Source organism: Petromyzon marinus, chromosome 62 (assembly GCF_048934315.1).
Source record: "Petromyzon marinus isolate PM22_M1 ecotype Great Lakes invasive population chromosome 62, UKy_Petmar_22M1.pri1.0, whole genome shotgun sequence".
Taxonomy (NCBI): Eukaryota; Metazoa; Chordata; class Hyperoartia; order Petromyzontiformes; family Petromyzontidae; genus Petromyzon; species Petromyzon marinus.
The window spans coordinates 6,560,681-6,704,859 of NC_133728.1; the positions used below are offsets into that span (position 1 = coordinate 6,560,681).

General features: G+C 48.7%; 1 protein-coding gene across 4 annotated transcripts; it reads left to right on the plus strand.

The window, feature by feature from the left end:
• The first annotated feature begins 25,524 nt into the window (after window positions 1-25,524).
• On the plus strand, window positions 25,525-114,069 carry CCDC191 (coiled-coil domain containing 191). Of its 4 annotated transcripts, none has more exons than XM_076053706.1 (17): window positions 25,525-25,583; window positions 27,688-27,895; window positions 43,370-43,466; window positions 47,718-47,888; window positions 52,688-52,863; window positions 71,920-72,173; window positions 76,639-76,858; window positions 77,582-77,772; window positions 79,310-79,556; window positions 82,294-82,859; window positions 84,039-84,109; window positions 85,468-85,550; window positions 102,884-102,985; window positions 105,047-105,190; window positions 110,023-110,175; window positions 111,428-111,582; window positions 112,403-114,069. In XM_076053706.1, the coding sequence occupies exons 2-17, from the start codon at window positions 27,833-27,835 to the stop codon at window positions 112,533-112,535; spliced, it is 2,826 nt and encodes a 941-aa protein (XP_075909821.1). In that variant the 5' UTR covers window positions 25,525-25,583; window positions 27,688-27,832; the 3' UTR covers window positions 112,536-114,069. The 4 variants fall into 4 exon arrangements, with proteins under 4 accessions (XP_075909821.1, XP_075909822.1, XP_075909820.1 ...); XM_076053707.1 differs by lacking the exon at window positions 25,525-25,583 and adding an exon at window positions 27,572-27,589; XM_076053705.1 differs by lacking the exon at window positions 25,525-25,583 and having other exon boundaries at window positions 27,596-27,895.
• The last annotated feature ends 30,110 nt before the right edge of the window (window positions 114,070-144,179 follow it).

The window sequence follows — 144,179 nt, forward strand, 5'->3', positions numbered from 1 at the left end:
TGGACTGACATTTCCCTGGAGTTGGAATCGGCATCCTGAACTCGGCAATGATTTGCCCGGCATCAGTTCTCATCCTCAACAGGTTCACGAAGGCCCTCAAGTTGGCATCGAGATCGTCGCTGTCCAAGGTGCTGGGACTCCTAAATTCTCCTCGATTCACGAGTTCTTTTGCGTGTGTGTGGGGTTTTTTTGTTGTGATTATTATTTTGTATTTTGAATTTCTTTCTTTGTTTTAGCCATCAATGCATTGCCACGGATATCTCCTGCACCCCCCCCCCCCCCGCCCCCCCGCGTGAAATATTCGGGCAACCGACCAAACGGAACCGAGCCATCCTCTTGCCAAAATGAAGCGAAACTCCACGGCTGTCAAATCAGCTGCAACGGTAACAGCGGCAGCAGTGGCAGAGGCAGAAGCAGCGGCAACAGCAGCAGAGGCAGCAGCAGCAGCATCAACAACAGCGGGTAAATCGTCGCATTATTAATTGGACCGTTTAATGGGGCGGTGGCCGGCTGCTCGCTGCGATACCCCTGGCTGGGCGAATGGCACCGCGCAGGGCGTCCGCAACCCCCACACACCCCCCCTCGCTGTGCGGAGGACGCGAAACGCCCGCGGGTAACCACCTCCACCACCACCTCCACCACCACCACCTCCACCACCACCTCCACCACCTACACCACCACCTCCACCACCTCCACCACCACCTCCACCACCTACACCACCACCTACACCACCACCTACACCACCACCTCCACCACCACCACCTCCACCTCCACCACCACCTCCACCACCACCACCTACACCACCACCTCCACCACCACCTCCACCACCACCACCTACACCACCACCTACACCACCACCTACACCACCACCTCCACCACCTCTACCACCACCTCCACCACCACCTCCACCACCTACACCACCACCACCACCTCCACCACTTACACAAATACCTCCACCACCTCCACCACCACCTCCACCACCTACACAAATACCTCCACCACCACCTCCATCACCTCCATCATTACCTCCACCACTTGCACCACCACCTCCACCACCACCTCCACCACCTCTACCACCACCTCCACCACCATCTCCACCACCACCTCCACCACTTACACCACCACCTCCACCACCTCCTCCACCACCACCTCCACCGCCAGCTCCACCACCACCTCCACCACCTCCACCACCTCCACCAGCTCCACCACCACCACTTCCACCACCACCACATCCACCTCTACCACCACCACTTCCACCACCTCCACCACTTCCACCACCTCCACCACCTCCACCACCACTTCCACCACCACCACCTCCACCACCTCCATCACCTCCACCACCTCCACCACCACCACCACCTCCACCACCTCCATCACCTCCACCACCTCCACCACCACCACTTCCACCACCACCTCCACCACCTCCACCTCTACCACCACCACTTCCACCACCACCACCTCCACCACCTCCACCACCACCACTTCCACCACCACCTCCACCACCTCCACCTCTTCCACCACCACTTCCACCACCTCCACCACTTCCACCACCTCCACCACCTCCACCACCACCACCAGCACCACCCTCTCCTCATCCTCCACAGACAGCGGGAGAGTCCATCACTCTCAATGTGTTTATCTGCCAGCGTGACCGATTGGGAATTTAAATGTTAGGCAACGGAGCCGTGTCGTGGGTCTTAAATGTCACCCTCCCCACATGTGTGCCTCTGTGGGTGTGCCTGTGTCTTTCTGTGTGTACGTCTTTAAGTGTCTGTGTGTGTCTGTGTGTGCCTCTGTGTGTGTGCCTGTGTGTGTTTCTGTGTGTACGTCTTTTTGTGTCTGTGTGTGTCTGTGTGTGTCTGTGTGTGTGTGCCTGTGTGTGTCTGTGTGTGCCTCTGTGCATGTGCCTGTGTGTGTTTCTGTGTGTACGTCTTTAAGTGTCTGTGTGTGTCTGTGTGTGCCTCTGTGTGTGTGTGCCTGTGTGTGTTTCTGTGTGTACGTCTTTATGTGTCTGTATGTGTGTCTGTGTGTGTCTGTGTGTGTCTGTGTGTGTGTCTGTGTGTGTCTGTGTGTATGTATGTGTGTGTGTCTGTGTGTGTGTGTCTGTGTGTGTGTCTGTGTGTCTATGTGTCTGTGTGTGTGTGTGTCTGCGGCTGGGATTGGCATCGTCCCCGACTCCTCCTGATGTCGAGGGTAAATGGGCGAGGTTAAGGACTGTGACTCATGCAGCTGCAATGGCTGCTTTGGGTATGCGGTCAAGACCTCCCCAGAGACCCTGGCTGACAGAGGAGGTGTTCAGGATGGTTGAGAATAAGCGACAGGCCCACTGTCTTCGGCTACAGAATCCCACGTCAGAGAATGAGGAGGCTTACCGCAGCCTTCGCTCTGAGGTTCGGAGAGCCGTGAGGCGCTGCAAGGATGGGTTGTGGTCGCGGGTTGCTGAGGAGATGGAGTCTGCCTCACTGGCCCGTGATCACAAATTTCTATTTAACTCCATCAAAAAAGTAACCTGCAGCGCCACACCTATTACCATCATTTGGGGAAAAAACGGTGATCCAATCTCCGACCCCCAGGAACAGGTTTGCAGATTTGCTGAGCATTTCTATGAGGTCCTGGGGGAGGGAAAATCCCTCAGCCAGGAAAACATCGTGGCACAAAGTGAGGATGACCCTGCTGAGACTGCGGTGCCTCAAATATTGGAAGAAGTCACCCCCAGTGAGTGGCTGGCTGAGGTGCCATCTGTTGAGGAAGTACTGAAGGCGATCCGGAGTCTGAGACCAGGAAAGGCAGCGGGCAGAGATGATCTCCCAAGCAAAATGCTGAGGGAGGGTGGCGTTTGTACACAGACTGCCCTATATGACATCATAACAACGGTCTGGACCACTGGACGGGTTCCGCAGGATTGGAAGGATGCCCTGGTGGTCCCACTTTTTAAGAAGGGGGACCGCACAGACTGTAACAACTACAGGGGCATCTCACTCCTCAGTGTGCCGGGAAAGGTCCTGGCAAGGATTATTCAACATCGCCTTGCCAGGCACGCTGAGGAGAGGCTTGCGGAGCCCCAATGCGGTTTCAGGAAAAGGCGGTCCTGCACAGATGCCATATTTTCTGTCCGTATGCTACAGCAGAGGTGTAGGGAATTCCAACAAGACCTACATCTCTGCTTTATTGACCTGGTCAAGGCCTATGATACCATCAGTTGTCCTGGGCTCTGGATTGTTCTTCGTGCTTTTGGAGTCCCTGACCCCCTGCTCACAATCATTAAGGACCTTCATGATGGTGAGCGGGCCCAGGTAAAACTACGTGGCCGGGAGTCAGAGCCATTCCCTGTACACCTAGGGGTGTGACAGGGATGTCCTCTGGCTCCCACATTATTTAACATCTATTTTGACCACGTAGTTCATGAAACCTTCAATAGCTGTACCGGGTGAATCTCCATTTGGTACAGATATAATGGGAGGCTGATCGATGCCCGGGTACAGTCAAGGGATGGCTCCCTATTGCTCAACCACGTTATGTGTGCCGATGATTTGGTAATAGCTGCTCATTCAGAGGAGGAGTTGGAGACGCTGCTGCTGCAACTGGAGCGTGCCATTAAGAGGTAGGGCCTTACCATCAGCCCCACCAAAACTAAGCACCTGCCTGGGTATTTTGTACCATGGGACACTCCACCCTCACAACTCCCAATCGGTGATGGGGCAGTTGTGGAGAGAGTGGAGAGTTTCCCATACCTGGGCAGTGTGCTTATGACCGGCTCCAGTTTAAAAGCAGAGGTCTCACTCCGAATCAGTCGAGCGGCAATATATTTTCCTCGGTTGCGTAACGCTGTGTGGAAGCTACCTGGTCTGTCACTCCGCACTAAGCTTCAGGTCTTCTCGGCCACGGTCATTCCCTCCCTTCTCTATGCTTGCGAAACGTGGACCTCCTTAATGGGACATCTTCGCCGGTTAGAAACATTTAGGCTAGCCTGCCTACGATCCATCCTGGGTTTAACCAGGCTGGTTTGTGTGAGGAGCTCACAAATCCTTGAAAGATCTGGGCAAGGTCCCATCGGTGAGCTCCTCCGGCAAGCAAGGCTGCGTTGGCTGGGTCATGTAGCCCGCATGCCCAGCCATCGCATGCCGAAACAGCTTTTGTTCGGCCGGATCGAGGGGCTAAACGGGCGCGGCACGGGCTAGAGAAGAGATGGAGTGATGTGGTACAGGAGGACGTGGAGCTGAGTGGACTTGCCGATGACTGTTACCAGTGGTGTCAAGATCGGGCTCTGTGGAGGAGGCTCGTGAAGGACGTTACTGGGCAGTTGGAGGCAGTCGCCCTCCATCAACAACGGAGGGCGGAGGAGCGACGCTCACAACAACGAGCGGAGCGCCGGGTGGCTAAAGCACAGCAGGTTGGTAGGGGGCACAGGTGGTGCATTAGCCAGTCATCTCAGTCAGTCGACCCGTGGCACCTGCTGTGTCTGCCCCGTGACCTCCTGCCAGCGGGCGTTCGACACTTCACGTGACCTCAAGCTGCACATGGCCTGGCACAAGCGTAGTGGTGACGTCACCGCCACTTGGTGGCGAATGGCGGTTGTTGTTGTTGTGTCTGTCTCTGTGTGTCTGTGTGTGTGTGTCTGTGTGTGTATGGGGAGCGGTAGTGTCGCGGTTAGCGCTACGCTGCACTACGAACCCGGGAAGAAGATTCCCGCTCACGGCCAACACCGACAGTGACGATTCTCTGAACCGGTCCTAGGCCTCTCTTAGGTCGGCTCAGCCTCAAATGAGTACCTGGTGCGGTGTGTAAATATCACCACTGGGGAGACAAAGGCGGCCGGGCGTGGTGCTGGCCACCCACCCCCTCGTGTGCCGTGCCGGCCTTCATAGCTGCTCCTCGCTAACAGCACTTGCCCCTACAGTCTGTTACGACTACAGAGGGGATCTTTGTTTTGTGTGTGTGCTCACTAAGCTTTCTATGGCTGTAGCGGAGGAATCTCCTTCTGGTATAAACACAACGGGATGCTTATCGATGCCCGGGTGCAGTAAGAGAGATGGCTCCCTATTGCTGAACCACGTTATGTATACTAATAGGGTTTTTACCCTTTTTTCTGGCAACAAAACTGACACCTTTTGCAAGGAATTATGTTAACATTAATCACAATACTTGCAGTCAAATGCAAACAAAAAACAATACTCTGATAATTTATGCATTGTGCCTTTTGGCGTCATCTGGTCGAACACCAGATGAGACTAGGCTCTAAGAAAAGCTGTCTCTGGTGTGGACCAATCAGTTTCAAGGACAATGCATACATTATCAGAGTATTGCTTTTTGTTTGCATTTTTACTGCATGGGTCTCTGTGTGAGTCAATGGGTCTCTGTGTGAGTCTATGGGTCTCTGTGTGAGTCTATGGGTCTCTGTTAGTCAATGGGTCTCTGTGTGAGTCTATGGGTCTCTGTGTGAGTCTATGGCACTCTGTGTGAGTCTATGGGTCTCTGTGTGAGTCGATGGGTCTCTGTCTGAGTCTATGGGTCTCTGTGTGAGTCTATGGGTCTCTGTGTGAGTATATGCGTATCTGTGTGAGTCTATGGGTCTCTGTGTGAGTCTATGGGTCTCTGTGTGAGTCTATGGGTCTCTGTGTGAGTCTATGGGTCTCTGTGCGAGTCAATGGGTCTATGTGTAAGTCTATGTGTTTCTGTGTGAGTCAATGGGTCTCTGTGTGAGTCAATGGGTCTCTGTGTGAGTCTATGGGTCTCTGTGTGAGTCAATGGGTCTCTGTGTGAGTCTATGGTTCTCTGTGTGAATCTATGGGTCTCTGTGTGAGTCTGTGGGTCTCTGTGTGAGTCTATGGGTCTCTGTGTGAGTCAATGGGTCTCTGTGTGAGTCTATGGGTCTCTGTGTGAGTCTATGGGTCTCTGTGTGAGTCTATGGGTCTCTGTGTGAGTCTATGGGTCTCTGTGTGAGTCAATGGGTCTCTGTGTGAGTCTATGGGTCTATGTGTGAGTCAATGGGTCTCTGTGTGAGTCTATGGGTCTCTGTGTGAGTCTATGGGTCTCTGTGTGAGTCTATGGGTCTCTGTGCGAGTCAATTGGTCTATGTGTAAGTCTATGTGTCTCTGTGTGAGTCAATGGGTCTCTGTGTGAGTCAATGGTCTCTGTGTGAGTCTATGGGTCTCTGTGTGAGTCAATGGGTCTCTGTGTGAGTCTATGGGTCTCTGTGTGAGTCTATGGGTCTCTGTGTGAGTCCTATGGGTCTCTGTGTGAGTCTATGGGTCTCTGGGCGAGTCAATGGGTCTATGTGCGAATCTATGGGTCTCTGTGTGAGTCTATGGGTCTCTGTGTGAGTCTATGGGTCTGTGTGAGTCTATGGGCCTCTGTGTGAGTCTATGGGTCTCTGTGTGAGTCAATGGGTCTCTGTGTGAGTCTATGGTTATCTGTGCGAATCTGTGGGTCTATGTGCGAGTCTATGGATCTCTGTGTGAGTCTAATGGGTCTCTTTGTGAGTTTATGGGTATCTGTGTGAGTCTATGGGTCCCTGTGTGCGTGCATTGCGTCTCTGTGAGTCTACGGGTCTCTGTGTGAGTTTATGGGTCTCGGTGTGAGTCTATGAGTATCTGCGTGAGTCTCTGGGTATTTGTGAGAGTCTATGGCTATCTGTCAGTTGATAGTACCTCTGTGTGAGTTTATCGGTATCTGTGTGAGTCTATGGGTATTTGTGAGAGTCTATGGCTATCTGTGAATGTACAGTCTTTTTTGTGAGTTAATGGGTTATCTGTGTGAGTGCATGGGTCTCTGTGCGTCTATTGGTGTCTACGTGAGTCTGTGAGTCTCTGTGGCGAGTCCATGTGGGTCTATGTGTGAGTCTCCGGGCTCACTGTGTGTCTGGGCTTCTGTGTGAGTATGTGAGCCTCTGTGCAATGTGTATTGGTCTATGGGTCAGTCTCTGTGCCTCTGTGAGTCTCTGCGTCTCTATATGAGTCTGTTTCTGCTGGGTGTGTGTGGAGTCATGCGGTGGTTACGCGCCGCGCTACAAACCCCAGCGGACCAAGTTTGATTCCCGCTCACGGCCACCAGCACCAGTGACGATTGTCTGAACTGGTCTTGGGCCTCTCCTAGGTCGACTCAGCCTGAAATTAATACCGTATGTACTGTGTAAACATCAGCACTAGGGAGGCAAAGGTGGCCGAGCGTGGTGTTGGTGGGAGGTTGGAAGGCAGGAGGCCAAGAAATCTTATACTGAGTGACCGAGTAGCACTATCACGTGAACACATAAAGACAAAAGATCTCCCGTATAGCCTTAACAGACTGTTGGGGCAAGTGGTGTTAGCGAGCACCTATGAAGGCCGGCACGGCACACGAGGGTTGGGTGGCCAGCACCACGCCCGGCCGCCTTTGGTCTCCCTAGTGGCGATGTTTACACATCGCACCAGGTTACTCATTTGAGGCTGAGTCGACCTAGGGGAGGCCCGGGACCGGTTCAGATAATCATGAACACACACATACACATAACACAGACGACGTATACTTCACTAAACTAACTAAACGTTATAGAAATAGGTTTTATTCTTTTAACACAAAACTGACACCTTTATTCAAGGCATCATGTTTGCAATAACCACAATACAAGCAGTCAAATAACTAAACGTTTAATATGTTTACCAGGTAAGGCCCCACTGAGCTATGAGGCTCTTTTCAAAAGCGACTTGGCTATCACGAAATGATCGCCCAACGAAGTGGCTTATCACGTGGAAATGTTGAGCAGCCAAACGCTCTGAGCGGAACGTCGATTCCAAATGTGGAGGGAAAGACGAAAAAACCCGGAGAAAAACGCCACAAGACCATGGGGAGAGAGAGAAAGACGCAAACTCTAAATTACAGCAGCAGCTGACGTCAGGGTCGCGATCGAACCCACGACCTGTGTACCAGGCGAGGTAGTTAACATGTCATAGCCACCGTGATGATGATGATGAGAGAGAGACACGTAAACTCCAAATATGCAACAGGCGTCAGTGTCGGGATCGAACCCACAACCTCCTGCAAACCAAGGCGAGGTAGTTAACATCTCCTAGCCACCGTGATGATGATGATGAGAGAGAGAGACACGCAAACTCCAAATATACAGCAGTGGGCGCCAGGGTCGTGATCGAACCCACGACCTCCTGTGTACCGAGGCGAGGTAGTTAACATCTCCTAGCCACCGTGATGATGATGAGAGAGAGACACGCAAACTACAAATATACAGCAGCAGGCGTCAGGGTCGTGATCGAACCCACGACCTCCTGTACACCAGGCGAGGTAGTTAACATCTCATACATATAAAAGTTTATCTTTTTTTATTGTAACCAGGTAAGAAAGACCCCCACTGAGCTCTGTTTATCTTTTTTTCAGAAGCGGACCTGGCCACGAATGATAGCACAAGCAAGTGGCTTTATCTTCACGTGTAAAATGTATAGCAGCCAAATACTCTGAACCCACATCGATTCTCAATGTGGAGGGAAAAACCGGAGGACCCGGAGGAAAAAAACCAAACACGCGACCATGGTGAGAGAGAGAGACTCAAACTCCAGGCGTCAGGGTTGGGATCGAACCCTCGACCTCCTGTATACCGGGCGAGGTAGTTAACTTCTCCTAGCCACCGTGATGACTATGATGAGAGAGAGAGACTCAAACTCCAGGCGTCAGGGTTGGGATGAAACCCTCGACCACCTGTATACCGTGCCAGGTAGTTAACATCTCAAAGGCAAAGACAAAGATCCCCCATATAGCTTTAACAGACTGTAGGGGCAAGTGCTGTTAGCGAGCAGCACCTATGAAGGCCGGTAACGGCACACGAGGGGGTGGGTGGCCAGGCACCACGCCCGACCGCCTTTGTCTCCCCAGTGGCATTGTTTACTACACACCGCACCAGGTACTCGTTTGAGACTGAGGTTCAGATAATCGTCACTGGGTGTTGGCCGTGAGCGGGAATCGAACCCGTGTCGCCGGGTTCATAGCGCAGCGCGCTAACCGCTGCACTACCGCTCCCCCAAGTTAACATCTCCACACGTCCATATACATTCATACATCAAGCGGCAATCGACGCTACCACTCAGCCACGTCACCACCCGTTTACAAAACAGCTGATACCCAGCTGGGCAATTTACATTGGGAAGCTGGCATGCTGTGGAGCTATAAGCGTGAGTGGGAATAAACACCAGGCAAGCCAACATTAAAATATTTACCTACCGCAACTAATGGGTTTAAAATTGACCGTATTTTTTTTTTTTACCGTCAGAATAATCTTTTATTAAACGAGGAGGTGAAAATCAACTCTGTTGGAGATGATGAATGGCGGCGAAGCCTGTAATGTATTCGAAAGGCTAAAGGCGCAGACCCTGCAATTGTTTCTATCGCGCCTCCGATTAGCACGGTTGGCTTTAGTACGGCGCGTAAGAAGTTCAACGCACACACGTGCATTCAAATCCGCCATTGCCGGCGGAAGGGGTCTCCACTGTAGAGGGAGATCGAGAGAGCGCCTCCATCGGGGCATTTGGCCTACTCTTCCGCGCGACCTGCCAAAAGTTCAGGGTTCTTCTCTCATTTTCAGAGGGAAGGGTGGCACTCGCGCCGATAAAGACACCGCCGGTGTGTGAGTGAGGGCCCGCCACACCATTCTAAACCATTGTTGGGTTTGACAGCGGCATGATGATGATGATGACCAGTGCCGGATTATCCTCGTAGCAAAAGTAGCTACACATGTAGTAGTAGCTACTACTACTACATGTAGTAGCTACTACATGTAGTAGTAGTAGCTACTACTACTACATGTAGTAGCTACTACTACTACATGTAGTAGCTACGGGCCCCGCACTTTCAAGGGCCCCGCGCTAAACGCTTTCAAGCTATCAATTCCGGTTCAGTGATTCTGCACTTGCGCTACTACTATAGTACTATACTGCCCTTCAACTTTTATAAACGACTGGCTTTTTTTTAAGGCTAGCGATTTGTCGGATTATCTGACTGTATAGCAAATGAAAACAAAAAAACAATTACTTTACTATGCGAGTCAAAAAAAAAAAATGCGTTTTCATATTTACGTGGTTTTTTTATTTATTTATTCTTTCATTTAGGGCCCCTTTATAACATCATCTGCTACAGGCCCCGCACGAAGCTTCATCCGGCACTGATGTTTTCACGTCCGTGTATTATCGCGTAGGGCCGCACGAAATGCCACCAAGGGCTATCAGTGACCCCGCGGAGTTTTGCATCGAAGAACGCCGCTGTAGCTCAACTGTGATATATCAACCTGTGACTATCCTTTTTTTTGTTACGTGGAGACGCGTAGAGTGGCGGGGTGGGCGAGTGCTTACGCGCGCGTCCGTGTCTTGCAGCGGTCAGCGTCGCGCTGTGGACCCCCGAGGCCCGGGTTCGATCCCCGCCCACGGCCAACGCCGGCGACGAACACCTGAACCGGTCTTGGGGCCTCCCCTATGTCGACTCAGCCTCAAACGAGTACCTGGTGCGTTGCGTTAACATCGCCACCGGGGAGACAAAGGCGGCTGGGCGCGGTGCTGGCCACCCACTCAGACCTCGTGTGCCGTGTCGGCCTTCATAGGTGCTCGCTAACGGCACTTGCCCCATCATTCTGTTAAGGCTATACCGGGGGGGGAATCATTGTCGTGGGATTGAGCAAACGTGCCCGTTATGTAGTTATTTCATTGTCAGAGCTGGACGTTATCCAAGTCGAGAGCCACAATTAACATTTAACGCGACGGGCAATAATTTTGTTCTGCTGCTGCTGCTGCTGTTGTTGTTGCTGTTGTTGTTGTTGCTGCTGTTGTTGTTGTTGCTTAATATTCGCGTGCAGTCGCGGCCGCGCGCGCTGACTTGGGCCCTGATAATGGGTCGACTCCTCCGTTCAAGTGCTCGGAAGAACCCCGGCTTTAATCAAGAGAGGCGGACGAAAATCCCCAGGATTTTAAACACCCCACGTCCTCCCCCCCCCCCCCCCCCCCCCCAGTGGCTACAGCTCTCGGTGTGTCTGAGCTCCCGTGTCACCTGGCCACCTGCCTGTGACATTTGTTTTTAAATTGTGGTTTTTTTTGTGTGTGTGTGTGTGCGTCAATTGTAAAAAAGCTACAGGCGATGTCCAATCAACAAGGTTTAACATTCTCATGCAAATGATTTGAAAGCCCCAGTGTGAGAGCCCGGCGCTCTTTTGAAAAAAAAAAAAAAGATTTTCAGATCTGCTCTGACATTGAGCTTGTGATGTTTGACTCCACATCCAATTAGCGGAATAACTTTTGACCCAGTAGGCGTCCAAAGAGCACCACACTACCTCCAAGCCCCCCACTCTCCCCCCCCCCCCCCTCCACACCTCCCCTGATCAGCAAAGACCCAGGCACTCCAGTTGCAATTAACCCCGCTGATCCCTACATGCCATTATTATATTTTTGTTACATGTTTTCTCAAATTTACAACAGACCAGGTAAGCGGCCGGAGAAATGGCGCCAGCAAAAGTGCTGCGGAAGGATAATTTGATGTGAAACTAAAATGTATACGGGCGCCACGGTGCCGGATTTGTTAAATAACTCGCCTGGTGTACTGGAGGGCATGGGTTTGGTCCCGACCCTGACGCCTATTGCGTATTTGGAGTGTGCATGTCTCTCTCTCATCATCATCATCACGGTGGCTAGGAGATGTTGACTACCTCGCCTGGTGTACAGGAGGTCGTGGGTTCGATCTCGACCATTGACGCCTGTTGTATATTTGGAGTTTTTGTGTGTCTCTCTCTCTCTCATCATCATCACGGTGGTTAGGGAATGATGACTACCTCGCCTGGAGTACAGGAGGTCGTGGGTTCGATCCCGACCTTGACGATGCCTGCTGTATATTTTTAGTTTGCGTGTCTCTCTCTCATCATCGTCATCACGGTGGCTAGGAGATGTTGACTACCTCGCCTGGTGTCCAGGAGGTCGTGGGTTCAATCTCGACCATTGACGCCTGCTGCTGTAAATTTGGAGTTTTTGTGTGTCTCTCTCTCTCTCATCATCATCACGGTGGTTAGGGAATGTTGACTACCTCGCCAGGTATACAGGAGGTCGTGGGTTCGATCCCGACCCTGACGATGCCTGCTGCTGTATATTTGGAGTTTGCGTGTCTCTCTCTCTCATCATCATCATCACCACGGTGGCTAGGAGATGTTAACTATCTCGCCTGGTGTCCAGGTGGTCGTGGGTTCGATCCCGACCTTAACACCTGCTGCTGTATATTTGGAGTGTGCGTGTCTCTCTCTCCTCGTGGTCACGTGTATTCGTCTGCTATAAATGTCCACGTGATGATGAGCTCCACCTCGTCGAGCCGTCGTTTGTGATGGCCAGGTCGCTTCTTTAAAAAAAACACTGCATGGCTCAGTGGACCTTACCTGGTAAAATAACACCGAACAAACAATCGTTTAGTTTGTAGTTCATGTTCAGAATTCATAATCTCTCGTAATAATATTGATCGCGAATGCCTACGTGTTAAACGGATCATAATCTCTATTTATCCTGGCGAAATCCCATGAGCTATGAGGCTGTCTTTCACAGATGTCCAGTAGGCGCATGGGATCAGAATTTAATAACGAACAAAGCAACACAAAACAATGATAGGAGTACATAGAATAGGAAGGATAAGCCAATTCACTGAAAATAAATAAATAAAAATCACCAAACTAAACATCTTTTTTATTTCTATTTTACCAGCTAAGGCCCAATGAGCTACACAGCTTTTTTCAGAAGCGACCTTGTTATCACAAATGATAGCTCAACGAAGTTGGCATATCATCATCATCACTACCGCGTGGAAATGTATAAGCAGCCGAAATACTCTGAAGCGTGTGATGCTGTTGCTTCTGTGCTTCTAAATGTGGATGGGGAAAACCCGGAGGAGCCTGGAGAAAACAAATAAAAAAACAATATATTAGTCCAGGCTAACAGAGATTTTGGGGCCGCAATTTGATCCACGTGGTCCGGTTTTTCTCCAGGGCAAGCCGCCCAGAGCAACTCCACACCGGAGGTTTCACTCAATATCGGATGAACTCCAAGAGGGTTAAGGACCCCCACGTTACAGAGCCCTCTAATTCACCCTGTGATCAACGTGGTCCGGTTATCACCAGGGCGAGTTCCCAGTGGCAACTAAACTCTACACTGGAGTTCCACTCAATATCGGATCAACTCCGTGGAGAGTTACCGTTTCCCCCACGTTACACACGGACGGACAGAGACCACTCATTCACACTGTGATCAACCGGGTCCGGTTCTCGCCCGGGTGAGTTCCCAAAAGCAACTCCACACCAAAGTTCCACTCGTATCGGATCAACTCTGTGAGAGTCACCATGACCCCGATGTTAGGGGCCGTCCATAAATGACGTCACAAAGCTCTGCCCCCCCCAAAAAAAAACATGCTTCAAATCGCTTTAAACTATTGTCACATTGTAGTGCGTATTTAATGTGGCGCTGCACTCTGATGTTGTAGGAGAAAACATTTATTTATAGTTGTGCATTTTGATGTGACGTCACATTTCTCAAACCCCGCTCCCCCCCCCCTTGTCACACATCGTCACAAGTGTCTGACCCCCCCCCCCGCCCCCTTAAGGTGCGTGACGTCATTTATGGACGGCCCCTTACACACGGATCGATAGACCGACGGACTCAACCGCTCTCAAGCTGGAAAGCATTAATCATATTACGGTAAACACTTTTTGTCCAGTCTTAACTTAAAGCTTTCGTGACTGCATGAATTTACATTCTTTGAGTCTTTCGGTAAAGTCACGTATATAGGTTCAAATTAATAATCATAAAATTAAAATAAAAACTACGACGTTCAGATCGCAACACAAGCGATCGTTATCAGGAGGGAAAAAAAGAGGATGACGATCGATTGTGTTGTGATCGAAACGTCATCATTTTTTGTTTATTTTATTTTTCATTTATTTGAACCTATCTACGTGACTTTACCGAAAGACCCAAAGAATATTTTTTTTTCCAGATTACAACCCAGCAGACTGCAGCCACCTAGTGGCTATAAGACAAAATCGCAGCGTGCTCATCATAAATAATGAGAACATCTCACGGACGTGCCAATCTCTCTACATTAAACACACATTTTCAAATATATTGTTAACACAACTCATCAGCCACACGGGAGTACACCAATTCAGCAGCGTCGATTCAAGACAAACAAACTCTGGATATTGATTGGCGAGCCACGGTGGCTAGAAGATGTTAACTACCTCGCCCGGTATACAGGAGGCCGTGGGTTCGATCCCGACCCTGACGCCTGCTGTATATTTGGAGTTTGCGTGTCTCTGTCTCTCATCATCATCACGGTGGCTAAGAGATGTTAACTACCTCGCCTGGTATACAGGAGGCCGTGGGTTCGATCCCTACCGTGACGCCTGCTGTATATTTGGAGTTTGCGTGTCTCTGTCTCTCATAATCATCACGGTGGCTAAGAGATGTTAACTACCTCGCCTGGTACACAGGAGGCCGTGGGTTCGATCCCGACCCTGATGCCTGCTGTATATTTGGAGTTTACGTGTCTCTCTCATCATCATCACGGTGGCTAAGAGATGTTAACTACCTCGCCTGGTACACAGGAGGCCGTGGGTTCGATCCCGACCCTGATGCCTGCTGTATATTTGGAGTTTGCGTGTCTCTTTCCCTGTAGTCGCGTGGATTTTTTCACCAGGTCTTCGGGTTTTCCCTCCACATTTAGAAACGTGTGCCTAGAGTTATTTGGCTGCTATACATTTCAACTTGATGATGATAAGCCACTGTGTTGAGGTATCATTTGTGACCGAGTTGCTTCCGAAAAAAAAGTTTTATAGCTAAGTGGGCCTTACCTGGTAAAATAAAAAAAAAAGATTTATACTCTTTGGTTCTATTCGGTAAAGTCACGTAGGTAAAAAATAAAACAACAAAAATCACGACGTTTCGGCCACAACACAAGTAGCCTTCATCAGGTGAAGGGACCGTACTGTCACGAGGACAGAGTTGGAATGAAGATAGTCAAGCCCAGGTCGCGTCCTTTAAGCTCTGTGTGAGGAAACAAAACGCTTTGACAAAGGAATTAGCATAAAATGCTGATAGAGTACCGACACGGGGGGGGGGAGGAGGGAGGGGAGTTTACAAATGTACAAATGTTGGTGTGAAGGGAAATAAGCTGCTGTGAAAGTTCTGTATATCACTACTTGGATAGATATACTGTACCATTGAAAATTAGCTTAATGTTTGGTATGATTTAGAACACCTTTCCAATGATTGCTTAATTTGAAACCATCTTCTCGGTTGAAATTGTGTCTGTGTTTGTAAATCTGAATTGCCTCGTGGATAAATCTCTGATGATAACCCGTGGGTTTGCAGAGGCCCTTGGTATCGGAGAAGACTATATCGTGATCACCCCCACAGCGTTCTAACAGTGGTCAGCTACGGCAGAAGAATTCGTTCTGCCGTGTTTCAAATCTGATTTGTGCTCGCGAATTCGGTCAGAGACATGTCGCTTCGTCTCCCCGATATAGCAATCACCACAGGTGCAGCTCAATTTGTTTAGATTTTGACACGCAGTGTCTCATCAGCAATGACAGGGCTTACTTGAATCATCAATGCTTGTTACCTGTCACTCTTACAGGCTGTAGTACGCTATGGGGTCCACCAGTTCGACACAATGTTACATAGGAATGACATCAATCAAAATGAAATAAATAATGCATCCCTTCTCGCTGTGGTGAATGCAAATAACCAAATCAGAATCAGAATACGATGAGCTGTAATGCTCCTTTTTTCACAGATGTATAATAAGACAATATGTCTCCAATATGGCTCTCAAAATATCACAATCTTTATTTAAGACTGGAGGAATCCAATGAGCTATGAAACAGTTTTTTTTTCACAGATGTCCACGATATATGGAAGATTATACACAAGGTTCACTTAAGCAATTTTTATCATATCAAGAAAATTATGGCTGTGAAGATATTTTTCTCTATCACTCTATTCGTGACTTGCAATCCAGAGGTCACAACCCTTTGATCCACCCTCTGCACCGCAGTACAAATGCACACATCACAAGTTATTGGGGTAAAGTGTGGGTACTCCCACCTCTTCAGAGATGTCTGACCAGTTTGGAAGAGTAGGCCGAATACCACACTATAGCTCCATTTGTTTGGCAGCCCTTCCGCTAGCAAGTGGCGCGATCCAGAAATTTCAGGGCTGCGCCTTTACCCACGTGTACCTATCTATAATTGCTTTGCAGCTTAATTATCGTTAATCTCAAAATATGTTAGTTTATTTTGTATTCATATGGGTGGCCTTTGTGGGTTTTTTTTATTTCACGCCTTCAGGCGCGGCATAGCATACATTATAATCCATGAAAAACAATCTTGTCCCACAGACGAAGACAAAATTCCCCCGTGTAGCCTTGAAAGAGTGTAGCAGCAGGTGCTGTTAGCGAATAGGGAGCACCCTTTTGGAAGGCCGGCACGGCACACGAAGGGGTGGGTGGCCAGCACCACGTCCGGCCGCCTTTGCCTCCCCAGTGCGCGATGTTTACACGCCACACCAGGTACTCATTTGAGGCTGAGTGGACCTAGGGGAGGCCCAGGACCGCTAGACTTACATTTCACTGGAGTTGAATCGGCATCCTGAACTCGGCAATGAATTGTCCAGCATCAGTTCTCATCTTCAACAGGTTCACGAAGGCCCATAATTTGGCATCGAGATCGTCGCTGTCCAAGGTGCTGGGACTCCTAAATTCTCCTCGATTCACGAACCGTTTCTCGAGCGGCGTAGGAGCGGACATAGGTGTGTGTGTGGGGTTTTTTTTGACACACACACAGAAACACAGAGACACACAGAGACAGACACACAGACACACACAGACACAAATAGTGACACACACACACACGCATACAGACAGAGACACCGAGACACACATACAGACACACACACAGACACACAGAGACAGACACAGAGAGACACACAGAGACACACACAGACACACATAGACACACACACACAGAAACATAGAGACACACAAAGACACACACAGACAGACACACAGAGACACACGCACAGACACACATAGAGACACACAGAGACAGACACACAGAGACACACACACAGACACACACAGACACACAGAGACACACGCACAGACACAGAGATACACAGAGACAGACACACAGAGCCACACACAGACACAAATAGTGACACACACATATATACAGACAGACACACAGAGACACACACAGACACACATAGATACACACACACACACAGACACACAGACACACATACACACACACAGAAACACAGAGACACACAGACACACACACAGACACATATAGAGACACACACAGACAGACACACAGAGACACACGCACAGACACACATAGAGACACACAGGCAGACACACAAAAACACACAGAGACACACACAGACACACAAACAGACACAAATAGAGACACACACAGATACACAGAGACACACAGATACACACAGAGAAACACAGAGACATACAGAGACAGACACACTGACGCAAATAGTGACACACACACAGACAGACACACAGAGACACCCGCACAGACACACAGAGATACACACACATAGAGACACACACACACAGACAGACACACAGAGACACACGCGCAGACACACATAGACACACACACACAGAGACACACGAAGACATACACACAGACACACGCAAAGACACACATAGACACACACACAGTGAAACACAGAGACAGGCACACAGACACAAACACAGACACAAATAGAGACACACGCACAGACACACATAGAGACACACACAGACACACATAAACACATACAGACACACAAAGACATACACAAAGACACACACAGACACACATAGAGAGACACACACAGACAGACACACAGAGACATACACACAGACACACACACAGACACAAATAGAGACACACACACAGACACACGCACAGACACACGTAGAGACACACACATAAATACAGAGACCCACTGAGACAGACACACAGACACAAATAGAGACACACACACGCACACAGAGACACGCAGAGACACACACAGACACAAATAGCGACACACACAGACAGACAGACAGACACACACTCAGAGACACAAACAGAAACACGGAGACACACAGAGACAGACACACAGACACAAATAGTCACACACACAGACAGACACACAGAGACACACGCACAGAGACATATAGAGACACACACACAGAGACACACAGAGACACACACAGACACACACACAGAAACACAGAGACACACACAGACACACAGAGACACACACACAGATACAAATAGAGACACACACAGACAGACAGACACACAAACAGAAACACAGACACACACATAGACACACACACAAACAGACAAACATAGAGACACACACAAAGACACACACAAAGACACACACAGAGACACACACACAGACACAGACACACACAGACACACACACACAGACACACATAGAGACACACACACAGATACAAATAGAGACACACACAGACAGACAGACACACAAACAGAAACACAGACACACACAGACACACACACAGACACACATAGAAACACACGCACAGAGACACACAGAGACACACACAGACACACACACGCAGACGTTTTAAATAAACGCTTTATCATAATTAAGGGTTTGTGGAGGTCATTATTGACACGGCAGGCTGTAGGTGAAGTGGCGGGTAAAGTAATAGTGAGGAAAATATATGTAACAAGTTCATTAATAGCGGGGTAAAATAAGCGACTTCATTAAAAATAGTGCGGGAAAATAAGCGAGTTCATTAAAATAGTGAGGTAAAAGAAGCGAGTTCATTAATAATAGTGAGGTAAAAGAAGCGAGTTCATTAATAATAGTGAGGTAAAAGAAGCGAGTTCATTAATAATAGTGAGGTAAAAGAAGCGAGTTCATTAATAATAGTGAGGTAAAAGAAGCGAGTTCATTAATAAAAGTTAGGTAAAAGAAGCGAGTTCATTAATAATAGTGAGGTAAAAGAAGCAATTTCATTAATAATAGTGAGGTAAAAGAAGCGAGTTCATTAATAAAAGTTAGGTAAAAGAAGCGAGTTTATTAATAATAGTGAGGTAAAAGAAGCGAGTTAATTAATAATAGTGAGGTAAAATAAGCGAGTTCATTAATAATAGTGAGGTAAAAGAAGCGAGTTCATTAATAATAGTGAGGTAAAAGAAGCGAGTTATTTAATAATAGTGAGGTAAAAGAAGCGAGTTATTTAATAATAGTGAGGTAAAATAAGCGAGTTCATTAATAATAGTGAGGTAAAATAAGCGAGTTCATTAATAATAGTGAGGTAAAAGAAACGAGTTCATTAATAATAGTGAGGTAAAAGAAGCGAGTTCATTAATAATAGTGAGGTAAAAGAAGCGAGTTCATTAATAATAGTGAGGTAAAAGAAGCGAGTTATTTAGTAATAGTGAGTTAAAAGAAGCAAGTTCATTAATAATAGTGAGGTAAAAGAAGCGAGTTCTTTAATAATAGTGAGGTAAAAGAAGCGAGTTCATTAATAATAGTGAGGTAAAAGAAGCGAGTTCATTAATAATAGTGAGGTAAAAGAAGCGAGTTCATTAATAATTGTGAGGTAAAAGAAGCGAGTTCATTAATAATAGTGAGGTAAAAGAAGCGAGTTCATTAATAATAGTGAGGTAAAAGAAGGGAGTTCTTTAGTAATAGTGAGTTAAAAGAAGCGAGTTATTTAATAATAGTGAGGTAAAAGAAACGAGTTCATAAATAATAGTGAGTTAAAAGAAGCGAGTTATTTAATAATAGTGAGGTAAAAGAAGCGAGTTCATTAATAATAGTGAGGTAAAAGAAGGGAGTTCTTTAGTAATAGTGAGTTAAAAGAAGCGAGTTATTTAATAATAGTGAGGTAAAAGAAACGAGTTCATAAATAATAGTGAGTTAAAAGAAGCGAGTTATTTAATAATAGTGAGGTAAAAGAAGCGAGTTCATTAATAATAGTGAGGTAAAAGAAGGGAGTTCTTTAGTAATAGTGAGTTAAAAGAAGCGAGTTATTTAATAATAGTGAGGTAAAAGAAACGAGTTCATAAATAATAGTGAGTTAAAAGAAGCGAGTTATTTAATAATAGTGAGGTAAAAGAAGCGAGTTCATTAATAATAGTGTGGTATACGAAGCGATCTAATTAATTAATATTGAGCTAAAATTAGCGAGTTTATTAATGGTAGTGAGGTAATTGTAGCGTGGGGAGAGGCTAAACGATGGTCCCCAACGATCTGGTTGCTATGGTGACGCCAGCTGGGTGGTTGTCATGGTGACCAGTGCACTACCCATAGTCATGGTGACCAGGGCACAACCCGTAGTCATGGTGACCAGGGCACAACCCGTAGTCATGGTGACCAGGGCACAAACTCGTCGTCATGGTGACCAGGGCACAACCCGGAGTCATGGTGACCAGGGCACAAACTCGTCGTCATGGTGACCAGGGCACAACCCGTAGTCATGGTGACCACGGCACAAATTCGTCGTCATGGTGACCAGGGCACAAACCCGTAGTCCCCGTGACATTTGTTGTTACTGAGAATTATTCCTCACAACGTCAAAGAGTTTCCCACAATTAGCGATGAATCGGTTGAAATGTTACGATCGCAATAGCGTTGTGGTTGGTGGTGATGTTAATGGTAATCACCGTCGTTTTACATGGCCTATCCACCGCTGGATGACTCAGAGTAATCGAACTGTGTATTGATAACTGGAGGAATCCGATGAGCTATGAAGCTCTTTTCCCACAGATGTCCAGTATGGGGCGGGTTCAGAACGTTAGAACAAGAAACAATACAATTACATGATAGGCGTGCAGGAAAGGTAAGCAAATAGCTAAACGAAATAAATAAAACACATAAGTACGGATTGAAAAGTAGATAAATCCATGTCGATTTCTTATTTACAACAATTTCAGGCTTGAACAACGACAATAACAGTCCCAGACAACAGTAAGATAACAACACACAGTCCCTCAGTAAAATATCAAGAAAAAATTTAACTGCAGTATTGGTGGCATGGCTAAGGATCGAAGTTAGAAATCCCCATTTGCAAATGCGGTTTGTATCCAGCACTTAAAATCAGAATATTTATTTAGACTTCAGGAGGAATCCGATGAGCTATAAAGCTCTTTTTCCCCACAGATTTCCAGCAAGAGTTCGGGGTCAGAAAGTTCAGAATCAGAATCTTGATTTTGACTGCAGGAGGAATCCGATGGGCTATGAAACTCTTTCTCCTGCGGTATAAATATTCAGATTCTGATCTACGTCAGTCTAATTACTGTATGTTAAATGCACGAGTGATAATAAAAAATCGCGTTAACGCCATCTGCTTTGATCCACATTGCTCACCGTAGCTGGTGGGCTAGTTGGAATGTACCACTTACTGAGAAGGGAGGGGGTGTGAATGATATCAACCGTAATGTATCTTACTTATACTTAACAAAAAAACAAGAAACGACATTATAAAATAACTGCAACTACCACTGTAAATGATTAACAAATTATAAGTAAAATAAACGGAATATGGTAAAGTATTCGTAAAATTGTGAAATAATCTGATACAATCACCCCTGTGGTTGATAATGGTTTCTCTCTCCGTGGGTTTTAACTACAGGAATCGCGGTGAAATTATTTTATTCAATTGTAATTAAACTTTAAATACTATTTTAAATATACAACACTTATTATTATTGTTTGTGTGTTAACATTCCCGATTGTAAATGTTGTTTTGGCCAATCAACAGGCCGGAAAGACAGAGCGTTGCCGTGACACAATCACACACGCACGAAATTACTAACTTTTATTTATATAGAATTTATATTTGTTTTATACATGAATGTACTTGTCAAGTTATTTGTTTAGCTTTCCACTCATCGTTTTTTTATATTGAAACGTTGTGACCCCGTGGCCCCTCCTGGACATCTGTCAACAAGAGCTTTATAGCTCATCTGATTCCTCCTGTATAAATACTAGCTGTACGCGACGTTACATAGGAAGATCTTACATTTTCTACACAAATATTTCCCTAATGATAGAACAGAGAGAGAGAGAGAAAAAAAGATAGGTCCATAAGAAGTTATTTTATTCATATTCTTGGTTCTTTTGGTAAAGTCACGTAGAAGGGAAACAATAAAATAATAAAAATATAAAACAATACAATTCTCACGACGTTTCGACTGCAACACAAGCAAATCATCATCAGGTGTGAAAACCACAGCAAGGAAAATTTTAAAAAAGTGGCGGATTTTTTTTTTTACGAAAGAATCAAGAACGTGAATTCCTACAGTCACGAAAGCTTTAAAGACAAAAATATTTTCTTTAGTTAGATCGCGTAAAATATAAATGTGTTGTTAAACCCGCCACCACCCGACACAGCTAATTATTAAAGGGGGTTTGTGTCGCGTCAACAAAACGTGGCCCAATTTCGCTGCTAGCATAGCACTAACCGGTTGTGTGTCGGGGAGAGTAAAACCACAACAAGTTTCGAGTCCCGACGTTTCGCCAGTAATTACAACCGGCATCATCAGGTGACAGCCAGATTTTGTGGAGAAAACCTCCCTGTTTCGTTCTTAAATATCTCGCCCGATGATGCTGGTTGTTGTAATTACTGGCAAAACGTACTCGAATTGTAAATGTTGTGGGTTTTACCCTCCAACACATAACCGGTTAGTGCTGTACTAGTCACGTGACAAACACCTTCACCGATCTAACCCTCCAAAAAACCTTGTTCTGGATAATATTGGTGGCGAAAGCACTACTACTATATACCTGTCAACCCATTATCAGTTCCTACCTTATTACAAACCAATTCAGACCTTATTGGTCACCCCGTGGCCTTTATAAATCTCAACGTTCATTCTACAAAGTCTCATCACAATGGAGAAATGCACACAAATAGACAATGACCACTACTACACTCACCCACTACACTCACCACTAGTACACTCACCACAAGTACACTCACCACTACACTCACCACTGCATACCTGTGAAATTCTAATCAATGCCCTACCTTATTACATGCCAACTCAGACCTTATTCATCACCCCGTGCCCCTTATAAATCTCAACATTCATCCTACAAAGTCCCATCGCAAGGGAGAAACACAAATATATATTTAAAAAAACATGTTACTAAACAAAAACGTGTATGTATTAATGTTAATAATTGGTGTTAATAATGCTACTTATGCTACTTCCTGTGATCTTGCATGCTGATGATGCTTGCTTGATATGTGGATGCACACACCTGTCAACCCCTTACCAATGCGCTAACTTATTACATGCCAATTCACACGTTCTTGGTCACCCCGTGGCCCCTATAAATCTCAACGTCCATCCTGCAAAGTCCCATCACAAGGGAGAAACACAAATAGCCAATCACCACTACTACACTCACCACTGGTACACCCATCACTACACTCACCACTAGTACACTCACCACTATATACCTGGCAACCCCTTATCAATATCCTGCCTTATTTCAGACCAATTCAGACCTTATTAGTCATCCCGTGCCCCTTATAAATCTCAACGTTCATCCTACAAAGTCCCATAACAAGGGAGAAACACACAAATAGACAATTACCACTAGTACACTCACCACTAGTACACTCACCACTAGTACACTCACCACTACACTCACCACTACTACACTCACCACTACTACACTCACCACTACTACACTCATCACTAGTACACTCACCACTACACTCACCACTACTACTACTACACTCACCACTACTACACTCATCACTAGTACACTCACCACTAGTACATTCACCACTACTACACTCACCACTAGTACACTCACCACTACTACACTCACCACTAGTACACTCACCACGAGTACACTCACCACTAGTACACTCACCACTAGTACACTTACCACTACACTCACCACTACTACACTCACCACTAGTACACTCACCACTACTACACTTACCACTACTACACTCACCACTACTACACTCACCACTAGTACACTCATCACTAGTACACTCACCACTAGTACACTCACCACTACACTCACCACTATTACACTCACCACTAGTACACTCATCACTAGTACACTCACCACGAGTACACTCACCACTAGTACACTCACCACTAGTACACTCACCACTACACTCACCACTACACTCACCACGACATACCTATCAACCCCTTATCAATGCCCTATATTATTACAGACCAATTCAGACCTTATTGGTCACCCCGTGGCCCCTATAAATCTCAACGTTCATCCTACACAAGTCCCATCACAAGGGAGAAACACAAACAAATAGACAATCACCACTACTACAATCACCACTACACTCACCACCACATACCTGTCAACCCCTTATCAATGCCCTATCTTATTACAGACAAATTCAGACCTTATACATTATGATACCTCCTTTGCCAGCAACAAGATATAGGAATAGGTTTTACCCTTTTAACTGGCACAAAAAACTGCTGTGGTTATTGCAAACATGATGCCTTGAATAAAGGTGTCAGTTTTTTGTGCCAGTTAAAAGGGTAAAACCTATTCCTATATCTTGTTACTGGCAAAGGAGGTCTCATAATGTAAATGCTCACCCTGAGCCCTGAATACTCTGATAGTGCGCTGTTTTTGAGTTGTACGCCGTTTGGCGTCTTCTGGTCCAACACCAGTGGAGACTAGGCTCTAAGAAAAGCCGTCTCGGGTGTGAACCAATCAAATTCAAGGACAGTGCTAATATTATTATCATCAGTGTTGTCTCTTTTTGTTTGTATTTTGACTGCTTGTGTTGTGGTTATTACAAACATGATGCCGTGAATGAAGGTGTCAGTTTTTTGTGCCAGTTAAAAGGGTAAAACCTATTCCTAAATTCAGACCTTATTGGTCACCCCGTGGCCCCTATAAATCTCAACGTTCATCCTACACAAGTCCCATCGCAAAGGGAGATAAACACACAAATAGACAATCACCACAACTACACTCACCACTAGTACACTCACCACCACATACCTATCAACCGCTTATCAATGCCCTATCTTATTACAGACCAATTCAGACCTTATTGGTCACCCCGTGGCCCCTATAAATCTCAACGTTCATCCTACACAAGTCCCATCGCAAAGGGAGAGAAACACAAGCGGACATGATGTCACAATTGCCGTGCCCGTATTGAAACGCCTGTTACGCCGTACGGATCTGAACTCTCTTGTGAACGAGAACACCGAATTCTCAGGGGTCACTCGCTAAACAGCCCCTCCTAGTGGCAAGGTCAAGGAACCGCTACTAACTGTTAATTTATATATTTTTAAAAAATATATATATTTAAAAAAATATAACATTTATATATTTACGCGATCTAACACCGCCCCCCTCCCCCCCACATTTTTTTTGTTATTATTGATGATTTTGCTCGCGAAAGCCTACTTACTACGCGTTTAAAAAATAAATAAAAACTTTCCCGAGAGCGTGCGGTGTTTAACGCCGGTGGCGTCACGCGTTGCCCGTGGTAACCGACGAGCCAAGGCGGAAACGTGGCCACGAGTGGCTGTGTGGGTGGCTGTGAGTAGCTGTGTGGGTGGCTGTGTGGGTGGCTGTAGGTGGCTGTGAGTAGCTGTGTGAGTAGCTGTGTGGGTGGCTGTAGGTGGCTGTGAGTAGCTGTGTGAGTAGCTGTGTAGGTGGCTGTGTGGGTGGCTGTGAGTAGCTGTGTGGGTGGCTGTGAGTAGCTGTGTGGGTGGCTGTGTGGGTGGCTGTGGGCGGCTGTCGATGGCTGTGTGGGTGGCTGTGAGTAGCTGTGCGGGTGGCTGGAGGTGGCTGTGAGTAGCTGAGTGAGTGGCTGTGTGGGTGGCTGTGTGGGTGGCTGTGAGTGGCTGTGTGGGTGGCTGTGAGTAGCTGTGTGGGTGGCTGTGTGGGTGGCTGTGTGGGTGGCTGTGAGTGGCTGTGTGGGTGGCTGTGAGTAGCTGTGAGTAGCTGTGTGGGTGGCTGTGTGGGTGGCTGTGGGTAGCTGTGTGAGTAGCTGTGTGGGTGGCTGTGGGTGGCTGTGAGTAGCTGTGTGAGTAGCTGTGTGGGTGGCTGTGGGTGGCTGTGAGTAGCTATGTGAGTAGCTGTGTGAGTGGCTGTAGGTGGCTGTGAGTGGCTGTGTGGGTGGCTATGTGGGTGGCTGTTTGGGTGGCTGTGGGTGGCTGTGAGTGGCTGTGTGGGTGGCTATGTGGGTGGCTGTAGGTGGCTGTGAGTAGCTGTGTGAGTGGCTGTGTGGGTGGCTGTGGGTGGCTGTAGGTGGCTGTGTGGGTGGCTGTGGGTGGCTGTGAGTAGCTGCGTGGGTGGCTGTAGGTGGCTGTGTGGGTGGCTGTGTAGGTGGCTGTGGGTGCTGTAGGTGGCTATGTGGTTGGCTGTGGGTGGCTGTGAGTAGCTGCGTGGGTGGCTGTAGGTGGCTGTGTGGGTGGCTGTGTGGGTGGCTGTGGGTGCTGTAGGTGGCTATGTGGTTGGCTGTGGGTGGCTGTGAGTAGCTATGTGGGTGGCTGTGGGTGGCTGTGGGTGACTATGCGGGTGGCTGTGAGTAGCTGTGTGGGTGGCTGTGTGGGTGGCTGTGGGTGGCTGTAGGTGGCTGTGTGGGTGGCTGTAGGTGGCTATGTGGGTGGCTGTGAGTAGCTGTGTGGATGGCTGTGTGGGTGGCTGTGGGTGGCTGTAGGTGGCTGTGTGGGTGGCTGGGTGGGTAGCTGTGTGGGTGGCTGTGTGGGTGGCTGTAGGTGGCTGTGTGGTTGGCTGTGTGGGTGGCTGTGAGTAGCTGTGTGGGTGGCTGTGGGTGGCTGTGGGTGGCTGTAGGTGGCTGTGTGGGTGGCTTTGTGGGTAGCTGTGGGAGGGTGTGGGTGGCTGTGTGGGTGGCTGTAGGTGGCTGTGTGGGTGGCTGTGTGGGTAGCTGTGTGGGTGGCTGTTTGGGTGGCTGTAGATGGCTGTGTGGGTGACTGTGTGGGTAGCTGTGTGGGTGGCTGTGGGTGGCTGTGAGTAGCTGGGTGGGTGGCTGTAGGTGGCTGTAGGTGGCTGTGTGGTTGGCTATGTGGGTGGCTGTGAGTAGCTGTGTGGGTGGCTGTGAGTAGTTGTGTGGGTGGCTGTGTGGGTGGCTGTGAGTAGCTGTGTGGGTGGCTGTGAGTAGCTGTGTGGGTGGCTGTGTGGGAGGCTGTGTGGGTAGCTGTGTGGGTAGCTGTGGGAGGGTGTGGGTGGCTGTAGGTGGCTGTGGGTGGCTGTGGGAGGCTGTGTGAGGCTGTGTAAGTGACTGTGTGGGAAGGCTGTGGGTGGCTGTGGGTGGCTGTGAGTAGCTGTGGGTGACTGTGTGGGTGGCTGTGTGGGAGGCTGTGTGGGTAGCTGTGTGGGTAGCTGTGGGAGGGTGTGGGTGGCTGTAGTTGGCTGTGGGTGGCTGTGGGAGGCTGTGTGAGGCTGTGTGAGTGACTGTGGGAAGGCTGTGGGTGGCTGTGAGTAGCTGTGGGTGACTGTGTGGGTGGCTGTGTGGGAGGCTGTGTGGGTAGCTGTGTGGGTGGCTGTGTGGGTGGCTGTGGGTGGCTGTGTGGGTGGCTGTGAGTAGCTGTGTGGGTAGCTGTGTGGGTGGCTGTGGGAGGCTGTGTAAATAAAACCACCACCACCCCTCACGCAAACACCCCCTTCTCAATTTCAGAAGCGAGAGGCACAACTCGCTTTGGCAATGTGACTTGATGGCGATTTAAAAGCACCACCACCAACCAACAACCAACCAACAACAACAACAACCACCACCACAACAACCACAAACCAACAAGCACCACTCTCGCGGACTAAAGCGGATGGAGAGCGGCGGCTGGGATCGGTGGCGAAGGAGGAGCGGGAGGAGGAGCCCTCAGTCCGAGGTTTGACGAGGAAGAATTCGCGGTGACAATTCACGGGAAGGAGACGCAGCTGACGCCAATTAAGCGAGCGATTAACGCGAGCGGAACGGCTGCAGTTTTGACACAGTTTGATCCCAACCCTAATGCCTGCTGTGTATTTGGAGTTTGCGTGTCTCTGTCTCTCTTATCATCACGGTGGCTAGGAGATGTTAACTACCTCGCCTGATATACAGGAGGTCGTGGGTTTGATTCCGACGCCTGTGTATTTATAGTTTGCGTGTCTCTCTCTCTCATCATCATCATCACGGTGGCTAGGAGATGTTAACTACCTCGCCTGGTGTGCAGGATGTCGTGGGTTCGATCCCAACCCTAACGCCTGCTGTGTATTTGGAGTTTGCGTGTCTCTCTCTCATCATCATCATCATCACGGTGGCTAGGAGATGTTAACTACCTCGCCTGGTACACAGGAGGTCGTGGGTTCCATCCCAACCCTAACGCCTGCTGTGTATTTGGAGTTTGCCTGTCTCTCTGTCATCATCATCACGGTGGCTAGGAGATGTTAACTACCTCGCCTGGTACACAGGAGGTCGTGCTTTCGATCCCGACGCCTGTGTATTTGGAGTTTGCGTGTCTCTCTCTCTCATCATCATCACGGTGGCTATGAGATGTTAACTACCTCGCCTGGTACACAGGATGTCGTGGGTTCGATCCCAACCCTAACGCCTGCTGTGTATTTGGAGTTTGCGTGTCTCTCATCATCATCACGGTGGCTATGAGATGTTAACTACCTCGCCTGGTACACAGGAGGTCGTGGGTTCCATCCCAACCCTAACGCCTGCTGTGTATTTGGAGTTTGCGTGTCTCTCTCTCATCATCATCACGGTGGCTATGAGATGTTAACTACCTCGCCTGGTACACAGGAGGTCGTGGGTTCCATCCCAACCCTAACGCCTGCTGTGTATTTGGAGTTTGCGTGTCTCTCTCTCATCATCATCACGGTGGCTATGAGATGTTAACTACCTCGCCTGGTACACAGGAGGTCGTGGGTTCCACCCCAACCCTAACGCCTGCTGTGTATTTGGAGTTTGCGTGTCTCTCTCTCTCATCATCACGGTGGGTAGGAGATGTTAACTACCTCGCCTGCTATACAGGAGGTCGTGGGTTCGATCCCGACGCCTGTGTATTTGGAGTTTGCGTGTCTTTATCTCTCATCATCATCACGGTGGGTAGGAGATGTTAACTACCTCGCTAGGTACACAGGAGGTCGTGGGTTCCATCCCAACCCTAACGCCTGCTGTGTATTTGGAGTTTGCGTGTCTCTCTCTCATCATCATCACGGTGGCTATGAGATGTTAACTACCTCGCCTGGTGTACAGGAGGTCGTGGGTTCCATCCCGACGCCTGTGTATTTGGAGTTTGCGTGTCTCTCTCTCTCCGTGGTCGCGTGGATTTTTTTCTGCGATGTGCAAAAATCATCGCCCGCTGTGGGGAGGGGAGTGGGGGAAGACAAAGACGGCCGGCCGGTCGCGGTAGCAGACCACCCCACGCTCCCACGTGTTCCTTGCCGGCCTATCATCGGCGCTTCTCGCCAACAGCGCTCGCCCCAACGGGTCCGTTTGAAGGCTATGGGTTCCGTCCATAAATGACGTCACGCGATTTTGGACGATTTTTGAACCCCTCCCTCGTCACACGGCGCCACAAAAAGTCAGACACCCCCCCCCCCCCTCAAATATGACGTCACAAAGCTCTGCCCCCCTCCCCCCATCCCCCCCAAAAAACATATTTCCATTTTGAAAATAAAACGTGCTTCAAATCGCTTTAAGCTATTGTCACATTGTAGCGCGTATTTAATGTGGCGCTGCACTCTGATGCTGTAGGAGTGTTGTTATAACAATTAGTGTTATAACAATTTCTTTATTTATATATATAAAAAATTATTGCTGTGGTTTTCACACCTGATGATGATTGATTGTGTTGCAGTCGAAACGTCGTGAGAATTTTTATTGTTTTATATTTTTATTATTTTATTGTTTCTCTTCTACGCGGTGGTGACTTTACCGAAAGAACCAAGAATGTGAATCCCTGCAGTCACGAAAGCTTTAAGTCAAAATTCTGTATTTATTTAAAGTTGCGCAATTTTGATGTGAAGTCACATTTCTCAAACCCCCACCCCTGCTCGTCACTAGGTGCGTGACGTCATTTATGGACGGCCCCTATACAAGACGTCGTGGGTTCGATCCCGACCTTTGGCGGCTGCTCTGTATGCGGCTATAAAATGAAAGCCTTCACCCTTTCTGGCCGCGATGAAACGTAAAACAAAAACAGTTCGTGTTAAGATGTTAAAACAAACCCCCCCCCTCCTCCTCCTCCTCCTCGTCACACATCGTCACAAATCTCTGACCACCCCCCCCCCCACACCCCGCAGGTGCGTGACGTCATTTATGGACGGCCCCCTATACGAGGTGTTGGTGGGGGTGAATCTTTGTCTTCGACATGGCGCGGATGTCACGTACTGATTACTGAACGGAATGGGGGGCGGGGGCATTGCGAGTGAAAATCCAGCGCCCGTTGTCAGCGTCACAAAGCCCTCGATCGGCGGCGGTGTTCGACTTTCGTCCTTCAAAGGCACCGCCAGCGATGGCCTCTCCCTAATTATCGCTGCCATCCCAGCCCGTGGGCAATTGCGTAATTAGCTGTAGCTTCACGTATAATTAGCCTTGGGTTTTTGGATGAAAACATTTTTTTTAGTTTTTTTTTTACACCCCCCAGACGTATATTGACAGCTGCCCGCAAGAGGCTTGTAGTTGTCGTAGCAGGAGTGAGCAGCAGCAGCAGTGAGCAGCAGCAGCAGGAGTGAGCAGCAGCAGCAGCAGCAGCAGCAGCGAGCAGCAGCAGCAGTGTTCACCAGGGTGGCCGTGAGGGTTCGAACCGCGGACCTCTGCAGCGACACGGCCGCTGCCACTTGACGGTGGCTATGAGATGTTAACTACCTCGCCTGGTGTACAGGAGGTCGTGGGTTCGACCCCAACCCTAACGCCTGCTACTGTATATTTGGAGTTTGCGTGTCTCTCTCTCATCATCATCACGGTGGCTAGGAGATGTTAACTACCTCGCCTGGTATACAGGAGGTCGTGGGTTCGACCCCAACCCTGACGCCTGCTGCTGTATATTTGGGAGTTTGCGTGTCTCTCTCTCATCATCATCATCACGGTGGCTATGAGATGTTGACTACCTCGCCCGGTGTACAGGAGGTCATGGGTTCGATCCCGACGCCTGTGTATTTGGAGTCTGCGTGTCTCTCTCATCATCATCATCATCACGGTGGCTAGGAGATGTTAACTACCTCGCCCGGTGTACAGCATGTCGTGGGTTCGACCCCAACCCTGACGTCTGCTGCTGTATATTTGGAGTTTGCGTGTCTCTCTCTCTCTCTCTGCGTGGTCGCGTGGATTTTTCTCCGGTTCCTCCGGGGTTTTCCCTGCACATTTAGACTCGACATCACCACGCGTTCGGAGTGTTTGGCTGCTCGACATTTCCACGCGCTGAGCCACTTCCTTGAGCAATAATTTGCGGCCAGCTCGCTTCTGAAAAACATCGTTTTAGTTCATCTATGCAAAACGTATTATGCCCATCGTTACGCAACTGCCAAGAAATGTTCAGCGGGGCTCGGGCAGGACAAGTCACAAAGAAGGGTCGAGACTAGCGACAGAGTGGCAGCCCGAGGTTGACGGAACTCGCCCAGGGAGGACGTCCACTAGCCCGGAGGGACGGGGCGGTGATGAGGCCCGCTCAGGTGCGGGTGCAGGTCCTGGGCGGATCGTGAAAGCGCGGACACAGCGGGGGCCGGAGGCATCGACGCCCACGGCAGCCGATGGGAAGATGCCGTGAACCAAGCCAAAACTTTAGCTACCTTATAAGCACACGGCATATTCTTTACGAACTTTTCCATTCTTTGGTTCCTTTTTTTTTTCCATTGCCCCCGTGCAGTGGCCCACCGCATCCACCGCGGCCTTCAACGTAACAAAAGACGGATTAACTTAGCCCCGCAACCCCATCAATGTCCCACACTTGGCTCCCCCCCCCCGCCGCCCCCCTTAACTTGTATTTAAGCTCGAGGCTCTCAGAGCCTCCCCACTTGATGCAGCGATCTTGCTGCGACTGTTCCACCTGAAGACGGAGGCTTGTGTTGCCTCCGAAACGTCGCGATTTAATTGTCTTCTTTTGTTTTTTTTATTTCACCTACGGGTTCGATCCCGGCCCTGGGGCCTGCTGTAAATATTTGGAGTTTGCGAGTTATCCCCGGTGGTCGCGCGGATTTTTCGCCGCATCGAAAGGTCGGCGGAGCGACGCTCACAACAATGGGGGGGGTCGCCGGGCGGATAAATTGCACTCTACGTTTCACAGGTGGTGCATCTGGAAGTCTATCTCAGGCAGTCAACCCATGGCAGCTGGGTCTGTCACTGTGACCTCCAGTACCTAGCGTAGCACAATGGGGGGCAAAGATGGTGCATCTGCCCAGTCATCTCATTTAGTCAACCCATGGCACCTGGGTCTGTCACTGTGACCTCCTGCACCTAGCCTGGCACAGTGGGGAGCGCAGGTGGTGCATCTAGCGGTCATCTCAGTTAGTCAACCCATGGCACCTGGGTCTGTCACCGTGAACTCTGCACCTAGCCTGGCACAGTGGGGGGCACAGGTGGTGCATCTGCCAGGCATCTCATTTAGTCAACCCTTGGCACCTGGGTCTGTCACTGTGACCCCCTGCACCTAGCCTGGCACAGTGGGGGGCACAGGTGGTGCATCTAGCGGTCATCTCAGTCAGTCAACACAAGGCACCTGGGCCTGTCACCGTGACCTCCTGCACCTAGCCTGGCACAGTGGGGAGTCCAGGTGGTGCATCTGCCAGTCATCTCATTTAGTCAACCCATGGCACCTGGGTCTGTCACCGTGAACTCCTGCACCTAGCCTGGCACACTGGGGGGCACAGGTGGTGCATCTGCCAGTCATCTCATTTAGTCAACCCATGGCACCTGGGTCTGTCACCGTGACCTCCTGCACCTAGCCTGGCACAGTGGGGAGTGCAGGTGGTGCATCTGCCCAGTCATCCCACTTAGTCAACCCATGGCACCTGGGCCTGTCACTGTGACCTGCACCTAGCCTGGCGCAGTGGAGAACACAGATGGTGCATCTGCCAGTCATCTCATTTAGTCAACCCATGGCACCTGGCTCTGTCACCGTGACCTCCTGCACCTAGCCTGGCACAGTGGGGAGTCCAGGTGGTGCATCTGCCCAGTCATCTCACTTAAGTCAACCCATGGCACCTGGCTCTGTCAACCGTGACCTCCTGCCAGCAGCGAGCCTTCGACACTCCACGTGGCCTCGGAGTGCATCCGGCCTGGCGCAAGCGCCGTGGTGACGTGAACCGCCTCTTAACGGCGAACGGCCGCCGCCGCTGTTGTTGGTACATCTCAACACCGCAGCGCGTCGGGATATATCGAGAGCCTCGGACAGGCCTTCATTCCAGCAGTGGTTTGACCGTGCGCGCTGATGATGACGATGACGACGACGACGATAGCAACAGGTGACTGACTCGGCACTGCCAGGAGAGGCGATTGAGGAGCGACTGCGCGCTTAGTGCGTGTCAGCCGGTGCGAGCGTGCGGCAAAGCGTGGATTTGTTTTCTCTCCCGGCACGAAGCCTCCGAAAGGGCGAACTGAGCGCGTGAAGACAAATTCCCAGCGCATGCCTCGGGGGCAGTCGGTGGCCCTCTAAGACTGCATCTGGCATGAAGCAATTCTGATGGCCTTCAACATTTTCTATAAAAAAAATTTTTTAAATCTCTGCTGGCAGTTTTGCCCACCCACAACGCGCCCACCCCCCCCATCTCCTCCCCGTAAACAACCAGGGACTTGACAACAACAACAGCAACAACAGAGCGCAAGATTTTCTCGCGAGCCATTCATCCGACATTGATGGATAGGCGTCTTGGTTCACCCAGCCGCCCCCGGCGCCTCGCGGCGTTGTTTAATAATATTATTATTATATCCTCGCTCCTGGCGTGCGAGGCAGCTCAAGAAACTCGTAATAGTGCAGACGTCTCTCGCCGCGTTCTCCCCCTCCCCCACTAGCGTAAACGCCCGGGCTCCTCTGCCGACCCGGATCGCGTTCGTTTAAGCGGGAGCACGCTGGCGGGTTTAAAAAAAATACCGCGCCGCTCGAAGCGCAAGATCTTATAGTCTTGCTTCTTTCGGTAAAGTCACCGCGTAGAAGGGAAACAATAAAGTAATAAATATATAAAACAATTAAATTCTCACGACGTTTCTACCGCAACACGAGCAGTCGTCATCAGGTGCGAAAACCACAGCAAGAACATTTGAAAAAAGTGGCGTTTTTTTTTCTTAACGTTAGCACCACGGAGAGCGATTTGACAGTTTGTTCAGATGGACGAGTCCATCTATATTCTTGGTTCTTTCGGTAAAGTCACCGCGTAGAAGGGAAACAATGAAACAATAAATATATAACACAATTAAATTCTCACGACGTTTCGACTGCAACACGAGCAATCGTCATCAGGTGTGAAAACCACAGCAAGAAAATTTGAAAAAAGTTGGCGTTTTTTTTTCTTAACGTTAGCACCACGGAGAGCGATTTTGACAGTTTGTTCAGATGGACGAGTCCATCTATATTCTTGGTTCTTTCGGTAAAGTCACCGCGTAGAAGGGAAACAATGAAATAATAAATATATAAAACAATAAAATTCTCACGACGTTTCGACTGCAACACGAGCAATCGTCATCAGGTGTGAAAACCACAGCAAGAAAATTTGAAAAAAATTGGCGTTTTTTTTTAGGTGTTGCAGTCGAAACGTCGTGAGAATTGTATTTTTTTTATATTTTTATTATTTTTTTGTTTCCCTTCTACGTGACTTTACCGAAGGAACCAAGAATATGAATCCCTGCAGTCAAGAAAGCTTTAAATCAAAGCGCAAGATATTCTTCATCATCATCATTTTGTTTTCATCATGAGCCCTCCTTTGCCAGTACCAAAATGATACTAATAGGGCTTTTCCCCTTTTTCTTGGCAACAAAACTGACACCTTTTGCAAGGAATCATGTTAACACTAACCACAATACTTGCAGTCAAATGCAAACAAAGAACAATACTCTGATCTCGATTTAAAGTTGTCGTGACTGCAAGGATTCATCTTCTTTGGTTCTTTCGGTAAAGTCACGTAGAATGAGAATAAAACAATAAATTAATTATTGCGTTACTTTATTAATTCACTATTTTATTCTCATTCTACGTGACTTTACCGAAAGAACCAAAGAAGAATACTCTGATCATTTATGCGTTGTCCTTGCAGCTCATTGGTCCACACCAGAGACAGCTTTTCTTAGAGGCCTAGTCTCGTGCGGTGTTCGACCAAAAGCTAATTGACGCTCAAAGTTTAAACAGTGTGACGAGAGAGCGAAACGTACGTGTCGTTCCCCCGCTTCCCATTCGTCTTCTTTGCGGACGAACGCGAAGGCGCGGAGGATAGGGTCGAGGTGCGACAACTCGGCGCCCGTCGCGCCACCAATGCGTCGTTCGTGAAACGCGCGCGTGTCTCCGTTCCGCTCCGTCCGGGGTGCGTCGTTAGTCCACTTGCAGGCTTCTCCCACGCCCGATACAACGCCCGAATCAGCAGCAGCAGCAGCAGCAGTGGCAACGTTGCACGCGTGCAGAGGGTCGTCTCAGTATCGTAGTTTTAATGTCCACAGCAGCCACCACCAACCCCCCCCCAGCCATCTACACCAAACTCTTGCCCATCGCATCGCGGCCGGGTCCGGTTACGCTCTTGAAAAGATCCGCCAGTCGGCAGAAATCCGCGATCCTCAAACTCGAAGGCGAACGGTAAAAAACTCAAGAAACTCGCGGTTTCGTAAATATGACGACGCCAAACCACTGATATTCTTGGTTCTTTCGGTAAAGTCACCGCGTAGAAGGTAAACAATAAAATAAAATAAAAATATAAAACGTATTCTTAGCTCTTTCGGCAAAGTCACGTTGAAGGGAAACAATAAAATAATAAAATATATATAACAATAAAAATTCTCACGACGTTTTATATATATTTTATTGTTTCCCTTCAACGTGACTTTGCCGAAAGAGCTAAGAATATGAATTACTGCAATCACGAAAGCTTGAAATCAAAATATAAAACAATTAAATTATCACGACGTTTCGACTGCAACACAAGCAATCATCATCAGGTGCGAAAACCACAACAACATTTTTTTCTTCCCAAGAAAATTTTCTTCTCAAGAAAACGTTCTTGCTGTGGTTTTCACACCTGACGATGATTGCTTGTGTTGCAGTCGAAACGTCGTGAGAATTGTATTGTTTTATATTTTTATTATTTTATTGTTTCCCTTCTACGTGGTGGTGACTTTACCGAAAGAACCAAGAATATGAATCCCTGCAGTCACGAAAGCTTTAAATCAAAAGCCACCCCACTCCTTGTTTTGTTTTTTTTCACGTTACCCTACATCCAACGCAACAAGGGCAACCATGAACCGTGAAGTATTTTGAATGTTAAAGGAATGATTCGTGAAATTCGGATTCTTTTTTTCGTGTGTTAGTTTGGGTATGCCCGGTGTGATAGAAGTTCAGCGTGCACACGTGCCCTTAACGTTTCAGGCAACGACCCGGTCTTCTCCTCTGGGCGGTGGCATGGCCCAGCGGGATTTTGTTTTTTGCCGTTAGTTGCAGATCCCTCGTGGTTTGAACCTGACAGGCCACCCTGGTTAATACTACGCCTGTGTTAATCAAATGCCCTTAAATAAAAAAAACTAAGCTATTTTTTTTTATCTTGCCAGGTAAGGCCCACTGAGCTACGTAGCTCTTTTTCAGAAGTGGCTCGTCATGTGGAAATGTATAGCAGCCAAATAAACTTAAACGCATGATTCAAAATGTAAAGAGGGAAAACCGGAGGACCCGGAGAAAAATCCACGCTGCCTCGGGGAGAGAGACATGCAACCTGCAAATATACAGCAGCAGACATGGTCAGGGTTGGGATCTAACCCACGACCTCCTGTATACCGGGCGAGGTAGTTAACATCTCATAGCCACCATGATGATGATGATGAGAGAGAGAGACACGCAAACTCCAAAGAGACAGCTGCAGACATTGTCAGGGTCGGGATCGAACCCACGACCTCCTGTATGCCAGGCGAGGTAGTTAACATCTCATAGCCACCGTGATGATGATGATGAGAGAGAGAGAGAGACACACACAAACTCCAAATAGACAGCTGCAGACATTGTCAGGGTCGGGATCGAACCCACGACCTCCTGTATACCAGTCGAGGTAGTTAACATCTCATAGCCACCATGATGATGATGAGAGAGAGAGAGACACGCAAACTCCAAATATACAGCAGCAGGCGTCAGGGTTGGGATCGAACCCACGACCTCCTGTATACCGGGCGAGGTAGTTAACATCTCATAGCCACCATGATGATGATGATGAGAGAGAGAGACACGCAAACTCCAAAGAGACAGCTGCAGACATTGTCAGGGTCGGGATCGAACCCACGACCTCCTGTATGCCAGGCGAGGTAGTTAACATCTCATAGCCACCGTGATGATGATGATGAGAGAGAGACACACACAAACTCCAAATAGACAGCTGCAGACATTGTCAGGGTCGGGATCGAACCCACGACCTCCTGTATACCAGTCGAGGTAGTTAACATCTCATAGCCACCATGATGATGATGAGAGAGAGAGAGACACGCAAACTCCAAATATACAGCAGCAGGCGTCAGGGTTGGGATCGAACCCACGGCCTCCTGTACACCGGGCGAGGTAGTTAACATCTCATAGCAACCATGGGTCCCTAGGACATCATCTGAGAGTTGCAGTGTTGAAGGTTGCGAATTAAATTCCTGGCCCGGGTTTAGATTGGTCCTTCTTTGCTCCAGTGTAGATAAAATAAAGACTGCTCATGTGGGAAGCGGTACATTGGTTGGCCTATGGATAGACTCTCTCTTCCATAGGAACGTGGAGTTGCCACCACTGGCTCAGGGGCGGTAAACAGACGGACCAGTGCACTTGAGATTTAGTTGTTTTTTTTTTAAAGCAGGTAACCATTTGGACTTCCAGCGCTTAATAATTCTTCAACAATAAACATTGCATTCTAAACGCTCTTGGCTGTGCTGGGAAGGCATCGCGTGAACAACAGCCCGTGATGAATGCCACTGTTAAGTTGAAACGTCAATAGATAGAGGAGAAAGAGAAAAGAAATCCCCAAACACTGAATTATTCTTGACAGATCTGCTTAAAATGTGCGCCAGTTGCAAGTTCGCGTATTTGATCTTCGGAGCTCCGTGATATGATGCAAACAACAAAAGCACACGCACAGCAACAACAAACAAAGATCCCCCGCATAGCCTGTAACAGACTGCTGGGGCAAGTGCTATGAGCGAGCACCTATGAAGGCCGGCACGGCACGCGAGTGGGGTGGTTGGCCAGCACCACGCCTTTGTTTACTACGCACCGCACCAGGGTGCTCATTCGAGGCTGAGTCGACCTAGTGGGAGGCCCAGGGACCGTTCAAATAATCGGCACCGGGTGTTGGCCGTGAGCGGGAATCGAACCCGGGTAGCCGGGTTCGTAGCGCGGCGTAGCGCTGACCACTACACCACCGCTCCCCAACCGCACGCACGCACGCGCGGGCACGCCCCGGCTTAAAAAAAAACACCCAGAGACGTCGGAACCGATCGAATTGATTGATTGTCTTTTTAAAAAAAAAATACAAAAATAAACCCCAACAACAACGCGGAAAATAGACTTTCGCAGAAAGCCAGAGCGGAGAGTGCTGTCATTACGTAGATACAAACAGCCCCTTTTTAGTTTTTTTTTGTTTGTTGTTGTTCATCTCCCGCTCACCGCGGAGTTGCCCAGAGTGCAAGCGAGTCTCGTGCGGCGAGCTTCTTCTTCTGCTGCTGCTGCTGCTGCCTCCGTGAAAAATTACAATCGTAAGGGAGACTGACAGCGTTACGGAACTGGCCGGGGGAAAGAAAAAAAAAGACTGATGCGGTGTAATATATGGATGTACCTAGGTTTTTGCGTGTGCGGGGCGGGGTTGGGGGGGAAGAGCCACACCGCAAAACCGCGCACGAATCGCCGCTGTTAACCCTTCGCCGTACCGACGACGGCGCGGTTGGGATAGCGGTGGTGGTAGCTGCGCTGCCAAGCCGCGCCACCCGAGTTCCGTTCCCGCTCACGGCCACCAACAACACCAGCAGTGACGATCATCTGAACCGGTCCTTGGCCTCCACCCCTAGGTCGACTCAGCCTCAAGCGAGCAACCGGTGCGGTGCGTGGGTTCAGCATCGCCACTGGGGGGAGACAAAGGCGGTCGGGCGTGGTGGTGGTGGTTGTGGTGGCGGTGGTGGTGCCGGCCACCCACGCCGTCGTGTGCCGTGCCGGCCTTCACAGGGTGCTGCAGTGTTCTTGAATATTCTTGAAACGGCGAAATCATACAAAAAACAATATAAAGCAGCGAAATTCTCGCGACGTTTCGACTGCAACGCAAGAAGCAACCGTCATCAGGTGTGAAAACCACAGCAACTCGCTTACAGCCCTTTGCCCCCAACAGTCTGTGCAGGCTATAACGTGGCGGGGGGGGGGGGCACGGGGTGTACCGCTGTGTGTGTGTCAGCCGTAGCGGTAGCCGCATCGCCCGTCGGCCTCCTCTCTCTCTCTCTCTTCACCCGGGTAGCGGAATCGCGCGGGGCACGCTTTTGCCGGCGCCAAGGCCATCGGTGGCCGTGCGCTCCGCGCCGCGCTTCTCCGCGACTGCCACCACCACCACCCACCACCCACCCCCCCCACTTCCTCTCGAAGTGAAACGAACGCCGAGGCGCTCTGCGAGATTCGCCGTGCGACTCGCTCACTCTTCTCGTGGCACGGGAAAGGGTTACGTTTAATTGGCCAGATCTCTCCGGCACGACGACCACCTTCACCACCACCACCGCCACTTCCATTTCCGCGCTCCTTTGTTTCCATTTTAATTGGGCGCCGTTTATAGTTTTCCGTTTTTAATTGACTCTTAAGGTCACAACGAAAACTTTTGCCACCAGTGTGAGGTTTGGTTTTTTTTTTGGTATTTTGGCACGGGGTATTATCGTCGCCGCTGTAATTTTTTTTTTCCCGTTGACATTTTTTCGTGATTAAATCCCGACTTGGTGTACCTTACTTAGCTTGTCAAATAAAATAAATACATTTAAATTTTTTAAACTAATTGCAAGGTAGTAAGGTCCCACTGAGCTATGTGGCTCTATTTCAGAAGCGACCTGGCTATCGAAGTGGTTCGTCATCATCATCTCGTGGACATTCATACTCTCAATACGCGGCGTTGATTCTAAATGTGGAGGGAGAAACCGCAGGACTCCCGGATAAATATCCACGCGACCACGAGGATCGAACCCACGTACCTCCTGTATACCAGGCGAGGTAGTTAACATCTCCTAGCCACCGTGATGATGATGATGATGAGAGAGAGAGACACGCAAACTCCAAATATACAGCAAGCGTCGTCAGGGGTCGGGATCGAACCCAGGACCTCCTGCATACCACGCGAGGTAGTTAACATCTCCTAGCCACCGTGATGATGATGATGATGAGAGAGAGACACGCAAACTCCAAATATACAGCAGGCATCAGGGTTGGGATCGAACCCACGACCTCCTGTATATCAGGGGGAGAGAGTTTACATCTCCTAGCCACCGTGATGATGATGAGAAAGAGAGACACGCAAACTCACAAATATACAGCAGCAGGCATCAGGGTCGGGATCGAACCCACGACCTGTGTACCAGGGGGAGGGAGTTAACATCTCCTAGCCACCGTGATGATGAGAGAGAGACACGCAAACTCACAAATATACAGCAAGCATCAGGGTTGGGATCGAACCCACGACCTCCTGTGTACCAGGGGGAGGGAGTTAACATCTCCTAGCCACCGTGATGATGAGACAGAGACACGCAAACTCACAAATATACAGCAGGCATCAGTGTCGGGATCGAACCCACGACCTCCTGTGTACCAGGGGGAGGGAGTTAACATCTCCTTTCCACCGTGATGATGATGATGACAGAGAGACACGCAAACTCCAAATATACAGCAAGCGTCGTCAGGGGTCGGGATCGAACCCACGATCTCCTGCATATCAGGCGAGGTAGTTAACATCTCATAGCCACCTTGATGATGATGAGAGAGAGAGACACGTAAACTCACAAATATACAGCAGGCATCAGGGTCGGGATCGAACCCACGACCTCCTGTGTACCAGGGGGAGGGAGTTAACATCCCCTACCCACCGTGCGACCCCCCCACAAGACTCACGGTAAATCCCGACCGCCGTCGTCTGCCACATTGATCGTACCCGACCTCTCCCACGCAAGGTCACGGCTATGGGGGAGGGGTTTTCGTCAAAATCCCACCGCTCCCTCCATGTCGGAACCTGCCCCACGTGACCTCGGAGCGTCCCCGGCTCGCGCTCCCTCCCCCAACACCACCCTCCGTCCCCGCTGCTCGAATGGCGTCATCAATCAACGGAAGGCCCAGAGAGTCTCAGGCCTGAATGATTACGCGGTGCGGTGTCTGCCGCCTGCCCCTGACCACAGCTAGAAGACGGTGGAGGGGTCGGTGGAGTGGGTGGGTGGGGGGGGGAGAGGCGTCGAGGCAAATGCCTCCCTCCCCCCACTTCCCTCCCCCCCCACTTCCCTCCTCCCCCCACTTCCCCCCACTTCCCCCCACTCCCCCCCGTGTGGCCATGCCCGGCTGTTGGGGCAATTGCCGGTGGCGTGAGCCGCCTAATAACGGATGGCGTTTCACTCGAAGGTGGCGGTGGCCCAAAAAAATAATAATAAATTATAATTGAAATTATAATAAATGTACGTAATAATAATAAAAATTTAAAAAAATCATTAAAAAAGTATAAGTTTCTCTTTTTTTAAAAAAAATGTATGATTAAAAAAACACACACCCGGCCGCCTTTGTCTTCCCCCCCACCACCACCACCACCACCGCACCCCAGAATCCGGTTCAGACGCTCGCCACCGACGTTGGCCGCGAGCGTGAATCGAGAGCCCCTGGGGCGGGTTCGTCAGGTTTCGCTGCGTCCGTGCCGTTGTGCTGGGGGGTGGGTGTGGTGTGGTGGGTAAACCCCACGGCATTTCCACACCGGACGTGGTGGGGTGGTCGTGATGAAGTCGCCACGTTTTTGTTCACGTGACGAAGCGCGCGTATATTGGCCGTGTCGGGTGGTGGTGGTGGTGGTTTTTACGACACGTTTACGTGAACGCGTGATCTGACCCCAAGGAACTTTTTTTTTCGTCACGAATAATATTGGTCACGAAAGGCTGCGCGTTAAGCTGACAAAAAATATATAACTAAATAGGCTTGACTTGAAAGAAAGCGCGAATACGGATGCCCTGGCTGCGGGAATTTGTTATTATTAATCCGGCATGCATGTGTGTCGAACTTCTTTCGCACCGTACCTAGCCACCTCTGCTAACCAGAGGCGCAGGGAGAAGGACAACAAACAAGCACGGAGACAATTTCAACCGAGAAGATGGATTCTGGCTTAGCAATCATTGGAAGGATTTGATTAACCATTTCAGGTCTTAATTGATTGTTCACGCTTACGGTGGCTTTCAGACAGCATACATTAATTTTTCGCCTCCCCCCTCCTCTTTTCAGAACATAGATGGACTCGTCCTTCTAAACAAACTGCCAAATCGCTGCACGTGGCGCTGACGGTTTTTTTTATGAATAAATAAATACACCGTTTAAAAATAAATACATTTATGCTAACCGACGCACCTGATGACGACCGTTTGTGTTATGGTCGAAACGTCGTGAGAATTTTTTATTGTATATATATTATTATTTTATTGTTTCCCTTCAACGTGACTTTACCGAAAGAGCTAAGAATATGGGCCTCTATGAGTCTACGGGTCTCTATGAGTCTGTGGGTGTCTGCGAGTCTGCGGGTCTCTATGAGCCTATGGGTGTCTATGAGGCTGCGGGTCTGTATGAGTCTATGGGTACCTATGAGTCTGCGAGTCTGCGGGTCTGTATGAGTCTATGGGTGTCTGCGGGTCTCTATGAGTCTGTGGGTGTCTGCGAGAGTCTATGGGCCTCTATGAGTCTATGGGTGTCTGCGAGTCTGCGGGTCTACGGGCCTCTATGAGTCTGCCGGTCTGTACGAGTCTGCGGGTGTCTGCGAGTCTGCGGGTCTCTATGAGTCTGTGGGTGTCTGCGAGAGTCTATGGGCCTCTATGAGTCTATGGGTGTCTGCGAGTCTGCGGGTCTACGGGCCTCTATGAGCCTGCCGGTCTGTACGAGCCTGCGGGTGTCTGCGAGTCTGCGGGTGTCTCTCTCTCTCACTCTCTCTCTCTCTCTGCCCGTGTCTCCGACCCCCGCCTCCTTGCGCGCCACCAGACACCGGAGCGGGCGTCGGGGGCTGCCGTGGCACGAGTCCCGCCGCCCCCCCTGACCGCCGCTCGCTTGCGCGACCACGACAACACCTACAGCGAAGGTGAGGGTTGGCGACGCCGACGCTCTGCTGGGAGATGTTACCACCCCATCGCTCTCCATCCCTCCCCCCCCCGCCGCCACACAATCGGCCTGGTTAAGCAGGAGGTCTCGCGGGTTCGATCACGAAGCTGCGACCCTGACGACGCCCTCCGCACATTCGGAGTTGGGTTTTTTTTATTTTTGCCCGCCGTCCTCGCGATTGGAGATCGTCGGGGGAGACGCAACGGGTGACAGCAACCAGGAGTTTCATCTCGGCAGTCCTCGCGACTGCGGGCGGGGGGAGGGGGGGGTGGTGTTTGTCTCGCTCTACCGATGAGCCACCTGATATAATTATAGCTGACAGGCTCCGCCCCCTCACCACTCTCCACCGCTAAGCCACGTCTAATTACTATCAATCAATCGTGACGTCGCGGTCCGCACAGCATGCGCCCCGATGGCCCGGGAGATTTTGTTTTTTCTCGCGCGACTGCATTTTTCCGTTTGTTTTTTTTTTAGCACGGGCAATTTTATTTTTTTTGCGACTACATGATTCGTATTCTTAGTTTTTTTCGGTAAAGTCACGTTGAAGAGAAACAACAAAATAATAAAATATATATAAAACAATAAAAAATTCTCACGACGTTTCGACCATAACTCAAACGGTCATCTTCAGGTGTGAAGATGACCGTTTGAGTTATGGTCGAAACGTCGTAAGAATTTTTTAATATATATTTTATTATTTTGTTGTTTCTCTTCAGGTGTGAAGATGACCGTTTGAGTTATGGTCGAAACGTCGTGAGAATTTTTTTATTGTTTTATATATATTTTATTATTTTGTTGTTTCTCTTCAACGTGACTTTACCGAAAAAACTAAGAATATGAATTACTGCAGTCACGAAAGCTTTAAATCAAAATTTACCATGATTCGTGTTTTTTTTTTTGCATGGGCACATATTTTTTTTCCCCCGCCACTAAATCTTTTTTTCTTCTGCACGAGCAATATAATTTTTTTTTTACGACTACGTTTTTGTTTTTTTAATCTCGCACGAGCAATTTTCGCTTTTGAGACCGCGTGTTCTTTTTTTTAGTTTGCGCGAGCAAATTTTTTTCCTTCGGTTGCCCGTGACGATCGGGCGCCTGCCATTGGGGGGTGACGTTAGCACGATCGGGGTCGCTCACGGGGAGGTTCCCTTGCTTGATCGATTTTATTTTCCGTTTGTTTCCTCTCTCTCTCTCTCTCCAGGCGTTCTCTTCATCAGCGCGCGCGGTTGTTTATTTATTCACTTTATAATCGCCCGATTCGGCGAAATACGCGCGCTGGCGTGTGTTTTTTATCACGCCTTCAAACCGAAGGGTGGAAAGCGTTGATGCCGTTAGCTCTCACCACGGGACCTCCCTTGCCAGTATCACAGCATAACAACGTAGGGTGTTCATAATAACGGTTTTTGGGTTAGATCGCGTTTATTTATAAATGTGTCGTAACCCTCCACCACCCGACACGGCCAATCAGCAAAAAAAAAGTGTCACGTTGACAAAAGACAAATAGTTCACTACTTTAGCCCACCGGTGTGTTGAAGAGTTAATCCACATTTACAGTTTGAGTACGACGTTTCGCTGGTAAATACATCCAGCATCATCGGGCAATTCGCCAGAATGGTAAAGCCCTCGCTTGCTCCCGGTTTTTATATAGAGCAGCAGGGTGACGTCATCACTTAACTCATATCAGGTGCAGTGATTAGAGGCGGAGGGGGGGGGGTATTGTAATTATATAATCGATTAGTAATTAGTCATTGGTTATGATTAGTAATGAGTTGTAGATTAGTCATTCTTTAATTGTCTTTTGTCAACGTGACACTTTTTTTTGCTGATTGGCCGTGTCGGGTGGTGGAGGGTTACGACACATTTATAAATAAACGCGATCTAACCCAAAAACCGTTATTATGAATAATATTGGTCGCGAAAGCCTACGTGTTAAACGAACGTAGGGTGTTACCCTTCCTGGCCGTAGCAAAACAGTTGCGCGAAGACGTTCAAACACCAAACTGAAACCTTTCACGGGGAATCGTGTCCGCATTAACCAACACATACGAGCGGTGAACATGCAAACAAACGAACGTGCTCTGATAATAATAATAATAACATACGATGCATCGTCTTCGAAACCGATTGGCCTACCACCAGAGGAAGCTTTCTTCAGGGTGTAGTCGCACTACCAGTGTTAGTGGGCCAGAGAACGCCCAAAGGCGGACAGCACAAAGACAATGCACGTTTCGGCAAAGTCACGTGGGTAGAAAAAAATAGCTCATGGAAAACGACGTTTCGATCGCAACACAGGCGGTCGTTTTCAGGTGAAACGACACACCAGGCGTCCTCTGGTGTAACGCCGCTTTGAGACGAGGCTCAAAAGAAAGCCGTCTCTCTGGTGCGGACCAATCAGTTTCGAAGACAGTGCCCACATTTATATTATTGGAGTGTTTTTTTTGTTTGTTCGCATTCTGACCACAAGTATTGTGGTTGATTCAGAAATGATTCCTGGTGAAAGGTTTCAGTTTGGTGTTTTAACGTCTCAACGCGGCTGTTTTGTTGGCAGAAAAAAGGGGAAAAACCTATGATCATATTTTGGTACTGGCAAAGGAGGTCCCATGATGTAGATGCTCTACCACCGAGCCCTCATTAATTACTCTGATAGTGTCATTGTCTTTGTGCTGTGTGACGCCTTTTGGCGTCCTCTGGTCTAACGCCGCTTTGAGACGAGGCTCAAAAGAAAGCCGTCTCTGGCGTGGACCAATCAGTTTCGAAGACAATGTCCACATTTATTATCAGAGTGTTTTGTTGGCATTCTGACCACAAGCATTTTGGTTAATTCAGAAATGATTCCTGGTAAAAAGGTTTCAGTTTGGTGTTTTAACATCTCAACGCGGCTGTTTTGTTGGCAGAAAAAGGGGAAAAACCTATGATCATATTTTGGTACTGGCAAAGGAGGCTCCCCGTGATGTATTAATTCTTGCAGTCGCGAAATCTTCGACTCAAGATCGTTTGCTTTTTCTACCTCTGGTGGCTGGGGGCTGTACCGTCGGGGGTGGGATGGGGGTCAAGGTAAGAAAGGAAAGCGAGGATGACTTCAGTGAACGTTAACCGCCACGCGAACCGCAATTTCGCTGCCGGGTTGTGGTTGCGCTTACGGAGGGAATTCAATCTTTCGGAGGGGGGGGGGAAATGCCCGGCCGAATTTAGATCCTCAAAAATTGTAGATTACAAAAAAACAACAACAACAACAACGCTAAAAGGGAAACAATAAAATGATAAAATATATATAAAAACAATAAAAATTCTCACGACCTTTCGACCATAACGCAAACGGTCATCATCAGGTGTGAAAAACCGTTTGCGTTATGGTCGAAACGTCGTGAGAATTTTTTATTGTTTTTATATATATTTTATTATTTTATTGTTTCCCTTCAACGTGACTTTACCGAAAGAGCTAAGAATATGAATTACTGCAGTCACGAAAGCTTTAAAACAAAATTTAACGCTAAAAGGATTCAAAATAAGAAGAGGTTTGACCCTTTCTGGCAATACAACAGGAGACGTTAAGACGTCCAAACAGCAACTGAATGCCTTTCGCAAGGAATCAATTTCTGCATTAACCACACACGGTACGGGTGGTGAACATGCAAACAAACACGGCTCTGATGATGATGATGATAATAATAGTATATGGGCATTGAAACTGATTGGCCTACACCAGAGACAGAAGCCTTCTGTATGGCCTAGCCTCACCAGCAGTGTCAGACCAGAGAACAGCGCTAAGGCAATGCCAAACGTAGCGCTGCATTTACAGCACGGGACGAGGGGTTATATCGCGACGGGCTGCCTCTGCCTCTCCTCGTCACGTGGAATTGTATCCCGGCCAAACACTCCGGATTGCGCGTTGATTCTAAATGTGAAAGGACAAACCGGAGAGAAAAATCCAAACGCCCAAACATTCAGCAGGCCTCGGGGTTCGCGCTTGAACCGACGACCTCCTGCATACCGGGCGAGGCAATTAACATCCCCCCCCCCCCTCCCCGCAATTTGGATGGTGTGAGCATGATTTTTCTTCAGCGCCTGTATCTTTTCATCGTTTGCTATGACCGGACCTGCGCGCTGGTCATCCTGGGCGGTGTTGAACGTGCAACGTGACCCTTGTGGGTCAATGTTGACCTCCTGCTTGCTCTCCTCCACGTTCAGCTGCCACCCAAACCATTCGTCGCTTTTCTCTCTCCCAACGCAGCCCAGGAGCTCCTCGCCGATTGGCTGAGCAGCAAGCTCAAGCTGGAGCTGGAAGACGATTGGCCGGACGAAGCGGAGGGTCACGGGAACGCGACGGAGCACGCTTACGTCCCGTTCGGTCGAGCGACGGGACGCGGGTCAACGGAGGGCCGAGCCCCCAAAAGCTTTGACGGTAAAATGACCGGGGTACTCATGCCCCCCCCCCCCCTTATTACACGCATGCGCTGAGCTCAGCCAGGCCTTCTTCTTCTTCTTCTTCTTCTCCTTCTCCTTCTTCGTCCTCTTCGTCCTCTTCTTCCTCTTCTTCTTCTTCTTCCTCTTCCTCTTCTTCTTCTTCCTCTTCCTCCTCTTCTTCTTCTTCTTCCTCCTCCTCTTCTTCTTCTTCTTCCTCTTCCTCCTCTTCTTCTTCTTCTTCTTCTTCTTCTTCCTCTTCCTCTTCTTCTTCTTCTTCTTCTTCCTCTTCCTCCTCTTCTTCTTCTTCTTCTTCTTTCGTACGGCTCGCTTAGACGCCCGCAGTGCAACGACTGGAATTTCACATCCAGCTGGTCAAGTCAGACAACCGCGTCGGGAGCAGTGGAGCGTATCGCTGGTTAAGCGCATGGGGTGGTGGCGGTGGTGGCGGTGGTGGCGGTGGTGGCGGTGGTGGCAGTTGTGGTGGTGGCAGTGGCGGTAGTTGTGGCGGTGGTGGCGGTGGCGGGCGGTGGTGGCGGTGTTGGCGGATGGGAGATTTCGGAATCTTGCTCCACAGTTTTCGACTTCCTCCAACCAAGCGCTAGATGTTCAGCAGTATGCTTCCAGAGTTGTGTTTTTATCTCTCGGCCCATTTCCGCGCGAAAACAATGAAATGCAATGGCACCGCCCATCGTCACGGCATGAGTTGAAGCGTCGCGGTGGCTACGAGATGTTGATGACCACGCCTGGTATACAGGAGGTCGTGGGTTCGATCCCAACCCGGACGCCTGCTGTACATTTAAGATGGTGCATGTGTCTCTCTATCCCCGTGGTCGCGTGGATTTTTTTGGCCGGGCACCCTCCGTTTTTTTTCCCTCCACATTTAGAATTAACACCGCACGTTCAGAGTATTTGATTGCTGCTATAAATTTCCACGCGATGATGACAAGCCACTTCGTTGAGCTGTCATTTGTGGTGGGCAGGTCGCTTCCGGAAAAATAGTAGCTACGCAACTCAGTGGGGCCTTTTCTAGTGACAATTAAAACATTTGCTTTGTGGTTCTTTCGGTAAAGTCACGTGGAAAATAAACGAGTTAAATAATAGAATTCGACGTTTCGATTGCAACACAAGCAATCGTCATCAGGTACGAATGAATGAGAGAGTTAAAAAACCGAGTAAACGTATGAATATAATGCAATACAACACAGAGAGTCGGCTAACATAACAGTCAACACCCTAATTCTAGTTTTGAAGCTTTCGTGACTGCAAGAATTCATACTCTTTGGTTTTATTCGGTAGGTAAACAACAAATTAAAATTGAATAAAATAAAAAATTTAAACACGACGTTTTGTAGGCAACACAAGCTTCCGTCTTCAGGTGGAAACAGTCACAGCAGTCAACACCCTACCTGGTTAATTACGTTCTTCCAAAGGTTTCTAAATTAGAAGTTAAGTGTGAAATTTGAAAGCTCCAAATGAAGTTTAAACCACCTCTACAGGGAGGATTTAAGTTAGTTTTCTCTCTCTCTCTCTCTGTGTGAGTCTCTCTCTGTGTCTATGTTGTGTGTCTCTCTCTGTGTGTCTCTGTGTTGTCTCTCTCTGCTTGTGTGTCTGTCTGTGTGTCTATGTTGTGTGTCTATGTTGTGTGTCTCTCTCTGTGTGTCTCTGTGTTGTCTCTCTCTGTGTGTCTGTCTGTGTGTCTATGTTGTGTGTCTCTCTATGTGTGTCTATGTTGTGTGTCTCTCTCTCTGTGTCTATGTGTGTGTCTCTCTCTGTTTGTCTATGTTGTGTGTGTGTCTCTCTCTCTCTCTGTGTCTCTCTCTGTGTGTCTCTATCTGCTTGTGTGTCTGTCTGTGTGTCTATGTTGTGTGTCTCTCTCTGTCTCTGTGTGAGTCTCTCGCTGTGTGTCTATGTTGTGTGTCTCTCTCTGTGTGTCTCTGTGTTGTCTCTCTCTGCTTGTGTGTCTGTCTGTGTGTCTCTGTGTGAGTCTCTCTCTGTGTGTCTCTGTGTGAGTCTCTCTCTGTGTGAGTCTCTGTGTGTGTGTGTATGTTATGTCTCTCTCTCTGTGTGTCTCTGTGTGAGTCTCTCTCTGTGTGAGTCTCTCTGTGTGTGTGTATGCTATGTCTCTCTCTCTGTGTGTCTCTGTGTGAGTCTCTCTCTTCTTGTGTCTCTCTCTCTGTGTCTTTGTTGTGTGTCTCTCTATGTGTGTCTCTGTGTTGTCTCTCTCTGTTTGTGTGTCTGTCTGTGTGTCTATGTTATGTGTCTCTCTATGTGTGTCTATGTTGTGTGTCTCTCTATGTGTGTCTATGTTGTGTGTCTCTCTCTCTCTGTGTCTATGTGTGTGTCTCTCTCTGTTTGTCTATGTTGTGTGTCTCTCTCTCTCTGTCTCTCTCTGTGTGTCTCTATCTGCTTGTGTGTCTGTCTTTGTGTCTCCGTGTCTGTGTCTTGTTTCTTTCTCAAATTTCACATCTTAACTTATAATTTAGCAATCTTTGGAAGAACGTAATCAACCAGGTAGGGTGTGTTGACTGTTATGTTAGCCGACTTTCTGTGTTGTATTGCATTCTATTCATAAGTTTACTCGGTTTTTTTCTTTCTCACTAATTCGTACCTGATGATGATTGCTTGTGTTGCAGTCGAAACGTCGTATTCTATTATTTAACTTTTTTTCTATTTACGCAACTTTACCGAAAGAACGAAAAAGTTATTCCTGCAGTCACGAAAGCTACAAATCAAATTAAAACATTGTTTAAATCGTTATCAGCCATTTCAATGCCATTTCAATGCTAAATTCTATGCTAATTCCTTTGTCAAGGCGCTTTGTTTCCTCTCACACAGCTTAAAGGTCGTGATCTGAACGTGGCTTTTTTCACTCCAGCGCTGTCCTACCAGACAGTCTCGTCCCTTCACCTGATGAAGGCCGCTTGTGTTGTGGCCGAAACGTCGTGAGAATATTATTGTGTTATTTTATTTTATCAATTTATTATTTTATTCTCATTCTACGTGACTTTACCGAAAGAACCAAAGAAGATGAATCATTGCAGTCACGAAAGCTTTAAATCGAAATTTAACCGCCTCTACGGGGAGGGATTCCACACATCCTTAAGATCATTCAACAGACTTCGGGATAAGAAGGCTCAACTAATCGAGTCTCTCACCTTTCTGAAGAGATGCCGCGACTCTAAGCTTAAAGACCGTGATCTGAACGTGGCTCTTTCACTCCAGCGCTGTCCTACCAGACAGTCTCGTCCCTTCACCTGATGAAGGCTGCTTGTGTTGTGGCCGAAACGTCGTGAGAATATTATTGTGTTATTTTATTTTATCAATTTATTATTTTATTCTCATTCTACGTGACTTTACCGAAAGAACCAAAGAAGATGGTCTAACACTGTTTAAGATTAGGATCTAAAGAAAGTCGTCCCTGGTGTGGACCAATCAGTTCCAGGGACAATGACACATATTACCAGAGCGTGTTTTTTTTTGTTTTGCCACAAGTTTGTGTTGGTTAACGCAGTAAATTATTCCTTGCAAAATGTTTATATTTGGCGCTTTAACATCTGAACACCTCTTCTGTTATTTGCCAGGAAGGGTAAAGCCCAGTTCCTATAATTATTCCGGCAAGAAAGTTCCCCGCGATATTAAATAGTTTCGTTTGTATCATTAGACCTCCTTTGGCGTCATCTGGTCGAGCACCAATTGGGTCGAGGCTCAAAAGAAAGCCGTCCCTTGGTGTGGACCAATCAGCTTCAAGGACAATGCATCATCATATATTATCATAGTATGTGTTTTTTGTTTGCATTTTGACTGCAGGTATTGTGGTTAATGCAGTAACATGAATACTTGTATAAAAAGGTTTCAGTTAAGTTGCCAGAAAAAGGGGAAAAAACCCTATTATTACATTTTGGTACTGGCAAAGGAGGTCTAATTATGATGTAGATGCTCACCCCGAGCCCTCGTTACTTTGATAGCGGCATTGTCTTTGAGCTGTGTGACGCCTTCTGGCATCATCTGGTCGAGCACCAATTGGGTCGAGGCTCAAAAGAAAGCCGTCCCTTGGTGTGGACCAATCAGTTTCAAGGACAATGCATCATCATATATTATCATAGTATGTGTTTTTTGTTTTGCATTTTGACTGCAGGTATTGCGCTTAATGCGGTAACATGAATCCTTGTATAAAAAAAGGTTTCGGTTTTGTTTGCCAGAAAAAAAGGGGTAAAAACCCCATCATTATTATTATTATTGCAGTTTCGTTTATATTAACACGTAGGCTTTTCGCGACCAATATTATTCACAATAAAAGGTTTTTGGGTTAGATCGCGTTTATGTTGTGGATTCACTCTTCAACACACCGGTGGGCTAAAGTAGTGAATTATTTGTCTTTTGTCAACGTGACACTTTTTTTTTGCTGATTGGCCGTGTCGGGTGGTGGAGGGTTACGACACATTTATAAATAACGCGATCTAACCCAAACACCTTTATTATGATTTTTGATTTAAAGCTTTCGTGACTGCAGTAATTCATATTCTTAGTTTTTTTTCGGTAAAGTCACGTTGAAGGGAAACAACAAAATAATAAAATATATATAAAACAATAAAATATTCTCACGACGTTTCGACCATAACTCAAACGGTCGTCTTCAGGTGTGTCGGTTTGCATAAAATTATTTTAAAACGGCGCATTTATTTATTTATATTCTATTATTTTGTTGTTTCCCTTCAACGTGACTTTACCGAAAAAACGAAGAATATACCTTTGTTATGAGTTTCGTTTATAGTTTTCCCGTCAACTTCACTCCCGCAGAGTACTTCGACCAGGTGGGGGCTGGTCTGGAGGATGGTGCGGTGGATGCCCTGGTGAAGGGGATGCTGGAGAAGGAGGTGGTTCAGGTGAGCTTCCTCGACGATTTGGGCCTTCAGGGCCACGGCGCTGGCAAGACGCGTGACCCCCGTCTCACCATGGACCTCCGGCATCAGAAGGTCAGTGACGGATCGCCACTTTCCGTTTTGCGTGACAGCCCTTGCACGTTGGCCGCGTCGGTTGGCCGCGGGTTTTGACGGCGCACTTGTATATTTACGTGACCTAAAACCCCCCAAAAAAAACGTGAAACTTAACGAGTGTTATTTTTTTTTTTATTGCTAGCAGGCAAAGGCCCCGCTGAGCTATGTAGCTCTCACGCCAATGATAGCTCGACTGCGTGGCTTATCATCGTCACGTGGAAATGTACGGCGGCCAAATGCCAACTTTGTACTGAACTGTTACGATCGCTTCCAGGTGAGGCCCTCTGAGCTATACTGTACCTGAGCACAACCGATAGCTCGACAAAGTGGCTTGCCAGCACGTGGACATTTATAGCGGGCAAATTACTCTTTACGTTGATTTTAAATGTGGAGGGAGAAAAACGGAGGAACCCGGAGAAAAATCCGCGCGACCAAAGGGAGAGAGAGAGAGAGAGACACGCAAGCTCCAAATATACAGCAGGCGTCGTCAGGGTCAGGATTGAACCCACGACCTCCTGTACACCAGGCGAGATAGTTAACATCTCCTAGCCACCGTGATGATGATGATGAGAGAGAGACACGCAAGTTCCAAATATACAGCAGGCGTCGTCAGGGTCAGGATCGAACCCACGACCTCCTGTATACCAGGCGAGGTAGTCAACATCTCCTAGCCACCGTGATGATGATGATGATGAGAGAGAGAGAGACACGCAAGCTCCAAATATACAGCAGGCGTCGTCTGGGTCAGGATTGAACCCACGACCTCCTGTATACCAGGCGAGGTAGTTAACATCTCCTAGCCACCGTGATGATGATGATGATGAGTGAAAGACACGCAAGCTCCAAATATACAGCAGGCGTCGTCAGGGTCAGGATCAAACCCACGTCCTCCTGTATACCAGGCGAGGTAGTTAACATCTCCTAGCCACCGTGATGATGAAGATGAGAGAGAGAGACACGCAAACTCCAAATATACAGCAGGTGTCATCAGGGGCAGGATTGAACCCACGACCTCCTGCATACCCGGCGAGGTAGTTAACATCTCCTAGCCACCGTGATGATGATGAGAGAGAGAGACACGTAAGCTCCAAATATACAGCAGGCGTCGTCAGGGTCAGGATCGAACCCACGACCTCCTGTATACCAGGCGAGGTAGTTAACATCTCCTAGCCACCGTAATGATGATGATGAGAGAAAGACACGCAAGCTCCAAATATACAGCAGGCGTCGTCAGGGTCAGGATCGAACCCACGACCTCCTGTATACCAGGCGAGGTAGTTAACATCTCCTAGCCAAGCGTGGCTTCTTCCACTCCAGCGCTGTCCTCCAGACAGTCTCGTCCCTTCACCTGATGAAGGCCGCTTGTGTTGTGGCCGAAACGTCGTGATTTTTTTGTTATTTTATTTTCACCTACGTGACTTTACCCAATAGAACCAAAGAGTATGGATCCTAGCAGTCACGAAAGCTTTAAATCTAGAATCTAGATTTAAAGCTTTCGTGACTGTTGGGCTCCTGTGTCCGAGCCGCGACATTCCGTTTTTCCGAATCAGAATATTGATTTCTTCCTGGAGGAATCCGATGAGCCAAAAAGCTATTTTTCAACACACGTCCTGTCGGGTTTGAATGTGACCGCCAGTTTCCTCTCGCCAGGTTTAGCGCTCCGACCTCTCTGAGCCTCCCATATCGTTTTTATCTTCTTCTCGCACATCCCGCGTTTAGTTTTTTTGGGGCTTTTAAACGACTGCCCATTAACCGTTTCCCGTGCACGTCTGAATAAAATGTAACGACGTGTGTGCACGTCATCAGTTTTTCTTCGCAATCGTCGGCGAAACGGAATTGGAAGAAAACCTAGAGTAAACAAAAGAATATTCATCGTACCAAGGCCTAACAAGACAGCGACCCAGGGTGGTGACCACCCTGGCTAACTACACAGGTTACTAGGTAACTATCAACTTCAGATCGGGACCAACAGCACACTGCCAGGGTCCGCGTGCTGGATGACTTGAAGATCGGAGATCGTGGACGAAGGGTTTATTCCCCCCGGGACGGGCAGCCAAGCTCCCTCTCTCGGGACTCGGCTTATAGTGTTCTCTCCGGCGTGGCCGACTCCGCCCCTGGCCACGCCCCTTTTCCAGAACCTTCAGGACGAACCTCGGTTCCTATCACGTGACCCTCCTAGCCCCCTCCCAGGGACCCCTCTGTCATTCTAACCGGTCACGTGTCCTCCCGGGTCAACCAGAGTTTCATGGCCTTACCCGACCTTCCCCTCAGGTCGACACACGCCGTGCCCCTCTAGGGCCAGTACTGCAGCTACAGCGTGGCGACATCCAGCCATGTCACTACACACACACCGTGCCCTCTAGGGCACACCTACAGCATGGTGACATCCAGCGGTGTCACTACACACACACCGTGCCCTCTAGGGTGGTGACATCCAGCGATGTCACTACACACACACCGTGCCCTCTAGGGCACACCTACAGCATGGTGACATCCAGCTGTGTCACTACACACACACCGTGCCCTCTAGGGTGGTGACATCCAGCGGTGTCACTACACACATACCGTGCCCTCTAGGACCGGTACTGCACCTACAGCGTGGTGACATCCAGCGGTGTCACTACACACACACCGTGCCCTCTAGGGCACACCTACAGCATGGTGACATCCAGCTGTGTCACTACACACACACCGTGCCCTCTAGGGTGGTGACATCCAGCGGTGTCACTACACACAACACCGTGCCCTCTAGGGTGGTGACATCCAGCGGTGTCACTACACACACACCGTGCCCTCTAGGGTGGTGACATCCAGCGATGTCACTACACACACACCGTGCCCTCTAGGGTGGTGACATCCAGCGATGTCACTACACACACACCGTGCCCTCTAGGGTGGTGACATCCAGCGGTGTCACTACACACAACACCGTGCCCTCTAGGGTGGTGACATCCAGCGGTGTCACTACACACAACACCGTGCCCTCTAGGGTGGTGACATCCAGCGATGTCACTACACACACGCCGTGCCCTCTAGGGCACACCTACAGCGTGGTGACATCCAGCGATGTCACTACACACACGCCGTGCCCTCTAGGGCACACCTACAGCATGGTGACATCCAGCGGTGTCACTACACACACAGCATGTCCTCTAGGGCACACCTACAGCGTGGTGACATCCAGCGGTGTCACTACACTACTACACTACTATACACAGACTCAAGCTCTTGCTGGGGAATATTCCCGGGCATTCCCAGGCCAGCCGAGCGACATCGTCCCACCGCCAGCAGCGTGTCCCGGGCCGGCCCCGAGGTCTTCGCCCAGTGTGGGGGGTCGTTGATGCCCGGTTAGAGTTCCAGGGGGGGTCTACCGGTGGGGAGGGGGGGGGGGGCAGGGCGTGGTGCATCCTTCCCGGGTGCCCAAACCACCTCCACTGGCTCCTCTCGTTCCGGCGGAGGAGCGGAGGCTCGACTCGGAAGCTCTGCCGGACTGCCATGCTCGACCCGATCGGGGCGAGAGAGAGAGATAGCCCGGCATCCCCACGGAGCAATCTCGTCTTTCTCATCACGGGGAAAGGGGTTAAGTGCGGCGCTCCGTTTGTACCACGATGCAACTGTGCGGGTGCACCGGGCGACGGCTGGGGTCTCCAGCGTCGACTCCCCCGCGGCTCCATCTTCAGCGGGCCGCTGATCATCTCCATTGACGCGCAAGACGCGTTCGTCAAAAAGGCGAGTCGTGGAAGGCATCGCGGCTGGAGGGGTGGGGGTTGGGGAAGAGGGGCGGAGGGTGTAGGGGAGGATGGGGGTGACGCGGTGGCTAGGAGTTTGCGTGTCTCTCTCTCTCATCATCATCATCACGGTGGCTAGGAGACGTTAACTACCTCGCCTGGTGTACAGGAGGTCGTGGGTTCGATCCCGACCCTGACGATGCCTGCTGTATATTTGTGAGTCTGCGTGTCTCTCTCTCTCATCATCATCATCATCACGGTGGCTAGGAGATGTTAACTACCTCGCCTGGTGTACAGGAGGTCGTGGGTTCGATCCCGACCCTGACGATGCCTGCTGCATATTTGTGAGTTTGCGTGTCTCTCTCTCTCATCATCATCATCATCACGGTGGCTAGGAGATGTTAACTACCTCGCCTGGTGTACAGGAGGTCGTGGGTTCGATCCCGACCCTGACGATGCCTGCTGCATATTTGTGAGTTTGCGTGTCTCTCTCTCTCATCATCATCATCATCACGGTGGCTAGGAGACGTTAACTACCTCGCCTGGTGTACAGGAGGTCGTGGGTTCGATCCCGACCCTGACGATGCCTGCTGCATATTTGTGAGTCTGCGTGTCTCTCTCTCTCATCATCATCATCATCACGGTGGCTAGGAGACGTTAACTACCTCGCCTGGTGTACAGGAGGTCGTGGGTTCGATCCCGATCCTGACGATGCCTGCTGTATATTTGTGAGTTTGCGTGTCTCTCTCATCATCATCATCACGGTGGCTAGGAGATGTTAACTACCTCGCCTGGTGTACAGGAGGTCGTGGGTTCGATCCCGACCCTGACGATGCCTGCTGCATATTTGTGAGTCTGCGTGTCTCTCTCTCTCATCATCATCATCATCACGGTGGCTAGGAGATGTTAACTACCTCGCCTGGTGTACAGGAGGTCGTGGGTTCGATCCCGACCCTGACGATGTCTGCTGTATATGGAGTTTGCGTGTCTCTCTCTCATCATCATCATCACGGTGGCTAGGAGATGTTAACTATCTCGCCTGGTATACAGGAGGTCATGGGTTCGATCCCGACCCTGGCACCTGCTGTATATTTGGAGTTTGCGAATCTCTCTCTCATCATCACGGTGGTTAGGAGATGTTAACTACCTCGCTTGCTGTACAGGAGCCGCGGGTTCGATCCCATCCCTGACAATGCCTGTTGTATATTTGGAGTTTGCGCGTCTCCCTCTCTCTCTCTGATCCCGTGGGCGCGTGGATTTTTCTCCGGGGGTCCTCCATATTGAGGCTCAATGTCACGCGTTTAGCGTATTCGGCCGCTATACATTCCTACACGATGATGATAAGCCACTTCGTTGAGCTATCAGTTGTGATGGCCGCGTCGTTTCTGAAGAAGAGCTTCGCCCGAGGACGATTGCCTGTGTGGCGATCGAAACGTCGTGATTTTTATTAGTATCATTATTATTTTTCTATCTACGTGACTTTACCGAAAGACCCGAAGAGTAACAGCTACACAGCTCAGTGGGGCCTTACCTGGCGTTTAGTCTAGGAATGTAACCCTGTCCAACAATGTCCGGTCAACGTGGAAGAGTAGACCAAGTACCCGCCAAAGCGTTTGCCCCGGTGGAAGCCGCCTCCGCCGGCAGCGGGCGTGACCGAGCGACCGCGGGGAGGCTCGTGCCTTTTCCGGATTTTTATTATTTCATTATCGTATAAAAAAAAAATTGAGAAAGGAATGACATAGGAGTGAAATAGCGGCTTGAACGACCGGCGGCGGCGGTGGCGGTGATTGGCCCCGGCTGCCAAACAGTCGCCGTCCTGATTGCTCGGCCGTTCCGTGCTCTGCGCGCTTGGCAAGAACGGCTTCTGATTGTACGTCCGGCCCGCTAATAGTCGAGGGGATGAATGGGGCTCGTTGATTTGGCGCGGGGCACACGTTTCTCTTTTGTGTCACGCCGCTCGCACCCGCCAAGCCGGACGCATGTCGAGGGCTCCGCGTCATCCCGCCTAGAGTGTTTCCCCTCGCTCTTTTTGGCGGGCCACGACCGAGCACGGCTGGCCTGCAGCCAGACCTCTTGGGGTAACCTTTGAGCCGTCGCTTCTCCGAAATGGGATTGCCGGTTACCCTCGCAGGGCGAGCGATGCTAACGCGATGATCCTCTCGAAGCGTTTTGCCTGCGGATGACGAATATGTACGATGGCAAGGTCACCTCGGTAGCTTCGTGCGGGAGAGCGGCGGTAAAACGGGCACAGGGGTGCATTTGCTCACGAGAATATCCTGTTGGAAAATAATGAATGATAATGAGTCAGAATCTGAATTTGTATTCACACTGGAGGAAGCATGGGGTCAGAACGTTGCAACAGCAAAGTATAGGGAAGGTAAACAAATCACATAAAAAATATATACAAAAATTTCACTATTTTTATCTTACCAGGTAAAGCCCGCTGAGCCATTGCCTCCTTTTTCAGAAGCGACCTGGCCACGAATGATAACGAAGTGGCTCAATCAAGTGTGAAATAATGTAACAGCAGAAATACGGTGAATAATCCAGAGGCATGTTTCTCAAAAGAAATCTACGCAACAGCGGTGAGGGTCGGGATCGATCCCGCGACTATCCTTGCGTACCGGGCGAGGGAGATAACATCTCGCCACCACGGGGCCTCTTTCAGTGCGTCGACCGCCGACAGGGACGGTGATGGCGATGATGATGAAGACCTCTGTCTGGGATGAGTCGTCGCCGGCCAATCAGCTCAAGCAGCGGCAGCGGTGTCACTCGCGACGGGACTCTGAAGTACATTCGTGGCTCTTTCGGTAAAGCCACCGCGTAGAAGGGAAAAACAATAAAATAACACGAATACAAAGCAATAAAATTCTCACGACGTTTCGACCGCAACACGAGCAACCGTCGTCGGGTGTGAAAACCACGGCGAGAAAATTTGAAAAAAGTTGGCGGTTTTATTTTTTTTAACGTTAGCACCACGGAGAGCGATTTTGCAGTTTGTTCAGGTGGACGAGTCCATCTATGTTCGGAAAAGAAGAGGAGGGTGGGGGGGGGGGAGGAGACGAAAAATTAATGGATGCGGTCTGAAAGCCACCGCAAGCGTGAACAATCAATTAAGACCCGAAATGGACTCTCAATTATTTCGCCGTTTAACGAGCGGCGCTTTCAAGACGCGGCGGCACGTAAACAAAACGAAACCCAAGGCAGCGGCAAACCCAATGTAACCCCTTCCGGAGCGATTATTCGTCACAAGGTCTGCCTGTGAATGTTAAAAAAAAAAAAAACTCCCCAATTTCTCGATTAGCACGGTTTTGGCTGCATACGGTGCAAAAGCAGTTCAGCGCACACACGCACGCCGGCGAACCTTTCCGGACGATGCCCGTGGCGTTTGCCACCCCAGGTGGTTACCGATCAACGAAGCCACTTGGCTCTCGCCGGGGTGGTTACACGAACGGAAGCTCCCCCTTCACTCCGCCGTGCCGATATGGATGCGCCTCCCTGGACACACTGCCCGCGGGATCACCGATTCTGGCCTTCGTGCCAAGCACGCGCGCATTGCAAGTCCCCTGACCTCACCGGGCGCCTTGTCGGGAGCGGGTCTCCGAGCCGCAGTCAACCAGTGGTGATGCCGATTGGATTGTACGAATGTTTTTACATCGCTGTTGTCCATAATGAACGCTTTTTGGGCTAGATCGCGTTATTTATAAATGTGTCGTAACCCTGCACCACCCGACACGGCCAATCCAGTAAAAAAAAAGTGTCACGTTGACAAAAGACAAAATTAGTTCACTACTTTAGCCCACCGGTGTGTTGAAGAGTGAATCCACAACATTTACAGTTTTTTTTGTGTACGACGTTTCGCTGGTAATTACCCGATGATGCTGGATGTAATTACCAGCGAAACGTCGTACTCAATAACTGTAAATGTTGTGGGTTCACTCTTCGACACACCGGTGGGCTAAAGTAGTGAACTATTTGTCTTTTGTCAACGTGACACTTTTTTTTTACTGATTGGCCGTGTCGGGTGGTGGAGGGTTGCGACACGTTTATAAATAACGCGATCTAACCCAAAAACGTTTATTATGAATAATATTGGTCGCCTGCGTGTTAAATTGCTGTTGTTCACAACTGCAACCAATTACAAAATATGTATATATATACGTGGAGGCAGTAGTCACGAAGCAAAGTGGTTTTGGTCGCTGGAGTTAAGCGCCGACTCTAACCCCGAGCCCCCCAGTGCAGCCCAATGACACATGGTCAATCCACTGCTGGATGAAGGCCCGCTCGTGCGTGCCTATACGCCGGCCAAGTGCGTTGCTTAGATTATTTCGACGATTATTTGGCCGCTATAAACGTCCACGTGGACGATAAGCCGCTTGGCTTGAGCTCTGATTCATGGCCAGGTCGCTTCTGAATAGGAAGTTGATCGCTCAGTGTGGGCTATACCTGGTAGAATTAAAATCTGTTTTTTGATGTTTGCTATATTGTTTACCTTTCCTGTAATGAATTTGCGTTCCTATTGTTGTTATTGTTGTTGTTATTATTGTTTGTTGTAACTTGTTCGACTCCCCGTGTCCCTGCTGGACATCTGTGCGAAAAAAAGAGCTTCACAACTCCTCGGATTTCCCCAGTCACAAATAAATATTCCGATCCTTGATTTAATTTTCAGACGTCGCTCTTCTTCAACTTTCAATCTTCCAAAACTCCTTTTCTCTCGTGTAATATCCAATTGAACTCTCCCAGGCAATTTCATTTCCACTTTGGACTTGAGTTCTAGTGCATGTCTTCTCCCATCAATCATCCTCGTCTCGTCTTACGACACACGGGAGGGGGCTCTCTAGAGAGTTCCCTCTCGTGGGGGCCCCTTCAGCGAGCAGTGGCACTAGCGGGCAATTGCGAGGCTGAACCTTTACCCTTTGCCTTGCACGTACGTGCAACTCCTTCCGCGACCGTGCGTAGCCAACCGTGCTAATCGGAGGTGCGGGGTCCGGGGAAAGGACAACAAAGCGAACACAGAAAGCAGTTCTGAAAGAAAGGAGTTTGTCAATCTAGACGAATTAAAAAGTTGCGTGGCTCCCAGTGACTTCCGAATATCGGAAGGGCAGAGCGTTCCAGACGGCCGCGGAAGCGCCATCTGAAAGCGCGCATGATGCAGCACTTGTGTTGAACTTCTTTCGCACTGTACGTAGCCAACCGAGCTAATCGGAGGTGTGGGGGGAAAAAAAACATACTAGACACTAAAAGCATCAAATTTTGATTTAAAGCTTTCGTGACTGCAGGGATTCATATTCTTGGTTCTTTCGGTAAAGTCGCCACGTAGAAGGGAAACAATAAAATAATAAAAAACTATAAAACAATAAAATTCTCACGACGTTTCGACTGCAACACAAGCAATCATCATCAGGTGTGAAAACCACAGCAAGAAAATTTGAAAAAAGTGGCGGTTATTTTTTTTTAGCTAAACACGTAAAAAAAACCCGCCACTTTTTAAAAATTTTCTTTCCGTGGTTTTCACACCTGATGATGATTGCTTGTGTTGCAGTCGAAACGTAGTGAGAATTTTTATTGTTTTATATTTTTCTTATTTTATTGTTTCCCTTCTACGTGGTGACTTTACCGACAGAACCAAGAAGACTAAAAGCATCGTCAAAGAAACGAGTTCGTCAAATGTAACTGACGATTCAAAAGTGCGTGGCCCCCAGTGGCTTCCGACTATCGGAAGGGAAGAGCGTTCCAGACGGCCGCGGAAGCCGCATCTGAAAGCGCCGCGCGGCAATGCGGTGACCACCGATCCTTGTTCGAGTGTACCCGAATGTCCGCTGCAAAGTGATTTACCAAAATATCAATGAGCTGCCCTTAGGAACAAATTGTATTGGGGATCAATTGACCCGTGCGGCTGAATGCATCGCAGACTTATTGAGCACTTTCCTCATTGGATGAACGGTGGGGGCAGGGGGTCGCGGCGGTTTGGATCGCTCTCTTACGTGTTTAGCTCGTGGATTCATCCTTTTTGGATTTAATTATTTCGCCAACGATTGCTCCGTCAATTTCAAAGGGGCGCCACGGTGGCTAGGAGATGTTAACTACCTCGCCGGGTGTACATGAGGTTCGTGGGTTCGATCCAGACCCCGACGCCTGCTGTATATTTGGAGTTTGCGTGTCTCTCATCACCACGGTGGCTAGGAGATGTTAACTACCTCGCCGGGTATACATGACGTCGTGAAATCGATCCCGACCCTGACGCCTACTGTACATTTGGAGTTTGCCTGTCTCTCATCATCATCACGGTGGCTACGAGATGTTAACTACCTCGCCTGTTATACAGGAGGTCGTGGAATCGATCGAGACCCCGAAACCTGCTGTATATTTGGAGTTTGCGTGTCTCTCATCATCATCATCATCATCGCGGTGGCTAGGAGATGTTAACTACCTCGCCTGTTATACAGGAGGTCGTGGAATCGATCTCGACCCCGACGCCTGCTGTATATTGAGTTTTACTTGTGTCTCTCATCATCATCATCGCGGTGGCTACGAGATGTTAACTACCTCGCCTGGTATGCAAGAGGTGGTGAGTTCGATCCTGACCCTGATGCCTGCTGTATATTTGGAGTTTGCGTGTCTCTCTCTCATCATCATCATCATCACCACGGTGACTAGGAGATGTTAACTATCTCGCCTGTTATACAGGAGGTCGTGGGATCGATCCCGACCCTGACGCCTAATGTACATTTGGAGTTTGCTTGTTTCTCATCATCATCATCACGGTGGCTATGAGATGTTAACTACCTCGCCTGGTATGCAGGAGGTCGTGGGTTCGATCCCAACCTTGACGCCTGCTCTATATTTGGTATTTGCGTGTATCTCTCTCTCTCTCGCTGTGGTCACGTGGATTTTTTCCCTGGGTCCTCCGGTTCTTCCCCTCCACATTTACAATCAACATCACACATTTAGGGTGTCTTGGCTGCTATAGATTTTCACGTGATGATGATAAGCCCACTTCGTCGGGGCTGTTATTTGTGGCCAAGTTGCTTCTGCAAAAGAGCTACATAGCTCAGTGGGCCTTACCTGGTCAAATTAAAAATAGTTTACTTCAAGAATAGTTAATAATAATAATGGGATTGTGGTGTTGACCTAAATGGCCCGATTTCTTAGTTGTGATTATTGTCCGTGCTTTTCGTTTTGGTGCCGTTTATTAATTTGTTAAAAATATATATTTATTTAAAGCTTTCGTGACTGCAGGGATTCATAGTCTTGGTTCTTTCGGTAAAGTCACCACGTAGAAGGGAAACAAAAAAATAATAAAAATATAAAACAATAAAATTCTCACGACGTTTCAACTGCAACACAAGCAATCATCACCAGGTGTGAAAATAATTTTCTTGCTGTGGTTTTCACACCTGATGATGATTGCTTGTGTTGCAGTCGAAACGTCGTGAGATTTTTTATTGTTTTATATTTTTATTATTTTATTGTTTCCCTTATACGTGACTTTACCGAGAGAACCAAGAACATAATGTTTTTTGGTTGTATTTTGCTCGCCACAAGCAGGGGTTCGTCACTTGCTTGGCAGTTGCTGTTGAATGGGACTTGGTTACCCTTATATATATCAGTGACATGCGGTGAGGTCAATGGCTGGGGAGGCACTGGCTAGTATCAGAGCCAGATTTACACACACACACACACATATGAACCCGATAGAGGCAGCTTAAATTCACCATTCAATTGGCAGGTTACACAATGACTATTGGTCAGGCGACCGTACGTTTCATATTTCATATCAGCATTCTTTACAGCACACACACGTATAGGTGAGTCACGTATTCGATTCACGTTTTATAGGCGAATGCAGTTCCACTATTCATACTCATTCAACGCAAATGAAATATATATTTATATCATGGCATCTCCTTTGCCAGTACCAAAGTATGATAATAGGTGTTTCCTCCTTTTTTTCTGCCAACAAAACATCTGTGTTGAGATGTTGAAACACCAAACTGAAACATTTTACAAGCAAACACGTCTGCATTACCCACAATACTTGTGGTCAGAATGCAAATTAAAAAAAAAAACGTACTCTGATAATATATGCATTGTCCTTGAAACTGATTGGTCCACGCCTATTATCACAACACATATATTGCATGGTCTTCCATTCGCCTATCCTTCTGGACAAAGATGTCAGTGGCTTTGTTGTAGAAGTCCTCTTCATTCTCTTTTAGTTTTGAAAGTATCTCCGTCTCCATGGAGACGATTGCCAGGGATGAAAGTCGCCCTCGGTCGGCCCGATTCCCCGACCGTACGTTTTGAGTCGTTTCAAAGCAGAGAACAACGACCTTTCAACGGACGCTGTTGCAGCTGGCATAGCGTGCACCGCCAGCTGGAGTAACTCCGTCGCCTCGGGAACCGTCTGCATCAGATCATTCTGGGCCCAAAAAGCCGAGGGGCTGTCCGGGCGATTTGCATTCTGTCCTCACCATTTGTGAACTGCACAATCCGATAAGGTCAGCCTTTTAGTCCTGCGAAGTCAAAGGTTCCCTTGCATATTTTGATAGGCTCTGCAGTTTGGTGTCATCGAAATGTCGTGACATGCGATCAGATTTCGTGCAATCGACCAAACCGAGGAAAGTTAGCTCACCGAAAATGACCAAACCCAGCTTTCATGTGAACACTGATATTGTCCAGAATGTTACGAAACATTCTTTTCCCCTCGTCTCTGATCGGCCGTTTACTTTGCGCATTGTCTGTCAGGCCGACAGACAATGCACAGATTCACGCGCAGCAGAATCCAATGTCCGTTGCTTTATCCCTCAGCGCACGAAAGGGTGCATCGGGTTTCGTTGAAAAGGCCCTCACGTGCCATTACGCGGAAGCGGATTGATGCTCTCGACAGCCTGAGATCATATCTGGCGGCCGTAATCAGGGTGTCATCGTCCCAAGCATCGGGATTTTTGCTCGTGATCCGGGACACAGCAGACGGATCAGATTGGCGCGCGATGATCGTCTGCACGAGTCTAGTATTTGAGCTCCCATCTCGTGGGCGCTGCTCTTCCTGGTAAACGTCGCTTCACGAAATCGTCCGGTAGGTGGGGTGCGCTTGGTCGACTTATTGAAAAACGTCGCAAGTCCCTCGGCTGTTTAAAAACAACAAAAACACGTTTTACACTCAGGCCTGCATTTTGCTTTTGCTTAATGCGAGAGCACCAGGTTCAATTTGTGTGCATAACAATGGGTAAATGTGGCTTCAGGTACCTCGTCTTGAGTCTTGGCTTGCACCCCACTAAGATCTGATGCCGTCACAGAGGCTCCGTCATGAGTCTGAGCTACCACCAGCTTTTCAACGCAATTGTGTTTCCCCAACACTCCCAGAGCATCATCAGCAATAGCCTGGTGCTCGTCTGTCATCACTCGCATCATCAAATCCCAAGAACGCCTCCCTCGGCTCACAAGTCACCTCACTTTGAGCCACATAACGCAAAATTACAGAGACCCCTGGCTTTAAATTTTGATTTAAAGCTTTCGTGACTGCAGTAATTCATATTCTTAGTTTTTTCGGTAAAGTCACGTTGAAGAGAAACAACAAAATAACAAAATATATATAAAACAATAAAAAATTCTCACGACGTTTCGACCATAACTCAAACGGTCATCATTATGGTCGAAACGTCGTGAGAATTTTTTATTGTTTTATATATATTTTGTTATTTTGTTGTTTCTCTTCAACGTGACTTTACCGAAAAAACGAAGAATACCCCTGGCTTTGTTTGTGACATCTCCGTTCTCTCCTCTACTTCGACTGCAACAAATGGGGCTGCATTAATCTCCCCTTTGATATCATTTCGAATTACATCACCGACCGATTCGATTGAATCGTTCTTTATTCTGTTCGATAAGCCAGCAGAACACAGCGGGTGTCTCCAAATGCCTAGCTAGCTTTTCGTCTTTCTCAGCAAGAGCATGCAATAGCTCCACATAGTTGCCACGATGAGAAGAGGCTTGCACTCTCATCGTTACCACGAAATGCTAGTTCCTGTTTGGCTAGGCAGCAGGTCGCATTAATGAGGTCTTTTAAAAACGTCACTGTTTTCTTTTACCTTAGCATTGTGGATGCTGATTTTTAATCTCCGCTGTTCATTCAAAGCCAGATCTATCCTTGAAGCTCTAAAAGATTTATTTATTTTTAAAGCAATTTGGCTTTGAATGTGAGTTGTCGATGTTTTTTTTTTATGTTTGTCGAGGCTCCTTGGTAGATCTTTCAAGTCACAGAAACCCGCGTTAGTCCCAGCGTTGTCAGTAGTGGAGAACAGAATTCAGGGGAAGCAGTAAAGGCGATTTACTTCGTAGCACAGCCACACAGCCAGTCTTTTCGTTGGTGTCACTCCATTTGAAACGACCGTGCTATTTCTGTCCCAAGCTCAGGCATTGCTCTTCCATTGTTTATCACTCCCTGTTTTGATTGAAAGCCCAATTTTGATTAAAAAAATATAATTAAGGTTAAATAGAACGTTTTACATTTTTGCAGCCGCTGGAATTTTTTTTCCGCTAGAGCTGGCTAACGTGGAGGGAGAGCGAGCGTCAATTACGTGGGCTCAAGACACGCCCCCTCGCGGTGAGGCAGATGTGATAGCTGCCTCACTGAGTGGGAAGTGTCATCACTGAGGGAGGGCGTGTCTTCACTATGCAGCCAATCAGATGCAGCCATTCATGAGAGCGCCCTTCGACCTCGGGACTGGCTTCGTTGACATGATAGGGGCCATCCATTTAGTACATACGCAAAAATGTGTCAACTTAACCCCTTGCCTGTACGCACGCGTACTTTTTACACCCCCACCTCCACCTGCACACGTACGCTTGACGCACCACCCCCCCCACCTCCGCCGAATCCTATAGAACGGCCGATATTTAATCCGCGCAGGAACGATGAAGGATGAATAATATGAACGTGTTTAAGCAAACAGATAGTCCACCGCCGGCTGCATTGAAGAATTTAAGTTTGCGTATCTCGGCCACTTATTTTTCTGAGCTACGTGATAGCGAGCAGTCAGGGGGGGCACGGTGGCACACGAGTGACACCTCTCCCCCCACAGTCCTACCTCTCCCGGTACGACTCGTGGCCTGACAGCTGAAGAAACTGAACTGTGGCTCATTTGAAGGCCAATGTAGACAATTTATTATCGTGGCTTCACCCTCCACACCCCCCCCTCCCCACCCCCGTTTCCTACGCGTACGTACATTGTCAGTACTAAATGGATGGCACCGGTGGGAAGCAGCTCTCTCTCTCTCTCTTTCTGTCTTGCGTACCGATGTAAGGTCCTATATTTCAGGGGTCCCCAACCCCCGGGCCACGGACCGGTACCGGTCCGTGGCCTGTTAGGAACCGGGCCGCACAGCAGCAGGAGGTGAGAGCGGTGAGTCCGTGCGTGGTCCACCCCCATTATTTCATTATTCACCACTTCCGTCCGCGCCTCTTTCCCGCACTGCGCACCCAGTCTCAGTCACAGTGCTGGTATGAAGCCCACAAGCTCTAACCCCTAGCAGCCACAATGGGTAACCAACAAACGTAGCCGGAGAGCTTCTTTGAAAAGAGGGAAAGACCTAATGATGAACCCTCTCCCCCGGTCCGTGAAAAAAATTGTCTTCCACGAAACCGGTCCCTGGTACCAAAAAGGTTGTGGGGACCGCTGCTGCATTCGATGAACAGTTATTTCGTGGAGCTGATGCAAAAATAAAAGTTAACCGAGCGACTGCCGCACAGCATTGTGGGATGGCATTAGCGCGGATGATGCAATATACGAAAAGAAAGCGTTATTATTTTTAATTGGAAATGTTTGGTTGAGCTTCGCAGTGGTCATTACTGCCAAGTTCCATTCAATTCGCGCAGCCCATTAATTTAATTCCCACCGCCCCCCCCCCCGCCGCTCCACACACTTCTGTAATTCCTGTCGGGAAATGTACCAATCGCACGCCCATCTGCTGCCAAGTGCTCATTGGAGACTTGGTTTAAACATGCAGTCGTCGGCTTTTGCGATCAGTATTATTCACGATAACGGTTTCTTGGGTAAAACCTATTCTTTATTTTTTTTTTCATAGTCTTTAAGGTTTTACGTACAAAGCCGTGCCTGGCAATGCGCGGACGAAGAGCTGTCAGCCCGGAGCGGTTCCTACGGATCGTAATTTCGGCAGGAATTAGTTTTTTTTTGTCCGTCGCGCCCCCGCGGGAATCTTTCGCCGGAGTCTCGGTGTGACCGAGTTACCCGACCGACGCATTGCTAAGTTTAATCCCGACGGCGATCGAAGTGCTGCTGGTGGTTCTACGCGCTACTTTTGCGGACCGCCGAGGAAGAGCAGTGTAGCTCAGTTGGCCTTGCGCGGTGAGTAGGAACACAAAAATATATATACAGTGAGGGAAAAAGTATTTGATCCCCTGCTGATTTTGTACGTTTGCCTACTGACAAAGAAATGATCAGTCTATAATTTTAATGGTAGGTTTATTGAACAGTGAGAGACAGAATAACAACAAAATCCAGAAAAGGCATGTCAAAAATGTTATAAATTGATTTGCATTTTAATGAGGGAAATAAGTATTTGACTGCCTCTCAATCAGAAAGATGTCTGGCTCCCAGGTGTCTTTTATACAGGTAACGAGCTGAGATTAGGAGCACACTCTTAAAGGCAGTGCTCCTAATCTCAGCTTGTTACCTGTATAAAAGACACCTGTCCACAGAAGCAATCAATCAATTAGATTCCAAACTCTCCACCATGGCCAAGACCAAGAGCTCTCCAAGGATGTCAGGGACAAGATTTTAGACCTACACAAGGCTGGAATGGGCTACAAGACCATTGCCAAGCAGCTTGGTGAGAAGGTGACAACAGTTGGTGCGATTATTCGCAAATGGAAGAAACACAAAAGAACTGTCAATCTCCCTCAGCCTGAGGCTCCATGCAAGATCTCACCTCGTGGAGTTGCAATGATCATGAGAACGGTGAGGAATCAGCCCAGAACTACACGGGAGGATCTTGTCAATGGTCTCAAGGCAGCTGGGACCATAGTCACCAAGAAAACAATTGGTAACACACTATGCCGTGAAGGACTGAAATCCTGCAGCGCCCGCAAGGTCCCCCTGCTCAAGAAAGCACATATACATCCCCGTCTGAAGTTTTCCAATGAACATCTGAATGATTCAGTGGACAACTGGGTGAAAGTGTTGTGGTCAGATGAGACCAAAATGGAGCTCTTTGGCATCAACTCAACTCGCCGTGATTGGAGGAGGAGGAATGCAGCCTATGACTCCAAGAACACCATCCCCACCGTCAAACATGAAGGTGGAAACATTATGCTTTGGGGGTGTTTTTCTGCTGAGGGGACAGGACAACTTCACCGCATGAAAGGGACGATGGACGGGGCCATGTACCGTCAAATCTTGGGTGAGAACCTCCTTCCCTCAGCCAGGGCATTGAAAATAGGTCGTGGATGGGTATTCCAGCATGACAATGACCCAAAACACACGGCCAAGGCAACAAAGGGGTGGCTCAAGAAGAAGGACATTAAGGTCCTGGAGTGGCCTAGCCAGTCTCCAGACCTTAATCCCATAGAAAATCTGTGGAGGGAAATGAAGGTTCGAGTTGCCAAACGTCAGCCTCGAAACCTTAATGACTTGGAGAAGATCTGCAAAGAGGAGTGGGACAAAATCCCTCCTGAGATGTGTGAAAACCTGGTGGCCAACTACAAGAAACGTCTGACCTCTGTGATTGCCAACAAGGGTTTTGCCACCAAGTACTAAGTCAAGTTTTGCAGAGGGGTCAAATACTTATTTCCCTCATTAAAATGCAAATCAATTCATAACATTTTTGACGTGAGTTTTTCTGGATTTTTATGTTGTTATTCTGTCTCTCACTGATGAAATAAACCTACCATTAAAATTATAGAATGATCATTTCTTTGTCAGTGGGCAAACGTACAAAATCAGCAGGGGATCAAATACTTTTTTCCCTCACTGTACGTTCAATTGATTTCGAGAACGTTTGAAAGTGTCGCGTGAAACTCATCATTACTGGCCGAGACTGATTCGGAGAACCCATTGAAATGGAGGGAAATACAAATGATTGCAACCGCTCTGACAGCTGCAGGCTTAGTGCGGCCTGAAAGCGTTTTATTGAGTAATAGATATTACAACAGCATTCCTTATAGAGGAATCACTTGCTAGTTAACTGATTACTAATCGATTATATCATTGCAATAACTCCCCCTCCCACCTCCTCTGCCTCTGATCTCTGAACCTGATGGGTTCAGTGATGATATCATGATATCACCTTGCTCTATTTAACACCAGAAGCAGGTGGATGGCTTCATTATTCTGGCAAATCGCCCGATGGTGTTGGTTGATGTAATCACCAGCGAAATGTCACGGCACTCAAATTGTAAATGTTGTTGATGTACTCCCCAACACACCGGTGCGCTGAAGTAGTATAGTACACTATACACTACACTGCACTATACCCTACACTATACACTACACTATACACTACTATACACTATTATACACTACACTGCACTATACCCTACACTATACACTACACTATTATACACTACACTGTACACTACACTGCACTATACCCTACACTATACACTACACTGCACTATACCCTACACTATACACTACACTATACACTACTATACACTACACTATACACTACTATACCCTACACTATACACTACTATACACTACACTATACACTACTATACGCTACACTATACACTACACTATACACGACACTATACACTACACCATTATACCCTACACTATACACTACACTATACACGACACTATACACTAAAATACGCTACACTATACACTACACTATACACTACACTATACACTACTATACACTACACTATACACTACATTATACACTACTATACACTACACTATACGCTACACTATACACTACTATACACTACACTACTATACACTACACTATACACTACACTATACACTACTATACACTACACTATACACTACACTATACACTACACCATACTGGTCACCAATTGGCGCGTTGTTTACGTGACAAACCTGACTGGCCGTGTCTGCTGGCGGAGGGTGTACGACACGTTCACGCTCAAAGCGATCTAACAACCACCACCACCCCCCCCCCACCCAAAAAAAAAAAAACACCTTCACCATGAACAATATTCAGAGTTCGAATTAGCCCGGGCGGGCGGCTGAAAGCCAGATTCACACCCAGGCTCTCGGCCGAGCGCCCGGTTCGGCTTCCCCCGACCTCCACTCTGCGGACGGGCGCCCTACAGGTTCGGGAGGCGGCGGAGCGACGGGCGGCGGAGGGCCGGCTGCGACGGGCCGAAGCCTCGGACCGAGCCGCCGCGGACGCGGAGGCGCGGAGGTCCCTGGCGCGGGAGGACCGCGAGCGGGCGCTCGGGGCGGAGCGCGAGGAGGCGGAGATCCGCAGGGAAGCCGCCCGGCTCCGCTCCGCCCTCCGGCAGCGGCGGCAGCAGCAGCAGCAGGAGGAAGGGCGGCGGAGAGCCGAGCACGAGCGGAGGTCGAGGTGAGAGATTAGCGAGGGGACGCGCGTCCGTTCAAACACGTCGCGTCTGCCCTCTCCCCGTGGTGCGCTCGGGAGGGGGGGTTGGGGGGGGGTTGGGGGGGGGCGCTTCTCTTTTTTGTCCTCCACAGAAGATGAGCCGTGCAACGCACCCGGCTCACTGACGCAGCCGCCGCACCCACGCAACCAACCAGCCAGCCAGCCACGCACCCAGCCAGCCACCCAGCCAGCCAGCCACTCACCCAGCCAGCCAGCCAGCCACCCAGCCAGCCACTCACCCAGCCAGCTACTCACCCAGCCAGCCACTCACCCACCCAGCCACCCAGCCAGCCAGCCAGTCAGCCACTCACCCAGCCAGCCACGCACCCACCCAGCCACCCAGCCACCCAGCCACCCAGCCACCCAGCCAGCCAGCCAGCCACTCACCCAGCCAGCCACTCACCCAGCCAGCCACTCACCCAGCCAGCCACTCACCCACCCAGCCACTCACCCAGCCAGCCACTCACCCACCCAGCCACTCACCCACCCAGCCACTCATCCACCCAGCCAGCCACTCACCCAGCCACGCACCCAGCCAGCCAGCCACGCACCCAGCCAGCCACTCACCCACCCACCCAGCCACTCACCCACCCATCCACCGACCTACCTAGCCACCCACTCACCCAGCCAGCCACTCACCCAGCCAGCCACCCACTCACCCAGCCACGCACCCAGGCAGCCACTCACCCAGGCAGCCACTCACCCAGGCAGCCACTCACCCACCCACCCAGCCACTCACCCACCCATCCACCGACCTACCTAGCCACCCACTCACCCAGCCCGCTACCCAGCCCACTACCCAGCCACCCAACCACCCAGCCAGCCAGCCACTCAGCCACCCAGCCACCCAGCCACCCATCGGAAGCTATTCTCATTCAAATCTAGATTGAAAACTCATTTCTTTGGAACTGCTTTGTCTGTTTTTTGTCCTTCCCCTGCACCTTCAATTAGCACAGTTGGATAGGTACGGTGCGAAAGAAGTTCAACACCCACCCGCTTACCCACCAACCCCAGCCCACCACGCCCACCCTACCCGCCTACCCACCCACCCCACCCCACCCACCAACCCCACCCCACCCACCTAGCTGGACAAGACCAATCTTATCCAGCAGCATTTGATTCAACAAGGACACTCTGAAACAGGGGGCGAGTCTCCGTCAGCAGACCCCGAAAGCCGAATCCGTCCGGGAGTTTGCCAGCTTAAACAAATCCTGCCTGGTAATCCTGGCATGGCAAGCCAATAGACGGATGGACTCGAAACACGAGCACACATTATACAGCGTGCTTCAAAAAAATGTTAACGCTTCCCGAGAATTCGCAACAAACACCACTCAAGCAAGAGACGCGCTGCCTCGGGGCCTCTGGAAACCAGCTTGGAGGAGATTCCAGACTTGGCGTCGACAACGATGGCGAACAAGTTGGGGAGAATACTCTTTGGTTCTATTGGGTAAAGTCACGTAGGTAAAAAAATAAAATGACAAAAATCACGACGTTTCGGCCACAACACAAGCGGCCTTCATCAGGTGAAGGGGACCAGACTGTCTGGAGGACAGCGCTGGAGTGAACACAGCCAAGCTCAGACCGCGACCTTTAAGCTGTGTGAGAAGAAACAGAGCGCCTTGACAAAGGAATTAGCATAGAATTTAGCATTGAAATGGCTGAGTGATTAGCTTGTGACTGGTCACAGAAATGGCTATGTTAAAAGTTAAAGCATACACATCCACAGAGGCACCCCTTGACAAAGGAATTAGCATAGAATTTAGCATTGAAATGGCTGAGTGATTAGCTTGTGACTGGTCACAGAAATAGCTATGTTAAAAGTTAAAGCATACACATCCACAGAGGCACCCCTTGACAAAGAAATTAGCATAGAATTTAGCATTGAAATAGCTGAGTGATTAGCTTGTGACTGGTCACAGAAATGGCTATGTTAAAACATACACATCCGCAAAGGCACCCCTTGACAAGGGAATTAGCATAGAATTTAGCATTGAAATAGCTAAGTTAAAGTATACACATCCGCAGAGGCACCCCTTGACAAAGGAATTAGCATAGAATTTAGCATTGAAATAGCTGAGTGATCAGCTTGTAACTGGTCACAGAAATAGCTATGTTAAAGTCAGAGCATATACATTCGCCGAGGCACCTAGTACAAATCAAACAGGAGAATTTATCGAAACACAACCACGCTCAGGCCGCGGACCTTTAAGCTGTGTGCGAGCAAACAAGGTGTTCTGACGAAGAAAGCGATGTCCTCCAGACAGTCTCGTCCCTTCACCTGATGAAGGCCGCTTGTGTTGTGGCCGAAACGTCGTGATTTTTGTTATTTTATTTTTTTACCTACGTGACTTTACCCAATAGAACCAAAGAGTACGGATCCTTGCAGTCACGAAAGCTTCAAAATCTAGAAGTGGGGCGAATTTTGATTTAAAGCTTTCGTGACTGCAGGGATTCATATTGTTGGTTCTTTTGGTAAAGTCACCACCGCGTTAGATAGGGAAACAATAAAATGGTAAGAATATAAAGCAATAAAATTCTCACGACGTTTCGACCGCAACACAAGAAGCAATCATCATCAGGTGTGAAAACCACAGCAAGAAGGCAGCTCATTCCTAGCGAGGTGTTGTTGCGAATTCTCGGGAGTGTTAACATTTTTTTGAAGCACCTGGTATAATGTCTGCTTGTTTCGAGTCAAATGTTCTTGCTGTGGTTTTTCACACCTGATGATGATTGCTTCTTGCGTTGCAGTCGAAACGTCGTGATAATTTTATTGTTCTATATTTTTTATTATTTCATTGCTTCTCTTCTACGCGGTGGTGACTTTGCCGAAAGAACCAAGCATATGAGTGGGAGACTCTTTTTGGCATTTTGAAGCCATCGACACCACATTTGCCATCACGTTACTGTGTGTCCATCATCCGTTTCTTTTTCCATTCAAAACGACAGTCCCCTGTAAGTGTTAAAAAACACATTTTTTTTGGAGCGCGCAGTGCGTATGTATGTATACACACACACACGTGGGTAGTTTTTATTTTTTATTTTTTTATCCACGCAACGACGACGACGGCGTGAATGAGTTTGCGTAGCGGGCGTTGTTCCCTTCCGCCCGGCGCGGTTTTTAATTCCCCGGCGGTTTTATCACGGCGGGCGGTGATTCCACCCGACGGCGCGGCCGTTACGACTTTAATGGTTCCGTCTCCTCGAATTGTTTTTTTTTCCCATTAGCCGAGGAGCACCGTTCCCTCCCTCTCCCACCCCCCTCTCGTTTACCGAGCGTCGTCTCAAAATCACTCCCCCCCCCCCACCTCCACCACGCGCCCTCGTGCCGAGTGGTCGATCCCGGCCGCGCCGTGCTCAAAGCCGGTTCACCGCTCACGACACACACGCTCACACTCACACACGCTCACACTCTCACACTCACACGCTCGAGTGTGAGCGTGTGTCAGCGGCGTGGGGAGCGGCGGTGGTGTAGCAGGTTAGCGCTACGAACCCGGCGGCCCGGGTTCGATTCCCGCTCACGGCCAACGCCGCCGGTGACGGCGATCTGAACCGGTCCCGGGCCTCCCCCGAGGTCGACTCAGCCTCAAATGATGAGCTGGTGCGGTGTGTAGCGAACATGGCCACTGGGGGAGACAAAGGCGGCCGGGCGTGGCGCCGGCCACCCACCCCCCTCGTGTGCCACAGTGCCGGCCTTCACAGGTGCCGCTACTCGCTAACAGCGCTTGCCCCAACAGTCTGTTAAGGCTACACGGGGGATCTTTGTCTTTGTATGCCAGCGTTGTGGGGAGCGGTGGTGTAGCAGGTTGGCGCTACGCTACGCTACGAACCCAGCGGCCCGGGTTCGATTCCCGCTCACGGCCAACGCCGCCGGTGACGGCGATCTGAACCGGTCGCGGGCCTCCCCTAGGTCGACTCAGCCTCAAATGACGAGCCGGTGCAGTGGCGCGTAAACATCGCCGGGCGTGGTGCTGACCGCCCGCCTCCGGCCTTCACGGGGCGCTGCCCGCTAGCGGCACTTGCCCCAACAGTCTGTTGAAGGCTATATCGGCGGACATTCGCATGCAAGCACTGCGCATTGGTGGTGCGTCTGCCGGCCACCTCAGTCAAAACCCACGGCACCCGGGTCTGTCCCGTGACCTCCCGCCAGCAACGGGCCTTCCACACTCCATTCGAAGGCCTCGCGAGGGACGGTGCGCCTGGCGTGGCACGAGCGATGTGGTGACTTGGCGGCGATTTGGGTGGCACCCGCCCGCGTGTGGTGCGGGGAGCGGCGGGGCAGCGCGCCGACCCGCGGCGCCGCCGCTCCGGCGAGCCCCGCTGTCGATTCCCCGGTTCCCGGCCAACATCGACGGTCAATACCTGCCCGGCGCGCTTGCCGATCGCGTCCCGGTCAGCGGCAAACGACCGCGTTTCGCGAATCTCGGCGCAGCGGCGGCACCGGCGGCACCGGCGGCACCGGCGGCACCGGCGGCGCCGGCGGCACCGGCGGCGCCGACGAAAGGGAGCGGCAGGAGCGGAGGCGAGGATCCGGCGCCCGCGAAACGACAGAGGATCGGTCGCGGAGGGCCCTGGAGCGAGCGGCCCGCGACCGGGAGCGGCTGCGCGGGCAGAGGGAGCTGCAGGCCCGGCTCCACGCCGAGAGGCTTAAGGTACACGGGGGGGGGGGGGGCGCCAGAGGGGGGGGGGGCTGAGGCAGGGACTGGGGGGGGGGGGGTCCGTGCCAGAATGAAATCGACAATCTTCCCGCTCCCACTGGAACAATTTTCCATCCCCGGAGCCCCGAGCTGGTGGGCCAGTGGATATTTGCCTTCCTTCCCCTTGCAATGCACAGGCTGAGATTGGCGTAGGTGACGCGGTGTTACACCGCGTGCTCACGGCTTTGCCCCGAGGCAGTGGGAAACTACCGCTGGATCCCCTGTCGGTGACCCACACCCCCGCACACACCCACTAACCCACCAAAGCACGCGTCCGTCCGCCCGCCCACCCACTCACCTGGCCAAACACCGACCCAGCCACCCAACCACCCATCCACTCACCCACAAAGCCACCCACCCACTGAACCACCGACCGACCGACTCACCCACCCAACCACCAACCAACCCACCCAAACACCCACCCACCCACTCACCCACCAAACCACCCACCCACTAAACCACCGACCCACCCACCCAACCACCGACCAACCCACCCAACCACCCACAAAACCACCCACCCACTAAACCACCGACTCACCCACCCAACCACCGACCAACCCACCCAACCACCCACCCACTCACCCACAAAACCACCCACCCACTAAACCACCGACCCACCCACCCAACCGCCCACCCACCCAACCACCCTTCCCTGCCTCCTTCTCTCGCCCACCCAAGTGCCTGTCTCGCTGCTTCTCGGCTTGGTACCGCCTGGCGCTGGAGCGGCGTCTAGCGCTGGGCAAGGCGCTGGCGTTGGCCGACTGGCGCCACCGCCTGCGGGCGTTTGGGGCGTGGAGGTCCCGGGCGAGGGCGCGGAGGGCGCGCAGGGAGACTGGGTGCGCTCGCAGCGACCTCCGTGAGGAGCACAGGTGAACGGGTGAACGGGGAGACGGTCGCTCCAACGGGTCCGTCGGTCGACGCCCTCGTCATCACGTGATACCACGGAGGTCAATAGCATGTCGAATTCATCATCATCACGTGATACCACGGAGGTCAATAGCATGTCGAATTCATCATCATCACGTGATACCACGGAGGTCAATAGCATGTCGAATTCATCATCATCACGTGATACCACGGAGGTCAATAGCATGTCGAATTCATCATCATCACGTGATACCACGGAGGTCAATAGCATGTCGAATTCATCATCATCACGTGATACCACGGAGGTCAATAGCATGTCGAATTCATCATCATCACGTGATACCACGGAGGTCAATAGCATGTCGAATTCATCATCATCACGTGATACCACGGAGGTCAATAGCATGTCGAATTCATCATCATCACGTGATACCACGGAGGTCAATAGCATGTCGAATTCATCATCATCACGTGATACCACGGAGGTCAATAGCATGTCGAATTCATCATCATCACGTGATACCACGGAGGTCAATAGCATGTCGAATTCATCATCATCACGTGATACCACGGAGGTCAATAGCATGTCGAATTCATCATCATCACGTGATACCACGGAGGTCAATAGCATGTCGAATTCATCATCATCACGTGATACCACGGAGGTCAATAGCATGTCGAATTCATCATCATCACGTGATACCACGGAGGTCAATAGCATGTCGAATTCATCGTCATCACGTGATACCACGGAGGTCAATAGCATGTCGAATTCATCATCATCACGTGATACCACGGAGGTCAATAGCATGTCGAATTCATCATCATCACGTGATACCACGGAGGTCAATAGCATGTCGAATTCATCGTCATCACGTGATACCACGGAGGTCAATAGCATGTCGAATTCATCATCATCACGTGATACCACGGAGGTCAATAGCATGTCGAATTCATCATCATCACGTGATACCACGGAGGTCAATAGCATGTCGAATTCATCATCATCACGTGATACCACGGAGGTCAATAGCATGTCGAATTCATCATCACGTGGTGCCAAGTCGGGAATTATCATGTGGAGTTCATCAATATCACGTAGAATTTACCATCGCCAGGGGTCGTAATTGTTCCCGTAATTTTTTTTCCCGCCGTGATTGTTCCCGGGATGCCAGCCGCGTAGTTTTGCCCCGTGATTTTTTTCCTGGGTGCAATTTCCGCAAAATCTCTCCCGTAACTTTCCGCGCCAAATTTTTCTCCGTAAATTTTCCCGAGACATTTTTTTCCCCCCGCGATCTTTCCCCCTGGTCGACAGCCGCGTAATTTTCCCCCCCGTAAAAAAATGTTTTTTTTTGCTCAATCCCTCCCGAGATTTTCCGCGTCATTTCCCCCCCTCCCCCGTGACATTTCCCCGTTAAATTTTTCCCGCCTTATTCTACCGCGTCGTTTTTCCTCCGTGAATCCCGCCCCGTGGTTTCGCCCTTGACGGGGTCAGGCGGCAGCGGTAACCCTTCCCCCCCTCCACCACCCCTCCACCAGGAAAACCTTGGCGGCCGAGGAGAGCCACCGTCTCCGCACGCTGGGCTCCCGCCTGGCCGCTTGGCGCGGGTGGGCCCGTCGCGAGAGGGAGGGCCGCGAGCTGGCCCGCCGGCGTGACGAGACGCGCCGCAAGATGGAGGCGCTGCTGCGGGCGGCCGCTGACGGGGCGCTGACGCGGCCCGAGGATCGGGCGGCCCGGGAGGGGCACGCGGAGCGGCGTGGCGCGCGGGAGGGAACGCGAACTCAGGTGGAGACGGGGTGGTGGTGGCGGTGGTGGTGGTGGCGGTGGTGGTGGCGGTGGCGGTGGTGGTGGCGGTGGTGGTGGTGGTGGTGGCGGTGGTGGTAGTGGTGATGGCGGTGGTGGTGGCGGTGGTGGCGGTGGTGGTGGTGGCGGTGGTGGTGGCGGTGGCGGTGGTGGTGGCGGTAGGCGGTGGTGGTGGTGGTGGTGGCGGTGATAGTGGCGGTGATGGTGGTGGTGATGGCGGTGGTGGCGGTGATGGCGGTGGTGGTGGCGGTAATGGTGGTGGCGGTGATGGTGGTGGCGGTGATGATGGCGGTGGTAATGGTGGTGGCGGTGGTGGTCATGGTGGTGGTGGTGATGATGGCGGTGGTAATGGTGGTGGCGGTGGTGATGGCGGTGGTGGTCATGGTGGTTGTGGTGAGGGTGGTGATGATGGTGGTAGTGAAGATGGTGGTAGTGAAGACGAAGAGTAATGATGGTGTTTCGTTTGTTGTACTTCCCCCGCACCTTCGTACGGTGCAAAATTAATTCAACATAGTGCATACATATGCGAAGAAGAAAACTGATGATGATGGTGAAAAAATAAGAATAGGCTTCATCCTTTCTTGCAATAAATCAGGTCTTAACCACACAGTACTTGTGGCAAAAAAAAACACATTAATCAGGTGTTAAGATGTTCCGACACCAAATACATTATAACTTTTGCAAGGAATCATGTCTGCGTTGACCACACACACTTGTGGTGAACATGCAATGCTTGCATTGATAATACATACAATGATAATACATGCATTGATAATACATGCAATGATAATACATGTATTGATAATACATACAATGATAATACGTGCAATGATAATACATGCAATGGTAATACATGCAATTATAATACATGCAATGATAATACATGCAATGGTAATACATGCAATGATAATACATGCAATGATAATACGTGCAATGATAATACATGCAATGGTAATACATGCATTGTCTTAGAAATAGATTCCCATACACCTCGTTTGTTGATGATGATGGCGATACTCTTGTAGTGATTGTGCTGCTGCTGCTGATGATGATGATACGAGCAATGACTGCTCCTGCTTACGATGATGATGATGACGACGATGTGATGATGACGATGATGACATTAATGATGACAATGTTGACGGCGATGATGATGATGGCGATGATAACGATGATGATGACGGTGATGACGACGATGATGATGACGATGACGACGATGATGACGATGATGATGCACCGACTCCGCTGGCTCCGATCGTGGTTGTCTGGCTCGACCACCTGAATGTGAAATTTCTCTGCATCTACATCAGCCGTACTACAATAATAAGTGATGGGCGGTGGTGATGATGATGATGGTTGATGATGAGTGACGGTTATTGCTGCTGTTGCCGCTGATGATGATTGTAGTGTTAGTGATAATTATACTCTAGGAGTGATTACAATGATGATCGTGTTAATCATGTTTGTGATGATGATGATAATGATCGTGTTGCTGCTGCTGATGATTATGATGACCGTCTTGCTGCTGCTGATGATGATGATAGTAAGGAGTAATGGCTGGTGCTGCTGCTGCTGATGATAGTGTCAATTCCACTCATAATATTGATGAATATCATCTTGCTTCGTGCTGCTTCTGGTGATCATATTGATGATGGTGCTGTTGCTGATTATATCGTCAATGACGATGCTGATTAGGATTGATTTACTGCTGCTGCTGTGTCTTTTCGGAATACAAATCCCTCCGCAAACCGCCTCCAACAGCCTAGCCGGCAGCCCCGACGCAGTAATCTTATTTAAAACAATCGAGTGCATTTTGGAGTTTCAACACGTAGGAGGCTTTCGCCAACAATATCATCCGTAATACAAGGGGGGGTGGGTTGGTTGTTTTTTCGTTGGGTTATATCGCTTAGAGACATAAATGTGTCTTTCGACCCGCCACCGTCCGACACGGCCAATTCAGTAAGGTGTGTGTCACGTGACCAGAACGTGCCAATTCGTTACTCGTACTGGCCTGGCTCTCCAACAGGCAACCAGGTGTGCTGGACTAGTATACTACACTATACACTACACTATACACTATGCTATACACTACACTATACACTACACTATACACTACACTATACACTACACTACACTATACACTACACTTCTAGTGCTGTACTAGTATACTACACTATACACTACACTATACACTACACTATACACTACACTTCTAGTGCTGTACTAGTATACTACACTATACACTACACTATACACTAGTGCTGTACTAGTATACTACACTACACACTACACTATACACTACACTATACACTAGTGCTGTACTAGTATACTACACTATACACTACACTATACACTACACTGTACACTAGTGCTGTACTAGTAACGAATTGGCCACGTTCTGGCCGTGTCGGGTGGTGGCGGGTTTAACGACACAACATCTACATATATCACGCGCTCTATCCCACCAAAAACCCGTATCACGGAGCATCACAAACAACAACAACAACAACAAAAATCCCAACGACTGTAAACCTTCTCACCTTTCCAGAATAACGTCGCCTCGCCACGCGTCCGTTTTAAACGCGACGCTTTGTCAGCGGTTGTGTTGCGCTCCATCCATCGTCCCGTTCCACACCCCCCCCCGCCCCCCAATCCCACCCCCCCCCCCCCCCCCAAACCGCCCGCACCCCACCCCCGCAACGTTCCCCGATTCAAATAGATTACGACGGACGACCGGGGCACGTCGCCGCCCCGATCCGTCAGCGAAAGCGGCGCATCAATCGTTGCGGGGCCCCGCGTCTCCCCGCCGGCGACGGGCGACCTGGGGGCGTCTCCGAGGAGTGGCGACGCGGGGACCACTCGGGCCGGAGGCCGCCCGGGGGCCGCGACGAGGACGCCCCGGCCTTGGGCAGCGTCGTTTAGATGTGACGGGGACGGAGGGGTCGGGCGGCGGCGTGGGCAGCGGCGGGAGCAGCGGCAGCAGCAGCAGGAGCAGCTGCAGCAGAAGAAGCAGAAGAAGCAGGAGCAGCAGCAGGAGAAGCAGGAGCAGCAGCAGGAGCAGGAGCAGCAGGAGAAGCAGCAGCAGGAGCAGCAGCAGGAGCAGCAGCAGCAGCAGCAGGAGAAGCAGCAGCAGGAGCAGCAGAAGAAGCAGAAGAAGCAGCAGCAGCAGGAGAAGCAGCAGCAGGAGCAGCAGCAGGAGCAGAAGGAGCAGCAGAAGAAGCAGGAGCAGCAGCAGCAGGAGAAGCAGGAGAAGCAGCGATGTCTGCTTTCGTCCACCGGCGGCAGGTCGGGTTTGAGAAACGCCGCGCCGGTTTTTGCCGAAGTCCGGCCGGAGGTTTTTTGTGTGTGTGTGTTTTTAAAACAAACAAACAAACAAAAAACGATTCGAACATTTTTATTGTTACCAGGTAAGGCCCCCGCTGAGCTCAGCGAAGTGGCCTTCCATCATCGGTTGGAAATGCATCGCAGCAGCCAAATATTCTCAACGCACGGCGATTCTAAATGTGGAGGGGAAAATGACCGGAGGACCCGGGGAAAAATCCGCGCGACCACGGGGAGAGAGAGACGCAAACTCCATACAGCGTTTAAAGCAGCAGGCGTCAGGGTTGGGATCGAACGCAATACCTCCTGTATACCAGGCGAGGTAGTTAACATCTCCTAGCCACCATGATGATGAGAGAGACACGCAAACTCCAAATATACAGCAGCAGGCATCGTCAGGGGTAGGGCTCAAACCCACGACCTATACACCAGGCGAGGTAGTTAACATCTCCTAGCCACCGTGATGATGATGAGAGAGAGACACGCAAACTCCAAATATACAGCAGCAGGCATCGTCAGCGTAGGGCTCAAACCCACGACCTCCTGTATACCAGGCGAGGTAGTTAACATCTCCTAGCCACCATGATGATGAGAGAGACACGCAAACTCCAAATATACAGCAGCAGGCATCGTCAGCGTAGGGCTCAAACCCACGACCTCCTGTATACCAGGCGAGGTAGTTAACATCTCCTAGCCACCATGATGATGAGAGAGACACGCAAACTCCAAATATACAGCAGCAGGCATTGTCAGGGGTAGGGCTCAAACCCACGACCTATACACCAGGCGAGGTAGTTAACATCTCCTAGCCACCATGATGATGAGAGAGACACGCAAACTACAAATATACAGCAGCAGGCATCGTCAGGGGTAGGGCTCAAACCCACGACCTCCTGTATACCCCCCCCCTCCCCCCCGCCTGTCGACTCAGCTTCAAATCAGTAACCCGGTGCGGCGCGTTCAAAAACACCGCCGCTAAGGGAGACAAAGGCGGCCGGGCGTGGTCGTGGTGGCCACCCACGCCCTCGCGTGCCGCTCGCTAACAGCAACCTGCGGTCTGTTGAAGGCCACGCGGGCGGTCCGGGTGGAGGGTGAGGGGTGTGTGGGGGGAATCTCTGTCTTTGGTGCACGTGTGATCGCCAGCAGGGCCGACGTTTCCCAAGAGCTGCCTGCCAAGTGCCGCCCTCCACCCGCAGCTAACCGGGTGGTTAAAGGTGAAGGATTGTGGGTCGGGTGGTTGAGGGGGGAGGTGGGGGCTGGTGGGGAGGTGGTGGTTTGGGGGGGGGGGAGGGAGGAGGGGTCAGGTCGTAAGGTCACGGCCTAACATTACGGGACGTAAAGATGACAAATTTACCCTTCCGGTGGCCGTAAATCACCGGGCAGTGAGTCAGGGCGCCCGCGCTGGGAGCGTCGCCCCCGGCCGCTAATGAATAGCGCGGCCACCAAAGCGGACCGCCTCGCGCTGCGATGTCTCATGGCAACGATCATGATCAGAGTATTGATATTACCGCGGCCGCTGTGTCTAAGTGTCCCGCTGCCCGTCCGCGTGGCTCTTTATTTGCGTGTCCCGTTTGCGTGTCTCGTTGAGTGTCCCGGTTGAGTGTCCCGTTGAGTGTCCCGTTGAGTGTCCCGTTGAGTGTCCCGTTGAGTGTCTCGTTGAGTGTCCCGTTGAGTGTCCCGTTGTGTGTCCCGTTGAGTGTCCCGTTGAGTGTCCCGTTAAGTGTCTCGTTGAGTGTCCCGTTGAGTGTCTCGTTGAGTGTCCCGTTGAGTGTCCCGTTGAGTGTCCCGGTTGAGTGTCCCGTTGAGTGTCCCGTTGAGTGTCTCGTTGAGTGTCCCGTTGAGTGTCCCGTTGAGTGTCCCGGTTGAGTGTCTTGTTGAGTGTCCCGTTGAATGTCCCGTTGTGTGTCTCGTGTGTTCCGTTGTGTGTCACGTTGAGTGTCCCGTTGAGTGTCCCGTTGTGTGTCTCGTTGAGTGTCTCGTGTGTTCCGTCGAGTGTCCCGTCGAGTGTCCCGTCGAGTGTCCCGTTGAGTGTCCCGGTTGAGTGTCCCGGTTGAGTGTCCCGTTGAGTGTCTCGTCGAGTGTCCCGTAGAGTGTCTCGTTGAGTGTCCCGTTGAGTGTCCCGTTGAGTGTCTTGTTGAGTGTCCCGTTGAGTGTCCCGTTGAGTGTCCCGTCGCGTGTCCCGTCGCGTGTCCCGTCGCGTGTCCCGTCGAGTGTCCCGTCGAGTGTCCCGTCGAGTGTCCCGTTGAGTGTCCCGTTGAGTGTCCCGTTGAGTGTCCCGTCGCGTGTCTCGTTGAGTGTCCCGTTGAGTGTCCCGTTGAGTGTCCCGTTGAGTGTCTCGTTGTGTGTCCCGTTGAGTGTCTCGTTGAGTGTCCCGGTTGAGTGTCTTGTTGAGTGTCCCGTTGAGTGTCCCGTCGAGTGTCCCGTCGCGTGTCCCGTCGCGTGTCTCATCGCGTGTCCCGTCGCGTGTCCCGTTGAGTGTCCCGTTGAGTGTCCCGTTGAGTGTCCCGTTGAGTGTCCCGTCGAGTGTCTCATCGCGTGTCTCATCGCGTGTCCCCCCCCGTTGCCGTGGCAGCCATGGAGGAGCGCGCCGCGTCGCGGGCAAGTCGCAAGAAGGAGCTGGAGGAGAGGAGGAGGCAGAGGGAGGATGAGCGCCTGGTACCGCAACACGCACACCCGTGGCCGCGAACCCATCCCCGCTCGCCCGCCCGCCCGCCCGCTAGCTCCGCTCCCACGTCGCTTTGGGAACTTCGGTCGTGCGTGGTGCTGGCCACCCACCCCCTCGTGCTCCGTGACGGCCTTCGTAGGCGATGGTGCTCGCTAGCAGCACTTGCCCCGGCAGTCTGCGAAGGCTACACCGGGGGGGGGGGGTCTTTGTCGTTTTTACCTGTGCATATCGCTGTGTATATGTGTGTGTGTGTGTGTTGATGCGTGGTGCTGGCCACCCACCCCCTCGTGCTCCGCGACGGCCTTCGTAGGCGATGGTGCTCGCTAGCAGCACTTGCCCCATGGCGATGGAGTGCGGGCGGCAGTGGCGGTGGTGGTTGTGGTGGTTGTGGTGTTGGTTGTGGCGCGGTAGATGGTCATCTCAGTCGGTCGACCCGTGGCACCTGCTGGGTCTGCCCCGTGACCTCCTGGCGGCGGGCGTTCGACGCTGCACGTGGCCTCGACGTGCACCTAGCCTGGCACGAGCGCCGTGGTGACGTCGCCGCCACTTAGTGGCGAATGGCGGTTGTTGTTGTTGTTGGTGCTTGTGGTGGCGGTGGTGGTTGTGGTGGTGGTTGTGGTGGCGACGGTGGTGGTGGTAGTTGTGGTGGTGGTGGTTGTGCTGGTGACGGTAGTGGCGGTGGTGGTTGTGGTAGTGGTTGTGGTGGCGACGGTGGTAGTGGTCGTGGTTGTGGTGGCGACGGTGGTAGTGGTGGTGGTTGTGGTGTTGGTGTTGGCAGTGGTGGTGGTTGTGCCGGTGATGGTGGTGGTGTTTGCGGTGGTGGCATCACCGGCATCGGCCAACGATGACATCTCGAACTCTATCCCAGCCATCGGCTCCCTCCCTCCCTCCCTCCCTCCCTCCCTCCCTCCCTCCCTCCCTCCCTCCCTCCCTCCCTCCCTCCCTCCCTCCCTCCCTCCCTCCCTCCCTCCCTCCCTCCCTCCCTCCCTCCCTCCCTCCCTCCCTCCCCTCCCTCCCTCCCTCCCTCCCTCCTCTTTTTTCGCTGTAACGAGCAGAAGAAACACAGAGACGCTCGGCCTTTCGGCACTTTGCTTCGTTCATCATGTCGTCTCTTTTTTTGTCTTTTTTTGTTTGCTTATGTGCCCCCCCTTTTTCAAATCAAAGCTATAACGCGGGTTTCCCGTGTAACGTGAGTCCCATTGTGTGCTGCTGTGTTCATTAACACCAGCAAAAAATAAAGAATTCAGCCTTAAAAACCCCATCACCATTCTGCCTCTAAAAACCCCATCACCAGATCCCCTGCTTTCGTCACGTGACACAAAGCGCCCTCGGTACCCCAACGCGTCGAGAAGGACGCGACAACCCACCGTCAACTGAGCGTGCCGAAATTCCAGCAAAAATTCTGGCAGAAACCCAGAGGGCCTTGACGATGCGGCAGTGTGCTGGGGAAGCCGCTCCCGTCAATTGCGCATTTCCTGGCCCTATAGATGGCCAGTTTGGTGTTGTTCATGATGAATTTCGTCAACCCCTCTATATCCGTGGTACCCTCGTGCACCCTATATCCAAAAAATAAGAATTTGTGGGTGAGAAATGAAGATGGAATTTCAGTAGAATATTGCGCAGCAGCTTCAAGAGCGATTCTAGGCTTGTGCAGCGTACGTATTGATGCGCCACTGTTTCGAGCTCACCACAGAATATGAATTCCGGATTTGTCTCTGTGAAAAGTGCCAGGAATGTGTTCGTGGTCACAGTCCCATGGGCAATGCTCCAGCTGAGATCACCGTGGCGCTTGTTACGATGGGATTTGTGTTAAACGGCTCCCAATGAGGCCTCAAGCGATCACCGCAGGGCATCGCGTCCCTCCAAGCGTAGCCCTCACGTGACGTTATTATTATTATTATTTGCTGATGGTGGAAATCGACCATTTGGGCGTACAGCTTCTTCCGCTCGACACCTGAGAAGCGCCCCTCCTCCTGGCCATTCCCCACGGTGTGCCCCCCGTGCTGCCGTGAGGAAGAGAGGCGAGTGTGCTCCCGTGCTGGGGCGACATTCAGCCTTGGTGGCACTGGGCCACCGCCGGCTGACTCGTCGCCAGCGCTCACAGCAGGCGCGCTCCCCACACTGCTGTTGAGAAAGACGTTCGTACCTCATTCACGAGTTTTGCGGCGAGTCTCACCGAGTGCATCTTGGTCATCGCAGCTATCTCGGCAGGGAGAAGCCACTGGCCCCTCCGTGCCTGGTCTCACCAGATCGCCCACCCTCGTGAGGCGTGCGTCCACCACGCGTTTCTCCATGGCAGGGCCCACAAAAGAGAGGGTTAGTGCCATGTTGGGGTTCCGTAACAGCGGCTCGTGAGCGAATTCTGACGCCGACCGGGGTGTGTTCAGTCGGGCGGTGACAAGGAAACTCCAGGCATGTAGGATACTCCTGTAGAAGTGGGGAATCTGCGCGAGTGGAACACCCTGTAATGTCCATGAAGAAGAGCTGTTTGCTGCACTGAAGGCCTCCGAGGTCATTCAGGAAAAAAAAGATGCTGTGGAACACCACACGGGTGATGGGGCCGTGTAGAGAGACCTCTGTACGGCTTGTAGACGAAACGTAGAGAGCTGGCTCCGTACGCAACACCAGACCCTTGCCCGCCCTCCCCGCAGTGGCAAGGCCAAGATACCAGCAGCCACGCGGTGCTTCCTCTGCGACCAGAAGATGGCAGCTATCAGTCTCCGAAGTTGTGCTATGAGGCACGCGGGTGGAGTGAGGGAAAAGAAGCGGTGCCACAAGGTGGATGCAACCAACTGGTTCACCACCGGGGGGGGGGGGGGGGGGGGTTTGTCCCTCTAAACGTGAGAGACTTGCGCAGACGCCCCCAAGGCTCCAGTCGTTTCCTCGCCCTCTCTTCCAAGAAATCCCAATTTTTCCTGCAGTGTTTTTTTTTCTCCCAGTCCCCAGGAGCACGCCGAGATGGTGAAGCTCTCTCACTCTTTTGCTCCACGTTATTGTTTTGGCCAACTCGGGGAACTGGGGCTTCGTCACACTTCCCAACAAGCAGGCCACTGCACTTCTCCCAGTTCATGCTGGAGGAGGATGAACGCGGTGGAGTAAACCTCTTGGCACTCGTACAGCCGCTCGATGTCGTCAAAACTCAGTAAGGAGAGGAGGATGTCGTCGGCACACGCTGTGAGGGTCACTCTCACACTGGGCTCTTTTAGAGTTAGTCCGGTGAGTCGGCGTCGGAGTAGATGCAGAAAAGGCTCCACAACAAGGGTGCAGAGCTGTCCTGACGTAGGACAGCCTTTGCCTGATACCTCTTCTGAAATCTATAGGAGCAATTAGTCCACCATTCACTTTAACCAGACACTGGGCCATGTTGTACAGCAGACTAATCAATGCTATGAAGCGGGTCCCAAAACCAAAAGCTTTCAAGAAGATACTGGTGATTAACCCTGTCAAAGGCTTTCTCTTGATCAAGGGAGAGAAAGGCATAGTGGAAAGTCCAAATGCTCCAACAGACTGATCAAATCTCTGCCCAGGAAAGTCCCGCCATGGATGGTCCTCCCTGGAACAGCGTATGCCTGTTCATTGGTAATAACCCGAGCCAACACCCTCTTAAGCCTTGCGGATGCAGCTTTCGTGAGAATCTTTTAGTCTGTGCTCTGCACTGAGACTGGACGCCAATTTTTCAGGTGTCTGAGGTCGCCCTTTTTCGGAATCAGTGTGAGCACGGCCCTCCTCCAGGACCTGAGGCATCACGTTGGTCTCCACCGCTTCATCCAGAACGGCTTTGTAGTCTTTACGTATGGAGTGCCAAAAATGGTGATAAAACTCCCCCGTCAGCCCATCGATCCCTGGTGATTTGTTCCTGTCCAGGAAACTCACTGCCATGTCCACGTCGCTTTGTTTGACCTCTTCTTCTAGAAGGTCCCTGTCCTCTTCACCCAAAGTAGGCAGGCCCTTCCAGATTTCATTCTGTGCCACTGTGGATATATGCTCTTGAGAGAAGAGTTTTCCATAGTGCTGTGCTACTGTCTTAGCTATCTGATTATTGTTGGAAACAAGGACCCCTTTGTCATCAAATAAAATGCTCCATGGCTTTGCGTCTCCCATTCTGCTTCCCTAATGAGAAAAAGTGTCGAACTAGAGTCCATAGCAAGGGTATCTTTAAAACGAGAGCGTACAAATGCCCGTTTTGCCTTTGCTTTCTGAAACACTTTTAGACAGTCTAGGGTCTCCACGTATTCCTGCAGCGGGCCTGGATCGTCCCCAATCTTCCGCCTTTGTTCTAAAGTATGGACACTGTTCTCCAGCTCACCAATTTCTCGGTCAATATTTGTTGTGTTTCCCCAGGCATACAATTGACATAGTTTTTTTTAATGTTTACTTTCCCTATGTCCCACCATAGTGCTAGGTTATTAAACCGATCTTTCTTTCCCTGCCACTCCACCCAGAAGACCCCAAAAAGATGAGTTAAGGTGGTGTCTTGCAAAAGGGCATTATTGAAATGCCAGTATGCCGATCCCCTTGGGACCTCTCGTATTTTCATTTCAAGTAGTATTAGGCGATGATCGGCCGGTGGTGCCGCCTGAATTCTGGACGACGCTGCACTATTTTCAAAATCTTTTGAGATGTAGAACCGGTCAATCCCTGACTGCGACAGTGTTCTGTCAGCTCGGGTTCTCGCAAAGCTGAAAGCTCGCTGCTTTTTGGATGTTGCGTCCGCCGCACGTCTGCGAGACTGCGCGTGCGGAGCACGTGCCGCAAGGTGTCCAGGACACCGCCTTTGGACTGCTCGGTGCAAGTGCGGTCGAGGACATCGAGCGTGCAGTTGAAATCTCCTCCCAAAATCGGACACTCGTCATTCGGGATGTTTTTTTAGATGGTCCTGTAGCTCATTGAAAAAATTCAGTTTTTCCGCATCATCGATGGGGGTGTAGATGTCTATGAGGTGGACAGAAATGTCATTAAGTTTGATCGTCACATCGAGGGCTCTTCCTGGTACTACCTCAACCTGGTTAAATATGGTGGGTGTAAACCCCGGTGCAAATAACGTTGCCACTCCTGAAGAATAATGAGTATGGTGACTGAAAAACACATCACCTTTCCATTCCGTTTCCCATACATCCTCCTCGCCGGTTGTAAGATGCGTCTCCTGCACAAAGAGCACCGAGGCTTTGTGTTCTTTTGCGAGAGAACGCGCAAAGTGTCTCTTGAGTGGACCTCTACACCCATTTATATTAATTGCGGCTATCCGCAGCATTAAGTGTCAGTGGAGTTGTCGCCAGGTGTGTTTTCCTTCCACGTAGTTATTTGGCTAAGGAAATACCTGATCCTCTTCCTTTCCTTCCCAGATGACGACTTTCCCTGTCTCTTGAAGTCCCGTTCAACACGGAGTAGGGAGGCTATAATTGCCTCCACATTTCGCCACCTTGACAGAGCTGCGGTCACTCGTTCTTCCGAGCCATGCGCTTCATCTGAAAAGGTCCACAGCTCTGGCTGTGAGAATATTGGTGCCCCTTCAGTCAGCTCAGCAGATGTCAGGTTCACTGAACTTCCTGTGCCGAGGGTTTCTTCAAACTCCTCTTCTTGGCTTTTCCCCCCTCAGCCCCCAGGCTTTGAGCATTTTCAGTCGTCGTGGTATCCTCCGTCGATGCTTTATCGGGTGATGCCGCTTGCCCCTCAATTGACGGCCTTCCATCGTCCTCGTCCTGGTCACCCCTGCGTAGTTTGCTCAGTTGGGTCCTGTTTGGGCTCCTCCGTGCTCTTGGCCGCTCGCGTTTTCCTGGGAGCCCTCGGCCGCCTCGCTGGGCGCGTCGTCGAGGTCTGAAGCGCGACCCTCTTCACTGGTTTCCTCCGCCACTGCACAGGTTGCGTTTCCCCCCGCTTCTATTTCAGGCTCCAGATTTTCTTCAGGCGTCCTGCGCCTGAGCTTGGTTCCTGCACGGGGCTTCTTCCCTGTTGGGTGTCCCGCCTCTAGGGGCATCTGGGACGGTGAAGACCGCCGTCCTTGCCACCGGCAGCTCTCCGCGTCTCCCCCAGGCGTTGGTGCGATGTCCGACTCCAACTCTGGGAGATCTTTAAAGGGACTGACCTCATCCCCGCTTGACTCTGGAGACGACGAAGCCGAATTCAGAGGTCCGGCTGTCAATGATGGCTGGGTGGCTGGCTGAGCCTCAGTCTCCATGTGCAGTAGCTGGTGTCGGAGCGGGGTCTACCGCCATCTCGCGTGATCTCCGTGGAGAGGGACCCTCTCCTGAGTCACTTGTTGGGGGTGCTTCTTTAGCACCCTTTTCCACCGTAGCCTCGCTGTTGAATTGGGCATTTGCTGTCTTTGGGCAGTGTTTTTTTTTTAATATGCCCCTCTGCTTTGCATAGGTTGCATTTTAGCACGTCCCCGCAGTAAAACAGCCTGTGGGCCCTTCCTCCATGCATGGCCACAAAGGAGCCCTCCTCAAGCTGCCCACTGGGCACCAGCATGTAGACCCCCTGCCTTCTAAAAGACAAGACATGCCTCAAGCTGTCCACTGGGCACCAGCATGTAGAAATGCCTTCTAAAAGACAAGACATGCCTCAAGCTGCCCACTGGGCACCAGCATGTAGACCCCCTGCCTTCTAAAAGACAAGACATGCCTCAAGCTGTCTACTGGGCACCAGCATGTAGAAATGCCTTCTAAAAGACAAGACATGCCTCAAGCTGCCCACTGGGCACCAGCATGTAGACCCCCTGCCTTCTAAAAGACAAGACATGCCTCAAGCTGTCTACTGGGCACCAGCATGTAGAAATGCCTTCTAAAAGACAAGGCATGCCTCAAGCTGCCCACTGGGCACCAGCATGTAGACCCCCTGTCTTCTAAAAGACAAGACACGCCTCCAGGCAGGATTTTTGAGGCCCAGAGGCACTCGCTGTAGGTTGGAAGTGAGCGTGCCCAGCTTAGCCGGGTTGTCTTGGACGTCTTTGTCGGGAATGTAGGGGAGAACGTTAGATGCGATTTCGCGCGCCGATGGCGACGACAGCGGCTCCGAGGTGAGGTGCCACTCGTCAACCGTCAGCCCCTTCTCCGTGGCGGCGTTTGCCACCTTTACGGACTCCACGAAGAAGACCAACCCTTCCGCTCACCTTGGAGGCGCGCTTTTATCGAGCCTCCAGGCACGATGGCGCCCAGCGCTTCCACGTAGACCTCGAGCGGGACATCGGTGGAAGCCGGGCAGCGGATCCCAGCCTAGCGTGGAGGCTCCAGCTGCCGCTGCTGCTGCTGTTGCGGGCGCCTTGCAGGCCCCAGAGACCGGCCTTGCGTAGGCGCGGTAGCTGTCGCGGACGTTGTTAGGGGTCGGGTGGACATCTTCACTCGTGTGAGATGTCACGCACACACGACTACTTAAAGCAAAACCTCTCTATTGTCTAAAGCCAGGATTTTTTTTTTACAAAAAAACAAGAAATGAAAAAAAATGTATATAAAGGTGGTCAAACCTGTGTTATGACCACCTTCTCTTAATTACTATTACTGCTGTCCACCCAAAGCTCCCCTGGAGAGGGTAAAATTACTTAAGGCCCTCGATTTTTTTTTTTAACAAGAGGAGAGAGGAAAAAAAACGAAAATGTAGGGGAAAAAAAAGCACGCCGATAATTTTTTTTAAAATAATGTAAACACGCTAGCAGCACAAAACAAGAGGGGGTCTAAAGGGAGATGTTAGCACTGCACTCACACCGGCCGGGTGTGGTACAGTGCCAACACGTGGCGTGTGTGTGTGTGTAACACGTGGCGTGTGTGTGTAACACGTGGGATGTGTGTGTAACACGTGGGATGTGTGTGTAACACGTGGCAGAACACACGAGGCAAAGGAACGAGAGAAAAAAAAAGACGAAAAAAATATCACAAAATAAAACAAAAATTGCTTGAGGAACAAAGGCAACTCAAAATTGAAATGACAACCAAAGGAAAGGGTGATTACGAAATCGACTATCAAATAAAAGTGTGGAGGATTGTGCGGGGAACAAAGACCACCTGCACACTGCAGTGAGCGCAGCCGCGCCCTGAACAGTGAAGACAACGGAGAAGGACAAAGTAAGAAGGACAAAAGGAAGTCCAAATTAAAAACAAACAAAAAAACTGATCACAAATTGTGCATAAAGCGAGACACTTGCTGTTGGTGAAAAATAAATCGCGAAAGAAGGGTGAGAAAAACAAAGCTTTAGGGGTAAGGCCAGGAGCTTCGGGTGAAACACGTCTCTCTCTCTCTTCTCTTTTCTAGATTTGAAGCTTTCGTGACTGCAAGGATCCATACTCTTTGGTTCTATTCGGTAAAGTCACGTGGGTAAAAAAAAATAAAACGACAAAAATTCACGACGTTTCGGCCACAACACAAGCGGCCTTCATCAGGTGAAGGGACCAGCGCTGTCTCGAAGACTAATCCCTCTCACACAGCTTAATGGTGCACTGCCGCGTGCTACACCTTTCATCATGCTAAGTCCGCCAATCAAATGCTAATTTTGTTTATGCTAATTCCTTTGTCGAGGCACCTTAATCCCTCTCACACAGCTTAAAAGTCTGAGCTTGGCTCTGTTTCACTCCAGCACAGTCTTCGAGACAGGCTGGTCCCTTCACCTGATGAAGGCCGCTTGTGTTGTGGCCGAAACGTCGTTATTTTTGTTGTTTTATTTTTTTGTACCCACGTGACTTTACCGAATAGAACCAAAGAGTACGTCTCTCTCTCTCTCTCCTCCCTCCGTCCCTCCCCTCGCCTCCCTCGTTCGTCTGACCACTCCGCTCCTTCTGCTCACGACCTCCGGAATGTCCTTGGAAAGCCTCCCCCCTTCTGAATCGGTGGTGACGGCCGTGGTGGTGGTGTTGGTGGTGTTGGGGGTGTTGGTGGTGTTGGTGGTGTTGGTGGTGTTGGTCCTTGCGTTGGTCGTGGCATGATAATGAGCGGGCGGCATCGTGGCACGCTCACCGGGACATTCCCCACGGGATTTGCGATGGATTGTACGAGCACGGACACATTTTGTCGTGACGTGCGCACGCTCGCGTTGGCCGTAGCCGGCCGCGCTCGTAGTACGCGAATGCGCGCCATCTTCACCACCATCATCTGCATCACCACCATCACCGCTACCACCACTATCATCATCATCATCGCCACTATCACCACCACCACCACTATCATCATCATCTACATCACCACCATCACCACTATCACCACTACCACTATCATCATCATCCTCACTGTCACCACTACCAACATCACCATCATCTACATCATCACCATCACCGCTACCACCACTATCATCATCATCATCATCGCCACTATCACCACCACCACTATCATCATCATCATCATTGCCACTATCACCACCACCACCACTATCATCATCATCATCATCACTGTCACCACTACTAACACCACCATCACCATCATCTGCATCACCACCATCACCGCTACCACCACTATCATCATCATCATCATCGCCACTATCACCACCACCACCACTATCATCATCATCTACATCACCATCACCACTACCACTATCATCATCATCCCTGTCACCACTACCAACACCACCATCACCATCATCTGCATCACCACCATCACCGCTACCACCACTATCATCATCATCACTATCACCACTACCACCACTATCATCATCACCACCACTACCATCACCACTATCACCACTACCACCACCACTGTCACCACTGCCACCACCACTATCATCATCACCAGCACCATCATCATCGCTATCACCACTACCACCACTATCATCATCACCACCACCACCATCACCACTGCCACCACCACTATCATCATCACCAGCACCATCATCCTCACTATCACCACTACCAACATCACCATCATCTACATCATCACCATCACCGCTACCACCACTATCATCATCATCATCATGACCACCATCACCACTATCACCACTACCACCACCACTATCATCATCATCACCAACACCATCATCATCACTGTCACCAATACCATCACCACCATCACCGCTACCACCACTATCATCATCATCATCGCCACTATCACCACCACCACCACTATCATCATCATCTACATCACCACCATCACCACTATCACCACTACCACTATCATCATCATCATCACTGTCACCACTACCAACACCACCATCACCATCATCTGCATCACCACCATCACCGCTACCACCACTATCATCATCACTATCACCACTACCACCACTATCATCATCACCACCACCACCATCACCACTATCACCACTACCACCACCACTGTCACCACTACCACCACCACTATCATCATCACCAGCACCATCATCATCGCTATCACCACTATCATCATCACCACCACCACCACCATCACCACTGCCACCACCACTATCATCATCACCAGCACCATCATCCTCACTGTCACCACTACCAACATCACCATCATCTACATCATCACCATCACCGCTACCACCACTATCATCATCATCATCGCCACTATCACCACCACCACTATCATCGTCATCTACATCACCACTATCACCACTACCACTATCATCATCATCACTGTCACCACTACTAACACCACCATCACCATCATCTGCATCACCACCATCACCGCTACCACCACTATCATCATCATCATCATCGCCACTATCACCACCACCACCACTATCATCATCATCTACATCACCATCACCACTACCACTATCATCATCATCATCATCCCTGTCACCACTACCAACACCACCATCACCATCATCTGCATCACCACCATCACCGCTACCACCACTATCATCATCATCACTATCACCACTACCACCACTATCATCATCACCACCACCACCATCACCACTATCACCACTACCACCACTATCATCATCACCACCATCACCACTGCCACCACCACTATCATCATCACCAGCACCATCATCCTCACTATCACCACTACCAACATCACCATCATCTACATCATCACCATCACCGCTACCACCACTATCATCATCATCATGACCACCATCACCACTATCACCACTACCACCACCACTATCATCATCATCACCAACACCATCATCATCACTGTCACCAATACCAACACCACCATCACCATCATCATCACTGTCACCAATACCAACACCACCATCACCATCATCTACATCACCACCATCACCGCTACCACCACTATCATCATCACCACCACCACCACCATCACCACTATCACCATTACCACCACCACTATCATCACCAGCACCATCATCATCACTATCACCACCACTATCATCATCATCATCACCACCAGCACCATCATCATCACTATCACCACTACCAACACCACTATCATCATTATCATCACCACCCCTACCATCATCATTTACATCACCACCATCACTGCTGCCACCACCACTATCATCATCACCACCACCATCGTCATCATCATCTACATCACCACCATCACCACTACCACCGCTATCATGATCATCACCACTACCACCACCATCATCTACATCACCACCATGACCACTACCACCACCACTATTACCATCATCTACATCACCACCATCATCACTATCATTATCATCTACATCACTATCATCATCACCAGCACCATCATCTACATCACCACCGTCACCACTACAACCACCACTATCATCACCACCATCACCACTACCACCACCACTATCATCATCATCTACATCACCACCATCATCACTATCACCACTACCAACACCACTATCATCATTCTCATCACCACCTCCACCATCATGATCTACATCACCACCATCATCGCTGCCACCACCACTATCATCATCACCACTACCACCACCACCATCATCATCATCACCTACATCACCACCATCACCACTACCACCACCACTATCACCATCATCTACATCACCACCATCACCGCTACCACCACTACCACCACCATCATCATCATAATCTACATCACCGCTACCACCACCACTATCATCACCACCACCACCACCACAATAATAATAATAATAATCATCATCTTACATCACCACCGTCAACGCTACCACCACCACTATCGTCATTATCATCACCACCACCATCATCATCATTTACATCACCACCATCATCATAATCTACATCACCACCATCAACGCTACCACCACCACTATCATCATTATCATCATCACCACCACCATCATCATCATTTACATCACCACCATCATCATTTACATCACCACCATCACCATCATTTACATCACCACCATCACCATCATTTACATCATCACCGCTACCACCATCACCACCACCATCATCATTTATATCACCACCATCATCACCACCATCACCACTATCATCATCATCACCACCATCACCACTACCATCATCATTTCCACCATCACCACTACCATCATCATTACCACCATCATCACCATCACCACTATCATCATCTACATCACCACCATCACCACCTCATCATCACCACCACCACCTCATCAAGCCACAGAAGCTGTGCACCTTTAAGTCATCTACATTGAAAACTAATTTCTCTAATTCTTGGTGCTCGAGGTTTTAATTTGTCATCCAAGCCCCCCCAGCACCACCGCTGAGTACGGTGGACTACGCGCGGTGCGAAATAAGTTCAACATGCAGACCATGATCCACCTCATCATCACCATCACCGCCTAATCATCATCATCATCATCACCAGCTCATCACCACCATTATCCTTTCCCCGGCACCTCCGCTGAGCACGCCCGGGCTACGCGCGGTGCGAAATAAGTTCAACATGCAGACCATGATTGATCCACCTCATCATCACCATCACCATCACCGCCTAATCATCATAATCACCAGCTCATCACCATCACCACCATTATCCTTTCCCCGGCACCTCCTCTGAGCACGCTGGGCTACGCGCGGTGCGAAATAAGTTCAACATGCAGACCATGATTGATCCACCTCATCATCACCATCACCGCCTAATCATCATCATCATCACCAGCTCATCACCATCACCACCATTATCCTTTCCCCGGCACCTCCTCTGACCACGCTGGGCTACGCGCGGTGCGAAATAAGTTCAACATGCAGGCCATGATTGATCCACCTCATCATCATCATCACCGCCTAATCATCACCACCATCATCATCATGACCACCAGCTCATCGCCATCACCACCATTATCCTTTCCCCGGCACCTCCGCTGAGCACGCCCGGGCTACGCGCGGTGCGGTAAGAAGAGCGACCGGCACTACGCCACGCACGCGCTAAGCGTGACGGACGGCGATGATGGTGACCGCGGTTGAAATGATCTCGCCACGGCGCTGAGGCCCCCACCGCAATCTCCCCTTCCCGCCGCCCGGCAGTAATAGCGACGAGGGGTTAGCGGTGTCGCCCCTGCCCCCCCCCCCCCCCCCCGATACCACCCCCCCCCCCAGCCGCAGTTGAGAAGACTGCGGAAATATAAAACTAAACTAGAGCTTTTTTTAAAAAAAAAATTGATTTAAAGCTTTCGTGACTGCAGGGATTCATATTCTTGGTTTTTTTCGGTAAAGTCACCACCACGTAGAAGGGAAGCAATAAAATAAGAAAAATGTAAAACAATAAAATTCTCACGACAGTTTCGACTGCAACACAAGCAGCAATCATCATCAGGTGTGAAAACAAAAAAAATCGTTAGAATTTTATTGTTTTGTATTTTTATTTTATTGTTTCCCTTCCACGTGACTTTACCGAAAGAACCAAGAATATAAACCAGAGCTGTTTAACACGCAGCAGTAGCAGCAGTAGCAGGAGGCTTTCGCCGCCAATATTATCCGTAATGGAGGTTTTTTTTTTTCCAACGGTTTCATTTAACTCCGCTTGTGTTTGTCGCGGTCAAACCTTGTAACCAAAAGTTAGTCTCCTTCCTGCTGTCCGATCTAGTCCAAATTGTGCACACGCCGTTCTGATCCGGTGACAATGCATGCCTGTGTCAAAAATCGGCATTAAATCATCAATTAATTGCCTCCTTTCAAGCCATTGCAATTTTTTTTTATGGACGGCTTATTATTTATAAATATATATTTGTGTGTGCAGGTAAAAAAACGCCACGGTCCTTAAACTTGTTGATTCGGCACGCACACAAAAACGCAGGTGACGCACTTCTCAAAGACCGCGAGTTAAACAAAGTTTTGATTTAGAGCTCTCGTGACTGCAGGGATTCACATTCTTGGTTCTTTCGGTAAAGTCACCACCGCGTAGAAGGGAAACAATAAAGTAGTTAAAAATATAAAACAATAAAATTCTCACGACGTTTCAAACTGTAAATGTTGTGGATTCACTCTTCAACACACCGGTGGGCTAAAGTAGTGAATTAATTGTCTTTTGTCAACGTGACACTTTTTTTTTGCTGATTGGCCGTGTCGGGTGGTGGAGGGTTACGGCACATTTATAAATAACGCCATCTAACCCAAAAAACCTTTATTATGAATAATATTGGTCGCGAAAGCCTACGTGTTAAACTGACGTTTCGACTGCAACACAAGAAGCAATCATCATCAGGTGTGAAAACCACCACGTTAGAAGGGAAACAATAAAATAATAAAAATATAAAACAATAAAATTCTCACGACGTTTCGACTGCAACACAAGAAGCAATCATCAGGTGATCACCAGGTGATGATTGCTTGCGTTGCAGTCGAAACGTCGTGAGAATTTTATTGTTTTATATTTTTTATTACTTTATTGTTTCCCTTCTACGTGGTGACCTTACCGAAAGAACCAAGAATATTAAACGAAGTTGTTAATAAAACCGTTGTTTTAAAAAAAAAACCCTTTTTTTTAAGGAGTTCGTTGGGTTATATCCCGTAAATATACAACGTTTGTCGTTTAAACGCCACTCAACGCTTGCATCGCTAATCAGTAACCCAAACGGTTAATGGTTACCCACTTTAATTTATGCGCATTCATTAACGGGCCCCACCCACCTCTGGCCGTCGCACCTGATTGGCTCACAAGCTGACGACGTCAACGCCCGTCACAACTCTCTGGCTGACGCCTGATGGTGCTGCTCTTCGCCGCCGTAGAAATCGCCGTACGGAACGTCACGGCCACTCGAGTTGTAAATGTTGCTGTGGCTTTTACTCTCCGACACGCAAACACCGGCGTGTGCTCTACCAGTAACGAATTGGCCGCGTTCTGTTTTTTCCGTAACACAAAGCCTTGCCGATTGGCCGTGCCGGGTGGTTGGCGTGTTTAACGACTTACATTTACGCGATCTGACCCAACAACAAAAAAAAACCTCTATTATGAATCAACTAAAAGCTATGAACGGTATTTGTATTTATTTATTTACCAGGCAAGGCCCCACTGAACTGTACAGCTGCTTTTTTTGAGAATCGACCTGGCCCACGAGAGAGGATAGTAGCTCAACAAAGTGGGCTTATCATTATCACCATCATCATCATCATCACGTGGACATTTATAGCAACCGGCAAAATAGTCTCAACGCATCGCGATGTCGATTCAAATTGTTTGAGGCGGGGGTGGGGGGGGGAAACCGGAGGACCCGGAGAAAAATCCACGTGAGCATGGGGATAGAGAGAGAGAGAGACACGCAAACTCCAAATATAGAGGCGTTAGGGTCGGGATCGAACCCCACGAGCCTCCTGCCTACCCGGCGAGGCAGTTAACATCTCCCAGCCACCGCGGCGGCTGTGCGCCCTCATAAATAAACGCGGGTGAATAATGAGAAGTAAACGCTCCTAAACGCGGGGGCATTTTATGTTTTTCGGAGAGAAGGGAGGAGAGAGAGAGAGAGAGAGACGGGGGGGTAGAAAGAAAAAGACAAATAAACTATGATTCGCAACGAGGGAATTGTCTTGGGGGGGGGGGTGGGTGGGGGGGAGAAGCCACACCATTTGTTTCACGCGAGCAAGATGTACAATTCTCAACGATGGGCAACGGCTTATCACGGTTGCACCTGCGGGCACGTTGTTTGTATTCGCAACTCGACCCCCCACCCCCCCAGCCAGAGGCTAATTGACGACGGAGTTCGGAGACAAATCGGCCGAGTGGGGGTGGGGTCGGGGGGGTGGGGTCAGGGGGGGGTGTTGCTGCGTGGGCTCTTGTCTTGTCGCGGCCGGCAAGGCTGCGGCTGAGATCGCCCCCCACCCCCCACCCACCCCCCACCCCCCCCCCACCCACCCCCCACCCCGACGAGCCGAGTTCGAGTCCCACGCCGGCGATTATTATTATTATTACTACGGTCTGGGACCTCCCGCTAGGTCGACTCGGCCTCGATGCGTAAACATCGCTACCTGGGGGAGACAAAGGCGGCCGGGCGTGGCGCTGGCCGCCCACACGCACACACCCCCCCCTCCCCTCCCCCCCCCCCACGGTGTTCCGTGCCGACCCTATTAGGTGCTGCTCGCTAACAGCACTTGCCCCTACAGTCTGTTAAGGCTACACGGGGGATCTTTGTCTTTGTTGCGCGCTAACAGCACTTGCCCCAACACTCTGTCCAGGCTACACGGGGGATCTTTGTCTTTGTTGCGCGCTAACAGCACTTGCCCCAACAACACTCCGTCGAGGCTACACGGGGTATCTTTGTCTTTGGCGCTCACTAACAGCACTTGCCCCAATAGTCCGTTGAGGCTACATGGGATATCTTTGTCTTTGGCGCTCACTAACAGCACTTGCCGCAACAGTCCGTTGAGGCTACACGGGGGATCTTTGTCTTTGGCGCTCACTAACAGAACTTGCCCCAACAGTCCGTCAAGGCTACACGGGGGACCTTTGTCTTTGTTGCGCGCTAACAGCACTTGCCCCAACAACACTCCGTCGAGGCTACACGGGGTATCTTTGTCTTTGGCGCTCGCTAACAGCACTTGCCCCAACAACACTCCGTCGAGGCTACACGGGGTATCTTTGTCTTTGGCGCTCGCTAACAGCACTTGCCCCAACAACACTCCGTCGAGGCTACACGGGGTATCTTTGTCTTTGGCGCTCGCTAACAGCACTTGCCCCAACAACACTCCGTCGAGGCTACACGGGGGGATCTTTGTCTTTGGCTCTCTTTGTGTTCGCGGATGACCCGGGTTCGATTCCCGCTCACGGACCCCCAACACCACCGGTGACGACTATCCGAACCGGTCCCGGGCCTCCCCCCCCCCCCCCCCCCCCCCCCCTGGGTCGACTCGGCCTCGAATGAGTAACCCGGCGCGGTGCGTTGGTGAACATCGCCACTTGGGGGAGACAAAGGCGGCCGGGCGTGGCGCTGGCCACCCACGGCATGCATGGGGCACAGCTCGCGAGCGGCGTCAGCCCCGAACAGCATGCCGAGGCCATCCCGGGTGGGGCGGCGGGGGGGAGGGGGGAACAATTTGTCTTTGTTTTCCCGGCACAGACGCAAATGCGGGCGCTGGAAGAGGAGAAGCAGCGCGGTGAGGAGTCTGAGAGGAGGGCGGAGGCGGAGAGACGGAAGGAGGAGACACGGTCACGGAAGCTGGTGAGGCCGTTCCCCACACGCGCGCGCAGTGGCTTATCTAAGCTTCGCAGACGCTTGCGGGCAGTTGCCCTTTAAAATATATATATTAATATATTTGCAGCATGTGAATGTGTATTCGTATCATGTAAATAAATATAGGCAGTGTCATCCGGTCGGCGCTATCCCGTCGCGTCGCGGGACCAAGAAATCGGGCGGAACGGCGGAAAGCCTTCGTGTCGGAGAACGTCGACCCGCGGAAGCGGATGTGGCAGAGCTACCTCTGAGAGCCCTTCTTCTTCGTCTTCTTCTTCAGCCTCTTCATCTTCTTCCTCTTCTTCCTCTTCTTCTTATTCTTATTCTTCCTCTTCGTCTTCTTCGTCTTCTTCGTCTTCTTCTTCTTCCTCTTCTTATTCTTCGTCTTCTTCGTCTTCTTCTTCATCTTCTTCATATTCATCATCTTCTTCTTCGTCTTCCTCTTCTTCTTCGTCTTCATCTTCTTCCTCTTCATCTTCTTCTTCTATTTCTTCTTCTTCCTCTTCCTCCTCCTCCTCCTCCCCCTCCTCCTCCTCTTCTTCTAGTGACTGCTGGTCAACACACAGTAGAGGGGGCAGCACTTCCTGTTGGAGATCGGCCCACGGAAGTGGATATCACAGAGCTATCTCTGAGTTTTCTCTTTCTTAAGTGACCTCTGGTCCACACACAGTAGAGGGGGCAGCACTTCCTGTTAGAGATCGGCCCACGGAAAGCGGATAACGCTGAGCTACATCTGAGATCCCTTCTTCGAGTGTCCTCTGACTCACACAGACAGTACGTGTTGGTCAAAGTGATATTTAATTAATTATGAAACATGTCGGGTCAGATAAACTTTTATTTTGATTTTCTTTTTACCAAGTAAGGCCCAGTGAGCTAAGCGAACTGGCCATCACAAATTATAGCTCAACGAAGTGGCCCATCATCATGATCCTGTGGATATTTAAAACAGCAGCTAAATATTCTATAAGCACGATGTTGATTCTACACGTGGAGGGGAAAACCAGAGGAACACGGAGAAAATTCCACGTGGCCACGGGTAGAGAGAGAGAGAGACACGCAAACTCCAAATATGTTCAACTAAACAATTGTTTTATTTTACCAAGTAAGGCCCCCACTAAATAACGCAGCTTATTTTCAGAAGCGACGTTGCCATCACAAATGATAGCCCACCATCACGTGGACACTTTTATCAGCCGAATACTCTTTAAACGCATCTTGCTAAATGTGCAGGTAAAAAAGCGGAGGACCCGGAGAAAAATCCACACCGACCATGGGGGCTGAGAGAGAGAGAGAGAGACAGAGAGAGACGCGCGATTTCCGAATATACATCAGGCGGCGTCAGGGTCGGGACCAAACCCACGACCTCCTGTATATCAGGCGAGGTGGTAAACATCTCCTAGCCACTGTGATGATGAGGAGACGCAGACACCAAATATACAGCAGCAGGCGTCGTCAGGGTCGGGATCGAACCGTCGACCTCCTGTATGCCAGGCGAGGTAGTCAACATCTCACCACCTAGATGATGATGATGAGAGAGAGAGAGACACGCAAACTCCAAATATACAGCAGCAGCAGCAGGCATCAGGGTTGTGATCGAACCGTCGACCTCCTGTATACCAGGCGAGGTAGTTAACATCTCCTAGCCACTGTGATGATAATGATGAGAGAGAGAGACACACGCAAACTCCAAATATACAGCAGCAGGCGGCGTCAGGGTCGGGATCGAACCGTCGACCTCCTGCACACCAGGCGAGGGAGTCAACATCTCCTAGCCACCGTGTTGCCCCCGGATGAGCGAGCGCTATGATTGATGTTGCCATCGTCGTCGTTATCGTCGTTACGCACACGGCCACGGCCGCCGCCGCTGCCACTTTCATTTATATTTCTTTCCGTTCTCCGTTGCGCCTCGCCTGAGTGCGAGCGGCGGATCTATCTATCTATTTATTTATTTTTTCCGCTTGCACGTCCGTGAGACGGAGAGCTCGGCATTCCCATCGGATTTCTCCCGGGAAGGAAAAACGACGCCCCCCGATTCTGATTCGCCCGCAGAGGGCGGAGGAGCAGGCCCGCCGGGCGGAGCGCCGGAGCCGGCTGGAGGAGCGGGCCGATGGCCACCGCCGGCGCCGCCTGCTGCTGCGCCTCGGCCTGGGGCCGCTGGCGCTGCTGGTGCAGCACGCGCGGGACAGCTGGCGGGTGAGAGGAGTGGGCGGAGCCAGCGCCGTGCCCCGCCCCCCGCCCCGCCCCGCCCCGCCCCCCACACACACAGCTCCGCCCACATGCCACACCCACCCCCCCCGTCACAGTCGCGGGGCCTTCGAGCAACGGTGGGAGGGGGCCGCGGTCGCTATGAGATGTTGACTCCCTCGCCTGGTGTGCGGGGAGTCGTGGGTTCAATCCTGACCCTGATGACGCCTGCTGCTGTATATTTGGAGTTTGCGTGTCTCTCTCTCTCATCATCATCATCACGGTGGCTCGGAGATGTTAACTACCTCGCCTGGTGTGCAGGAGGTCGTGGGTTCGATCACGACCCTGACGATGCCTGCTGTATATTTGGAGTTTGCGTGTCTCTCTCTCTCATCATCATCACGGTGGCTAGGAGATGTTAACTACCTCGCCTGGTATACAGGAGGTCGTGGGTTCGATCCCGACCCTGACGATGCCTGCTGCTGTATATTTGGAGTTTGCGTGTCTCTCTCATCATCATCACGGTGGCTAGGAGATGTTAACTACCTCGCCTGGTATACAGGAGGTCGTGGGTTCGATCCCGACCCTGACGACGCCTGCTGCTGCTGTATATTTGGGGTTTGCGTGTCTCTCTCTCCCCGCCGCCACCCCCTGGTCGAAAGCGATAGCTCAACGAAGCTGCTTATCACGTGGAAACGTACAGCGGCCAGATACTTCGAACGGCCAAGGGATCGAAATGCACGTAGATTCTCAATGTGGGGAGGGGCAAAACCCAGAGGGCCCGTAGGGAAATCCACACCACCACCACCACCGAGAGAAGAGAGAGAGAGACACGCAAACTCCAAATATACAACCAGCATCAGGGTTGGGATCGAACCCACGACCTCCTGTATACCAGGCGAGGTAGTTAACATCTCATAGCCACCGTGATGATGATGATGAGAGAGAAAACGCAAACTCCAAATATACAGCAGCAGCAGGCGTCATCAGGGTCGGGATCGAACCCACGACCTCCTGTATACCAGTCGAGGTAGTTAACATCTCCTAGCCACCGTGATGATGATGATGATGAGAGAGAAAACGCAAACTCCAAATATACAGCAGCAGGCATCGTCAGAGTAGAGATCGAACCCACGACCTCCTGTATACCAGTCGAGATGGTTAACATCTCCTAGCCACCGTGATGATGATGAGAGAGAGAGACAACACGCAAACTAAAAATATACAACCGGCATCAGGGTCGGGATCGAACCGTCGGCCTCCTGTATACCAGGCGAGGTAGTTAACATCTCCACGCAGAGAGAGAGAGAGACACGGAAACTCCACATATACAGCCGGCATCAGGGTCGGGATCAAACCCACGACCTCCTGCGTATGCCAGGCCTCCTTTGGCCCATCCCCACCGACCCCCGTCCAGAATCCTGAGAGCCTCTAACCTGCCATCACCAATGTTTCACGATGTGCAGCGTGCTTAAAAAAAAAACGTGAACGCTCCCGAGAATTTGCAACGGTACCAGCAAAAAAGAGATATGCTGCCTCAGGGCTCTGCGGACCACCTGGACAGGATTCCAGGCGAACAAGTGGCTTTTAAAATCTATTTAAACACATATCTCGTCTTGATCTAAAGCTTTCGTGACTGCAGTGATTCATATTTTTTTTCCCTTCAACGTGACTTTGCCGAAAGAACCAAGAATATACATATCTCGTCGTGTTTGCGGTGCGTTATCATCCGTTTATTTTTCCCCGTTGAAAAACGACAGTCCCGTGTTACGTGTTACCATTGTTTTTCGAAGCACCCTGTATAGAGGCGCGGGGGAGAGTAGCAGACCGACAACAACGAAAACAACCTGGGGGGCTGATACGCGGGCAACTTGAACGAGTTGAAGGGAGGTAGCGGCGGGGGGCAGGTATCGTGGCTTAGCGCTTTAAACGGCTGAATGTCGGACACGCACGGGGCTGTGTACAAATCCCCCTGTCGGACCGGACTGACGTTCTCCATTTGTCCGTCGCACGATCGCAACTCCGCGCTGTGTCGGGGATTACGTTGGGGAGATTGGATGGCGGGCGGAGGGGGGCTGGAAGGGGGGGTGGGTAGGGTGCTGGGGGAGGGAGTGCAAGCGTTGCAGGCAGGGCATGCGCTGAATCGCAGACAGCTCGTTGCCCGGCACTTTTGGCACGGCCGTAAACACTCGCTCTGCCGCCCGCTCTCTCCCTCTCGCTCGCTGTCTCTTTCGCTCTCTCACTCACTCACTCTCTCTTTCGCTCTCTCACTATCGCTCTCTCTCTCTCGCTCTCTCTCGCTCTCTCTCTCGCTCTCTCTTTCACTCTCTCATTCTCGCTCTCTCTCGCTCTCTCTCACTCTCTCTCTCTCGTTCTCTCACTCACTCACTCTCTCTCGCCCTCTCACTCACTCTCTCTCGCCCTCTCACTCTCTCGCTCTCTCTCACTCACACACTCTCTCTCGCCCTCTCACTCTCTCTCTCGTTCTCTCACTCACTCACTCTCTCTCACTCACTATCTCGCTCACTCTCTCGCTCTCTCTCACTCGCTCTCTCTCTCGCTCTCTCTCTCACTCACTCACTTTCTCTCGCTCTCTCTCTTGCTTTCTATCGCTCTCTCGCTCTCTCACTCTCTCTCTCACTCACTCTCTCGCTCACTCTCTCGCTCTCTCTCACTCGCTCTCTCGCTCTCTCTCTCACTCACTCACTTTCTCTCGCTCTCTCTCTTGCTTTCTCTCGCTCTCTCGCTCTCTCACTCTCTCTCGCTCTCTCTCTCGCTCTCTGTCTCGCTCTCACTCACTCTCGCTCTCTCTTGCTCTCTCTCGCTCTCTCTCTCTCGCTCTCTCTCTCTCGCCCTCTCTCGCTCTCTCTCACTCTCTCTTGCTCTCTCTCTTGCTCTCTCTCTCGCCCTCTCTCTCTCGCTCTCTCACTCACTCACTCTCTCTCGCTCTCTCTCGCTCTCTCACTCACCCACTCTCTCTCTCTCTTGCTCTCGCCCTCTCTCTCTCTCGCTCTCTCACTCACCCACTCTCTCTCGCTCCCTCTCTCTCTTGCTCTCGCCCTCTCTCTCTCTCGCTCTCTCACTCACTCTCTCTCGCTCTCTCTCGCTCTCTCTCTCGCCCTCTCTCGCTCTCTCTCTTGCTCTCGCTCCCTCTCTCTCGCTCTCTCCCTCTCTCGCTCGCTTTCTCTCTGGCTCACTCTCTCTCGCTCTCTCTCGCTCCTTTTTCCCGGGCGGTGTGCCACGGGGGTACAAGCGCCTCCGTGATTGTGCACCGTGCGTGCGTGCTTGCGTCCGCGGGGAGTGGCGGTGCTGCTGCGGTTAGCGCGCTGCGCTTAAGAACCCCGGCAGAGTCCCGAGTTAAATTCCCGCTCACGGACACCACCGACGCCGGCGATTATCTGAAATGGTCCTGGGCCTTCCCTAGGGCGACTCAGCCTAAACTAAACTATTTTTATTTTACCAGCTAAGGTCCCACTGAGCTACGCATTTTTTTCAGAAGCGACCCGGCAACAAATGAAAGCGCAACTAAGTGGCCTTATCATCATCACGTGGACATTTGTGGTGGGAAAATAGTCCGAACGCACGTTGGTACTAAATATGGGGGGGGGGGGGGGGGGAAACCGGATTACCCGGAGAAAAATTCACGCGACCACAGAGAGAGAGAGAGACACGCAAACTCCAAATACACAGCAGGCATCAGGGTCAGGATCAAACCCACGACCTGCTGTATACCCGGCGAGGTAGTTAACATCTCCTAGCCACCGTGATGATGATGATGATGAGAGAGACACGCAAACTCCAAATATACAGCAAGAGGCATCAGGGTCAGGATCAAACCCACGTACCTCCTGCACACCAGGCGAGGTAGTTAACATATCCTAGCCACCATGATGATGATAATGATGAGAGAGAGAGAGACACGCAAACTCCAAATATACAGCAGCAGGCATCAGGGTCAGGATCAAACCCACGACCTCCTGTATACCAGGCGAGGTAGTTAACATCTCCTTGCCACCGTGATGACGACGAGAGAGAGAGACACGCAAACTCCAAATACACAGCAGGCATCAGGGTCAGGATCAAACCCACGTACCTCCTGCACACCAGGCGAGGTAGTTAACATCTCCTAGCCACCATGATGATGATGATGAGAGAGAGACACGCAAACTCCAAATACACAGCAGGCATCAGGGTCAGGATCGAACCCACGTACCTCCTGCACACCAGGCGAGGTAGTCAACATCTCCTAGCCACCGCTTTGGGTTTTGTTTCTCGAGTACTCAACCCGTTAAAGCAAACCGCGCGAACTTGAAGCCATTCGTGTGCTGCTGTTGGTGTGTCCCTGCTGCTGCTGCTGCTGCTGCAAGTTTGTGTCCCCCGTGTGCCCCCCGCGTGCCCCCCGCGTGCCCCCCGTGTGCCCCCCGTGTGCCCCCCGTGTGCCCCCCTCGTGTCCCCCTCGTGCCCCCCTCGTGTCCCCCTCGTGTCCCCCTCGTGTCCCCCTCGTGTCCCCCTTGTGCCCCCCTCGTGTCCCCCTTGTGCCCCCCTCGTGTCCCCCTTGTGCCCCCCTCGTGTCCCCCTCGTGTCCCCCGTGTGCCCCCCTTGTGCCCCCCTCGTGTCCCCCTCGTGTCCCCCTCGTGTCCCCCTCGTGTCCCCCGTGTGCCCCCCTCGTGCCCCCCTTGTGCCCCCCTCGTGTCCCCCTCGTGTCCCCCTCGTGTCCCCCTTGTGCCCCCCTCGTGTCCCCCTTGTGCCCCCCTCGTGTCCCCCTCGTGTCCCCCTCGTGTCCCCCCGCACGCACGATCTCTCGCCCCCCCCTCGCCCCCCCCCCTCTCTCCACACCCCAGGCGGCGCAGCAGCACCACCGGCTCTCGGTGCTCCGTGCCTTCGCCCTGGCATGGAGCGGAGCCGCTGGCGACGCCGCCCGGGAGAGGGAGCGCCGGGCGGCGAGCCTCCACTCGCGCCACTCGCAGGGGAGGGCCTTCACCACCTGGATGGAGGTACCGGGGGGGGGGGGCGTGGGGGGGGGGTCGGGCGGCACTTCGACGGCCAGGGGCCCCGAGCGTTGTTGCACGCCGGCGTCACAGGTGCGTTGGTTGACTTCGGATAACCCGAGCGGTTACGGGTATCCATTGCGGTTTATATGGACACGGTAACCACACCACCGCCAGCACCCACCACCCACCCCCCATCATCATCATCCCCTATGGTCGTGGCGCCTGATTGGCTAGCAAGTAGAGGGCGTCGCATTCATCGCAGCCCGGGGATTTGTGACCGAAAGAGGCTGGAGGATTTGTCCACGACTCCTCTGGCTGCAGCCTGATGATGCCGGTTGTTTGTTGTTGTTGTTGTTGTTGTTTTGTTGTTGTCGTTGTTGTTGTTGTTGTCGTAATCACCGGCCGCAACGTCACGGCGGTTCGAGTTGTAAATGTTGTTGTGGGTTTACTCTCCAACACACAAATTGGTCGTGTGCTGAACTAACAACGAGAGACACGCAAACTCGAAAAATACAGCAGCAGGCGTCAGGGTCGGGATTGAACCCCGACCTCCTGCATGCCACGCGAGGTAGTCAACATCTCTGAGCCACCGTGATGATGATGAGAGAGAGAGAGACACGCAAACTGCAAATACACAGCAGGCATCGTCAGGTTTGGGATCTAACCCACGAACTCCTGTATACCAGGCGAGATAGTTAACATCTCCTAACCACCGTGATGATGATGATGAGAGAGAGAGACACGCAAACTCCACATATACAGCAGCAGCAGGCATCGTCAGGGTCGGAATCAAATCTACGACCTGCTGCGTACCAGGCGAGGGAGTTAACATCTCCTAGCCACCGTGATGATGATGAGAGAGAGAGACACGCAAACTCCAAATATACAGCAGCAGGCATCGTCAGGGTCGGGATCGAACCCACGACCTCCTGTACACCAGGCGAGGTAGTTAACATCTCCTAGCCACCGTGATGATGATGATGATGAGAGAGAGAGAGACACGCAAACTCCAAATATACAGCAGCAGCAGGCATCGTCAGGGTCGGAATCAAATCTACGACCTGCTGCGTACCAGGCGAGGTAGTTAACATCTCCTAGCCACGGTGGCGCCCCCTCCCTACCACCACCCCCCACCCCCCCGCCGCCACGACGATGCGAAAGAGTCACTCAAAAACTCCCATTTGTTGCGTGATCCCTCCACCACCACCACCACCACCCCCGCTCCCCCCCCCCCCCCCCCCCCGTCGACTGGCAGTACGTGGGCAGCTTGAGACGCGCGGAGGAGGAGGCTTCTGGGACACACGGCAGGAAGCTCGTGGAGAGGGCCTTCCGTGCCTGGCGTGCCGTCGCCACGCAGGAGAGGCGGGCGCTGTGGGAAAAGGAGCAGGCCGCCGTGGGACACGCCGACAGGTGACGAGGTTCTCCGCAAGCCATCTGGCCACCACGGGAGATTCGTTCCCGAGGCCATCCACGCACATATGCGAACACAGAGACAAAAATTCAGCCGAGGGGGATGGATTCTGGCTTAGCAATCATTGGAAGGATTCGATGAACCATCTCGGGTCTTAATTGATTGTTCACGCTCACGGTGGGCTTTCAGACAGCGTGCATTAAAATTTTTCGTCTCTCCCCTCCTCTTTTCCGAACATAGATGGACTCGTCCATCTGAAACAAACCGGCAAATCGCTCTCCGTGGTGCTAACGTTAAGAAGAAAAAAAACGCCGCTTTTTTCCAAATTTTCTTTGCTGTGGTTTTGAACACCTGACGATGATTGCTTGTGCTGCAGTCGAAACGTCGTGAGAATTTAATTGTTTTATATATATATATTTTTTTTAAAAAATTATTTTATTGTTTCCCTTCTAACGTGGCGGCGACTTTTTTCCGAAAGGACCAAGGATGTGTTTACATGCGTGTCCCCCTCGCCCAGTGCGCGGGAGGTCGCGCGTCCGATTGCCGACCCTGACGACGCCTCTATTTGGCGAGATGTTAACTACCTCTCCGGGTACACGGGAGCTCGACTCGGACCGCGAATGAGTACCCGACGCGGTGTGTAAACACCGCCGCTCGGAACACAAGGGGCGGCCGGGCGGGCGGGCGGGCGGGCGGGCGGGCGTGGTTGCTCGCTAAAGGCGCTTGCCCCTGCAGGTCAACGTGGAGGGGGGCTGGCTACAAGGGCGGCGATCCTTTGTCAGCGACGTTTCGTTCCGTTTGTCGCCGCGCGCCGTCCAGGCGGCGCTCGTATCGGGCCCTCGCGGCCTGGCGACGGCTCCCGGCGTTGGCGCGGCAAGCGAGGGAGCGGGAGGCGAGGCTTGCCGAGATGCGGAGGAAGGTGGCGCAGCTGCTGCCAGACTTCCGCTCGTAGTGACGACGATCGGGCGCGGGGAAGGAGTACCCCCACCCCACCACCCCCACCCCACCCCCGGGGGGGGGGGCCCCCGGCGATCCTCCGAAAGCTGTTGAACGAAAAGCGATTTTGGGCTGCGGGCAAAGCGGGACCGCCCCGACAACCCCCTGCCGTGCAGCCCGCTTTGCTCGGTTAGCGACCCGGCTCTCGCAATTGATGGCTCCGTCACCGTCATCGTCATCGCCGCCAGGGAATTTATAGCATCGGGACCGCTCCCGATATGATTTTTTTGCCACTGATGCCAGCCGGTTGCTGGGAATCGAAATCCGGTCACTGAGTTTACTGGCCCAGCGCCCAGACCACCGCATCGCAACATTACAAAAAATGTTTTTTTTTTATATATATATACGGGGGGTGTTTACATTATGAGACCTCCTTTGCCAGAAACAAGGAGGTCTCATAATGTAAATGCTCACCCCGTGCCCTCACTACTCTGATAGTGGCGCTGTTTTTGAGTTGTACGCCTTTTGGCGTCTTCTGGTCCAACACCAGTGGAGATTAAGGGCTCTAAGAAAAGCCGTCTTGGGTGTGGACCAATCAAATTCAAGGACAGTGCTAATATTATTATCAGAGTTGTCGTCTTTTTTGTTTGCATTCTGACTGCTTGTGTTGTGGTTTTTGCAAACATGATGCCTTGAATAAAGGTGTCAGTTTTTGTGCCAGTTAAAAGGGTTAAACCTATTCCTATATACGGGGGGTGGTTAAGAAAATATAAAAAAAAACACGCGCGAACATTTCCGAGGATTCGCGACAACAGCGCGCGAGAGAGACGCGCTGCCTCCGGGCCCTGGGATCCACCTGGGGAAGATTCCAGGCGGAGACTTCGACGGTGACGGCCAACACCGTGACTTTACCGAAAGAGATAAGAATATATGAATTGCTGCAGTCACGAAAGCTTTAAATCAAAATTTAAGCGGGAGACCCTTTGGCCTTTTGACGCTAATTAACGTTACATTTTTTTTTTTTGTTATTTGAAGCTTTCGCGACTTGCGGCGATTCATATTCTTCTTTCCGTGAAGTCACGCAGATAGAAAATCAAGTGAAAAAAATGATTAAATGAAGTATATGTTAAACGTTTTTTTTTATTTTTTATTTAAAGCTTTCGTGACTGAAGGGATTCATATTCTTGGTTCTTTCGGTAAAGTCACCACGTAGAACAATTAAAATAATAAAAATATAAAACAATAAAATTCTCACGACGTTTCGACTGCAACACAAGAAGCAATCATCATCAGGTGTGAAAACCAGAGCAAGAAAATTTGAAAAAAAAAATGTTCTTGCTGTGGTTTTCACACCTGATGATGATTGCTCGTGTTGCAGTCGAAACGTCGTGAGAATGTTATTGTTTTATATTTTTATTATTTTATTGTTTCCCTTCTACGCGGTGACTTTACCGAAAGAACCAAGAAGATGTTACATTTATTGTCATGTTTACGGTGTCGTATTGTCCGCCCCCTTTTTTTCCCCCATTAAAAACTACAGTCCCATGTAAGTTGTTGACACTTTTTGGTTTTTAAGCGCCCCCTGTATTAGCTGTTTCTTTTTTTTATCATACCCGGTAAGTGCCCGCCGGGCTGCCGTGCGGCGATTTTGCTCAGGCGCGACCCGACTTTCGCAAATGATGGCTCAACGAGGTGGCGTGCCACCACCACCATCATCACCATCATCGCCATCATCGCCATCATCACCATCATCACCATCATCGCCATCATCATCATCATCGCCATCATCACCATCGCCACCACCACCACCATCATCACCATCATCGTCATCATCATCATCGCCATCATCGTCATCATCGCCATCATCGCCATCATCGCCATCATCACCATCATCGCCATCATCACCATCATCGCCATCATCACCATCATCAGCTCCAGCCAGGGCCCAACTGGGGGCAATAGCGGGTCCGGCCTGTTCCAAGTCGGACTCCCGTGGGTCAGCCAATCTGGAGGGCTGCTAGGAACCGGAGGTGGACACCCCAGGCCCCTAGTGGTGGTGGTGGGGGGGGGGGATTGCGCAACAATCTAGGTCCCTCCAGAAGGTTCCAGAGAGTGGGCGTGGCCAGGGGCGGAGTGTCCCCAGGGAGCCCCGTAAAGAGGCGGAGCCCAGAGCGGCTGCGGCAGTCGGCGACGAGGCGAAGATCGAGGAAGCTCGCCTGAAGACCAGGACCCTGGAGATCCCCGGACCCGCCGTCCTTCTCAGGGGTCCGTGTGGGCCAGTGGTCGAGAACCCGAGGAACCCTGGCTGGGTCTGGTCAGCCTCCCTTTAAGTCCCGTTAGCCGGAGGGCTCAGATTTGGGTGGTCTCAGTTGCTGGGGTACGTTAGCCCAGAGGCTGTACCTCTTCAGGTCGTCCTTTGTGTTAGGGGCCCGGTGTGTTAACGTTATTGTTAAATAAATACGCGTTGCCTCCTAAGAAGACTCCGTCTCCATACAACCCATGACAATTCAGCACCGGGTCCATTTTACTCGAGAGCACTGAGACTCGGTGAAGGATCCCCACTGGGCATTTCAGACTACGTGCACACACAAAACAAAACTTCAAAAATTATCATTCATTGAACCACTCCTGATGTGGGATCTGTACATCCGTGCATTAGCATGCACGGTTTTGTACATCGCACTATTCAAACAAATTAAAACACATTTTTGTTATTGTCATCAGGTAAGGTCCCACTGAGCTTCGCGGGTCTTTTCTTCAGAAGCGACCTGCCAATCACAAACGGTAGCTCGCACGGAGTGGCTTATCAACATCATCAATATTCTAAAACGCATGACGTTGAGTCTAAATATGGAGGAATCAACTGGAGGATCCGGGGGGGGGAGGGGCGGGAAATAAACTTGGCGACAGGGAGAGAGAGAGGCAATCTACAAATATACAGCAGCAGCAGGCGTCAGGGGTCGGGGTCGAACCCACGACTTCCTGTATACCAGGCGAGGTAGTTAACATCTCCGAGCCACCGTTGCGCCCTTACAATGCGTCGCAACAGAGGGACGTTTACATTATGAGACCTCCTTTGTTACTGGCAAAGGAGGTCTCATAATGTAAATGCTCACCCCGAGCCCTCAATACTCTGATAGTGCGCTGTTTTTGAGTTGTACGCCTTTTGGCGTCTTCTGGTCCAACACCAATGGAGACTAAGGGCTCTAAGAAAAGCCGTCTCGGGTGTGGACCAATCAAATTCAAGGACAGTGCCAATGTTATTATCAGAGTTGTCTTTTTTGTTTGCATTTTGACTGCTTGTGTTGTGGTTATTGCAAACATGATGCCTTGAATAAAGGTGTCAGTTTTTGTGCCAGTTAAAAGGGTAAAACCTATTCCTAGAGGGACGTTTGTCCGCGTGGCGGCGGTGAGACGGAATTTTTTTTTATCCCACTTTAATTCCAGCAGACGTCATTTGACCAAATTAGCCAGCAAAAAAAATCAAAGAAAATAACCCCCCCCCCCAAAAAATAAATAGCAGTTGTGAGCGAACGCAGACATTGATCAACCGATATAAGTTTCCTTTTTTCCCTGTTGTTGTTGTAATTAAAAACGATGCGTGATAATTAAAGTGTTTTTTTTTCGCTAAACAATCCACAATGTTGGATACGCGTCGATTTATCGCGTAACGTATTCAAGCACGTGCGTATCTCACGATGTTTTTACTTTTTTTAATATAAAAAACGTCATCTTTATTGGCAGCAGTCTATCGGAGCCGCTGCTGGATGTCTACGTGCGTGCTCTCTCGATCATTGGGGGGTTGTGTTTGACCATACTTCACCACGCTGGTCAGTGTGGGTTAGTGAGAGGGGGAGGTGGGTGGGGGGGGGCAGGGGAGTGACGTGGAAAGACCAGATCAGCTGTCGCTCGCCACCGATATGAGCTGTAGCAGGGGTTCAAACTCAGGTCATTAATCCACCACGTAATCTACTTAATTTGACACGAGTCCGTAGCTTTAAGAATGCACTCAAAAGTGTAAACATTTAGCAGGTCTCCGTCTACAAAGATGCATTTTGTTTTGGTTTGTACGGTGGCTAGGAGATGTTAACTACCTCGCCTGGTATACAGGAGGTCGTCGGTTCGATCCCAACCCAGACGATGCCTACTGCTGTATATTTGGAGTTTGCGTCTCTCTCTCTCATAAACATCATCACGGTGGCTATGAGATGTTAACTACCTCGCCTGGTATACAGGAGGTCGTCGGTTCGATCCCGACCCAGACGATGCCTACTGCTGCATATTTGGAGTTTGCGTGTCTCTCTCTCTCTCATCAACATCATCACGGTGGCTAGGAGATGTTAACTACCTCGCCTGGTGTACAGGAGGTCGTGGGTTCGATCCCGACCCAGACGATGCCTGCAGCTGTATATTTGGAGTTTGCGTGTGTCTCTCTCTCTCTCTCATCAACATCATCACGGTGGCTAGGAGATGTTATCTACCTCGCCTGGTATACAGGAGGTCGTGGGTTCGATCCAGACCCTGACGCCCACTGCTGTGTATTTGGAGTCTGCGTGTCTCTCTGTCTTTCCCCGTGGTGGCGTGGATTTTCATCCGCGTCCTCCGATTTTCTCCCTCCACGTTGAGAATCTACATCACGCGTTCAGGGAATTTTTGCTGATGCTATAAATTGCCACGTGATGATGATAAGCCACATCGTTGAGCTATCATTTGTAATATCCAGTGACGCTTCTGACAAAGAGCTACGTAGCATTAATTCTAGATTTGAAGCTTTCGTGACTGCAAGGATTCACACTCGTTTTTGTTTTCGGTAAAGTCACGTAGGAAAAATAAATGAAAACAACTCATCTTCTTTGGTTCTTTCGATAAAGTCACGTAGAATGAGAATAAAATAATAAATTGATAAAATAAAATAACACAATAATATTCTCACGACGTTTCGGCCACAACACAAGCGGCCTTCATCAGGTGAAGGGACGAGACTGTCTGGAGGACAGCGCTGGAGCGAACACAGCCAAGCTCAGACCGCGACCTTTAAGCTGTGTGAGAAGAAACAAAGCGCCTTGACAAAGGAATTATCATAGAATTTAGCATTGAAATAGCTGAGTGATTAGCTTGTGACTGGTCACAGAAATGGCTATGTTAAAGTCAAAGCATACACATCCACAGAGGCACCCCTTGACAAAGGAATTAGCATAGAATTTAGCATTGAAATAGCTGAGTGATTAGCTTGTGACTGGTCACAGAAATGGCTATGTTAAAGTTAAGCATACGCATCCACAGAGGCACCTAGTACAAATCAACACAGCTTAAAGGTCGCGGTCTGAGCTTGGCTGTGTTCGCTCCAGCGCTGTCCTCCAGACAGTCTCGTCCCTTCACCTGATGAAGGCCGCTTGTGTTGTGGCCGAAACGGCGTGAGAATTTTAGTGTTATTTTATTTTATCAATTTATTGTTTTATTCTCATTCTACGTGGTGACTTTACCGAAAGAACCAAAGAAGATGAATCCTTGCAGTCACGAAAGCTTTAAATCGAAAACAACTCAATTAAATCACGACGTTTTCCTAGGCAACATCAAGCTTCCGTCTTCATTGCAGAAACCGTCACAGCAAAAATTGCTGTATCAAGTGAAGAGCTCTAAGAGATCCGAGATTATAGACAGATTAGGGGGGAATAACAAAAGGCGGCCTAACTTAGCACCCCCCTCTCCTCCACGGCCCTTCCTGGCTTTATTTTGGTGATTTCTAAAAGTTTTTTGGTTTGGCCATGTTTTTGTTTATTGTAGTACGGAGTTAGACTGATGGCCTTAATCTAAGTTTTCTTGTTGTTGTTGTTGTTTGACTTGCATCCCACTGGGATTTTTGCACACAGCGTTGGTGTACGGTGCTATTTCAGGAATATTTTGATGTGTTTTTTTCCTGGATTTTCTGTTTTGCCCAGTCACACAGAAAGTCACTTTAAGATGTTTTTCTTGTTCGTGTTTTAGTTTTTTTGTTTGTTGTGGTTGCACCCGATTCAAGAGCCGAATGGCTCACAGGGCTATACCAAAATAAATGAAACTATGAAACTAAACTAAACTCCCTCCACCTGAAGACAGAAGCTTGGTGTTGCCTCCGAAACGTCGTGATTTAATTTAGTTGTTTGCATTTATTTTACCTGCGTGACTTCACCCAAAAAAAACAAAGAGTATGTTGCTACGTTGCAGCTCAGTGGGGACTTACCTGGTGAAATAAAATATTTTCAGTTTCAGTATGGATCTCGATGAGTATGGATCTCTATGGATCTCTGTGGGTCTCTGTGGGTCTCTATCAGCGTGGATTTATGTGGGTCTCTATGAGTATGGATCTCTATGGGTCTGTATGTGTCTCTATGAGCGTGGATTTCTGTGGGTCTCTATGGGTATGGATCTCTGCGGGTCTGTATGTGTCTCTATGTGTGGATTTTTGTGGGTCTCTATGAGTATGGATCTCTGTGGGTCTCTGTGGGTCTCTATCAGTGTGGATTTATGTGGGTCTCTATGAGTATGGATCTCTATGTGTCTCTATGAGCGTGGATTTCCATGGGTCTCTATGAGTATGGATCTCTATGGGTCTGTATGTGTCTCTATGAGTGGATTTCTGTGGGTCTCTATGAGTATGGATCTCTATGGGTCTGTATGGGTCTCAATGAGTGTGGATTTCTGTGGGTCTCTATGACTGTGGATCTCTGTGGGTCTGTATGGGTCTCAATTAGTGTGGATTTATGTGGGTCTCTATGAGTGTGGATCTCTGTGGGTCTCTATGAGTATGGATCTCTGTGGGTCTGTATGTGTCTCTATGAGTGTGGATTTCTGTGGGTCTCTATGAGTATGGATCTCTGTGGGTCTGTATGTCTCAATGAATGTGGATTTCTGTGGGTCTCTATGACTGGATCTCTATGGGTCTGTATGTGTCTCTATGAGTGTGGATTTCTGTGGGTCTCTATGAGTATGGATCTCTATGGGTCTGTATGGGTCTCAATGAATGTGGATTTCTGTGGGTCTCTATGACTGGATCTCTGTGGGTGTGTATGGGTCTCAATTAGTGTGGATTTATGTGGGTCTCTATGAGTGTGGATCTCTGTGGGTCTCTATGAGTATGGATCTCTGTGGGTCTGTATGTGTCTCTATGAGTGTGGATTTCTGTGGGTCTCTATGAGTATGGATCTCTGTGGGTCTGTATGTGTCTATGAGCGTGGATTTCTGTGGGTCTCTATGAGTATGGATCTCTATGGGTCTGTATGTGTCTCTATGTGTGGATTTCTGCGGGTCTCTATGAGTATGGATCTCTGTGGGTCTGTATGTGTCTCTATGAGTGTGGATTTCAGTGGTCTCTATGAGTATGGATCTCTGTGGGTCTCTATGGGTCTCTATCAGTGTGGATTTCTGTGGGTCTCTATGAGTATGGATCTCTATGGGTCTGTATGTGTCTCTATGAGTGTGGATTTCTGCGGGTATCTATGAGTATGGATCTCTGTGGGTCTGTATGTGTCTCTGAGTGTGGATTTATGTGGGTCTCTATGAGTGTGGATCTCTGTGGGTCTCTATGGGTCTCTATTAGTGTGGATTTCTGTGGGTCTCTATTAATATGGATCTCTGTGGGTCTGTATGTGTCTCTGAGTGTGGATTTATGTGGGTCTCTATGAGTGTGGATCTCTGTGGGTCTCTATGGGTCTCTATCAGCGTGGATTTCTGTGGGTCTCTGAGTATGGATCTCTGTGGGTCTCTATGGGTCTCTATCAGTGTGGATTTCTGTGGGTCTCTATGGGTATGGATCTCTGATGATGATTGCTTGTGTTGCAGTCGAAACGTCGTGAGAATTGTATTGTTTTATATTTTTATTATTTTATTGTTTCCCTTCTACGCGGTGACTTTACCGAAAGAACCGAGAATATGAATCCCTGCAGTCACGAAAGCTTTTAATTAAAAATAAAAATGTTTAACATTTACTTTATTTAATAATGTTTTTCATTTGATTTTCTAACTACGTGACTTTACGGAAAGAACCAAGAATATAAGCTAAAACTTCTAGTTTTGAAGCTTTCTATTCGGTAAAGTCACGTAGGTAAAAAAATAAAACAACAAAAATCACGACGTTTCGGCAACAACACAAGCGGCCTTCATCAGGTGAAGGGACCGTGCTGTCACGAAGACAGCATTGGAATGAATCATTTCCAACGCTGTCCTCGTGACAGCACGGTCCCTTCACCTGATGTAAGCTAAAACTCTTCGGGTTCTTTCGGTAAAGTCACGTGGTAGGTATGAAATGAAATCAATCATGACGTTTCGGGGCGTAACACAAGCGTCTGTCGTCGTCAGCCGGGAAAGCACGGACGCTCGTGTTACGCTCGCAAAACGTCGTGATTGATTTCATTTTCTACCCACCACGTGACTTTACGGAAAGAACCAAAGAGAATTGAAGCTTTCCTGCAGTCGCCCAAAGCTTCAATTCAAGACTAAGCTAAAACTATTTCATCTTTTTTTACGTTACCAGGTAAGGCCCCCACCGCCGAGCTGATATGCAGCTGTTTTTTTTTTTCAGAAGCGGCCTGGCCATCACAAATGATAGCCCAAACGAAGTGACCCATGATCGTCACCATCATCATCGTCATCATCATCATAGCAGCAGTCAAATATTCTATATGCGCGATGTTGATTCTACATGTGGAGGGGAAAACCAGAGGAACACGGAGAAAATTCCACGTGGCCACGGGGAGAGCGAGAGAGAGAGAGAAAGACACGCAAACTCCAAATATGCTAAACTGAACAATTGTTTTATTTTACCAAGTAAGGCCCCCACTGAATAACGCAGATTATTTTCAGAAGCGACGTTGCCATCACAAATGATAGCCCACCATCACGTGGACACTTTTATCAGCCGAATACTCTTTAAACGCATCTTGCTAAATGTGGAGGTGAAAAAGCGGAGAACCCGGAGAAAAATCCACACCGACCATGGGGGCTGAGAGAGACAGAGAGAGACAGAGAGAGACGCGCGATCTCCGAATATACATCAGGCGGCGTCAGGGTCGGGACCAAACCCACGACCTCCTGTATATCAGGCGAGGTGGTAAACATCTCCCAGCCACTGTGATGATGAGGAGAGAGACGCAGACACCAAATATACAGCAGCAGGCGTCGTCAGGGTAGGGCTCAAACCCACGACCTCCTGTATACCAGGCGAGGTAGTTAACATCTCCTAGCCACTGTGATCATCATGATGATGAGAGAGAGACACGCAAACTCCAAATATGTTCAACTAAACAATTGTTTTATTTTACCAAGTAAGGCCCCCACTTAATAACGCAGCTTATTTTCAGAAGCGACCTTGCCATCACGAATGATAGCCCAAACGAAGTGTCTCATCATCGTCATCGTCGTCATCATCTTCGTCGTCGCGTGTGAATGTATAGCAGCAGTCAAATACTCTGCACGCGCGATGTTGATTCTAAACGTGTGTGGTTTTTGTCCGTGGTGCCATGTCTTAATGAGTTTATAAACGTTAGGTTATTTCGGTAAAGTCACGTAGAAAGAAAATACATTTAATAAATAGAGTACGATGTTTCGATTGCAACACAAGCAACCGTCATCAGGTACAACTCAAGTTGAGAGACTATGTTGTCTCTCTCTCTCTCTGTGTGTCTATGTTGTGTGTCTCTCTGTGTGTCTATGTTGTGTGTCTCTCTCTGTGTGTCTATGTTGTGTGTCTCTCTCTGTGTGTCTATGTTGTGTGTCTGTCTGTGTGTCTCTGTGTTGTCTCTCTCTGCTTGTGTGTCTGTCTGTGTGTGTCTCTCTCTGTGTGTCTATGTTGTGTGTTTCTCTCTGTGTGTCTCTGTGTTGTCTATCTCTGCTTGTGTGTCTGTCTGTGTGTGTCTCTCTCTGTGTGTCTATGTTGTCTCTCTCTGTGTGTCTATGTTGTGTGTCTCTCTCTGTGTGTCTATGTTGTGTATCTCTCTCTGTGTGTCTCTGTGTGAGTCTCTCTATGCTTGTGTGTCTGTCTGTGTGTCTATGTTGTGTGTCTCTCTCTGTGTGTCTATGTTGTGTGTCTGTCTGTGTGTCTCTGTGTTGTCTCTCCCTGCTTGTGTGTCTTTCTGTGTGTGTCTCTCTCTGTGTGTCTATGTTGTCTCTCTCTCTGTGTGTCTATGTTGTGTGTCTCTCTCTGTGTGTCTATGTTGTGTGTCTCTCTCTCTCTGTGTGTCTCTCTGTGTGTCTCTCTATGCTTGTGTCTCTCTCTGTGTGTCTATGTTGTGTGTCTCTCTCTGTGTGTCTATGTTGTGTGTCTCTCTCTGTGTGTCTCTGTGTTGTCTCTCTCTGCTTGTGTGTCTGTCTGTGTGTGTCTCCGTGTCTGTGTTTTGTCTCTCTCTCAAATTTAGTTCCACCTGATGACGATTGCTTGTGTTGCAATCGAAACGTCGTATTCTGTTATTTAATTTATTTTATTTTCTCCGTGACTTCACCGAAAGAACCAAAGTAAAATGCCTGCAGTCGCGAAAGCTTCAAATCAAGTTTGCGTTTATAAATGTTTGATTTTGCTTAGTAGTTGGGTTTTCCTTCGCTTGGTAGTGGCTGTATATTGGATTTGTTGCTTATTTATAATTCACAGAGAGCGTTGTGCGATGCTATTAACATGAAAGATGCTATCTAAAATGAAAATATTATCATAGTGTGGAGGGAAAAACCGGAGGATCTGGAGAAAAAAAATTCCACGCGACCACGGGGAGAGAGGAAACATTCGAACTCCAAATATACAGCAGCAGGTGTCAGGCTCGGGGTCAAACCCACGACCTCCTGCGCTCCAGGCGAGGTAGTTAACATCTCATAGCCACCGTGATGATCATGAGAGAGAGACACGCAAACTCTCAAATATACAGCAGCAGGCAACGTCAGGCTCAGGATCGAGCCCACGACCTCCTGTATACCAGGCGAGGGAGTTAACATCTCCTAGCCACCGTGATGATGATGATGAGAGAGAGACACGCAAACTCCAAATACACAGCAGCAAGCAACGTCAGGCTCAGGATCGAGCCCACGACCTCCTGTGCACCGGGCGAGGTAGTTAACATCTCCTAGCCACCGTGGTTAGAGTGGGACCAGGCAAAGCATGTCTCGTTTCATCGTTTGAAAGTTACACCGAGGCCTCTTAGACTCACGCGCTTAAACTCCAACGATGGGAGTTTGGCCCTCCACGCACCACCACCCCCCCTCCCCCAATGAAGTTTAGAGAGAGCTGGATGAAGTTCAAAAGAACTCACAAGACGCCCACTTTGCTGCGAAAGAGCCAACGCAGAAAAGTCCACGTGGGGTTTGATCTTTCACGAGGGTTCCTCGTGATGCCCGCCTCTAAGCCGTACCCAGTCCACGAAGCATGGCAAGCAACAGCAAGCAGCAGACTCCACCTGACGATGCACACATGGAAAGTTAAAAACGCTCCAGCAGTAGCGGTTTCGCTATAGTTTTAGTTTCGTTTCGTGTATTAGGTTACAGCCCCTGTAAGCCATGCGACTCTCGACTCGGCTGTAACCGCAACAAAAACATGAACAAGGGAGCATCTTAAAGTGAGTTTAACACGTGGGCTTTCGCGACCAATATTATTCACAATAAAGGTTTTTTTGGGGGGGTTAGGTCGCGTTATTTAGCGCGGCCTGGAAGCGTATTATTAAATAATGCACATTACAATTCCTTATAGGGGAAACACATACTAATTAACGGATTGCTAACATGGCATATAATCACAATAACACACGTTACAACTAATTACTAATCTACAACTCGTTACTAATCATAACCATTGACTGATTGCTAATCGATTATATAATTACAATACCCCCCCCTCCGCCTCTAATCACTGCACCTGATGAGTTAAGTGATGACGTCACCCTGCTGCTCTATATAAAGCCGGGAGCAAGCGAGGGCTTTACCATTCTGGCGAATTGCCCGATGATGATGATGCTGGATGTAATTACCAGCGAAACGTCGTACTACTCAAACTGTAAATGTTGTGTGGATTCACTCTTCAACACACCGGTGGGCTGAAGTAGTGAACTAATTTTGTCTTTTGTCAACGTGACACTTTTTTTTGCTGATTGGCCGTGTCGGGTGGTGGAGGGTTACGACACATCTTAAAGTGACCGCGCGCGTAACAGATTGAACAAAAATCCTAGGGGGCGAGATGGGGGGGGGGGGAAAACTAAAAAAAAACGGCAAAAGTCTTCCAGCTCCCCCCAAAAAAACCCACCGCATTTCAATGCTGCGTGCAAAAATCCCAGTGGGATGGCAAGTGAAAAACAATAACGAGCATTTTGTGCGACTGTGGTCGTCCAGGACTGGACCGGCCTGCTACGTTGTAACGTCACAATGTCCCGATCCACAAATACGAAGAAGGAGACATCACAGCCAGGACGATGACGACGATGATGATGATGATGACGATGATGATGACGATGATGATGACGATGATGATGACGATGATGATGATGACGATGATGATGACGATGATGATGATGACGATGATGATGACGATGATGATGATGACGACGATGATGACGATGATGATGATGACGATGATGATGACGATGATGACGATGATGATGATGATGATGACGATGATGATGACGATGATGATGATGACGATGATGATGACGATGATGATGACGATGATGATGATGATGACGACGATGATGACGATGATGATGATGACGATGATGATGACGATGATGACGATGATGATGATGACGATGATGATGACGATGATGATGATGACGATGATGATGATGATGATGACGACGATGATGACGATGATGATGATGATGATGACGATGATGATGATGATGACGATGATGATGACGATGATGATGATGACGATGATGATGACGATGATGATGATGATGACGACGATGATGACGATGATGATGATGATGACGATGATGATGACGATGATGACGATGATGATGATGACGATGATGATGATGATGACGATGATGATGACGATGATGACGACGATGATGACGATGATGATGATGACGATGATGACGATGATGATGATGATGATGACGATGATGATGACGATGATGATGATGACGATGATGATGACGATGATGATGATGATGATGACGACGATGATGACGATGATGATGATGACGATGATGATGACGATGATGACGATGATGATGATGATGACGATGATGACGATGACGATGATGACGATGATGATGATGACGATGATGATGATGATGATGACGATGATGATGATGACGACGATGATGATGACGATGATGATGATGACGATAATGATGATGACGATGATGATGATGACGATGATGATGACGATGATGATGATGACGATGATGATGACGATGATGACGATGATGACGATGATGATGATGACGATGATGATGACGATGATGATGATGCACCACCACTCCGCTGCTGCTGCTGCTGACCCGGGCTACCTGGACTCAACCTCCCGAATGTGGAATTGTAGTCGTGGCTCCGCATCTATGGGGCCGTCCATAAATGACGTCACGCACCTAGGTGGGGGGGGGTCAGACATTTGTGACGAGGGGGGGGGGGAGAGATTGAGAAATGTGACGTCACATCAAAATTGCGCAACTTTAAATAAATACAGACAACACGTTTTACTTAATTAAATATACTTTTTTTTAAATAAATGGTTTCTCCTGCAACATCAGAGTGCAGCGCCACATTAAATAACGCACTACAATGTGACAATAGTTTAAAGCGATTTGAAGCATGTTTTATTTTTTTGGAGGGGGGTGGGGGCAGAGCTTTGTGACGTCATATTTGAGGGGGGGGGGTCTGACTTTTTGTGACGTCGTGTGACGAAGGGAGGGAGGGGTGGGCTAAAAAAATCGTCCAAAATCTCGTGACGTCATTTATGGACGACCCCCCTACATCAGCAGGCGTACGACAACAACAACAACGACGACGACCAGGATAAGTGCGTGTATGTGTGATGGGATTGGCTCAACAGAATTGTGTCATTGCAAAAATGGGAGGTGAATGCGATTCGGATTAAAGGGATCGGTGTGGATTTTGAGCCTGACGGTTCAAGGGCCCTCTTTAAATCCTTGTCCAAGGGCGCCCCCTGGCGGAATATCGTTTATCATGGGATACCTTCTTACCGGTATCAAGACGGGCTCACAAAGTGATCCCATCGCAGCTATTACCCCTCTATTCTATTCTATTTGTTCATATGCATTCATTAAATCCACCCCCTTCGTACGTGAAGAGCTCATAAGTGACGTCATCACATCTCTCCCTCTATTTAAGGAACGGAACAGGAGGATTTCCCCGCAAATCTGGCTATCGCCTGATGAAGCTGGTTGTAATTACTGGCGAAACGTCGTACTCAGATTGTTAATGTTGTGGCTTTGCTCTCCAACATACAACCGGTGTGGTACACTATACACTACACTATACACTACACTACATACTACACTATACACTACACATTAGTGCTGTACTAGTATACTACACTATACACTACACTATACACTAGTGCTGTACTAGTATACTACACTATACACTAGTGCTGTACTAGTATACTACACTATACACTACACCATACACTAGTGCTGTACTAGTATACTACACTATACACTACACTATACACTAGTGCTGTACTAGTATACTACACTATACACTACACTATACACTACACTATACACTACACTATACATTAGTACTGTACAAGTATACTACACTATACACTACACTATACACTACACTATACACTACACTATACACTACACTATACACTACACTATACATTAGTGCTGTACTAGTATACTACACTATACACTACACTATACACTAGTGCTGTACTAGTACACTACACTATACACTACACTATATACACTACACTAAACACTAGTGCTGTACTAGTACACTACACTATACACTACACTATACACTACACTATATACTAGTGCTGTACTAGTATACTACACTATACACTACACTACTATAGACTACACTATACACTAGTGCTGTACTAGTATACTACACTATAAACTACACTAGTGATGTAATAGTATACTACACTATACACTACACTATACACTACACTATACACTAGTGCTGTACTAGTATACTACACTATACACCACACCATACACTACACTATACACTACACTATACAGTACGCTATACACTATTGCTGTACTAATATACTACACTACACTATACTTTGCGCTGTACTAGTATACTACACTATACACTACACTATACACTACACACTAGTGCTGTACTAGTATACTACACTATACACTCCACTACACACTAGTGCTGTACTAGTATACTACACTATACACTACACTACTATACACTACACTATACACTACACTACTATACACTACACTACTATACACTACACTATACACTACACTATACACTAGTGCTGTACTATTATACTACACTATACACTACACTATACACTAGTGCTGTACTAGTATACTACACTATACACTACACTATACACTAGTGCTGTACTAGTATACTACACTAAACACTACACTATACACTACACTATACACTAGTGCTGTACTAGTATACTACACTATACACTAGTGCTGTACTAGTATACTACACTATACACTACACTATACACTGCCCTATACACTAGTGCTGTACTAGTATACTACACTATACACTACACTATACACTACACTATACACTAGTGCTGTACTAGTATACTACACTATACACTACACTATACACTACACTATACACTAGTGCTGTACTAGTATACTACACTATACACTACACTATACACTAGTGCTTTACTAGTATACTACACTACACACTACACTATACACTAGTGCTGTACTAGAATACTACACTACACACTACACTATACACTAGTGCTGTACTAGTATACTACACTACACACTACACTATACACTAGTGCTGTACTAGTATACTACACTAAACACTACACTATACACTACACTATACACTTTTGCTGTACTAGTATACTACACTATACACTACACTACACACCACACTATACACTAGTGCTGTACTAGTATACTACACTATACACTACACTATACACTGGTGGTGTACTAGTATTCTACACTATACACTACACTATACACTACACTATACACTACACTATACACTAGTGCTGTACTAGTATACTACACTATGCACTACACTATACACTGGTGGTGTACTAGTAACGCATTGCCACGTTCTCTTTACGTGCCACACCTTACTAATTGTCTGTGTCGGGTGGTGGCGGGTTAAACGACACAACATTTACATATTTGCGCGATCTAACCCAAGCACACCGCTATCATGGATGATATCGCTCGCGAAAGCCTCCCACGTGTCCAACCAACACGAAAGGTGTTCACCCCGTTTTGGATATCGCCGCTCATCCCGAGCTATAAACGCTCGGACAGATGATGCGTTGCCTTTGTACTGTTCGACTTGTGGCTTTGTTCTTCGATCTGACACTGGTGGTGGAGGCTGGGCCCATAAAGAAGGCCGCCGTCATCTCCGGTGTGGGCCAATCAGTTTCAAAGACAATGCATCGTAAACTATTTTGGTTCTTTAGGGAAAGTAACGTAGGTAAATTTATATATATATAAAAAAATGAAATCACGACGTTTCGGAGGCAGCACAAGCTTCCTTCATCAGGTGTAAAAGGCACGGCAAAAATGACTGTGGAGTAATTTGAAACTTCAAATCTAGAATGCATCGTACATTTTGAGGGCCATGCGTGTTTGTGCATGTTCACCACAGGTACAGTGCGCGGTTAACGCGGTAATTTGATTCCTCGCAAAAAAAAGGTGAACTCTACTCGGTGTTCATATTCTTGGTTCTTTCGGTAAAGTCACCACCGCGTAGAAGGAAAACAATAAAATAATAAAAATATAAAACAATAAAATTCTCGCGACGTTTCGACTGCAGCACAAGCAATCATCATCAGGTGTGAAAACCACAGCAAGAAATGTTGAAAAAAAGTGGCGGTTATTTTTAACGTTAGCACCACGGAGAGCGATTTGGCAGTTAGTTTAGATAGACGAGTCTATCTATGTTCTTGGCTCTTTCGGTAAAGTCACGTTGAAGGGAAACAATAAAATAATAAAAAATATATAAAACAATATGCAAACCGACACACCTGATGACGACCGTTTGAGTTATGGTCGAAACGTCGTGAGAATTTTTATTGTTTTATATATATTTTATTATTTTATTGTTTCCCTTCAACGTGGCTTACCGAAAGAGCTAAGAATATGAATTACTGCAGTCACGAAAGCTTTAAATCAGAGTCCATCTATGTTCGGAAAAGAGGAGGGGGGGGACGAAAATTAATGGATGTGGTCTGAAAGCCACCTTAAGCGTGATCAATCAATTAAGACCCGTAATGGTTTATCAAATCCTTCCAATGATTGCTAAGCCAGAATCCATCTTCTCGGTTGAAATTGTCTCTGTGTTTGTATATGTAGATAGCCGCGTGAACGAATCTCTCATGGTAGCCAGATGGCTTGCAGATAACCTCTGTCTTGGAGAAGTCAATGTCACGTGAGCCTACTGAATTATAAGCTTCAAATCAAAATCTACTCGGTGTGTTTAAACACATTAACACAACTCCTGTTTAATCGCCAGAAAGGCTAAAACTTTTTCCAATCTTTCACACTTTGTTACTGGCAAAAAAAAAGAGGTCCCATCATGAAGCTTCTCACCCCAGGCTACTACAGCTCTGACAGGTACATTGTCTGACTGATACATTGTCTGACTGATACATTGTCTGACTGGTACATTGTCTGACTGGTACATTGTCTGACTGGTACATTGTCTGACTGATACATTGTCTGACTGATACATTGTCTGGCTGATACATTGTCTGACTGGTACATTGTCTGACTGGTACATTGTCTGACTGGTACATTGTCTGACTGGTACAGTGTCTGACTGGTATATTGTCTGACTGATACATTGTCTGACTGATACATTGTCTGACTGGTACATTGTCTGACTGGTACATTGTCTGACTGGTACATTGTCTGGCTGGTACATTGTCTGGCTGGTACATTGTCTGACTGATACATTGTCTGACTGGAACATTGTCTGACTGGTACATTGTCTGACTGGTACATTGTCTGACTGGTACATTGTCTGGCTGATACATTGTCTGACTGGTACATTGTCTGACTGATACATTGTCTGACTGATACATTGTCTGGGTGGTACATTGTCTGACAGGTACATTGTCTGACTGATACATTGTCTGACTGGAACATTGTCTGACTGGTACATTGTCTGACTGGTACATTGTCTGACTGGTACATTGTCTGGCTGATACATTGTCTGACTGGTACATTGTCTGACTGATACATTGTCTGGGTGGTACATTGTCTGACTGGTACATTGTCTGACTGATACATTGTCTGACTGGTACATTGTCTGGGTGGTACATTGTCTGACAGGTACATTGTCTGACTGGTACATGGTCTGGGTGGTACATTGTCTGACAGGTACATTGTGTGACTGGTACATTGTCTGACTGATACATTGTCTGACTGGTACATTGTCTGACTGGTACATTGTCTGACTGGTACATTGTCTAACTGATACATTGTCTGACAGGTACATTGTCTGACTGGTACATTGTCTGGCTGGTACATTGTCTGGCTGGTACAGTGTCTGACTGGTACATTGTCTAACTGATACATTGTCTGACTGGTACATTGTCTAACTGATACATTGTCTGACTGGTACATTGTCTGGCTGGTACATTGTCTGACTGATACATTGTCTAACTGATACAGTGTCTGACTGATACAGTGTCTGACTGGTACATTGTCTAACTGATACATTGTCTGACTGGTACATTGTCTGACTGGTACATTGTCTGACTGGTACATTGTCCGGCTGGTACATTGTCTGGGTGGTACATTGTCTGACTGGTACATTGTCTGACTGGTACAGTGTCTGACTGGTACATTGTCTGACTGATACATTGTCTGACTGGTACATTGTCTGACTGATACATTGTCTGACTGGTACATTGTCTGACTGATACATTGTCTGGCTGGTACATTGTCTGACTGAAACATTGTCTGACTGGTACATTGTCTGACTGATACATTGTCTGACTGGTACATTGTCTGACTGATACATTGTCTGACTGATACATTGTCTGACTGATACATTGTCTGACTGGTACATTGTCTGACTGGTACATTGTCTGACTGGTACAGTGTCTGGCTGGTACAGTGTCTGACTGGTACAGTGTCTGACTGGTACATTGTCTGACTGGTACATTGTCTGACTGGTACATTGTCTGACTGATACATTGTCTGACTGGTACATTGTCTGACTGGTACATTGTCTGACTGATACATTGTCTGGGTGGTACATTGTATGACTGGTACAGTGTCTGACTGATACATTGTCTGACTGGTACATTGTCTGACTGGTACATTGTCTGACTGGTACATTGTCTGACTGGTACATTGTCTGACTGATACAGTGTCTGACTGGTACATTGACTGGTACATTGTCTGACTGATAGATTGTCTGACTGGTACATTGTCTGGGTGGTACATTGTCTGACTGGTACATTGTCTGACTGGTACATTGTCTGACTGGTACATTGTCTGACTGGTACATTGTCTGACTGATACATTGTCTGACTGGTACATTGTCTGACTGGTACATTGTCTGACTGGTACATTGTCTGACTGATACATTGTCTGGCTACTACATTGTCTGGCTGGTACATTGTCTGACTGGTACATTGTCTGACTGATACATTGTCTGACTGGTACATTGTCTGACTGGTACAGTGTCTGACTGGTACATTGTCTGACTGATACAGTGTCTGACTGGTACATTGTCTGACTGATACAGTGTCTGACTGGTACATTGTCTGACTGATACAGTGTCTGACTGGTACATTGTCTGACTGGTACATTGTCTGACTGGTACATTGTCTGACTGGTACATTGTCTGACTGGTACAGTGTCTGACTGGTACATTGTCTGACTGATACATTGTCTGACTGGTACATTGTCTGACTGATACAGTGTCTGACTGATACATTGTCTGGCTGATACATTGTCTGACTGATACATTGTCTGACTGGTACAGTGTCTGACTGGTACATTGTCTGACTGGTACATTGTCTGACTGGTACATTGTCTGGCTGGTACATTGTCTGACTGGTACATTGTCTGACTGGTACATTGTCTGGCTGGTACATTGTCTGACTGGTAGATTGTCTGACTGATACATTGTCTGGCTGGTACATTGTCTGACTGGTACATTGTCTGACTGGTACATTTTCTGACTGGTACATTGTCTGACTGGTACATTGTCTGACTGGTACATTGTCTGACTGATACATTGTCTGGCTGATACATTGTCTGACTGGTACATTGTCTGACTGGTACATTGTCTGACTGGTACATTGTCTGAGTGATACATTGTCTGACTGGTACATTGTCTGACTGATACATTGTCTGACTGATACAGTGTCTGACTGGTACATTGTCTGACTGATACATTGTCTGACTGATACATTGTCTGGCTGGTACATTGTCTGACTGGTACATTGTCTGACTGGTACATTGTCTGACTGATACATTGTCTGACTGATACATTGTCTGGCTGATACATTGTCTGACTGGTACATTGTCTGACTGGTACATTGTCTGACTGGTACATTGTCTGACTGGTACAGTGTCTGACTGGTACATTGTCTGACTGATACATTGTCTGACTGGTACATTGTCTGACTGGTACATTGTCTGACTGGTACATTGTCTGACTGGTACATTTTCTGACTGATACATTGTCTGGCTGGTACATTGTCTGGCTGGTACATTGTCTGACTGATACATTGTCTGACTGGAACATTGTCTGACTGGTACATTGTCTGACTGGTACATTGTCTGACTGGTACATTGTCTGGCTGATACATTGTCTGACTGGTACATTGTCTGACTGATACATTGTCTGACTGATACATTGTCTGGGTGGTACATTGTCTGACAGGTACATTGTCTGACTGATACATTGTCTGACTGGAACATTGTCTGACTGGTACATTGTCTGACTGGTACATTGTCTGACTGGTACATTGTCTGGCTGATACATTGTCTGACTGGTACATTGTCTGGCTGGTACATTGTCTGACTGGTACATTGTCTGGCTGATACATTGTCTGACTGGAACATTGTCTGACTGGTACATTGTCTAACTGATACATTGTCTGGGTGGTACATTGTCTGACTGGTACATTGTCTGACTGATACATTGTCTGACTGGTACATTGTCTGGGTGGTACATTGTCTGACAGGTACATTGTCTGACTGGTACATTGTCTGGGTGGTACATTGTCTGACTGGTACATTGTCTGGCTGATACATTGTCTGACTGGAACATTGTCTGGCTGGTACATTGTCTGGCTGGTACAGTGTCTGACTGGTACATTGTCTAACTCATACATTGTCTGACTGGTACATTGTCTAACTGATACATTGTCTGACTGGTACATTGTCTGGCTGGTACATTGTCTGACTGATACATTGTCTAACTGATACAGTGTCTGACTGATACAGTGTCTGACTGGTACATTGTCTAACTGATACATTGTCTGACTGGTACATTGTCTGACTGGTACATTGTCTGACTGGTACATTGTCTGGCTGGTACATTGTCTGGGTGGTACATTGTCTGACTGGTACATTGTCTGACTGGTACAGTGTCTGACTGGTACATTGTCTGACTGGTACATTGTCTGACTGATACATTGTCTGACTGGTACATTGTCTGACTGATACATTGTCTGACTGGTACATTGTCTGACTGGTACATTGTCTGACTGATACATTGTCTGGCTGGTACATTGTCTGACTGATACATTGTCTGACTGGTACATTGTCTGATTGATACATTGTCTGACTGGTACATTGTCTGACTGATACATTGTCTGACTGATACATTGTCTGACTGGTACATTGTCTGACTGATACATTGTCTGACTGGTACATTGTCTGACTGGTACATTGTCTGACTGGTACATTGTCTGACTGATACATTGTCTGGCTGATACATTGTCTGGCTGGTACATTGTCTGACTGGTACATTGTCTGACTGATACATTGTCTGACTGGTACATTGTCTGACTGATACAGTGTCTGACTGATACATTGTCTGACTGGTACATTGTCTGACTGGTACATTGTCTGGCTGGTACAGTGTCTGACTGATACATTGTCTGACTGGTACAGTGTCTGACTGGTACATTGTCTGACTGATACATTGTCTGACTGGTACATTGTCTGACTGATACAGTGTCTGACTGATACATTGTCTGGCTGATACATTGTCTGACTGATACAGTGTCTGACTGGTACATTGTCTGGGTGGTACATTGTCTGACTGGTACATTGTCTGACTGTACATTGTCTGACTGATACATTGTCTGACTGGTACATTGTCTGACTGTACATTGTCTGACTGGTACATTGTCTGACTGATATATTGTCTGACTGGTACAGTGTCTGACTGGTACATTGTCTGACTGATACATTGTCTGGCTGATATATTGTCTGACTGATACATTGCCTGACTGGTACATTGTCTGACTGATACATTGTCTGACTGGTACAGTGTCTGACTGGTACATTGTCTGACTGATATATTGTCTGGGTGGTACATTGTCTGACTGGTACATTGTCTGACTGATACATTGTCTGACTGATACAGTGTCTGACTGATACATTGCCTGACTGGTACCTGGTACATTGTCTGACTGATACATTGTCTGACTGGTACATTATCTGACTGGTACATTGTCTGACTGATACATTGTCTGGCTGATATATTGTCTGACTGATACATTGTCTGACTGGTACATTGTCTGACTGATACATTGTCTGGCTGGTACATTGTCTGACTGGTACATTGTCTGACTGATACATTGTCTGACTGATACATTGTCTGACTGATACATTGTCTGACTGGTACATTGTCTGACTGGTACATTGTCTGGCTGGTACATTGTCTGACTGATTCATTGTCTGACTGATACATTGTCTGACTGATACATTGTCTGACTGATTCATTGTCTGACTGATTCATTGTCTGGCTGGTACATTGTCTGACTGATTCATTGTCTGACTGATACATTGTCTGACTGATACATTGTCTGACTGGTACAGTGTCTGGGTGGTACATTGTCTGACTGGTACAGTGTCTGACTGGTACATTGTCTGACTGATACATTGTCTGACTGGTACATTGTCTGACTGATACATTGTCTGACTGATACATTGTCTGACTGATACATTGCCTTTTGCACCGTTCGCCTTTTGATGTCCTCCGCTCTGACACTGGTGGTGAGATTAGGCCATGAATAAAAAGTAATATTTTAAAAAAAAACTTTTAAAAAAACACGCTTTAATGAAATGTACCGTACTAGTAATGTAAGAACTCCACGACTCCAGGTTGTGGCCCCCGAAGCTCGCCACAACGTAAAGGGGGCCCGTGGGCAATTACAGCCAACGTGAGTTGAGCGTGGACAATTAGACCAAAGCCGAAACATAACGTATAGAAAATAATGTTTAAAAAACAAATATTTTGTATTTTTTTTTTTACGATAGAATGTAGTAATTGTCGTCAGTATGACATCAGTATACCAAGTTTGCAGTCTGACACCTTTATTCAAGGCATCATGTTTGCAATAACCACAACACAAGCAGGCAAAATGCAAACAAAAAAGACAACTCTGCCTTGAATAAAGGTGCCAGTTTTTGTGCCAGTTAAAAGGGTAAAACCTATTTCTATTTCTTGTTACTGGCAAAAGAGGTCTCATAATGTAAATGCTCACCCCGAGCCCTCAATACTCTGATAGTGCGCTGTTTTTGAGTTGTACGCCTTTTGGCGTCTTCTGGTCCAACACCAGTGGAGACTAAAGGGCTCTAAGAAAAGCTGTCTCGGGTGTGGACCAATCAAATTCAAGTACAGTGCCAATATTATTATCAGAGTTGTCTTTTTTGTTTGCATTTTGACCGCTTGTGTTGTGGTTATTGCAAACATGATGCCTTGAATAAAGGTGTCAGTTTTTGTGCCAGTTAAAAGGGTAAAACCTATTCCTATATCTTGTTTCTGGCAAAGGAGGTATCATAAAGTTTGCAGTCGATACCACATTGGGAAGTGTGGTTAAAATTGAGTTACGAAATTTGAGGATGCAACAACAACAACAGCAGACAGACAGACAGAGTGAGTGAAATAAAAGCGTGTAATAATAATAATAATAAAAACAACAACAACAACAACAAAAAACCCCACGTCGTTTCGATCGCAACACAAGCGGTCTTCATCAGGCGGAGAGCAAAAGTGGGGGCCAAGCCTCCCAATGTAGCTGCTGGGAAGGGTCCCAGAGTGGGTGTGCGGGGGACAGGGGCTGCGTAAGAGACAGGAGGAGGGGAGAGAGAGAGAGAGGGGTAGAGATGGGAGAGAGGGGTAGAGATGGGAGAGGGGGAAAATCCGGAGGAACCCGCAAAAAAAATCCACGCGACCACGGGGAAGGCAGAGATCGATCGAGAGAGAGACACGCAAACTCCAGATATACAGCAGCAGCAGCACGCGTCAGGGTCAGGATCGAACCCACGACCTCCTGCACACCAGGCGAGGTAGTTAACATCTCCTAGCCACCGTGATGATGATGGGAGAGAGAGAGACACACAAACTCCAAATATACAGCAACAGGCGTCAGGGTCGGGATCGAACCCACGACCTCCTGCACACCAGGCGAGGAAAATAACATCACGCCAGAATCGAATCAGTGGGAATAGTAACAATTAATTGAATCAGAAGCTTTCATTTATCCTGGAGGAATCCGATGAAGCGATTTTTTTTATTTTTTTACAGAATCGTCACGTGCTGAACACTATGCGCACGTGTGCACGTGATTTGTTAATTATAACCCTGAAGCCATTCCATGATTTACATTATTTCATTTAAAGTATAATATTTTACGTGTATTTTTTAAAAGGGAAACGGTTAACAGAGCCGTTCGTTATAAATGTTCACGTGATGATGATAATCCACTCTGATGATGATAAACCATCATGATAATCCACTCTGATGATGATAAACCACCATGATAATCCACTCTGATGATGATAAACCACCATGATAATCCACTCTGATGATGATAAACCACCATGATAATCCACTCTGATGATGATAAACCATCATGATAATCCACTCTGATGATGATAAACCACCATGATAATCCACTCTGATGATGATAAACCAGCAAGATAATCCACACTGATGATGATAAACCATCATGATAATCCACTCTGATGATGATAAACCATCATGAGAATCCACTCTCATGATGATAAACACCATGATAATCCACTCTCATGATGATAAACCACCATGATAATCCACTGATGATGATAAACCATCATGATAATCCACTCTGATGATGATAAACCACCATGATAATCCACTCTGATGATGATAAACTACCATGATAATCCACTCTGATGATGATAAACCATCATGATAATCCACTCTGATGATGATAAACCATCATGATAATTCACTCTGATGATGATAAACCATCATGATAATCCACACTGATGATGATAAACCATCATGATAATCCACTCTGATGATGATAAACCACCATGATAATCAACTCTGATGATGATAAACCATCATGATAATCCACTCTGATGATAAACCATCATTATAATCCACTCTGATGATGATAAACCATCATGATAATCCACTCTGATGATGATAAACCATCATGATAATTCACTCTGATGATGATGAACCATCATGATAATCCACTCTGATGATGATAAACCATCATGATAATTCACTCTGATGATGATAAACCATCATTATAATCGACACTGATGATGATAAACCACCATGATAATCCACTCTGATGATGATAAACCACCATGATAATCCACTCTGATGATGATAAACCATCATGATAATCCACTCTGATGATGATAAACCATCATGATAATCCACTCTGATGATGATAAACCACCATGATAATCCACTCTGATGATGATAAACCATCATGATAATCCACTCTGATGATGATAAACCATCATGATAATCCACTCTGATGATGATAAACCACCATGATAATCCACTCTGATGATGATAAACCACCTTGATAATCCACTCTGATGATGATAAATTTCATGATAATCCACTCTGATGATGATAAACCACCATGATAATCCACTCTGATGATGATAAACCACCATGATAATCCACTCTGATGATGATAAACCACCATGATAATCCACTCTGATGATGATAAACCATCATGATAATCCACTCTGATGATGATAAACCACCATGATAATCCACTCTGATGATGATAAACCATCATGATAATCCACTCTGATGATGATAAACCACCATGATAATCCACTCTGATGATGATAAACCAGCAAGATAATCCACACTGATGATGATAAACCATCATGATAATCCACTCTGATGATGATAAACCATCATGAGAATCCACTCTCATGATGATAAGCACCATGATAATCCACTCTCATGATGATAAACCACCATGATAATCCACTGATGATGATAAACCATCATGATAATCCACTCTGATGATGATAAACCACCATGATAATCCACTCTGATGATGATAAACTACCATGATAATCCACTCTGATGATGATAAACCATCATGATAATCCACTCTGATGATGATAAACCATCATGATAATTCACTCTGATGATGATAAACCATCATGATAATCCACACTGATGATGATAAACCATCATGATAATCCACTCTGATGATGATAAACCACCATGATAATCAACTCTGATGATGATAAACCATCATGATAATCCACTCTGATGATGATAAACCATCATTATAATCCACTCTGATGATGATAAACCATCATGATAATCCACTCTGATGATGATAAACCATCATGATAATTCACTCTGATGATGATGAACCATCATGATAATCCACTCTGATGATGATAAACCATCATGATAATTCACTCTGATGATGATAAACCATCATTATAATCGACACTGATGATGATAAACCACCATGATAATCCACTCTGATGATGATAAACCACCATGATAATCCACTCTGATGATGATAAACCATCATGATAATCCACTCTGAGGATGATAAACCATCATGATAATCCACTCTGATGATGATAAACCACCATGATAATCCACTCTGATGATGATAAACCATCATGATAATCCACTCTGATGATGATAAACCATCATGATAATCCACTCTGATGATGATAAACCACCATGATAATCCACTCTGATGATGATAAACCACCTTGATAATCCACTCTGATGATTATAAATTTCATGATAATCCACTCTGATGATGATAAACCACCATGATAATCCACTATGATGATGATAAACCACCATGATAATCCACTCTGATGATGATAAACCACCATGATAATCCACTCTGATGATGATAAACCATCATGATAATCCACTCTGATGATGATAAACCACCATGATAATCCACTCTGATGATGATAAACCATCATGATAATCCACTCTCATGATGATAAACACCATGATAATCCACTCTCATGATGATAAACCACCATGATAATCCACTGATGATGATAAACCATCATGATAATCCACTCTGATGATAAACCACCATGATAATCCACTCTGATGATGATAAACTACCATGATAATCCACTCTGACGATGATAAACCATCATGATAATCCACTCTGATGATGATAAACCATCATGATAATTCACTCTGATGATGATAAACCATCATGATAATCCACACTGATGATGATAAACCATCATGATAATCCACTCTGATGATGATAAACCACCATGATAATCAACTCTGATGATGATAAACCATCATGATAATCCACTCTGATGATGATAAACCATCATTATAATCCACTCTGATGATGATAAACCATCATGATAATCCACTCAGATGATGATAAACCATCATGATAATCCACTCTGATGATGATAAACCACCATGATAATCCACGCTGATGATGATAAACCATCAAGATAATCCACTCTGATGATGATAAACCATCATGATAATCCACTCTGATGATGATAAACCACCATGATAATCCACTCTGATGATGACAAACCACCTTGATAATCCACTCTGATGATGATAAATTTCATGATAATCCACTCTGATGATGATAAACCACCATGATAATCCACTCTGATGATGAAAAACCACCTTGATAATCCACTCTGATGATGATAAACCATCATGATAATCCACTCTGATGATGATAAACCACCATGATAATCCACTCTGATGATGATAAACCAGCAAGATAATCCACACTGATGATGATAAACCATCATGATAATCCACTCTGATGATGATAAACCATCATGATAATCCACTCTCATGTTGATAAACACCATGATAATCCACTCTCATGATGATAAACCACCATGATAATCCACTGATGATGATAAACCATCATGATAATCCACTCTGATGATGATAAACCACCATGATAATCCACTCTGATGATGATAAACTACCATGATAATCCACTCTGATGATGATAAACCATCATGATAATCCACTCTGATGATGATAAACCATCATGATAATTCACTCTGATGATGATAAACCATCATGATAATCCACACTGATGATGATAAACCATCATGATAATCCACTCTGATGATGATAAACCACCATGATAATCAACTCTGATGATGATAAACCATCATGATAATCCACTCTGATGATGATAAACCATCATTATAATCCACTCTGATGATGATAAACCATCATGATAATCCACTCTGATGATGATAAACCATCATGATAATTCACTCTGATGATGATGAACCATCATGATAATCCACTCTGATGATGATAAACCATCATGATAATTCACTCTGATGATGATAAACCATCATTATAATCGACACTGATGATGATAAACCACCATAATAATCCACTCTGATGATGATAAACCACCTTGATAATCCACTCTGATGATGATAAATTTCATGATAATCCACTCTGATGATGATAAACCACCATGATAATCCACTCTGATGATGATAAACCATCATGATAATCCACTCTGAAGATGATAAACCATCATGATAATCCACTCTGATCATGATAAACCACCATGATAATCCACTCTGATGATGATAAACCACCATGATAATCCACTCTGATGATGATAAACCATCATGACAATCCACTCTGATGATGATAAACCACCCTGATAATCCACACTGATGATGATAAACCATCATGATAATCCACTCTGAAGATGATAAACCACCCTGATAAACCACTCTGATGATGATAAACCATAATGATAATCCACTCTGATGATAAACCATCATGATAATCCACTCTGATGATGATAAACCACCATGAAAATCCACTCTGATGATGAAAAACCACCATGATAATCCACTCTGATGATGATAAACCATCATGATAATCCACTCTGATGATGATAAACCATCATGATAATCCACTCTGATGATAAACCATCATGATAATCCACTCTGATGATGATAAACCACCATGATAATCCACTCTGATGATGATAAACCATCATGATAATCCACTCTGATGATGATAAACCATCATGTTAATCCACTCTGATGATGATAAAACACCATGATAATCCACTCTGATGATGATAAACCATCATGATAATCCACTCTGATGATGATAAACCACCATGATAATCCACTCTGATGATGATAAACCACCATGATAATCCCCTCTGATGATGATAAATCATCATGATAATCCCCACTGATGATGATAAACCACCATGATAATCCACACTGATGATGATAAACCACCATGATAATCCAATCTGATGATGATAAACCATCATGATAATCCACTTTGATGATGATAAACCATCATGATAATCAACTCTGATGATGATAAACCACCATGATAATCCACTCTGATGATGATAAAACACCATGATAATCCACTCTGAAGATGATAAACCATCATGATAATCACTCTGATGATGATAAACCACCATGATAATCCACTCTGATGATGATAAACCATCATGATAAACCACTGTGATGATGATAAACCATCATGATAATCTACTCTGATGATGATAAACCATCATGATAATCCACTCTGATGATGATAAACCACCATGATAATCCACTCTGATGATGATAAACCATCATGATAATCCACTCTGATGGTGATAAACCACCATGATAATCCACTCTGATGATGATAAACCATCATAATAATCCACTCTGATGATGATAAACCACCATGATAATCCACTCTGATGATGATAAACCATCATGATAATCCACTCTGATGATGATAAACCATCATGATAATCCACTCTGATGATGATACACCACCATGATAATCCACTCTGAAGATGATAAACCATCATGATAATCCACTCTGATGATGATAAACCATCATGATAATCCACTCTGATGATGATAAACCACCATGATAATCCACACTGATGATGATAAACCATCATGATAAACCACTATGATGATGATGATGATAAACCATCATGATAATCCTCTCTGATGATGATACATCACCATGATAATCCACTCTGATGATGATAAACCACCATGATAACCCACTCTGATGATGATAAACGATCATGATAATCCACTCTGATGATGATAAACCACCATGATAATCCACTCTGATGATGACAAACCACCTTGATAATCCACTCTGATGATGATAAATTTCATGATAATCCACTCTGATGATGATAAACCACCATGATAATCCACTCTGATGATGAAAAACCACCTTGATAATCCACTCTGATGATGATAAACCATCATGATAATCCACTCTGATGATGATAAACCACCATGATAATCCACTCTGATGATGATAAACCAGCAAGATAATCCACACTGATGATGATAAACCATCATGATAATCCACTCTGATGATGATAAACCACCATGATAATCCACTCTGATGATGATAAAACACCATGATAATCCACTCTGAAGATGATAAACCATCATGATAATCACTCTGATGATGATAAACCACCATGATAATCCACTCTGATGATGATAAACCATCATGATAAACCACTGTGATGATGATAAACCATCATGATAATCTACTCTGATGATGATAAACCATCATGATAATCCACTCTGATGATGATAAACCACCATGATAATCCACTCTGATGATGATAAACCATCATGATAATCCACTCTGATGGTGATAAACCACCATGATAATCCACTCTGATGATGATAAACCATCATGATAATCCACTCTGATGATGATAAACCACCATGATAATCCACTCTGATGATGATAAACCATCATGATAATCCACTCTGATGATGATAAACCATCATGATAATCCACTCTGATGATGATACACCACCATGATAATCCACTCTGAAGATGATAAACCATCATGATAATCCACTCTGATGATGATAAACCATCATGATAATCCACTCTGATGATGATAAACCACCATGATAATCCACACTGATGATGATAAACCATCATGATAAACCACTATGATGATGATGATGAT

What these genes read in the sequence shown, in the direction of transcription:
- CCDC191 (XM_076053706.1), top strand. Translation starts at nt 27,833, where the DNA reads ATGGAGAGCGGCGGCTGGGATCGGTGGCGAAGGAGGAGCGGGAGGAGG. An exon ending in GGAGGAGCCCTCAGTCCGAG is followed by an intron (nt 27,896 to 43,369) that starts GTTTGACGAGGA and finishes GCGCGCCACCAG; the next exon opens with ACACCGGAGCGGGCGTCGGG. An exon ending in GGGAGGGAACGCGAACTCAG is followed by an intron (nt 79,557 to 82,293) that starts GTGGAGACGGGG and finishes CGATTCAAATAG; the next exon opens with ATTACGACGGACGACCGGGG.